This window comes from Symphalangus syndactylus, chromosome X (assembly GCF_028878055.3).
Source record: "Symphalangus syndactylus isolate Jambi chromosome X, NHGRI_mSymSyn1-v2.1_pri, whole genome shotgun sequence".
In the NCBI taxonomy this organism is placed as follows: Eukaryota; Metazoa; Chordata; class Mammalia; order Primates; family Hylobatidae; genus Symphalangus; species Symphalangus syndactylus.
Window position 1 is genome coordinate 138269448 of NC_072447.2, and position 139804 is coordinate 138409251.

Below are 139804 nucleotides of genomic sequence, written 5' to 3' on the forward strand. Positions count from 1 at the left end.
GTAAGCCCAAAGTTTGGGATTTATTTTTCACCTTTTCCTTTCTGCTCCATACAGGGGAATATCTGCCTCTCTCTCTCTTTTCCTTTCCAACTCAGGACACTTGATGGGCAGCACCTAAACATGGAGGCAACTGCTGGTTTCTGGCTGGGGCCACTCTGAAGGACTCTTTTCTATCATTTTTGGTTGTGGTCTCTGATTCCCTAATTGTGGAACAGCTCAGGGCAAACTCGCAGCTCAGGGTGAACTCACACATGTTTCAGGTAACCTAAACCTTCTTTTCTTATGCTAAATTCTTCCCTAATCCTACAACCCTTCATGCTAAAAACTCTCAATAAATTAGGTATTGATGGGACGTATCTCAAAATAATAAGAGCTATTTATGACAAACCCACAGACAATATCATACTGAATGGGCAAAAACTGGAAGCATTCCCTTTGAAAACTGGCACAAGACAGGGATGCCGTCTCTCACCACTCCTATTCAACATAGTGTTGGAAGTTCTGGCCAGGGCAATTAGGCAGCAGAAGGAAATAAAGGGTATTCAATTAGGAAAAGAGGAAGTCAAATTGTCCCTGTTTGCAGATGACATGATTGTATATCTAGAAAACCCCATCATCTGAGCCCAAAATCTCCTGAAGGTGATAAGCAACTTCAGCAAAGTCTCAGGATACAAAATCAATGTGCAAAAATCATAACCATTCCTATACACCAATAACAGACAAACAGAGAGCCAAATCATGAGTGAACTCCCATTTACAATTGCTACAAAGAGAATAAAATACCTAGGGATCCAACTTACAAGGGATGTGAAGGACCTCTTCAAGGAGAACTACAAACCACTGCTCAATGAAATAAAAGAGGATACAAACAAATGGAAGAACATTCCATGCTCATGGGTAGGAAGAATCAATATCATGAAAATGGCCATACTGCCCAAGGTAATTTATAGATTCAATGCCATCCCCATCAAGCTACCAATGACTTTCTTCACAGAATTGGAAAAAACTACTTTAAAGTTCATATGGAACCAAAAAAGAGCCCGCATGGCCAAGTCAATCCTAAGCCAAAAGAACAAAGCTGGAGGCATCACGCTACCTGACTTCAAACTATACTACAAGGCTACAGTAACCAAAACAGCATGGTACTGGTACCAAAACAGAGATATAGATCAATGGAACAGAACAGAGCCCTCAGAAATAATGCCGCATATCTACAACTATCTGATCTTTGACAAACCTGACAAAAACAAGCAATGGGGAAAGGAGTCCCTATTTAATAAATGGTGCTGGGAAAACTGGCTAGCCATATGGAGAAAGCTGAAACTGGATCCCTTCCTTACACCTTATACAAAAATTAATTCAAGATGGATTAAAGACTTACATGTTAGACCTAAAACCATAAAAACTCTAGAAGAAAACCTACGCAATACCACTCAGGACATAGGCATGGGCAAGGACTTCATGTCTAAAACACCAAAAGCAATGGCAACAGAAGCCAAAATTGACAAATGGGATCTAATTAAACTAAAGAGCTTCTGCAAAGCAAAAGAAACTACCATCAGAGTGAACAGATGGGAGAACCTACAGAATGGGAGAAAATTTTCGCAACCTACTCATCTGACAAAGGGCTAATATCCAGAATCTACAATGAACTCAAACAAATTTACAAGAAAAAAACAAACAACCCCATCAAAAAGTGGGCAAAGGATATGAACAGACACTTCTCAAAAGAAGACATTTACGCAGCCAAAAAACACATGCAAAAATGCTCATCATCGCTGGCCATCAGAGAAATGCAAATCAAAACCACAATGAGATACCATCTCACACCAGTTAGAATGGCCATCATTAAAAAGTCAGGAAACAACAGGTGCTGGAGAGGATGTGGAGAAATAGGAACACTTTTACACTGTTGGTGGGACCATAAACTAGTTCAACCATTGTGGAAGTCAGTGTGGCGATTCCTCAGGGATCTAGAACTAGAAATACCATTTGACCCAGCCATCCCATTACTGGGTATATACCCAAAGGATTATAAATCATGCTGCTATAAAGACACATGCACACGTATGTTTACTGCGGCACTATTCACAATAGCAAAGACTTGGAACCAACCCAGATGTCCAACAACGATAGACTGGATTAAGAAAATATGGCACATATACACCATGGAATACTATGCAGCCATAAAAAATGATGAGTTCATGTTCTTTGTAGGGACATGGATGAAACTGGAAAACATCATTCTCAGTAAACTATCACAAGGACAAAAAACCAAACACCGCATGTTCTCACTCATAGGTGGGAATTGAACAATGAGAACACATGGACACAGGAAGGGGAACATCACACTCTGGGGACTGTTGTGGGTTGGGGGAAGGGGGGAGGGATAGCATTAGGAGATATACCTAATGCTAAATGACGAGTTAATGGGTGCAGCACACCAACATGGCACATGTATACATATGTAACAAACCTGCACATTGTGCACATGTACCCTAAAACTTAAAGTATAATAATAATAAAAAAAACTCCCTTCTTTATAAAAGCTACATGAATAAATTTATTTGAATGGTGGTATGATAGCAGCTATCCAGGATGCTAGCAAACATGGATTCACACAAAGAGAATGGAGTCCTCTGCAGGAATTTGAATTTCTCCTTTTAGTTTCAAGGGCACAATCTCAGATCATTCTGGTGGGGGTGGGGCGGGTGGTGAGGCAGTCATAGTCTCCAAGCCTTTGGGAATATAATGAGATCCTTTCCTCCCAGGTCACTTCCTCCTTTTGGCTTAGCACTTTCATTCTTTTTAGTCGCCATTATATGCAGTCACCTGTTTCCTCTTTCATTTCTACTTTATTGGCTTGAGGATGCACCTAATAGCATATATACTGTCCACAAAAATTCCACCCCTAGCCATCACCTCCTCTCCATTTTCAGGAATCTCAAGTTGAGGGTTTGTAGTAGATTTTGGTTTTGTTACTCATGAGCAGTATACCTAGATGAATTGGGACGTCAGTGTATTGTTTCAGGCCGACTAGAGAGGAGCACCTCTAGAACGAAATGAATGTCATGCCAGAAGGCTACCATTCTGACCATCATTAGTGGGCCTAAAAACCAGCTAGAAATGATGGAAAATTCATTAATGAAGAATGCTTAAAAGCTGGGCAAGTAGACAAAGCTTATTTTCTTTTCTAAATACTAGGTGAAGGAAGAATGAAGAAAGTTCCAAATGTTTAGGAAACACCAAATGTGGCCAGTCATTGTGTCAGACATACTCACATGTGTGCATTTAATCCTCACAGCAGCCGTAAGAAGTAGGAATTATAATCCTCATTTTATAAATTTGGAAACAGGCTTAGAATGGTCTCTTGGTGGAAAAAATATCTGAAGACATCCATTTCAAAAAAGCAAACATTGGCCATTTCTGAGTGATTTGGTAACAAAGTTTTGTTTATTGTCTAAATTTAACATAAAACATGTCATTTTCATTACAAAGTACAATTTTATGGAATACTAAATAAACATATATAAATAAGCCTTGGCCAACATTATAAACCAGGATCTGACACAGATATAAATCCATGCCTTCCAACTTCCCTTGACATCACATTATCTTCTCTTAAGAGATAGTCACTTTGGCTAATAGGGAAAAGAAAACCAGTAACAACAGAAAACAATTTTCTTTTTTTTTTTTTTTTTTTGAGACGGAGTCTCGCTCTGTCGCCCAGGCTGGAGTTCAGTGGCGCAATCTCAGCTCACTGCAAGCTCCGCCTCCCGGGTTCACGCCATTCTCCTGCCTCAGCCTCTCCGAGTAGCTGGGACTACAGGCGCCCGCCACCACGCCCGGCTAATTTTTTATATTTTTAGTAGAGACGGGGTTTCACCGTGGTCTCGATCTCCTGACCTCGTGATTCGCCCGCCTCGGCCTCCCAAAGTGCTGGGATTACAAGCGTGAGCCACCGCGCCCGGCGCAGAAAACAATTTTCATCTGGCCTGGCTCTGAATGGCATTATCACTCTGAGCCATATGCTTTACTTTGCTCTGACACTTCAGGATGTTCCCTCCTGGTATCAGCTGTGCACCAAAGCTAAAAGTTCACAAGGCTCTCCTTGCCATTCTCAATAAATCAGTTTTGCAAAATCTCCAGGCCTTCTTGCAGAGTATTCAGGCATATAGGGTTGTAGTTGATCGGCCATAAAGATGGGGCTCCCTTTAGGTCCTGAAGCAATATGGCACCAGTTTGAAAGCCTCCATCCAGTCCACATAATGAAAGTCAGAAAAAGACCATTCACCACTTATCTGTGCTTTCTACAAAAAAAAAACAGATACCTGGATGAGGGCCAACACTGCCTCCCTCATCATTTCATTATATGTCTATGCTGACAAAGTCAGCAAGAGGAGAGATATCAAGTGCTTGCAAGGTCCCTAGGTCTGTCCTTACATTCAGACATTCCCTTGCTACTTGTAATTCTTTGACAGAAGACATTGTGGTAGTGGGTACTCAGGAGAGAAGCAATGAGAATGGGACAATTTTCCCAGGGCAAACATTGAATCCTCTCTTTCTGTTACAGAGTAAAGTTCCCTGAGTCCTGGCCTTGATTGTTCATGTAAATAGAACGATAACTATTGAAACTGTCCCTAATTTAGTAATTCTCTCTGAGCTCCCTTAAGAGGGCCCAAGTACTCTTATTTTCCATTTCTCTTGAAAAAGAATAAAGAATGAGACTAAGAGCCTTGACTATCATATGTCTGTTGAGCACTTGATACCTGAAAAATTTAGATGACTGGGGGTGGGGAAGCTTTGAATAACCAGATATATACATATAGATAGATAACTAAAGGAATCTCATCACTACACTTTCATTTTTTTATTTATAAAATACTCCTTATGTATCAACTCTTGTGCTAGGCACAGAAGATGCAATGCTGAATAACACAGACAGCTTAGATTCCTTTTTGTGAAGTGTAACATGTACCCTTCCCAAATGTTTTATTAATGACAGATTCCTATCATTGGGTGACTCATAATTTTGTATTCTTTCACCACTTCTAAGGTCAAGCTCTACATGGTAACTTTCCTCAGTTTGGAGACACTAGACATGCTTCCCTTCTTCTGTGGAGTTTCTGGTGTCTAAGAAGGCTTGATCGCCTGCTAAAGTTTCTCTTGCATAAGCTACACGTATAAGGCTGCTCGCCTGTGTGAGTTCTCTGGTGTTTAATAAGGTGGGAGTTCTGAATGAATCTTTTTCCACATTCATCACATTTAAAGGGCTTCTCTCCTGTGTGAATTCTTTGGTGTGTGTGTAGATTTGTGTTATGACTAAAGCTTTTCCCACACCATGAGCATCTATATGGTTTTATTCCTTGATGGGTCATGAAGTGCTTATTAAGATCTGAACTCCATCTAAACCTCCTGTCACATTGTTGACATGTATAGGGCTTCTCTCCAGTGTGAATTCTCTGGTGTTTAATAAGATCAGAGCTAACTCTGAAGCTTTTCCCACATTCCTGACACTTAAAAGGTTTCTCCCCTGTGAGGCCTTTCCCATGAAGATCCATAAGTTTTGGAAGCTCTTGTTTACAAGTTGCAAGTTTCTTTCTTTTCTTCCTTGGAAAAGCTCGATGCCATTTCTGTACACTGTGTGTATCACCAGGATTTTCCCTGCCCATTGTTTTCTGGGCAATTTTCATTCTGGTCTTTTTTGATACTTTGCATCCTGATGTTTGTATTTCTGATGTAGAAACAGATATAGGATGATCATTTCCAGTGTCATTTTTTAGCTTTAACCCTGTTAGAATAAACAGAATAATCAGCCATCTGTGTCCCAGTGCGAGAAAGCTACATAGATGGAGAGAAAAGTCAATGATGATTGCTTTAATACAGGAACAAGTGATTTCTGGTCCAGTCTGGACAAAATGGCATAGACCCATTTCTCCTTGATCCTCCCTGATAGGCACAACAACAAACCCATTAAGTAATATGAGATAACAAAAAGAAAATTCTAAAAATGGTAAGAAAAAGACAAACTGGTTTAGGACCCCAGAACAAAAAAAATAACATAGCAGGGTGGCTTATAACCCCACACCCAACAGAAGAACGCAACTATCAACAAAAGGCTGCCTGGGTAGGTTTATTGTTTCCTGAATGTAAAAAGAAGTGCAAATAGACTTGTTGATTGAACTCTGGATAAAATAGAGTATGTGACTAACGCCAATGTGCAGTTGGTCTTGGGCAAACATACATGATTCTACAACTTTAGCACTGGAGCTGCTGGAAAGGTAAAAGCTAAATGGAGTTTCTGCTCTTTTTTTACATTTTCCATGAACTAATGACAACTTCAGAAGACTAGTAGGATTGTGTACCTTGTAATTCAGATGGCTGCATTTTTGAGCATTAACTTGCAGCATATTTCACTATATTTGTTATTTTCTATTTATTACAACTGGACAGCTCCAAACTCTTATTACTATTTAGTATCTTGTAGCTAGGTAATAGTTCACTTTTTGCTTAATTTCTGCAAGCCAATAAAAGGAAATGTATTTAAGTATCGAGATGTTCAAAGGAAAGAGTAAAAAGTATTCATGGGGGAGAAAGCTCTGTTTAACACGTCTTATTGTATTGCATTGTTAGCTGATTTCACTCACTTTATATTTGCAAAATAATTGACATTTCTAATATTTATTGAAATTTCTTAATTTGCACACCCTGTACTCTACACACAAAAATGTATCAAATATAAGAATGAAGTTAAAATTGTGACTCTGATTCACTGTAGCAGCACTTTAAATTGCCCAGCTTTTTGAAGATATAAGCTATGCTATTTGTACTTCCCTATGTCTGTGCCATAAATGCTTGAAAACGTTAAGGTTTTCTGTTTTTTTAATATATATGTCAAAATAATCAGTGTAAACCTTGATTGGTCCCTGAGTTCACTGATATTTGAGGTAATGGGGACCTGCAGACATTCTGACTAGATTTACTACCATGTGAGTTTGCCTACTTCTCTTTGATATAGCAAAATATTTAATTGAGAAATCACTTTATGTTACCATGGTGGATTTTCACCATGCTATAGCCATTTTCCTTTGGATTCCCGTCAGTGGTGCTGCTCAGTGGCTTGCATATAGACTTGCTATGAAGAAATGCAGAGGCAGCCCATGCTGCTCTGTTTCAAAGTTGAACTCTTTAAGCCCTTGGGAGGGGCTTCACCTGCTATTGCAGAGGCATTTTGCATTTGTTTGTGGCAAGAAATTCACCTTCTCAGGCCAGGCATGGTGGCTGATGCCTGTAATCTCAGCACTTTGGGAGGCCAAGGCAGGCAATCACTTGAAGTCAGGAGTTTGAGACCATCCTAGCCAACGTGGTGAAACCATGTCTCTAATAAAAATATAAAAATTAGCCAGACATGGTGGCACACACCTGTAGTCCCAGCTACTCGGGATGCTGAGGCAGGAAAATTGCTTGAGCCTGGGAGGTGAAGGTTGCAGTGAGCCAAGATTGCACCACTGCACTCCAGCCTGGGTGACAGAGTGAGACTCTGACATACACACACACACACACACACACACACACACACAGACACACACAGACACACACACACACACACACAAAGAAATTCACCTTCTCAAACCAGTAAAATACAGACTTAATTCATAAGGACTGGAGCTACACATTAATATGTATCACCTTAGAGCAAGAGCTATGTTCTAGGAACCAAATCACAATTTTCAGTCATGGAACAATATATCCCATGGCAGAAGACCTTTACATGTGATCTGCTCTATTTTCATGTGATAATTTAAACTTTGATTGCCTAGTAGTCCTTTAAGTTAACATTTCTGCTTACTGCTACTGGATTTTTGTTGCAAAAATGTATCAGTGACCCACATGAAACATACGAAGTGAATCATGATAAACAAAAGGGAAAAAATGATTAACAGAAAATTAAGTGACTGTGTTACACCGCTCATCCCAAACCAGAGAATAAGCCATTTCAAGCAACATCTTTGAAGAGTCGTGTGGTGTGAATTGGTTTGTATATGTTAGTATGTATTTATTCAAACATTCATATACACTCAAGATACAATTGGCCTAATTATAAATGGGGGCATTGGTAAAATTTATGAAGTGTCCTCATACTGAATTGTAATTTTGTCTCACCTGTAAAGTAAAATTTAGATCAATCCCATGTCTTTGTTAAATATATTTTTTTACCAGTCCTAAATTTAGGGTTTATTTCCAACTAGATCAAAATAAATGCAAGTTGTGGAACTCATTTTGAATATGATGGATATGCTCTACATTTAAATTTCAAGAGACAATAATACTATTGGAATTATGTGAATTCTAACTCATTCTAACAAGGCAACCTGACCTGCATAGGATCACTTGAATGTTATCTTTCTTAGGATTACACTAATATTCGTCTCACAAAAGATCTATAAAATATTGTAGTAGGAAAAAAAATTGTATAAAAATGTTTGGAAATTAGAAACTTTTCCTTAACTTTTATTGATATTGACTTGAATTATTATTTTCTAAACTAAGAGCCATATGCCTACCTGTAAATCTTTCCACATATCATTTAAACTTTTGTGTGCATTGTTATTGTTGTTGATTTACAGATTAGTTATTAATTTTTCTGTAGAATAATGCCATTGATGTGCATGCTTTTATGTTTTTTAGAAAAGGGTGTGTTTGGATGAAAGTTAAAAAAAGTAAAATCTTTCACAGTCAAAATAATTCTATTTAGAATGTGGAAGTGAGACATGTATTTACAAAAAGCTCTCCAGGGGATCCTGATAATCCCTTTATTTCCCACACATCATCAAGTTGAGAATCAATCAGCTGTTGGAACACTGGGACTCTCTCACAGGGGTGCATTTTCCGTAAACAGAGGACATAACATATTACTTAACTTCTACGCAACGGGAAGGAAGAATCTTTACCTAGAGAGATGACAGTCTCATAGATATCCTGCATTACATCATTGTAGAGAGTCTTCTCAAGAGGATTCAATAATTGCCATTCTTCCTCAGAAAAATACACAGCTACATCTTCAAATGTCAACAAACTCTAAAGAAGAGAATGGGCTATAGTTTAGTACTTGCCACTTCAGAAGCTGTCCTACCACCCATTTCTGAATTACATGGTAGGCCAGGTGCTGAAGATGTGAACAGTATAAGATTTAGGGGAAAAAAGTGAGAAGGCAGAAAGGAAGGAGCAAAGAGGATCAGTGAATCACCTGGGAGGTGCCCAGTTCCCACTGTGCCAAGCCTAGTTGCCTAGAGAATAACTGGGGCTAAAATGCCTCAAACCACCTGCTGGACACTATGAGTCCTAGGCAATAGGGATAAGCAGAGGCAAGGCCACAGTCAAGTCACCTGAAAAAAGCCAGAAATAACAGCTCACCAGGGACTCAGGCAGGATGAGTTTAGATGCCATCTTCCAGTGTTTGGTTCTTTTCTGCTCAGAAAGGGCTAACATCTGTTGATCATGCACAGCTGTGGGTAGAAAATAGCCAGGGGAAATTTCTCTTTCCTATTTACAAACATCCCAAGCTGATTTCTAAAATACAGAACATCAGGATGCCTTCAGTAAAGATGGGTCACATTGACAAGTGTGTGTGTGGTGCCAAGAAGTGGCCATCTCATTGTAAATAAGAACCAAATATCTACCACTCATACAACCAGTTCCCCAGTTCATGAATTCCTTAGATTTCATAAAAGAAATTAATCAAATGAAATCTATTCATTTTTCCTCTCATAACATAAGCTGGGCAAGAATTGAAGGTTTGAAAATGAAAGGCTCAGGTCCTCCAGTGTACAGTAGGTAATGTGGGAGACTTTTGTCTTTTATTATTTTTTCCTAGTGCACAATTTTTATCACATTCTGCCACTGATAGCCCATGTCTGACCCCAATTTTTCCTACAACTTGTGAGGGGGAGGTGGCCCCACCTGTCCCTGTTCCATCTTCTTCTCTCCTCTCAAGTTTCAAAGGAGTAGAGCCTATAGTGTGAATAGCAGGGTTCTGTGGTTTGGATATTTCTGTCCCCCAGGCTGACCCCCACCTTCAACCACCATCAACCCACTGTACTCCCACCTGGGAGACATCATCGCTGCTAGCATGGCTGGCCACCTGGAAAATTCCCAGGACATTCTAGGTGAACTAATTACTATCACAGCTCCCAGGAGAAGACAATTATGATGAAGCTCCTCACCTCTTTCATATACAGGCTGGGTTTCTTTGTGAGTGTTCCAGCCCAGCTGTTCTTGTAGTACCCGGTATGTATTCCAATATTCTTTCTGGAACACACCCATTGGTTGGGGCTCTGCTGGCTTCCACTTGAAGCCTGGGGCCACTGCTGTTCCTCCCAAGAGCACTGCCTCCTTTCCCAGCTCATGGGCTGTGACCTAGAAATAATCCCCATCCTCATTAGCACAGAACTTACTTTTGGTTTTGGGGTGGTAGTGGAGGGAGGAACAAGAGCAGAGCCCAGATTTGGGGAGTGCATGACATTAGAGAAGTAATAAAAAGAATGAAGAGGTATTGTGCCACTATGTTCTCATAAAGAACTATACTCAAAATCTGGGCTAATTAGGATAAAATAGAAAAAGCTGTGACTACTGCAGACCCCCGCCCCCCGCAACCCAGTGGCCCCTACCCCGATGCACAGAGCCCTGGCTCAAGCCACTAGCAAAGTTGGGTGGGCAGCCTGTTCCCCTGCTGGGGAACTTTCACTAGTTTACTTTCTTGACTTGGATCCTTGTTTTAGTGAATTTTTATCTTTTGGTTTTCTGTAAAAGAAAAGGAATTGAGTAAAATAAGCTTTCCTGTTAGCCAGTTTCCAATCCTCCAGGAAAGAATTTCACAGGGAATGGAGATGGATGGAAGAATAAATGGGGAGAAGAGTTGGGCTCTAACCTCTCTTCACATGATTTGGTAGTAATAAGACACCAAAAATATGCCCTGCCCTGGATTTTTCAAGGTAGGCTCCTGAAAAAAGAAAGTGTGCTGCCATCTTCCAAGGACAAACCTTGGTTTCCCACTCACCAGCAGGGCCAGTGACAAGCCACTAAGTGAGGGCAATGGAGGCTCTTTCCTCCCAGCCCAGAGATGTGTGTTTCTGCTACAGAAGATACTACCCCTTAGCATCCTGATTCCCTCCACTTCTCTGTTGGCAACTGTCTTCTTTCAATATCCTTGTTTCCTTTTTTTCTTTCCATTTTGTTCTCTTTCTTTGCAGTCTCCCCAGAGCCGCTTGATTCATACTTCTGTTTGCTAACCTCTCTCTCCTTTGGTCTCTGTAAGTGCTGCCCATCTTGTGGATCTTCTCCCCTTTTCCAACTCTTTCTTGCCCTTTATTTCTCTGTTCCTAAGAACTCAACTCTTTTGTCCTTGCCCATGCCAGACTAGGCCCACCACCATCAATTCACTCTGGCCCTAGAGAAGACAAAATGCATTTATTTTCTCTAAGACAAGGAAAGGCTCTGCCAGAAATTTTGAAACCTGTGGACTATTGATGCATGTATGTCATTTCAGATCCTTGCTAGCTGTCCTAAAGGAGCAACAGAAGAGCGACTTAATCTGTCTAATTCTCTGATAACTCCTCCATTCTGATATATCCACTTTTATCCTACGTCATTGTATATGTAGGGAATCTTTCTTCTTACCTCATTCTTTGTTCCATCAGGCTCCCTCTGCAAGAATTCCACCAGGACCAGAGCCTGTTTGACATTCTGTGGATGATGCTTCTGCACCCAGTTCTGGGTCTCCTTGGGTAGAATGCTCAGGAACTGCTCTAACACCAGCATGTCCAAGATCTGCTCTTTTGAGTGGATCTCTGGCCTCAGCCACTGATGGCATAATTTCTGAAGTTGGCTGATAGTCTCAAGCGGTCCAGTTGCTTCATGATAACGGAAGCTCCAGAAGTGCCTGCAAGCGCTCTCAGGACCAAGATTCTCTATTTTTGTGCTGTATTTCTTACTCTGACTGGAGTTCTCTTTCACAGACCCACTAGTCTCCCACATAGCCCCCATCTGGGGACTTGAGCATGAATCCGCGTTCAGCTCTCTCATCGTCATTTGCTCTAGGAACAGTTTTACTCTTGTATGTGACACTGACACCCACCTGGTACCACCTTTGACAAATCAGGGTGCATCAGGTTTGGTACCAAATCAATGAATTGTTCTTCCCAAGAGCACTGAGGGAGAGCAGAAGAAAAGTACATGTCAAGAAGAAAACCACATGACACATATTTACTTGCTATTTATTGTAAGAGGAAAATGAAGAGAAAAGATCCTGTCTGTCTTCTCCTTTAAAATCAACTGCCAAGAATTAGAACATTCATGATTAGATTACTCAGGAGGTAAGTTTCTCTCCTTTTCTTTGTTTTTCAACTTTGAAACAAAGCACAGCTAAGAGAAGACAAATGTCAATCAACATATTTCCTGTTGGTTTTTTTTTTTTTAACAGTTGAGGAAAGATTGGTGGGTGAGAAAACTGGCACCAATTGGCCAAAAGGAGCTTTGAGATTATCCAACACTTAATCTGTGGGTTTCCTGTCCTATATTGGCAAATAGGGCCTATCTGAGTTTCTCGAAACTTTAACAGATCATCCCAATCATTTTTCTTTAGTCAGAGGAAAAATAGTTTCTATATCCCTTCATCTCATTTAGATTGAAGCCTTTACTAAATGGAACTCTTAATATTCCCTTTTATACTGTATCAATGTGGGTAGGAGAACTGAGACAGCAAGATCAGAGTAGAAGTAAAGTAATTAGAGAAAAAGTAAGCAAATGCCCTCCTGCTAAGCAAGCAGATCATCAACATTTGATGTGGCAGGGTGTAGTACTTCCAAGAAAGACTTATAAAGGGCACTGCACAGGTTTGTACTTGAGTATTAAATTTTTTGTTTACTTTAACTGGAAAAATTTACAGATGGTCTTCCTTTACATATATACAAATGTCAGGTGGTTAAAAACAAAAAAGAGAGATGGTGATGATTAAGGTTCTTTATAGATGAGAAGGGTCCTAGTAATGGTAACCTTTCTCCTGACTTAACATGTCCTCAAAACTGATTTTCCCTGAGGTGATCCAGCAGAAACAGTAACAAAATTCTTTCAAGGATGCCACAGGTATTCAAAAAAATGGTTGGCTCCTTGCTGACCATTCAGGCTCAGGAGGTACAGGAACACTTCTTATATTTTTTTGTCAGCAGAAGCCATTTTCTTTAATGTTGAAAAGACCCTTTCTTTGGTGTTATGTTCATAAGCCATCAAAAATCAGGAAGTTTCGCTGGGTGTGGTGGTAGACATTACTGCCCCAAATCCCCATCCCTGATTCACTACAACTTCTAGATCAACCACAGGGATGCCCACAAGAACTCTGAACGTGAGCAGCCTTTGAGTGTGCTTCACTAGCATCCCTGGGTTATATTTGTACATCCGGTAGAAAGAAGTTGCTTCCATAGGTAAGAAGTGGCTGTAGGAGCCTGCGGCCAGGCGGCCTCGCTGTGGACAACTCCCACCAGCTCTCCAGGCGACCTGCCGCCTGTGAGTGGCGCCACTGCCTACTGAAAAGTACTGTATCACATCCCCCACCCTCATTCCCCACTAGGCAGCAGCCCCAAAGGCTGCAACTGGCAGGAGCGGCCGGTATGTCTCAGGGGGTCGCCAAACGAATCTAAAGAGAAAATCAGCTTCTCGGTTACCTTCAGTGAGCTCTGGCTTCCCCGGAGGCCACTTTCCTCTTCCTCGGCTTGACTACGCCTCTGCCTCTGTGGCCACGCCTCCCTGCTGCTCTGGGTAGCAAAGCTCTCCGCTGCTGCACCACTAGGGGAAGCGATGTCAGGAAAGCGCGGGATGCCTGACGAGTGAAGCTCCAAGATGTGGGGAGTCTTGGAATATCAGTTCCCTCATTCGATCCCTCCACCTCCCGAAGACCTGACCCCGACTCTCTCTTCCAGGGTCGAGTTCTGTGGACCTGAACCGGAATCAACCAGAAAATGAAAGATGCATTTCCGGTGGCTTTGTGACAGCTACGCCCAGCTATCCCCCTCCCTCTGCCTACGAAGTCTCAGCCTAGCCAAGTTAGGAACTGTCTCGGGGGTCCTTTCCATCCCAGAAGAACCAGCCTCCTGCTCCAGTTAGGTCCTGGATGCAAGAAAGAGTTAATGCTACCGAGTCTCTAGCCCTGCTGGAAGCCTAGAGGAGCCCCTCAAATGGCTCTTCCCTGGGAGCCATGTAGCTTACAGACTCCTCGTGCCAAGGTCTCCTATCCCTGATTTGCCACGTATTGTGCATCCAGATTGCTGGCTTCCCAGCGGCTGGCAGCCCATTCTACCAGGAGCCTCACCCAGTAAGGGATGCCACCTCAAAGGTCTAGGGGCGACGGAAGAGTGGCTCACAAAGTCAGAACCACTTCAGCACTCCTGTGGGCAGAGCTGTGTTCTGGGCCTTCCTGAGTCCCAGCCAGAGAGAGCTCCAGCTGTAGTCACTAGACTTATCAAAAGCCTCCTTGAGTAAAAGGCAATTTGATCCTGGTCAAGCCTCTGGCTAGATCAGAAACAACAGTCCCTTATATTTTCAAAACCATATTCTAGTTATAAGACTTGTGCTCCCCAACCATTATCTTGTTTTATTCTTGTTAGGTAGATTTTAACCTTTTGAGATAGGTCCCATTTATACTTCTCTTTGACATATAAATAATTCGAAATGGTATGACATGACTTCACCTACTACTTCATGTTCAGGGTCACATAGATTACCAGTGGCAGATTTTAGCCAGGAATTTAGGTATCCTGTTGTCATATCCTGTCCTTTTTCTACTACATTATGCTTTCCCTGGAGGACAGAAATCTTGCTTCTATCTTTATCTCCTGCAGTGCTTAGCATAGTTCTCTGGGTAAGGTATTTCATATTTACAGAATCATCTTTCTAAGAAGCTGAATATCTTGGGTTGTCAGCATTCTCCAAGTTTTCAGTATTTACCAAGTGTTGAGCCATTTGGACAAAAATTGCCAATGTGAATCTAAACAGGAGAAACTGGGTGTAGCTTAGTTTTACAATGGAGATGAAACTGACATATTTTGGAAGCCAGTGTGAAAAACCACTCAGACAAGGCAAAGAGATGTCTGCATGTCCAGGAGGAAAATAAAAAGCACCTGTTTGACTCTTTATATATAAATGCAGATGACACTAAGTTAAAGTCAATCATCATTCAAAATCGAAGCTCCCCAAAGGTGTGTAAAAGGACACAGTGCATTATCTATGATATATAAACTTAGTAAAAATGTTTGGTTCATCAGAGCATCATCTTCAGAATGGTTCTTTCAAAACTATATTCTATAATCATAACCATTCCTATACACCAATAACAGACAAACAGAGAGCCAAATCATGAGTGAACTCCCATTCACAATTGCTTCAAAGAGAATAAAATACCTAGGAATACAACTTACAAGGGACGTGAAGGACCTCTTCAAGGAGAACTACAAACCACTGCTCAATGAAATAAAAGAGGATACAAACAAATGGAAGAACATTCCATGCTCATGGGTTGGAAGAATTAATATCGTGAAAATGGCCATACTGCCCAAGGTAATTTATAGATTCAATGCCATCCCCATCAAGCTACCAACAACTTTCTTCACAGAATTGGAAAAAACTACTTTAAAGTTCATATGGAACCAAAAAAGAGCCCGCATGGCCAAGTCAATCCTAAGCCAAAAGAACAAAGCTGGAGGCATCATGCTACCTGACTTCAAACTATATTACAAGGCTACAGTAACCAAAACAGCATGGTACTGGTACCAAAACAGAGATACAGATCAATGGAACAGAACAGAGCCCTCAGAAATAATGCCACATATCTACAACTATCTGATCTTTGACAAACCTGACAAAAACAAGCAATGGGGAAAGGAGTCCCTATTTCATAAATGGTGCTGGGAAAACTGGCTAGCCGTATGGAGAAAGCTGAAACTGGATCCCTTCCTTACACCTTATACAAAAATTAATTCAAGATGGATTAAAGACTTACATGTTAGACCTAAAACCATAAAAACCCTAGAAGAAAACCTAGGCAATACCATTCAGGACATAGGCATGGGCAAGGACTTCATGTCTAAAACACCAAAAGCAATGGCAACAAAAGCCAAAATTGACAAATGGGATCTAATTAAACTAAAGAGATTCTGTACAGCAAAAGAAACTACCATCAGAGTGAACAGGCAAACTACAAAATGGGAGAAAATTTTCGCAACCTACTCATCTGACAAAGGGCTAATATCCAGAATCTACAATGAACTCAAACAAATTTACAAGAAAAAAACAAACAACCCCATCAAAAAGTGAGCGAAGGACATGAACAGACACTTCTCAAAAGAAGACATTTATGCAGCCAAAAAACACATGCAAAAATGCTCATCATCGCTGGCCATCAGAGAAATGCAAATCAAAACCACAATGAGATACCATCTCACACCAGTTAGAATGGCCATCATTAAAAAGTCAGGAAACAACAGGTGCTGGAGAGGATGTGGAGAAATAGGAACACTTTTACACTGTTGGTGGGACTGTAAACTAGTTCAACCATTGTGGAAGTCAGTGTGGCGATTTCTCAGGGATCTAGAACTAGAAATACCATTTGACCCAGCCATCCCATTACTGGGTATATACCCAAAGGATTATAAATCATGCTGCTATAAAGACACATGCACACATATGTTTATTGCGGCACTATTCACAATAGCAAAGACTTGGAACCAACCCAAATGTCCAACAACAATAGACTGGATTAAGAAAATGTGGCACATATACACCATGGAATACCATGCAGCCATAAAAAATGATGAGTTCATGTCCTTTGTAGGGACATGGATGAAACTGGAAACCGTCATTCTCAGCAAACTATCACAAGGACAAAAAACCAAACACCACATGTTCTCACTCATAGGTGGAAATTGAACAAGGAGAACACATGGACACAGGAAGGGGAACATCACACTCTGGGGACTGTTGTGGGGTGGGGGGAGGGGGGAGGGATAGCATTAGGAGACACACCTAATGCTAAATGACGAGTTAATGGGTGCAGCACACCAACATGGCACATGGATACATATGTAACAAACCTGTACATTGTGCACATGTACCCTAAAACTTAAAGTACAATAAAAAAAAAACACTTCTCATTTCCTGTCATCCCCCACCTCCCAATCAGCACCAACCCTAGGCAACCACTGATCTACTTTTTTTTCTCTATACATTTCCCTGCCCTGGATATTTCATATAAATGGAATCATATGATATGTGATCTTTTGTGTCTCCCTTTTTTCCTTAAGCATAATGGTTTCAAGCTTCATCCATATTGTAACGTGTCATTACTTCATTCTTTTTTACTGCTGAATAATATGCCATTGTGTGGATATATGATATTTTGTTTATCCATTCATCAGTTAATTGGTATTTGAAGTTTTTCAATTTTTGACCATTATGTATAATGCTGCTATGAACATTTGTGGACAAATTTTGTGTGGACATATATTTTTATTTATTTTACATATATTTGTAGTGGTGTAATTGCTAGATCATATGTTAACTTTATGTTTAAACATTCGAGGAGCTGCCAGACTATTTTCCAAAGGGACTACACCATTTTACATTCCCCCCAGTACTGTGTGAGGGTTCTAATTTCTCTACATTCTTGCTAACACTTGTTATTACATGCCTTTTTAAATTATATCCATCTTAGTGAGTGTATCGTGACATCTCATTGTGCTTTGATTTGCATTTCCCTTATAATTAATGATATTGAGCATATCTTCATGTGCTTATTAGCCATTTGTATATTTTCTTTGGAGAAACTTTTTTCAGATCCTTTGCTCACTTTTAACTGTTATTTGTCTTTTATTATTGAGTTGTAATCATTGTTTATATATTCTAGACACAAGCCAGACATATAATTTGCACATTTTTCTTCCATTCTGTGGGTTAACTTTCAACATTCTTGATGGTGTCCTCTGCTGCACAAAAGATTTTAGTTTTGTAATGGCCAGTTTATCTATTTTTTCTTTGGTTTCTTATGTCACATCTGAAAAAACAGCCACCTAATCCAAGGGCACAAACATTTACACCATATATAGACGTTTTATAGTATTAGCCCCTAATTTATTTAGATCTTTCATCCATTTTGAGTTAATTTTTGTGTGTGATCTAAGATAGAGGTACAACTTCTTTCTTTTGCATATGGATATTCAGTTGACCTAGCATAATTTGTTGAAAGACTATTCTTTCCCTATTAAATTGTTTTGGCACCCTTGGTGAAAATCAGTTAACTCAAGGTGTATGGCTTTGTTTCTGAACTCTCAATTCTATTCTATTGATCTAAATGTCTAGCCTTATGCAAATACCACACTGTCTGGATTACTGTTGCTTTGTAGTAAGTTTTGAAATTACAAAATATGAATCTTGCATCTTTGTTCTTCTTTTTCAAAATTGTTTTAGACTCTGGGTCCCTTGAATTTCCATATGAATTTTAGGATAAACAAGTCAGTTTCTGCAAATAAGTCATCTAGGAATACCATATTAATGTGGTATTCGGTGTTCAATCTTCTTTATGCAGCAGAATATCACAGCTGAACAAAAAATGATCAAAAGTTGGCCCTTTCTTATACAAAGAAGCAGAAGAAGGAAATGAACTGAATGTTATAAAGCTTCCCCTTGTCCTGGCCCCTGCACTTTTTTCCAGGCATAAAGTGATGGGACAAAGCAGGAAGCATTCATACTTGGAAATCGACAGCTCAGGGCCAAATGGACCCTATGCAAAAGGGGAAAGTCAGAAGTGGACCTTCATTGTGTCAACTTAAAAATCACACAATTTGGCTGGGCGCGGTGGCTCATGCCTGTAATCCTAGCACTTTGGGAGGCCGCGGCTGGCGGATCATGAGGTCAGGAGATCGAGATCATCCTGGCTAACATGGTGAAACCCCGTCTCTACTAAAAATACAAAAAATTAGCTGGGTATGGTGGTACATGCCTGTAGTCCCAGCTACTCGGGAGGCTGAGGCAGGAGAATCACTTGAACCCAGGAGGTGGAGGTTGCAGTGAGCCGAGATTGCACCACTGCACTCCAGCCTGGGCGACAGAGTGAGACTCCATCTCAAACAAACAAACAAAAAATCACACAATTTATCCATTTAGAAAGGAGAACTTTATTTCTTAAGTAGGGGATGACAACCTGCAGGAGAGAAGTGCAGCCTCTGACTGCAAACAAAAAGCAAGCACTTTGAGGGAGGGAAGGATGAGGCAGGGCTTTATGCTGAACCATACACATGCTTGGTTGGCCAAGCATAAATATTCAACAGGCATATTAGTCCGTTTTCACACTGCAATAAAGAAATACCTGAGACTGGGTAATTTATAAAGGAAAGAGGTTTAATTGACTCACAATTCCACATGGCTGGGGAGGCCTCAGGAAACTTACCATCATGACAGAGTGTGAAGGGGAAGCAGGCACCTTATTCACAAGGTGGCGAGAAAGAAGTGAGAATGCAGGAAAAACTGCCATTTATAAAACTGTCAGATCTCATAAGAACTCACTCACTATCATGAGAACAGCATGGGGGAAACCATCTCCATGATCCAATCGCTTCCCTCACTCAACAAATGGGGATTACAGGTCCCTCCCTCGACATGTGGGGAATACAATTCAGGATGAGATTTGGGTGGGAACACAGAGCCAAATCATATCATTCCACTCCTGGCCCCTCCAAAATCGCATGTCCTCACATTTCAAAACACAATCATGCCTTCCCAATAGTCCCCCAAAGTCTTAATTCATTCCAGCATTAACTCAAAAGTCCAAGTCCAAAGTCTCATCTGAGACAAGACAAAATCAAAAGAAAATGCATTACTTCCAAGATACCATGGGGATATAGGCATTGGATAAATGATTCCATTCCCAATGGGAGAAATTGGCCAAAACAAAGGGACTACAGGTCCCATGCAAGACCCAAACACAGTGGAGTAGTCATTAAATCTTAAAGCTCTGAAATAATCTCCTTTAACTCCATGTCTCACATCCAGGGCATGCTGATGAAAGGGGTAGTCTCCCATGGCCTTGGGCAGCCCTTTCACAATAAATATTGCTTATCTTTAGGGCAGTGTTTGTTTAGCTGCTAGAGAGAAAGAAAAGTTTTGTGGCAATTAGAACATACTTTATTTGTAGCAGAGCGGGACTTAACCCTTGACTGGCATGGCCTTAGGCTTGAGTGCCTGCAGCTTTTCCAGGCACACGGTACAAGCTGTTGGTGGATCTACCATTCTGGAATCTGGAGGATGGTGGCCCTCTTCTCACAGCTCCACTAGGCAGTACCCCAGTGGGGACTCTGTATGGGGGCTCCAACCCCACATTTCCCTTCTGCACTGCCCTAGCAGAGGTTCTCCATGAGGGCTCTGCTCCTGAATTAGACTTTTGCTAATACCTGGATATCCAGGTATTTTCATACATCCTCTGAAATTTAGGTGGAGGTTCCCAAACCTCAATTCTTGACTTCTGTACACCCACAGGTCCAACACCACGTGGAAGCTGCCAAGGCTTGGGGCTTGTACCCTCTGAAGCAATGGCTCAAGCTATAACTTGGCCCATTTTACCCGTGGCTGGAGCTGGAGTGGCTGGGAGTTATGACTGTTCATGAAGGGGGGATATGTGCATGTGTGATAAGCAAACACATATGTTACATGCATCTCATGTTCACTTTGGGGCAGAGACTTAACATTTAAATACATTATATTTAGGCCCTATACATCAAAGGTGAAGCAAGGATATGAAGGCATTCAGTGTGCAGCCTTAAACTGGCCAGAATCAGTTCATGTTCAGTGGTCTCTTATCAGGAGAGAGTTATTGAAATCAATCTCTTGTCCAATAAAAGCTGTAGTTATGGCTTGTGGAACAGGTGAGTGGAGGTCAGTAAGTCAGCAAGTGAGTGAGCTGCAATTGTTTCAATATTATCTTTAGGGCAGTGCTTGTTTAGCTGCTAGAGAGAAAGAAAAGTTTTGTGGCAGTTAGAACATACTTTATTTGTAGCAGAGCGGGACTTAACCCTTGACTGGCATGGCCTTAGGCTTTGTTTACAATTTGTTATCTTATTACCACAAAGAGTGCATTCAATTAGCCTTGTGATCTCTATTTGAACAGTAACCGTAGTCAGTTGTGATCTAAATCACAAAAGGGAGGGAGTATAATGTGGTAGTGTGGTGCAAAGTTTTGCATAGGTCAGGGATGGGCTAGCCAGTGAAGGGGTGGGTTGCCCTTCCATACCTGTGGGTGTTTCTCATTAGGTGGAATGAAACACTTGGAAAAGAAAGAGACAAAGTATAGAGAAAGAAAAAACGGGGCCCAGGGGACCAGCATTCAGCACACGGAGGATCCCCCCGGCCTCTGAGTTCCCTTAGTATTTATTGATCATTAATGGGTGTTTCTTGGAGAGGGGGATGTGGCAGGGTCATAGGATAATAGTGGAGAGAAGGTCAGCAGGTAAACACGTGAACAAAGGTCTCTGCATCATAAACAAGATAAAGAATTAAGTGCTGTGCTTTAGATATGTATACACATAAACATCTCAATGCCTTAAAGAGCAGTATTGCTGCCCGCATGTCCCACCTCCAGCCCTAAGGCGGTTTTCCCTTATCTCAGTAGATGGAATATACAATCGGGTTTTACACCGAGACATTCCATTGCCCAGGGACGGGCAGGAGACAGATGCCTTCCTCTTGTCTCAACTGCAAAGAGGCGTTCCTTCCTCTTTTACTAATCCTCCTCAACACAGACCCTTTACGGGTGTCGGGCTGGGGTACGGTCAGGTCTTTCCCTTCCCACGAGGCCATATTTCAGACTATCACATGGGGAGAAACCTTGGACAATACCTGGCTTTCCTAGGCAGAGGTCCCTGTGGCCTTCCGCAGTGTTTGTGTCCCTGGGTACTTGAGATTAGGGAGTGGTGATGACTCTTAAGGAGCATGCTGCCTTCAAGCATTTGTTTAACAAAGCACATCTTACACAGCCCTTAATCCATTTAACCCTGAGTTGACACAGCACATGTTTCAGGGAGCACAGGTTTGGGGGTAAGGTTACAGATTAACAGCATCAAAAGGCAGAAGAATTTTTCCTAGTACAGAACAAAATGGAGTCTCCTATGTCTACTTCTTTCTACACAGACACAGTAACAATCTGATCTCTCTTTTCCCCACAAGGGATGGGCTAGCCAGCTGTGAAGCTGGAGCAGATTAATGGTTGGTCCCCAGATGCCCACCAGCAACAGTTAGGTGTGTAGACTCAGGGATATACATGTATAGAAGTTTCCCAGGAATATACTTAAGTATGGCCTCTTTCTAAGCCCCTATAGCCTGCATTGCTGTAAACAGGGACTATGCCTAGTCTAATTCAACTCTTTTAAAGTTAATCGAGAGGACAAGCAGTTGGGCTCCTTAAACAGAACAAACAGGAGGTCCCAGTCACCTAACATAATGCTCAAAGAGAGCAGCCAGAAGTTGTGGTAGCTTCTCGGCATTTCATCAATAATCACTGATTTGCAAGACTGAAGATAGAAGAAAAACAAAAAGCAACACCAGTGGAGCTGGGCATTGCAAGTCCCATCTGAACTGTAACAAAAAGGATTCATTATTAGACTCCCAACATAAGCTTGAGAAGGCCATCTGTGGCTGCCAGTGACTATGTCAGTGCTGAAATGGAGTCACCACCCAAAACCGCATTTCCAAGAATCTCTGGGGATAGGGGCACCCACTATGGGGACAGTGTACTAAGCGTGGGCCTGGATGGGCATAGGTGGGTGGAAGCAAGCTAACCAGCAACTCATCCTATTCCATAGAGAATATAATGATAGGAACATGAATAAAGTTCCAGCTGCTATGGGAGAGCTGGAGAGGAGGAGTTTTGTATTCCATGAGCTGAGGAACCTCTCAACAAGAGGTGAGACACTGCAACTTGGGCCCCTGTAGCCTGAATGGTAAGAATAGAGTTTCTGACAAATGCAGCCCAAGATCTCCATGAAATCCCAGGGAGGGACCTGTGCCCAACACTCAGCATGGCACATCTGCAAGCAGGACACACTACAAAAATCCTGCTTTCTTTTCCCCAGGGGAAGATTTTGATGTCTACAATGCAAATATTCCTTCAACGGCTAACCATGCATCTCACAACTCTCTGGGACAGAGTTCCTACAACCAGTTTCCAATTAAAATTGATAATTGATAAAACATTTAAAACATGCTACCTATAGAGAGGAAATGTAGCTCCAGTTCAAAGAAGATTTTCACAAATGGTGAGTATTGACCTATTTAAGGAACAGACAGTGCCAAAAAGATTCTGACACTGACTTACATATTTAGACTCTGGCCCTGCAGAGCTACGTCTCACCTTTGCATCTACAAGGCTGCTTATGGCAATCGCCATGACTCTCTGCCTTGGAGGCTTTTTGTCTCACCCTTAGAGCATGCTGGACTTGACCCAAGGCCAACTGGAGGTGACAGAGATTTATATCACCCCTGGGGGAAGTCCTTTAAGAAGTATGGTTGGGTATTTGGTGGCTAAATACCCTCAAGACTTCTCATCCTACCCTTGGGATGAATGTCACGTGTGTGTTCGACACAGTCTCCCACAGAATCCCCCCGGGAATTAGCTCAAATTGCCCACACTGGTAACCTGCCAGATTATTCTTGCCACTTACTTGGCTGCATTCCTTCTACATTTCACAACACCCCTACCAGTGCTACCTGGGACTCCCCTCCTACGTAGGCACTTTCTACTCATAAGTGTGCCTCAGGGTCTATTTTTAGCGAACCCACATTTGAACACCTTGTATGCTAATTTACCCTCACACTTGAATGTCTGGCTAGAAGTAGAATTGTAGGCTCAAAGTTATTTTGCACCAACAGCTGAAAGATGATTCTTTCTTTCCTGGGCATTTCTGGTTACCTCATTAGCTCCCTCTCTCTTTTTCTCAACTGAAGAAGTATATCTCTTGCGAGAATTCCCTCCCCACTCTGCAAGCCACTCTCATTTTAAATTTATTTGATTATAACAGCTACCTACTCCCTCCCCCCAACTTCAAGGGAGACAAATCAAGACCTCTAAGTGGGCTTCTTAAAGTCATCTCCCTCTAGAAATTTAGGACTGCAGGGCTTCTCCACGTGCCCACTCAGCCGTCCTTCCACCTTCTCTAAACAGGGCCTCTCTTGAATCCAACACCCCCAGACTCTGCAATGTTAGTAAACACCCTCTCAAAGGGGAGTAGCTAGAGTTCATCTGTGGTGGTCTCGGGTAGCACAGAGACAGGTGAGAAGTTAAGAAACCATGTGAACAAAAGGCACATCCAACAAAAGCAGTGAGAAAACAGCTTCCATTTGTAACAGTTGCATTAGCAGAAGGATTTATTGATCCACACCATTTTCCTGGATTTTCTACGCTCCCTGTGGTACAGAGATGGGTCGATGGCATGGTGTTTTAACAAAGGCCAATTCCACCCTGGTATGGCTTGCGTCTGTGTCCACAGCAACTCTGTCAGATTCGCATCATTTCTGTGATTCCCAAGCTGTCTACTGAGCAGAATGCTCAGCATGGATTTAGAGGCCAGACTGGGTCTTAAGTATTTGTTTGTCTTCCTCCTGGTGCTCTGTGCAGATGCGCTGGGACTGACTTCAGAGTGTCCCTGAGCCATGACTGCTTGACTCCACAGATCCACAGATGGCTTCAGGAAGACAGGACAACAGAGATACACACACACACACACACACACACACACACACGGGATCATAAAAGTCAGCTTTGTGACAACTTGTAATTTTAAATGTCAGCTATATCATTTCTTTGAGTCCCACATATGCATAAATGTATTTCTAGAATATCTTTGCTGGCCCATGAACATGTCTATCAATTCCTGTTTCATTTGGTAATACTACAGACTAAGTTTTGAGTCCATAATGACAAGCTCCCCCTCTTACATAATCCTTCACATTTTTTCCAGTATAATTGCATCTGTTCTTCCAGTTACACATACACTCAAAATTGTGCTATAAATTATGATTGGGATTGTACTGGATATACTGATTTATTTAGAGGAGAATTGATGCCATTGCAAAAATTGATCTTCTTTTTCAAAAAATGTAGTATTTTAAAATGTTATGTGAATATTCAAACTGGAAGCTCATAAAAAGTTGCATGTGTGTTTTCCTTGTATTTGTCCTCATCTTTCTATTTCACAACATTTGCAACCAATGTAAATAGGATATTTTATTTCTAAGATATTCCCTACTTAAGGAAAACTATGCAGATTTTTAATTTATGTATTCATTTATTTTTATTTTAGAGATGGGGTCTCCGTATGTTACCCAGACTGGTCTTGAACTCCTGGGCTCAAGCGATCCACCCCCCTCAGCCTTCCAGAGGCTATAATCCAGCTGGGATTATAGGTGTGAGCCACTGTGCCTGGCCTAGTATGAAAAGCTTTTATGCATTTAACTTCTATCAATCAACCTCTCCTGGCCTACTTCTTAGGTGATTGCCATGGTTTTCTAGGATGTCAGTTCCTTAAAAGAAACAGTTTTCCACTTTCTTTGTTAATAAAATACTGAATACCAATAAGTTCTCTTCCCACTGCAAATTGTTTAGAACACTGAACACAGCCTCAGGGTCTTTACATGGTTCTGTGGGGGCTAGGAAAAAACCTGAAGGACTGAACCTTCCTTCCCTGCCACTCAAGAAAGGGAGTGTGTGACCTGGGTCGCTTTATAGGAACCTCAATTTCCTCAGTTCTTACATAAGATCGAGTGGGCAGCCAGTGTGCAGGCAAGCCACGTCTCCTCCTAACAGTCATTTTAGTTCCTCATGAGAACCCCACTATAAAAATCACAAAGCCCTGTCCTCACCGTTATCCCCCTGACAGCCTGGAAAATCCAGGTCCTGCATATAGACAATACCCACCTGGGTCACACTTTAATGGTAACAATATAGTTATTCTAGATCAGATACTTGGAAGGGAATATGGCTTGAGACATATGCATATGTCTCAACAAACTGGTCCAGTTTTAGCATAAGATATTCCAAGGCATTAAAAGCCCACCTGCATCCCTGGTCCACAGAATAAAAGTGTGGAGTTCCACTGCTCTGAGCTTTGGGAGGGGGTTACACAGTTGTGCGAGACACAGCAGTGTTTAACTGCAGTGTTAAATTTCTGCAACTAAACACTCCATTTACATGAACTGTGTATTATAGAGGGAGTAATTGCAGAGTAATGACCAAAACTGGATGCAGAGATTGACAAGCAAGTGGGAAATTCAACCTAAGACTAATTCCCTGATTGGAACATGGCAGACAAAGTTGCTGATCACTACCCAGGGAACCTGGCAAGATGCAGTGGGTGCTGTTAATCTACACAAAGGATAAATTTTAATGAAGGGATTTTGCACAAGCCAGGGACAAGCTCTGAGGCCAGGATAGCTGAATGTTCCATCCAGGAAGGAGACATGTAGATGGCACCCAACCACAGGATATACCTACTTCCTCTCCCAGCAACTTCCACTTACCCTATTCTGCCCTGAACCAGAAGGAAGCCAGGTGATGGTTGCCAGTATTTGAATCTTGCAGACTGTTGGCATTAGGTTCTGAGAGTAGTCGTGAGTAATCATAGTAACCGTGACTTCACTTGGTTCTGAACCAATCAGGCCCTGGGACTCAGGGAAAAAGAGAGAGTGTGCTAAGGAAAGAAGTCATGTTTTCTCTCACTGCTTACTCTCTGGTCCAGGTCTTTCTTCAAAAGAAACCCGAGTGGTCTGACAAGTAAAATATTCCGATATACCAAGATCATAGAGCATCCTTCTGTGCCATAACCTAACTAATCTACCTGATAAACCTTAACCCTGTTTGGTGATGGGGGGGGAAGGTATGGGAGAGTCATTTGTTCAAACTGATACAGAGAAACTATAGAGCAGTGGGTAAAAACACAGGCTTCAGATACAGGCTTTTTTCAGTTCCAATCTCACCTTTCTATCACTTGGGCAAGTCCTTTAATCTCTCTTGAGAAGTCAAAATAGAGAACACAGTTGGCATCCACCCCTAGCCTTGGCATTATGCCAGATTCAAGTATAATACCACTCAGCACTTTTTGGGGTGAGACTGGGTCAGTTATCAGAGGCGAATACAATCTTTAAATAACTGAGATTATGTTCCCAGGATGGAAACTCAGAAGGATGGGCCTTAGAAACAGAAACTAGGTAGCACCTGAGAACACAAGGGTTTGGAGTAAGATCTATACCTGCTTCACCAATGATTTTCAAAGAAGGCAAATCCTATTTGAAGCTAAAGTCACATAAAGAGATTTGGAATGAGGAAACAAATTATAGCAGCCTGTAGGTTGTAGAATGAAGAAATACAGATGTAAAATAATGAATTTTGTTATGGACAGATTTACCAAAGAGACCTACTCTCTCAACTTGCTTCACAAAATGCAGTAGAAGAAAGCCCCTATCCCAAGTACAGGGAAAACTCAGAGGTGAAAACAAGGCAGCTCTGCAAAACAGCAACATAGAATTGAGTTAAAATCAGTGTGAATATAAGAATTATGTTGACACTTGAGCTATAAGCTAGGACTTTGAGTACAATCTAACAGGTCTGTGTGTGTCAGGTGATGATCAGATTGATGCAACAGTGTGTCCTTAATGTCCCGGGTCCCATCAGGCTCCTACACAGCCCTATGTGTGAGACAGATTGAATAAATGATATGGTTGGCATTTCAAATCAGATGATGGCCCAAAGTGTGTCTGTGTGGGTGTGTGGCACTGAGGAAGAGGTCCCCAGATCCACTTGATTACATGGAATTCATCATCTTTTTCAGGCTTCCTTGGTTGTGCTGTTTTACTGAGGTTGTTTGGAGTAGCTGCGTCATGGATAAAGAACTCCTTAATGCCAGTCCCAGTGAGCCCGCACTGAACATCAAGAAGTTAGGCAAATCCTTCAAATGCAAGAAGCCCACCAAAAATGTGCAGGTCTTTTTAATCAACAGACAACTGGGCAGGCACAGAAGTGACATCGACCTGTCAAGGTGGCTATGGATGCTGTCATAAAGCAACTCCAGGGTGAACATGGCCTTGGACAAAAAGTCATGTGGCTTATGTGCTGAGGCCTGCCCAGAATTCTGAGACATTAATTATAATTAGAACAATAAACTCCTCCCATGTTTGAGCCATTAAAACAGAGTCTGTCATTTCACTCCTTTGGGTTGGATGTGTGTTTGCTGACAGGGCTTACTTGGGTTACACTGGAAGGGGCTTTTGTTCATCCTAACGCACAGTGCAGGGGTGCTCAGACACGGAGCAGAGAGTGAGATCATGCTGCACACCAGATCTCCCCCACCATCAATCTGAAAAACACTGCGAAGTCGAAGTGATGTAGTACTTGGCATTCAAGGACCAAAGACTCTAATCCCTAGCCATTTTGAAGAAACCATCCTGGTGTTTCTCTCTAAAACCTAATGCCTGTCCTAATGAAAATACGTCGTTTAAGAGCAGACCAACAGCTGGGCCGGGGGTTTGGGACATGTTTCATCATTGCAGATGTCATGTCCACAGAGCCTTCCAGGGGCAACTGCTCTATTCAGTGTGCCCAGGAAAGTGGAATGCCCTGGTGGCTTTTTTGTGTCATGTCAAACAAACCTTCAGGCCACAGCCAATCAAAGATAATTAATTTTCCTGAAGTGAAGCCACCCAATAGTCCAACAAGACATATGAGATGGTTCCCATTGAAAAAGCTCTGTCCCTAAGAAATATCCTGAGCAAGTCAGATACTCCAAGAAACCTGAAATGGGAACTATGTATGTAATTGGTGACTGAGAAGTGAGAGCTAAAGCTGAAGAGGGGACAGGGAGAGCAAAGAGGTCAGAGCCATGGTGGATATGGGCAAGCTTAAGTTAGGAATAAGATGAAATTAACATAAAAGGAACCATTAAAACCATAACAAATTCCAAGCATTTCTCTTGTCCTTTAACGTGAGCTGCAAAATAAGACTGCAAGCAGTCCTTCTGTCCCCTCCACCTCTCCTTCCCAATTCCCTGTGCTCTCACAACCTGTCCAGCATTTCCCAAGTCCCCTTCCTGTGTCCCCTCCCCCACCTACATCTAAAGGGCTGTTATTCTCTCTCCCCTTAGCCAGGTCTCTTCTGGATCTGTATTAGATAGAAAATTTAACTCCTCTATGTCCATTTAACTCTCCTCCCTGTCCCTGTCAACTTTGCTTTCCCTGCTCTGATTCAGCATTGCCAAAATAGAGGCACAAGCCTCTCCTCAGAGGATGCAACTGACTGTAGGTTGGAAGGGCAGGGTTTAGAGGACATCCAGGTAGAGGGGCCTCTTGGGTGCACTCTTGGTGGGAAAGCTGCCTGGATACTCCTCTGTTGGTTACTATTTTGCTGCAGTTCAGGATCAAACAGTGGCTGTACCAGCCGGTAGAGAATCAGTCTTTTTGGTTGAATACCAGGGGATATGCAGCTGATTTGGCTGATAGGGGATGTAGCTGGGTGAGCTTTTCTCACTTGGTAGGGAGCATATCTGATGAGAGCAGGGAAAATCGTGGCTAGGCCTTTGATGTCCTATGAGGCTCAATTACGCCAAGGCAGCACATGGAATTTCAGGCCTTGTAGCACATGGCAGTAGACAAAATCACTGAGAAGAGTGAATGAACTGAGAAGAGGAGTGAGCCAGCAAAGCATGGTGAAGAAGGCTGAGACTCTGAGGGTGCAATCAGCAGCTGACAACAGTAAGGCGGTCAGGAAGAAGGAGAGCTGGGTGTAGACTCTAACCCACAGTGGGAAATGGCCCGATCTTTTAAATTAATTCATTTTTGATTGATAAATAAAAATTGTGTCATGTACAACATCATGCTTTGAAATGTGTATACATTGTGAAATGGCTAAATTAAGCTAATTACATGCTTATCATTTTTTTGTATATGGTGAGAACACTTAAAATCTACTCTTTTAGCAGTTTTCAAGAATACAATACAGTTAGTTACTAGCTGTAGTTAACATGTTTAACAACAGATCTGTTGAACTTGTTTCTCCTCTCTAACTGAAATTTTGTATTATTTGAGCAACATCTCCCCTCACTGTTCCAGGCCCTGGCAGCCACCATTACCTTCTCTGCTTCTATGGGTTCAACTTTTTAGACTCCACATAGAAGGGAGATCATGCAGTATTTGCCTTTTCTGTGCCTGGCTCATTTCACTTAGCAAACTGTCCCCTAGGTCCATTCAGGACATGGCTTGATTTTTTATTGATAATTTTGTACCTGTTTATGGGATACATGTGATATTTTGTTATAAGCACGGACTATGTAATGATCAAGTAAGGGTATTTGGGGTGTCCATCTCTTCAAGTATTTATCATTTCTATCTGTTGGGAACATATCAAGTTCTCTCTCCCAGCTATTTTGGAATCCTTAGTACATTTGATGTTAACTATAGTCGCCTTACTTTGCTATCAAACATTAGAACTTATCCCTTCCATCTACCTGTATGTTTGTACCCATTAACCAACTTCTCTTTATCACTTCCTACCAACACACCCTTCCCAGACTCTGGTATCTATTATTCCATTCTCTCCCTCTATGAGATCAACTTTTTTAGCTCTCATACATGAGTGAGAACATGAAATAATTGCCTTTCTGTACCTGGCTCATTTCACTTAACATAATCACCTCCAATTCCATCCATGTTGCTGCAACATGGATTGCGGAATTTTTTATGGCCAAATAGTATTCCATGGGTGTATATACACTACATTTTCTTTTTCCACTCATCCATTGATGGACACCTAGATGGATTCCGTATCTTTGCTGTTGTAAATAGTGCTGTGATAAACATGCGAGTGCAGGCATCCCTTTGACATACTGATTTCTTCTCCTTTGGATAGACACTCAGTAGTGGGATTGCCAGATCATATGGTAGATACATTTTTAGTTTTTTTGAGAAATCTTTATACTGTTTTTCACAGTGTTTGTACTAATTTCCATTCCCAAAAAAGTGTATGAGTTCTCTTTTCTCCACATCCTTGCCAGCATCTGTGACTTTTTTTTTTTTTTTGTCTTTTAATAGCAGCCATTCAAACTGGGGTAAGATGGTATCTCATCGTGGTTTTGATTTGCATTTCCCTGATGTTTAGTGATGTTGAGTATTTTTTTCGTATACCCGTTGGCCATTTGTATGTCTTCTTTTGAGAATTGTCTATTTATGGCATTTGCCCACTTTTTAACGGGATTGTTTTATTATTCTTGAGTTTCTGGTATATTCTGAATATTAATCCCTTATCAGATGAATAGTTTGCACACATTTTTACCCATTCAGCAGGTTATCTCTCCACTCAATGGATTGTTTCCTTTGCTATGCAGAGATTTTTAGTTTAATATAGTCCTTTTTGTCTCTTTTTGCTTTAGTTGTCTGTACTTTTGAAGCCTTAGCCATAAAATCTTCACTTATGCCAATGTCCTGAAGATTTTTCCCTGTGTTTTCTTCTACTAGTTTAATAGTTTTGGGTCTTAAGTCTTTAATCCATCTTGAGTTGATTTTTGTATATGGTTAGAGGTAGGGGTCTAATTTCCTTACTCCACATATGGATATCCAACTTTCCCAGCACAATTTATTAAAGAGGCTGTCATTTCCTCAGTGCATGTTGTTGGTGCCTTTGTTGAAAATCAGTGGGCTGTAAATATATGAATTTATCTCAGAGTTCTCTATACATTGGGCTAAGTGGCTATTTTTATACTAACTCCATATTGTATTGGTTACTATAGACTTGTAATGTATTTTGAAGTCCGGTAGTGTGATGCTTCCAGCTTTATTCTTTGTATTTAGGTTTGCTTTGGCTATTCTGGCTTTTTTTGTTGTTGTTGTTCCATATGAATTTTAGGATAATTTTTTCTATTTCTGTGAAAAAAATGGCATTAGCATTTTGAATCAGTAGATTGCTTTGGGCAATATGGTTATTTTAACAATACAAATTCTTCTGATCCGTGAGCATGGAATGTCTTTCCATTTGTTTGTGTCCTCTTCAATTTCCTTCATCAGTGTTTTGTAGTGTTTTGTAATGTTTTGTAGTTTTCCTTGCAGAAATCTTTCATCTCCCTGGTTAAATTTATTCCTAGGTATTTTATATTTTTGTAGCTAATGGAAGCGGGATTGTCTTCTTGCTTTCTTTTTCAGCTATTTCATTATTGGAGTACAGAAACAGTACTGATTTTCATATGTCGATTTTGTATCCTGCAACTTTATCACATTTGTTTATCAGTTCTAAGAGTTTATTGGTGGAGTCTTTTGATTTTTCTAAATATAAGATCATGTCACCTGCAAAGAGGAACAGTTTGGCTTCCTCTTTTCAAATTTGGGTGTGTTTTATTTCTTTCTCTTGCATGATTGCTCTGGCTTGGACTTCCAGTACTATGTTGAATATGAGTCATGAAAATGGGCATCCTTAACTTGTTCCAGTTCTTAGAGGAAAGGCTTCCAACTTTTCCCCATGAAGTATGATCTTACCTGTGGTTTTGTCATATATAGCCTTTATTGTTTTGAGATATGCTCCCTCCATGCATAGCTTGTTGTGAGTTTTTATCGTAAAGGGATGTTGAGTCTTATCAAATGTTTTTTTCTGCATCTATCAAGATGATAATATTGTTCTCCATTCTGTTCATATGATGTATCACATTTATTGATTTGTATATGTTAAACCATCCTTACATTTCCTGGTATAACTCCCACTTGATCATGGTGTATTATCTTTTTTGATGTGCTGTTGAATTCAGTTTGCTAGTATTTTGTTGAGGATATTTGTGTCTATGCTTATCAGGGATATTAGCTTATAGTTTTCTTTTTTACTATGCCCTTGTCTGGTTTGGGTATCAGCGTAATTCTGGCCTTGTAGAATGAGTTAGGGAGAATTCCCTTCTCTTAACAGTTTGAGAAGGATTGGTATTGCTTCTTTATGTATTTGGTAGAATTCGGCAATGAACCTATCCAACCCCGGACTTTTCTTTGTTGGGAGATTTTTTACTAGTGATTTAATGTTACTACTTGTTATCAGTGTGTTCAGGCTTTCTCTCTTCCTGATTCAAGCTGGGCAGGTTGTATGTTTCCAGGAATTTACCCATTCCCTCTAGGTTTTCCCGTTTATGAGCATATAGTTGTTCATAATACTCTGATGATCTTTTGTATTTCTGTGGTATCAATTGTAATGCTTCCTTTTTCATTTCTGATTTTATTTATTTGGGTCTTCTCTCTTCTGGATTATTCTAGCTAGTGGTTTATCAATTTTGTTTATCAACATTTAATTGGTCTTTTCTACTGTTTCTAGTCTCCACTTAATTCTGCTCTGATAGTTTAAGTTTCTTTACTTCTAATTTTGGGTCTGTTCTTACTTTGCTAGTTCCTTGAGGTGCATTGTTTGATTATTTGAAATCTATTTTTTCAATGTAGCCTTTATTGTTATAAATTTCCCTCTTACCACTGCTTTTGTTGTATTCCACAGGTGTTATGTTTTATTTTTATTTTCATTTGTTTCAAAAAATGTTTTGATTTCCATCTTAATTTATTCATTGAGCCAATGGTTGTTCAGGTGCATGTTCTTTAATTTCCATGAATTTGTATTGTTTCCAAAGTTCCTCTTAATATTGATTTCTAGTTTTATTCCATTGTGGTCTGAGAAGTTACTTGGTATGATTTCAATTTTTATAATTTGTTGAGCCTTTTTTTTGGTCGTGGCCTAACATATACTCTATCCTGGAGAATGTTCCATGTGCTGATGAAAAGAATATGTATTCTGTATTTGTTGGATGAAATGTTCTATAAATGTCTGTTAGGTCCATTTGGCTTAAAGCTGAGTTTAAATCCAATGTTACTTCTTCTTTGTCTAGATGACCTGTCTAATGCTGAGAGTGGGTGTTGAAGTCCTCCATAATTACTGTATTAGAGTCTAAATCTTTAGATCTAGTAATATTTGCTTTATGAATCTGGGTGCTCCAGTGTTGGTTGCATATATATTTAGAATTGGTATTTCTTCTTGCTGGTTTGATCCCTTTATCGTTATATAATGACTTTCTTTGTCTTTTTTACTATTTTTGGCTTAAAGTATCTTTTATCTGATATAAGCATAGCTACTCCTGCTGGCTTTTGGTTTCCATTAGTGTGGAATATGTTTTTCCACCCCTTTACTTTCAGTCATACATGTCTATATGTAAAGTGCATTTATCATAGGCAGCATATAGTTAGATCATGTTTTTTTTTACCCTTTTACCCAGTCCATATTTTTAAGTGGAGAAATTAATCCTTTTATATTCAAGGTTACTATTAATATGTGAGGTTTTGTTCTGTCACGTTATTCATTGTTTTCTGGTTATTTTGTATAATCTTTGTTCCTTTTTTTTCCCTTATTGTTTGTCACTGTGGTTTGGAAGTTACCTGTAGTGGTATCAGTTGAGCACTTTTTCTTTCTCATCTGTATGTTTGCATTACCATTCGCTTAATACTTAACATTTTGTTTTCATGGTGGTAAATGTCCTTTTGCTTCTAGGTTTATGACTCCCTTGAGCATTTCTTGTAGGGGCAGTCTAGTGACGATGAATTCCCCCAGCTTTTGCTCATCTGGGAAAGACTTTATTTCTCCTCAGTTTATGGAATATAATTTTGCCAAAAATGGTATCCTTGGCTAGCAGATTTTTTTTCCTTTTAGCATGTTGAATATATGATTTCATTCTCTCTGGCCTGTAATATATCTGTGGGGAAATCTGCTGTTAGTCTCATAAGGGTTCCTTTATAGGTAACTAGATGCTTTTGTCTATTTTTAGAATTACTTGTCATTGACTTTAGATGTTGTAAATATAATGTATCATGGGGAAGATCTTTTTGCATTGTATGTTTGAGGATCCCTGGGCTTTCTGTATATGAATGTCCAAATCCCTTGGTAGACCTGGAAATTTTTCATCTATTATTTCATTAAATAGGTTTTCAAAATCTTTTGTTCTCTCTTTGCCTTTTGGGACACCAATAATTTGTATATTTGGTTACTTTATGGTGTTCCATATATCACAGAGGCTTTGTTCATTCTTTTTTATTCTTTTTTATTTTTGTCCAGGTTATTTCTAAAAACCTTTCTTCAAGATCTTAGATTCTTTCTTCTGCTTGATCTAGTCAATTGTTGGAGTTTTTCAAGTGCATTTTGCAGTTCAATGTAGTCTTCAGTTCCAGAATTTTTTTTAATGATAGATACTTCTTTCTCATTCATGTCCTAAATTGTTTTTCTGATTTTGCATCATTTTTTAGAATTTTCTTCTATCTCACTGAACTTCTTTAGAATTGATAATTTGAATTATTTTTCCAGGATTTAATGAATTTCTTTTTGATTGAAATCTGGTTTTGGATAATTATTTTGTTCCTTTTGGAGGTGTCATGTTTCCTTGCTTTTTCGTGTTTCCTGTGTCCTTACATTGATACTTGCCTATCTGGTGTATCAGTCACTTCTTTCAATTTTTTGAATTTGCTTTGTTAGAGGAGGGCTTTTTCCTGAAGATCTATAGTATTGGTTGACTAGGGCACTTTGGCTGTTATTCTGGGTGCATGCAGTAGTGTAGTCTCTGTATGATTTCTTTGGCTATAAACAGTGTCAGTGGTATCTAAGGTTTCCTTGCTGGGTTATGGTGAAATTATTGGTGGAGGCTGTGAAACAGTTTTGCGGGCAACTGGTACACCAAGTATGCCAGTCTTTGGACCCCACTGGTGGCAGCAGTGGGCTGAGCATGCCTGTCCTTGGGTCCCAGGGTGGGGTACACTGGCACCATTGTTAGCAGGTCCAGGCCTGCCGATGCTTGGGCCTCCAGGTAGCTTACTTGGATGCCAGTAGTGGCATATATGGATCAGGCAAGTGGGTGGGTTCTCAGGATCCTGGGCAGTCAGTGTGGTGAGGGTGATGGCAGTGGCGGTGGTGGGATGATGCTCTGCTTCCCAAGTGGTTCATGCTGGTACGGGCAGTGGTGGCTGTAGTGGCCTGGAAACTGGCCGACAGGTAGGTGTCACCTGTGGTAGAGGCAGCTGGGTGGGTAAGAACAACCTCAGGCCCCTGGGAGGAGTATTCAGGTGCCAATGTTAGTGGACTGGGCTTGGTAATCCCCTGACTCCTGGACTATGTGCTCTGGCTGAAGGTAGGATGAGGAGGGACAAAGCTTGGCCAGGATGGCTTGTCCTCAGGCCTCTTGATGATATGTACAGGTGCTGCCTATGAGAGGCAGGGGAAGGGCAATCATCAGACCACTGGCAGGATGCTTGGGTGGGCAGTAACAGCACAGCTGCTACTGGGTGCAGTGTCACCTTCAGTGACAGCAGCCTAGGTCAGTAGGTGGGGAGTGCACACACCACTAACACCTCAGCACTCACCTTAGCCCTGGGCGTGGTAGCCTATGGTCGCTTGTGTCTAAGAGCCAGGGTGAGCAATGGCTTGATATATATATATTGTGTGTGTGTGTGTGTGTGTATCGACAATGCAAGGAAATTTAGATCGTCCTGGCACTGGTTCTCTCACTACTCTAGCTCTTGCACCTTCGTGATCTCTGCTTGCCATTTGCCTCTTTGCTCTCAGATGCATATCCTGCCATAGTGGTTGGAGATTAACTAATGCCTCTGGGATTTTACACAGGTGAAGGTGTTGCAGAAGAGGTTCTGCAGAACTTGCCTGGTCACACAAAATGCACTACTGACCATATTTACCAACTTTCCTCTTCCAGCTCCAACTTCCTTTCTTTTCCTTTCTCTACTAAGCCTGACACAACTAGGTTAAAGAGTGTTTGTACATAATGTCTAAAAATGTTGACTGAGAAACAGTAGGATAATTTGGCAAAGTAAGAACAAGTTTGGTGTATCTAGTTCGGAACTTAGATGACCAAAATCCATTAAAAAATTAAAACTTTAATAATTATTAAAACGGTTTGCAGCTTTGTGACTGTTTATTAATTGGTTTAATATCTATTCATTAACAAAATTAATATTCATTAACAAATTATTATAAAGAAAAATTAATAAACATATAAAACTTTCATGCTGTACAACATGCTAAAACATATTCCAGACAAAAGATGCCTTAAAATGTTCCTACCATTGGTTTAGAAATGGTATACCAAAAAACTAGCCTAAGGAAAAAAGAAAGGCAACTAAAACTTTGATGTGGCCTGGTATTTAGTACAGGAGGTCAAAGATATTTAAATCTTTGACGTAAGATAGACAAAATACTAGAAAAAGTAAATACTTCATAATATATGAAGGAAAACAGGGAGATGTTTTCTCTCACTAAGTTACATCTGTAATGTGGGTTGATATACAGTCATGAAAAATCGCAGTAGTCACAGACTGGTCATTCTGTCCAACAGACTCCTTTTCTCTGAGACCTTCCAACTGTACACACACTGTTCTATTTTCTGTGTGACTGAGTCCCATGCCGTTGCTACTTGGTTTGATATTTGTCACCTCACCCTAGATGAGCCAATCAGGTATTTTTCCTGATAATTTGGAGTTTGGAACTAGACCCCAAAACTCAGTGATTTTCCTCTAAGTTTCATTACTGCCATTTCATTATAGAGAACATTATTTAGAATACCTACAATTGAGTTCTCTTGAGCTACCCTTGTTTCTGCCTTCGTGAAGCATGCTTGCTGTTTTGGTTCCTTGGATTCTGTAAAGTACTTATGTTCTTCTAATTAATTATTTTGTTGTAGAAGTTCCCACTTTGTATTACATGCAACGAATATAAGCATTATCAAAGAAGTGTGTGGTTCTGCAATGTGCTTTATCAAGTGTACCAGAGCAGAGCTCTGAAGTATGTCGTCTGGTGCATTGAGGACAAAATATTGGCAGCAGGGGGATAGAGGCTTCCAGGCCAGGGTAGAAACTCTCTCATTTGTAATAAAGGTAAGAAATGTAGTGGGTAATCTAACATCTTCCTATGAGTAGTGGTCTTTTTGGCTATTACATGAGGCCACAAATACATTTTGAATGATTGTGGAGGTGATTAGGGAAATTTACTGAAATGTCTAAGGATAAGGCAAAGTTGGGGGGATCAATATGGTTCTGCAAAAGATCAGTTCAGAAGTCATGAGGACCTGAAATGGAAGTAATGGGCATACAGTTAATTCTTGGTCAAACCTGAAGTAGAACTTTTGTCTCTTAGTCAGTGGTGTTTTCCATTATACCATAGTGTTTAGTTTTGAAGGATGAGAGTCAAAATAGATAAGCCAGTGTGAGAATTTTTTTGGCATTCTCTAAATATTTTAATATTCTACCTACTGTTTCTTAGTTTTAAAAATTATCTTTGCAACTTCCAAACAGACATTTGTCAGATTTTTGACATATATAACAAAAATGATATAATTTCAGAACCTTAAAAGAGGATCTTGGCTGGGCGAGGTGGCTCATGCCTGTAATCCCAGCACTTTGGGCGGCCAAGGCGGGCAGGCCATGAGGTCAGGAGTTCGAGACCAGCCTGGCTAACATGGTGAAACCCTGTCTCTACTAAAAGTACAAAAATTAGCCAGGCATGGTGGCACGCACCTGTAATCCCAGCTACTTGGAAAGCTGAGGCGGGAGAGTCACTTGAACCTGGGAGACAGAAGTTGCAGTGAGCCGAGATCATGCCATTTCACTCCAGCCTGGGCAACAGAGTGAGACTCCATCTCAAAAAAAAAAAAAAAAAAAAAAAAAAAGATCTTAGAATCTAGAAAATAAAATATATGTTCCCAATCCATACTAATTGGCCTTTAGAGCAGAATATCCTTAATTCTTAAGGCATACCATTAATTTAATAATATACATTTAAAGTATATATATCTTATCATTATCTTCTTGATCTTGGAAATGTTAAAATGTAAAAAAGTAAGCATCTTGAAATACAAGAAAAACTGCTTATAGCCCTTATCTTGTTGTCTGGTTACTGTTTTATTGTATATACATGATACTGACAATTGCTTTGAAATATTTTTGATGGTTTTGGCAAATAAATGTTTATCCATATTAGGTAACTTTTTAAAATGATGAATGATGGTTTCCAATTGTGTTTTAGCATCCTCAAAATCTTCACTTTTTTTCCCTGTGAGCTCTTAATATGGAGAAAAATATGGGTCATTTTCCTAAAATTATGCTATTCTTACTTTATGGGAATAATCTCCATTTGTTATGATGTACAATTCTTCCAATGCATTATGGGATTTGTTTGGTTATTTTTCTTCAGGATTTTTGCATCTCCATAAATGGAAATGATCTTATGGTTATCTCTCTTTATGCTCGTCTTGTCGGTTTTTGAAGTTGCTACAGAGGAAAGAAATGAGACTTAAGGGGAATCAAGGTTGAGGGGGTATCTTAGTCCATTTTGTGCTGCTATAACAGATTATCACAGACGCGGTAATTTATAAAGAACAGAAATGTATTTTCTCACAGTTCTGGAGGCTGGCAAGTCCAAGATCAAGGCACTGACACCTGGTCTGGTGAGGGCCTTCTTGCTGCATCCTCACACGGTATAAGGTAGAAGGGGTAGAGAGGATGAACGCTGTGTCCTCATATGGCAGAAAAGTGAAAGTGGGTGAATCCACTCCTGTAAGCTCTTTTAATAACAGCATTAATCCATCCATGCATCCATGAAGATGGAACTCTCTTGACCTAATCACCTCCCAAAGGCCACACCACCCAGCACTGCTGTACTGGGGATTAAGTTTCCAACCCATGAATTTTGGAGGGGACACATTCAAATTATAGCAAGGTTTATTTATATAATTTTATATTTTTAAATAGATTCCAGAATTGTTTCTTTTGATTAATTAGAAAGAGGAAACATTGTTGATGTAGGAAGAGACGCAATTAGTGTTGGATGTTTATGTAGGAGTGAAGTCCCCATAAAGGCAAAATCTTCATGAAGGCCATGTGCACAGTGGAGGGATTTGGGAAAGGGCTTAGACATCTCTCCATTGTTACAGAAGAGTAGGCAGAGAAAGCTGGAAGATGTCAGGATGTTGATAAAGGAGCTCATGTCTAATGGCTTTTGTGTCAGATTTGGGGAATGAGATGTGACTGCAGAAGCAGAAGTTGACGCGATGGGAACCAGCAACCAGTGAATGTGAGCAGTATGTAGAAGCTGGAAAAGGCAAGGGAATATATTCTTCCCTAGAGCTACCTGTGGGGGTTCAATCAGGCTGGTGGGAAAAATTTTAGTTATAATAGCCACAAATGCTTTTGGAAGGCCTGAAAGTTTGCATAACTTTGGTAATAGATCTGGCTGAAGGCAGCCAGAGTCTCTATGCAGGAGCCAGAGAGCTCAGGGCACAAATACAAAGGAATGTAGAGTAGTTTATCTAACTTGTTTATTCATGTGGTCCTAAGACTAACCTTTGATTTATTGCAGGTGCTTAATTGCTTTCTACTCAGGAAGTCCACAATGTCAATTACCCTCTAGTGGTGTTGACTCAAGCCTTTGTCAATTAATCTTTACTGAATAAATGCGAGTCTTACTAGCTGGTCGGGACCTCGGCTGCTACTAAGTGGCCCGGACACTCAGCAGGACTGGCAAAGCAGAATATCTGTGTGTCAGTGTACTTTATTCATCCATCGTTGAGTCAGGGTCTGCAGGATGGACCCCCGCAGCTGCCAAAGGAACATAGTTCTGTCAACCCATTTTGGAATTCTGACTTTCATAATGTTAATATATTTGCATCATTTTAAGCTACTTAAGTTCATGGTTATCTGTTAGAGCAGCAACAGAAAACTAATACAAAGGCCTTAATCAAGGCCTTTCAACCTTGACATCAAAGTTGAGGAAATATGCCATGAAGTGCCATTTATTTTTTCCAAGTTTAAGAACAGGTCAAATTGAGCTGTTAAATGGAGATACAAGGGAGATAATTACCACTTTCTCTCTTTCTCTCCAAATGTATTTATATAGAGAGAGATAGGTAGATAGATAGACAGATAGGATAGATAGATATAGATATAGACATATAGATACAGATAATGGGTTTCAATACTTAAAGGACCTGTTTTAATTTATATTTGACTGCATTATTTCAGCTGGTGGAAATGGGGTAGTGTGCGCAGGGTCTATGGGCTCCTTTTAAAACTTAAGCTGATTGTAAGTGCCAAACACTTAATTTTAACCTTTTACTCATTGAGTCTGAGTATCCATGCCCACTATGAGATAGGGCAATGGGGACTATGGCCATGGAAAATTAGGCAATGTAACAGTTCTGTTAAGGTAAGGCATACTTGTGTATCTTCTATTTTATGTTTGATAACTGCCCTAAGAGTATAGGGGGTACTTTGTTTAAATGTAGTGGGATCCCCAGATATAGCTGTACTTTGGACCCCAGTACTGATTAAGGACATGAAGGTTTACCAATTGGTGTATTTTAGCAGGTGTTAAAATTAATTCTGAATTCAGAGGCATAAAAACAAATCAGCACCCTTTTGTTTTTCTGTTGTATATAGTATTTTAGTAAATGTTTGCCCTCCAATTGGGTCAATTTTGTTTCTTCACCCTTGTATTCAGGTTTTTTATGGAAATGCTAAATACACTTTGGGAGGTCTTCCCTACCCTGCTCATATTTATTGGTTTCTTCTTCCAGATAGTCTCAAGTCATTATTATCAGAGTTAGCGGCCTTCCTTATGGCAATGATTGCTTTACTGGGTTTAAGGATCCTGGGCTTAAGTCAGGTTTGAATGGACCCCTTGATTGTGCAACAGGGCACATGAAAATATCATTAGCATTTTCCAATAACATAATCAGGGGTTCTGTTGTTACAAAGTCGTAGGCTGCAGCGACAACAAAAGCATTTTGTAGGGTCCTAGTGAGGCTTTTGCTTTTAGGAGCACGAAGTCAGCCTGCCACATGGTAACTGCTCTTCCTCCATATGAGTGACCACCTCATGGGCACATAGATTGCACAGGGCATTATTCTTTCCATTGAGTTCTATAGAATGGGGCCAATGCCTGGTTGAGACACACAGACAGTAGTCACAGGGTAAGATTCATTCCCCTGATCCCAGTGACAGTCATGGCTTATTCTGGAATTCAGACAGTGTAATCTGAGACACACAGATACATCTGGAACCAGACACATTACCTGGGGTCATTTTAAGGATGACCCCGATCCCATAATTCTATCCCCAGAGTTAACTGTTGAAATTTCCATATTAGGTTAGCTAAACTGAAGCTTGGTAGGATTCAATAAATGCAGAGCAAAGAAACATAGCTCAAAGAGCAAGCTTTCTAGTAGAAAGCAGCTCAAAGTGCATTCTTTCAGTCAGCAGCTGAGCCAGTGAGGAAGCCAAACCAAGAGATGAAAGATACTCAGTGATAGTGGGACATTGTTTAGAAAGCGTGCTCACTGTACCAATACTTGCTGCAGCACACACACACACACACGCACACCCAAAGAAGGTTTTTAACAGGTTTATTACTCACATACCGAGGCTTTCTGGGGAGAGGAGGGCAGGCATCCTGAGGCACTGATTAAAATCCGTCACAGTAAAAGATGAAAAATGGAGTAAGATACTTGATGACACATTTTCTTGACAAACTTTGAAGTAGGAATGATTATGACCCCAGTTTACAGATGAGAAAATGAAGCTTAGAGAAGTGAACCCAACTGATTTAAAAACAGTTTATAAGTGTCAGCAATGGAACTTGGATACACATTTACCTTATGTTAGTGACTATGTTCTTAATCCAGGCCAGGTAAAGTGGAAAACATTTGAACTAGTAAAAAGTTGATTTCCACAGTAATGGAGAGACATTGTCTTATTATGTGTGGATTCCTGTTAAATTAATAATAAATGTTGCACCAATTATGTGAAGTATACAATTACACTTTAAAACAGAGGATGCTGCTGTTAGTATACTAACTCTCGTTCGAATTGGATATTACTTTACATCAGTGCCTCTTAGTGCACTAATAAAAATATAGTTTCTTGCCTCAGGACACACACACCTCTGTGACACCAGTAACACTGTAGTCAGAGGCTGAAGGTCAGTGTGTCGGTAGGCTATTGGATCTCACAGTGTTGCAAGTGACTTAAGGTCATGACTCACCTGAGCACCATTAGTATCACTGTCGGCAGGGCTTCAAGCCCAGATGCCCACACTGGAACATCGGGAGAACCAGAATTGAGGTCATGCATGGCTGCAAGGGTAGTTGTCTTAGGTCTCTGAGAATACAGTACATGCTGTGTTAGCCCAGCTGAGGTTCTCAATAGCAGATGCTAGCAGAAATCTCAGGGACAAAAATGGAATGTCCTTTCCTGAGTGAAAACAAGCAATTCCATAGCCAAGGACCTGACCATCGGCCATGGTGTAGAGACCAGCTTAAGACTCAGGAGCCCTGCCCCTTCTGCTACTGTGAGGACCATGAGCTTTGCCTTACTCTAAGATGTCTTCTTTGGAAATGAGAAGAAGGCAGGGGAAACAACCCTACTGATGAGACACACTTTCAAGGAAATGTATATCCAATGGTGACTGCTTAAATCTGAGGTTGGCTGAGGTGACCACATGATAAATGCTAAGGGAGGAGGATTAAATGAGATTATATTACTAAAGCACTCAGAACAGTGGCTGGCATGCAGAGAGTGCTCAGAGCCAGTGCATGCCAGCCACTGTTCTGAGTGCTTTAGTAATATCATCTCATATAATCCTCAGAAATTCCCAAGAATGATGGTGCTATTGTTATCTTTACCATACAAAAGGGGAACCTGAAGATCACAGAGGTTTAGGGACTTGCCCAAAATCCCACAGAGCTTGGATTAAAAATCAGACCACTTGTCTCTTGAGCCTGTGTTCTCAGCCATGTCTGTATGTAATGATGTTTTACTAATTTGGACAAATGACAGTCCCCACCCTACCATTATACAGCAGGGTTGGAGTTCATGAGTTCAATTAGTTTGTTGATGGCAAGTAAAGATGCTACATTATCTGGATGTATCTAGATGTTTTATCTCCCAGACCACTGAGCAGCCACAGTTCCCAAAGGAGTAGCAATTGGTCTGGGAGAGAGGGTTAAGAAGAGAGAGGAAAAATTAATTTCTCTTTCTCCTACATTGTTTCTCTGAGTCCCAGGACATAACTGGTTGAGTATCAACAGGAGTCATGATGACTCACAATGCAGCTGAGAACCCTGTTACCATTTGCAATGACAAGAACTAAACACTAGCCACTACCACCAGGGTTACTCCTGGTTCAGGGCTGAATACAGTCAGTAAGTGGGAGGTGCTGGCCGAGGGGGTAGATATTACTTTGTAATATCTGCTCCCTAGACACTCAGTTATCTTGGCCTCAGAGCTATTCCCTGGCTCATGCAAAATCTGTTAACAGGCCAAGAACACTGTTAAAATATTTTGGTAACTTCTGTGGGAGGAGTTACCAAAATCTGTTAACAGTATTCATTGCATTTCCACAGGTCCACTGGGCAATGATCAGCAATTCTGACTTCAAGATCCAATCACTCAGTGAAAGCTACAAGAGAACTCAGTACAAGGTAGTATTCCCTTTTCTCCCTCAATCTCTACATCCAGCTTTGGTCATGACTGTAATTATCACTTTTATAATACACAATTCATGTAAATGAGGTGTTTAATTGCAGAAATTTGACTGAGAGTACCCATATGTTTCAAGCCATATTCCCTTCCAAGTCTCTGATCTAGAATAACTATACTGTTACCATTAAAGTGTGACCCATATGGGTATTGTCCAGAGGCAAGACATGAATTTTGGCCGAGCGCGGTGGCTCACGCTTGTAATCCCAGCACTTTGGGAGGCTGAGGCGGGTGGATCACGAGGTCAGGAGATCGAGACCACAGTGAAACCCCGTCTCTACTAAAAATACAAAAAATTAGCCGGGCGTGGTGGCGGGCGCCTGTAGTCCCAGCTACTCGGAGAGGCTGAGGCAGGAGAATGGCGTGAACCCGGGAGGCGGAGCTTGCAGTGAGCCGAGATTGTGCCACTGCACTCCAGCCTGGGCGACAGAGCGAGACTCCGTCTCAAAAAAAAAAAAAAAAAAAAAAAAAGACATGAATTTTACAGGCTGATAGAGGGACAATGGTGAGGACAGAGCTTTGTGTTTTTTATAGTGCTGTTTCCCTGAGGAACTAAAATGACTATTATGAGTAGATGTGGCTTGTGTCCACACTGGCTCCCCACTCAGTCTCACATAAGAAGGGAGGAAATTGAGGTACAAGTGCCTGAAAGTGGGACGTTTGTGACCCAAGTCACAAACTCTGTTGTTTGAGTGGCAGGAAAGGCTTAGTCCTCCAGGTTTTCTTCTACCCCAGGTAGAACCATGTAAAGACCCTGAGGCTGTGTTTAGTGTTCCAAACAAATTGGAGAGGGACAAGAATCATTTGCTTGCCTTTCACAGGGATCAAGAGGAGGCATCCTAAATAAGTGGAAAGCTGTGGCTCTGAACCCAAACTAATTGGGTTCACATCCTGGTACTGCCACATACTAGCTATGTGACCTTGTGCCAATTCCATGATTTTCCTGTGCCTGTCTCCTGCCCTAGATAAATGGGAATGACAGTTGCACCCACCTCAAGGTGTTATGAGGCTAGATGAGTTTCTGCATGTCAAGCCCTCAGAGAAGTGCCTGGCAAGCAGACTCCTCAGCTGAGGAGGGTGAGTAATGTTCGTATTGCTGGTGTTGTTATTCTTCTCATTACTGTATTACTGGTAAAACAGAGGATGCCAAGAGCGCCTAAGGGACTAGACAATAGATGTCTTCACCTCTTCACTTTCCCAATGCAAGGAGAACCTCTTAAAGTCACAGACAGGGTTGACAATTTTCCCTGGCTACGTCTGTTCTCTTTCCTTGAACTCCGTTGACAGGTTCACTGTCTATGTTTTTGTGGGTTTTTGGTTTTGGATGACTTCCCTCTGACCACGCTCCTTATGTAATAATTCCTTTGGAAGAAATAGGTGAGACAATGACTGTAGGTCAACTTGCCTTAGCGTTGCCTGTCCATGTCTCAAATCTGTACCTCTGAAGAATCTTGTTTCATTTAAATACCACTGACAGAATTGGCTTGCACACATATTCTCATGCTTTTTTGTGGAAATACACCCAAAAATGATACTTACACAACTGATAGTCCCAATTCCTTTCTTATAGTCCTCCAACTTACATTTCTGTACCAGAACTTCCATCATCACTATGCTGTAAATTCTTCTAGACCTTGTTTTCTGCATTTACTTTTATATATGGCTCCATGAAGAAACAAAAATAGGATGATAAAATGCATAATGTTTTGCAAGTTTCTTTCTTCAATTACCACTTTTTAGAGATATTTTTCATGCCTTTTTAAAAATTATTTATTTATTTATTTATTGAGATGGAGTCTCACTGTGTAGCCCAAGCTGGAGTGCAGTGGTATGATCTTGGCTCACTGCAATCGCCACCTCTTAGGCTCAAGTGATGCATCAGCCTCCCGAATAGCTGGGACTACAGGCACATGTCACCATGTCCAGCTAATTTTTTGTATTTTAGTAGAGATGGGGTTTCACCATTTTTTCCAGGGTGTTCTCAAACGCCTGAGCCCAGGCTATCTGCCTGTCTCGGCCTCCCAAAGTGCTGTCATGCCTTTAAATAGAGAATCCCATCATCTTTTTCAATGGCTGCTTTTTATTTCATATTATTGATATAACAATCTATTAACAATAGGAATTCAGAAAAATTGCCTCTGTCAACCAAGGAAATCACCCAGTTTGACAAAAATGTAAGGTAGACACAAGTTAAACACATAAAAGAAGATATTGTATGCTCCTCTAAGAATAAATTATGAAATAATAGGAATAATATATCCAGTTCACACTGGCCATCAGATACACCTGAATATGATTTTTTTAAATACTGGGAATTATTCATGAAACATTTTTATATGTTTCCTGTTTAACACTATTATACCATTATTTCTAGATCGAAAAATTAATTACTATATCATTTCTGCCACCATTTTAATCTGTGAACTCAGTGCAAGCACAGTCATGAACCTCCATATGAATTTGACATGAAACAAAATGAGCTGATTATTCAATTAAAAGGACAAGAACACATATGGGAATAACCTTGATAGGGAGCTTGACCTATAAGACATGAAAACCTACATGATAGATTTAGAAATTAAAACAGGAATAAAAATTGCCTCAATAAAACAGAGCAGATTCTAGATACAGACCCATGTGTATGACAGAATGAAAGAAATAATATCGTTGGCATTTTAAATCAGATCATGGCCCAAAGCAATCTCTTGTGACTGCTGCTGGTAGCAGAGTGTGTTAGTATGTGTCTGTGTGGGTATGGGTGTGGGTGTGTGGGGGTGATGTGATAGGGATGTGATAGTGGACAGTGAGGAAAAGGCCCCTGGGTCCACTTGGTTATCTGGATTTCATCATTTTTACCAGGCTTTCTTGGTTGTGCTGTCTTTCTGAGGCAACGTGGAGTCTACCAGTCACGGGCAAAGGACTCTCTGAAGTCAGTCCCAGCACATCTGCACCAAATATCAGGAGGAAGGCAGATGAATACTTAAAAGTCCAACATGTCCCCCAACAATGTGCTGAGTTTTTTACTCGGTAGACAACTGGGGAGGCACAGAAATGATGCGGATCTGACAAAGTGGTTGTGGATGCTGACACGAGCAACGCCAGGGTGGAGCTGGCCTTTGCCAAAAAAAATCACGTGACTTACAAGCACATGCCTACACAGAATCTTGGAACATAATTTTTTTTAAAAAGTATTAGAATAAGATTCCTCCCCAGCTTCAGCTATTGAAATAGAGGCTGTGTTTTCATTTCTTTTGGTTTGATATGTTTTTATGCTGATATGGCTTTCTTGAGTTACACTGGACAGGGGATTCTATTCATTCTAAACATTCTGTGCAGGAGCACTCAGACACAGGGGAGATACAAGTCATGCTGCAGATCAGATTTCTTCCACCATAAATCTTTTTTTTTTTTTTTTTTCAAAGCAAGGGAGTACTTAGGTTAGTACCAGGCCATGCAAGGATGCAAGACTCCTCTCCCTAACGATTTTGAAGAGACATCCATCCAGTTCTCCTCTAAAACCTAATTGCTTACCCAGATGAAAAGATATTTGAGAGTAATGAACCCATGAGTTGGGTTGGAGGTTTAGGATACCTTTTTATTCTGATGCTCATGAGAGTACCATTTAGAAACTACAGCATTGTGGATTTTTGGTTCTATTTAATATTAAAAAATTAGAGCACAAGCCATTTTAATATAGGGAACAGCATATTTTCAGATCCTTCTAAAAGCAGTTGTTCTTCTCATTGTCCCCAAAGAAGTAGAATCCCCAGGTGCATTTATCTGTGCCATGTGAAATAAATCTGTTTAGGCCACAGCCAATTGAAGAGAATTCATTTGACTGAAGTGGAACTAGCCCAGAGGATAACAAGACTGTGACATGGCTTCCAGGAAAAAAAAAGCTAAAGGAGTGGGAAATATAGGCATTCACTCTGAGACAAGTGAAATGAGAATTATGTAGGCAATTGGTCACTGAGAAGTGAGAGCTCAAGCTAAAGAGGGGACAGGGATTGCAAAGAGGTCAGAGCCATGGTGGATATGGGCAAGCTTAAGTTAGGAGTAAGATGAAATTAACATAAGGTCAACCATTAAAGCCATCACAAATTCCAAGCATTTCTCTTGTCCTTTCATGTGAGCTGCAAAATAAACCTGCAAGCAGTCCTTCTGTCCCCTTTTCCTCTCCTCCCAAATTCTCTGGGTCCTCACAACCTGTCCAGCACTCCCCAAGGCCTCTTCCTGTCTCTCCATCTCCACCTACATCTAAGGGGCTGTTACCGTCTCTCCCCTTAGCCAGGTTTCTTCCAGATTTGTGTTAGGTAGAAAATTTAACCCCTCTATGTCCTTTTCACCCTCCTCTCTGTCCCTGTCGCCTTCTCTGTCCCTGCTCTGATTCAATATTGCCAAAAAATAGCCACCAGCCTCTCTTCAGAGGATGCAGCTGGCTGTAGGATGAAATGGGGAGGGGTTAGAGACTACAAGGTAGAAGGGCCTCCTGGGTTCACTGTTGGTGGGAACACTGCCTGGACACTCCTGCATCGGTGACTATTTTCCTGCAGTCCAGCATCAAACAGTGGCTGCGAGGAGGAGAAAAGGTGGGGAATGGAGACTGAAAGAGCAGCAGGTAGGCCAAGAAGGAGTCAAACCCATAGGAGCAGAGGCTGATAACAGCCAACCTCCTATACCCCATGGCCACACAACTGAAGAGACAGAAATTAGGATGCATAGTTACACATGGATAAATCTCACCATCATATTGAATAAGAAAACAAGTAGCATAGAAGTGTCCAGCAGTGCTTATGCTATGCTCTGAAGGCTTGTTCCCCACCCCTCCACTTCATATGTTGAAATCCTAAGGTGATAGTGTTAGGAGGTGGGGCCTTTGGGAGGTGATTGGGTCATGAGGGTGGAGCCCTCATGAATAGGATTAGTGCCTTTATAAAGTAGGCCCAAAGGAGCTCATTCATCCCTTCTGCCATGTGAGGAGGTGCTGTTGTATAAACCAGGATGTGAGCCCTCTCCAGGAACTGAATCTGCTGGCATCTTGATCTTGGACTTCCCAGCCTCCAGAACTGGGAGCAATAGACTTTCTTTTTATTATGTTACCCAGTTTATGGTGTTTTGTTATAGCAGCCCAATTGGACTAGGTAAGACAAGTTTGTTACATACAAAGATAGTAAAGATTCAAACTAGTGTAGCAGGATGTTCAACTGGTACTCTATCTAGTCTCAGACTTGGCTGACTTCCTAGAAAAACTGATATCAACTACTCATCATCTCACAGGCAGTTACCTGTCCATCCACAGAGAATTGGTAAATAAGGTAATCACGAACAGTGGAATGAACTCTGATTATTCACCCATGTGAGGGTATGTACACACATGGGAGAATCTGGGTAGGCTGGAGACCAGAAAAGCCCCACTTCACAGAGGTTGTATAGTATGCTAAGTTTACAGAAGGAAAGTACCCTTCACCTCAAACTTACTGGGGAAATTAAGTCTCTAAGTGTTCACTGGGAGGGCTTGATTTGTTGCTCCAGAAGTCAGAATCACAAGTAAAAAATCCAAAAGGGGAGTGACTGGCAGAGAGAGAGGCAGAGAGAGAGAGAGGCAGAGAGAGAGAGAGAAAGAGAAAATTTGGCTGGGATTCTCCTAAGAAGAATATTCTTAAGAGGTCTTAGAGGAGGTTATGTGTAACCCTAACAGAGAAATTCTTGGTGCAGGTGAACCTCAGGACTGGAGGCTGGAGTGTTTTATTCTGTGTCATGGAAATACTCTCTCCTTCCACACCTCCATTTCTGCCTGCTGCCTCTTATTGGCCAAATACATATGCCTGCTGCCTCTCATTGGCCCACTAGTCAGAGGGCAAGGAAGGCCAGGTGATATAGCCTTTATGTGTCAAGTACCTGAGGAACAGAGCAATATAGAGAAGGAAGTAGGATATATCTGATTAAACAAACTGAGAATAACAAAAAATAATCCACCACTTTTCCCACAACCAGCACCCACTGTTGCTTTGAGCAGATGAAGGAACCCTTTGCCTAGCACAGGGTACCACACAAAGTCCCATTAGCCCTTATATTATCATAGGGTGAGGTCACTTTTTATCATAATCCCACTTGAAATCTAAATTGTAAATTGTAACCTTAAGGCTGATGAGACATTTTCCTACACAATATCATGGGATGGACAAAGAACAGATCATCCCACCTACCTTCCTGCAAAACAAATTCTGCCAAAATCTCAAAATATTGGTGGATCTTTACCTGGTGGGGCAACCAAAGTTTTAATTCCCAAAAAAAAAAGTCAGTCTAAAAAATCTCAGTCTTTAGAGGTGATATAATTATGGAATTGCAGCACTTTTACAACGAACATCAGAACTGGACACAGGAGTGCTAGGAGGTACCCCAGTGAATCCCCTCAGTTCCAGAAATAATCATCTTTTCATCTCTATGAAGCAGCAAACTGAAATTCCCCCTTAATAATCCAGTTCACTTACTTATTCAACACCCCTTCTCAGCTATCAGTTTTGCAACCTGAACAGCTTAGAATGGACAGGAAACAATTGGTCATTGTCAGTTTCCAATTTAATGGAACCATGGATATGTTCCATGGGAGAGGCATATTGTCTTGAAGACTTTAACCTGAAAACCACCCAACTGCTATTTTGGCGGGAAGGAAAACAGAAAATCTGTAAATGATTTTTTGGTATAATAGTGGGAGGGGTCACTTTCTACCCCAAGCAACCTATGATGCCATTCCCCCAGGCCAGGTTGGGGTAGAGAGTGACCCTTCCCTGGGCCTGCTCCATAGGACCAGTCATGCCTACACTCATCAGCCTTAGGATGCCTCCAGGCCTCTGGTTTCCTTTGGTTTGTCTAGGGGCTCACAGTCCTAGTCTGATAAGTTCACTTCCTGTGGAGCTTGACCAACATCCGTTGTCCTGTGCCTGAAGAACCAATGCCAAATATACAGGGAGATCCTTGATCATTCCCAAAGGCTCTCAAAGAAAGCAGAACAATGCCCACCACTGCTCGGCCTTCTAGGGGTAGGAAAAGGAACAGGAACAAGAAGTAGGAATGACAGGAAGGGGTGGACCCCCTCTCCCTCCATCTTTTCTCTGGGCTACCCTACTCTCTCTCACTCCACTTCGAGCTAGTGCCAGCTTGAAGGAAAAAAGATGAAGGGGCTCCCTGCTGTGTATGGAGGGGCCTGTGCTCTAGGCGATGATCATAACACACAGCTCCATGATTCCAGTGCAGGGTCTCTGATCATCGCCCAGTGTGTCATGTATATTTATACATGTGCATGCTCACTAATACTATTTCTTCTTAGTGCCAGGGAATCCAGTGCCTGAAATACTTTCCTTTTAACCTCACATTTACCCCCAGGACCACAGTTATGAGGGAGTACATGGCCCAGAGAAGACTGGAGGTCCAGAATCTTTACCTCTTTACCTTCCCTGTATGCTGCTACTCCTGGGCCTCTTAGCAGTGGCAGCACCTTCGAAATTCTCTTCACCCCTAACCTCTGTTTTGACCCCAAGCAATTCTACAAACCCTCCAGTCTCAACTGCTTCAAGGACCTTCTTTTTACTTCCCAGTCTGAGAAAAGAATGTGTGTGAGTAAAGGACCTCATGGGGATTAAAGAACAGGAGGGCAGAATGGCTGGGGCAGTGATGAAAGGTTGAAGTTTGAGAGGAGGTAGATTGGGAGAAGTAGGCAGGGCTAACTTCTCATAGGACCTTGTTATATCTGAGAAGGTTTGGGATCTTCTAAGTTCGATGGAGAGTATTGACTATCCCCTTTCCCTATTCCAGTGTATCACGGGGAGCAGCTCCTGAATGCCCCTTCTCTGGGAGGCACTGCTCTCCTGGCTTGCTCTAGCTCGACCACCAGGACTTACCTAATGCCTCCCTGAAGTTGCCCTCTCACTCCCCTTCTGCCCCTCTAGCCAATTTAGTCTCCAGGGCACTCTCCCTACCTCATAGCTATGGTGACTTAGGATCAACCTTCAAGGCAATTCCAAGGAAATGATGAAGCCATTTACTCTCCTTGGCAGGATGAGTGAGTTGTGTTCTGAGTGTTGGGAGAAGAAAACAGATCAAAAGCTGAGCTTGTGCTTTACCTGCCCTGGCATGGTATATAAAGACTTCACCTCCAAGTCCTGAGCACCCACATATATACACTCATATATAATTGTGCTATATGCATGTCTGTGTGTACGGATGAACCAGTACTTCACAGATATACACAGCTCAATGATCTACCGCAAGTAAAACCTGGAACTGCCATCCAAATAAATAAATACAACTTGCCAGCAACTTTGAAATCTCACACCTGGCCCCTCTTAATCACAATATTCTCCCTCCCTCTTAAAGGTTACCACTATCCTGAATTTTACGGTAATCACCAACTTATTCTTTTTTTGTTTTTGCTTCCCCACCTAAACTCGCATCATTAAATACTATCCTTATGTTTTCTTCATTAAGAAAAAGTAAGCTTTTTGTTATTGTGGTTGCTGTCTGAATATTCCTCTCCCCACATAATTCATATGTTGGAACCTAATAATGTGATAGTATTAAGAAGTGGAGCCTTTGAGAAGAGATTAATTCATGAGGGCTGTACCCTCAGGAATGGGATTAGTGTCCTTTTAAAAGAGGCCTGAGTGAGTCCCCTACCCACTTGTGCCATGTGAAGACGCAGCAAGAAGGCACCATCTATGAAGCAGGGAGTGAAGCCTCTCTAGAGACCAAATCTGCTGGTGCCTTGATTTTGGACTCCCAACCTCCAGAGCTGTCAGCAATAAATTTCTGCTATTTATAAATTATCCAGTCAAAAGTATTTTGTTATAGCAGCCCAAATAGACAAAGACTGTGGTACATAATGTGCAACAACATGTTCAAAGGAAAATGGAATGAAATATCTAACCATATTTGAGGAGTCTGGCTCCTGGCCAAAAACGTTTGCGTGACTTCTTAGGCAGCCCTCACAATCTAGGTGAAAGGCTGCCCTCCTCACATCAGAGGTGGTCCACAGCCAATGCACTGCACTGTCCAAACGGAGCTGCAGTCAAGGGCTCAGCCCCCTACCCAGGCAGCCATCCTCTTACCTATATCTGCATTCCTAGCCCTAGCCCTATTCCTAGCCCACTTATCCGGGGCCTTTAGCCCTGGTGCCTCTGCCTGAACTTCCTTATGGGGAGAGGAAAAGAAATCTTCAAGATACCTTTCTCCATGCTGGCTCAGTACTCAGAACTTTTTCACTCCAGATCTTCCCCTCTCCTTACTCCCAGGTTTGTAAAACCACAGGAGCCTTTGTTCAGGGATCCCTTGACAGTGCTGTGCTGATCCACCTGACCCTTGAGTCAATGCTATTCCATGGGGGAAAAAGGAACAGGATGGAGTTGGCACTTTCTCTGGTTTAGCCTCTTGCTTGTACTATCACAGTGAGTGATTAAAGCCTTGACTGTTGCTTTCATCTTGACTTGCTGTCCTAATAGGTACTCGGACACCTAGCAGCTCACCTCAGCCCTTGACAATGCCAAGAAAAAGAACATTACCATCACCCCCCAGAAACCCCTTGTTCTTTTTCCCCATTTATTTTTCCCTCCCTCCTTCACAGTGGTAGTGAACTACTATCGTAAATTTGAACATTATAGTCTGGTTTCACTAGTTTCTAATGTTTATTTAAATGGACTCATACAGAGATATTTCTTTTGGTCTGACCTCTTTATTCAAAATCAAGTTTGTGAGAGTCATTCACATTCTTGCATGAAGTTTAGTTCATTCATTTTTGTTGCTGTATAGGATTTTATTGTACAAATAGAGCACAGTGGATTTAACCATTCTAATGTTGATGCTCATTTGGGTGTTTCCAGTTTTAGATTTTATAAATAAGGCAGGTATGAATGTCCCTGTATATGTGTTCTGGTGAATGTATATATGTATTTCTGTTGGGTATATACCTAATCATGGAATCGCTGATAAAGTCTTGAGGTCTTTAAGATGCTGCATGTAATATAAGAAAAGCAATCAACAGTCTGGACAGGAGAACTTAGAGAAAAATGTGTTCTTCCAATCCTGCTAACGGCCTGACGCACACTGGATGTCTCTTTCATTGGTAGCTCTCCCACTAGTGACTTCTCACTTTGGTCAGTGTGCTAACCCTTGGGTTTATTAAAAGGCTTCAACAAGGTCAGGCATGGTGGCTCACTCCTATAATCCCAGAGCTTTGGGAGGCCGAGGTGGGAGGATCACTTGAGGCCAGGAGTTCTAGACCAGCTTGGGCAACACAGTGAGATCCCATGTCTACAAAAAAATTTAAAAATTAGCCAAGCATGGTAATCCCAGCTACTCGGGAGGCTGAAGTAGGAGGATTGTTTGAGCACAGGAGTTCTAGTCCAGCCTGGGCAACATAGCAAAAACCCATCTAAAAATAAATAAATAAACAATAAATAAAAAATGTAAATGATGGGGATGATGCTCAATCAGGGCATGGACAAAGCAAGCGCGCACACACACACACACACACACACAGGCATAAACACACAGATGCACAGAAATTACTTAAAATATCTCCCTGCAGGCATTCCACACTGATAGTTCATAATTAAATTCAGTCCTCTGAGTTGAACTCATAATCTACTAAAATGGTGTGATTTCTGTGCTTTACATTCAGTCATTGGCCCAATGTCATTAAGTTGTTAGGGACTTCCACTGATCAGATACCTGCAAAGAAGTCCTTGAAGTTCTTTCCCAAGGACACACAGCTAGTAAGTTGCAGAGGCACGATTGGAACTAGGTGTGTGTTATCTGTAGCCTGAGTGCCCTTAACCCCACAGCAGCTAGAATGACATGGAACTTATCTGCGTGTGGGGGCAGGTAAACAGATATTCATTAAAGGTATGTTGAAAATGAAGATAAGGAAAATAAACTTTTTTCTTGCCATCTAAACAAAATGCTTTTCATATTTTGCTTTATTTTCTTCTTGTCCTTACTTTGTATACACACACATACACACAATGTATATAATTTTTTCTCTCTCAGCTTATAGTCATTACACTAATGTTATTACTTTGTTTTTGTAATCTGTGTTTTTAATTTTATTTGAAAATAAGTGCATTCTTTCTGATTACAAAGCTGGTTTCTTACTGCAGAGACCTTTTAGTTTCATAATTTCATGATGGCACAAAGCAGAGAATAATGAGTGAACTATACTGCCATAATATCAATCATCCAGAGAGAACCAGTCAAATTTTTACTTTTATTCATTTTTTACTTTTAAAAGTATTTGTAAACATTTTTATATATTTCCTTCTACTCAGTTCTCTACATACCTACCCATTTTTCCTGTTATAAAACTGGAATCACGTGAAAACTTTCAATTGTACCTTCTTTTTGCTCAGGACAGAGTCTTGAAGACACCCACATGTAGGTGGCAGGAATGGAGGAGTGTATTAGGTAAATGGTATCAGAGGAGGTAAATATTGGAATCCTAAATGCAAAGAGAATTCTCCAAGCAGTCATCAAATGCTTCTGAGAGGTGAGATGTGAAGGAGAACTTCTAAGAGGAAGTTGCATTCACTACCGAGACATTCCCTTATGTCATTGGAAAGCAGGCCAGTAGGATGAGTGCGTTAGCTCTAGACTCAGGGCAAAGGAGGCAGGGAAGGGTCAGGAAGGAGAGGGAGCAAGGACAGGGTGCGTCTCATGTCAATTTGGTGTGTGAGGTAAGCAGAGAGGAAAGATGATGCAATTTAAGGATTTTGGGGGTTGAGAATCTCTGAGAGGTGGAGGATCTACTGTCATGTGAGAGAGGGATGAGATGCAAGGAGGAGGAAGGTCACTGATGCAGCAGGAGACACAGCTCGCAGGACGGGGAGGGATCAGAGACACAATGAGCAGAGGAGGAAGCAACAGTTATTCCAGTTGGGGGTTGGGTGCATCTGTGGAAAGGTGCACTCAACAGACCTGTTCCTCTCTCAGAGAACATTCCTTCCCCTTCCTGTTCTGCACTGTCTTCTGTCTCCTGGTTTCTGCACAAGACAGACTCAGAATTGTCACTGCAATCTGGGGTAGGGAGGACTCTAGACAGCTGGGGCAGCCTGAGGGCACTGTACACCTGAGGGGGTGTCAGAGGATGGAAGCAGATGGTACCCATCAGTACCAAAGATTCCAAGAAAGCATGCAATTACAAGTACATATTTCTTTTCTTTAACTCAGGTTTTCTTAATTCTGTTTTAGCATGGAGAACTTTCGTCCATATTTGATAAGGTGTTGTAAAACTGCTGTTTCATGAAATTCAGCTAGAGAAATTTCCTAATGTACATGTAAGCATTTTGGCAATACTTGGAAACTCTGCAGATGTTGACACTTTCTAGTAGATCTGGAATTTGAAGTAACAACTGAGCTGATCAGAAATGTGACTCTCTTTATAACTCATCTCAACGTGCTCATAAACTCTCATTTCTACTGATAGAAGAAACTACCAAACCTTGCCACTTTAAGGTGACCAATTCCTTCTGGTTTAAAATATAATCACTTTTAGGCAATTAATTGCTTATTTCATTCTTGATTTCAGTTGTGTAGATTTAAAGTCCAATATCCTTATGAAGGCTGCCCTATCCCTCTCATGTGCCCTTCCCTACTCTCCCTCCTAATCCTTCCCCCTTTTCCTCTTCCTTCACCCCCTCCTCATGCCCCCTTCTCTTCACCTCCCTCCTATTCTTCCTCCTCTACTTCTCCTCCTTGCTTTTCTCCTTCTTGTCCTCCTCTTCCTTCTCTCCCTCTCTCCCTACCCAATCCTCACTTCCTTCTCCTTCAACTCCTCTTCTAACTCTCACTCTTCTTCCCCTCGTCTTCCTCCCCAAGAAATTATCTGGCTACAGATGACTGCAGCAAGGAGGATGGGCCTGTCCCTTTTGCTCCCTCATCTCCCTTGGTCTTTGAGTGTCTGCCATTTTCCCCTGTGTCTTCAACAGATAAGATTGACTCTTTCTGGCCTTTGGCACCCAGATGGTGGTATTGATGGTTTCCATCATGGCCTCTAGTCAGGACAGCTACATACTCTGAACCATTCTCTTTCAAGTCCTGGTCCTTGTCTTGCTGACCAGTCTTCTCAGTGCCTCTGTGGATTCTCTTTCTGGGCCTGCAGCTGGAACTCATTCATGCTACAAATGACCCATAGGGAATCTGACAGCACTGTGGCAGGACCTCTCTTTCCTAAATGCCAGGCTGTCATTTCTGAACTCCTGTTGCTGCCTCTTGTTAGTGTGGGGCACTGAGGGCAGGTCTCACTCCCAGAGCTACCAGTGGGATGTAGGGCAGCATGCCATTATGCTCCAGAATTCCCAACCTTTCATGGTTCCTGTCTCAATACTCCCCACTTCTTTCCCAAGCCTCCCTCCAGGGTCACTGCATACATTTACACATATTGTGCACTCTGCAATTAAAGTAGATTCATTCACATGCAATATATCCTGGAGTTGTGCAGTGTACAGCCTGCCTGACAGTACATATTTACCCTGTGCCCAGCCCCCTCCCTCGCTCCGCCTTGCCCAGCTCTAGAAGAGCCCTACTCCCTCCTAGGGGTCAGATATCAGCACCTATATCTCTCCGAAAGATTTGAGGCTCAGCAAACGTATACTTAAACACAAGTCTAGCTCTAAGAAATTGTGCTCTGAACTTCTCTCCATATATAGCAGTCATTGAAAGAGCTGTGCACAACTTTGGGCACCACAGTACTTAAACAGTGATAGGAAGAATGTGGAGATGGTCCCAATGAAGAGAGACAAGTTCAGAATTAGTGCAAATGCTTTTACAGTTGTGATTCACTTTATGCACTTGATACATGAAAACTGAAGCGTTATTCTTTCTTTTCATGTGTGCTCCAATGTAGAAATTATGTCATACTTAGGTCTTGTTTTATGTTTTCTAGACTTTCCCAAGCTTTTTTCCATGAGGATTTTCCTACATATGGAGCAGCTGGAAAAACTGTTCAGTAAACACCTGTACACCCTCCACCACAATCCAATGATTAGCTTTTGGTCATATTTTATGGGTATCATTTTTAATCTCTACATAATAGTTCATCAAATCAATGCATCTTAATTTTTTGACAATCCCCCCATTTTGGATATATTCCTTGACTCCAAATTCCCAAAATTATAAGTAGTAATGCTTAATGATAATCTCTGAGCACAAAGACCCTCCTTCCTGAATTTTTAAAGCCTGTGACAGCTGATAAGCTAGAATGCTGATGCCAGTACCCCTGAAATTTTAGTCTTTGAGGAAGGGTCTAAAGGGACTAATAGAGAATAGAAATTATAAGTGAATTCAGAAGAATAAGTACCTTGATATTGCTAGGAATCCAAAACTTAGAGCAGGCACAGTCTCCAGGGACTCTGTGAGTGTGTGTTTATGGGGGAGGGGTGTCACTGGATTCTACTTGTTCTGCCCAGGAGTACAGGCGTGAGCCACTGTGCCCAGCCCATGAAATGTTAAAGTGGATTGATCTGCTCACCCATGCTGGAGGGTCCAAAAAACATACGTCTCGTGACTGAGAAACAGATTTGTGGGAGGAGCCCCTGCAGCCCCAAAAAGTTTTGTAATTGCTCTTCTTTATAGGTCAGAAATTCTAGTGGAAACTACTCCCACTGAACTGGTATAATTAAATGCAATGAGGATAGCTGGATTGTGGGGTGGCAGGGGCCAAGTGGGGGCACTTAATTGACAAAGTGTGCATAGTTACTGTAATGGGCAGCAGATTCAATGCAGCAATAAGAATAGTCTGACTCACAGGGACATATGGCATTGATTAGTTGGTCATGGTGTCCCTTGAAGAGAAACATATGGGCAGTCTACTAAATTCTTACTTGATATCTATAAGCGGATGAGTTCTAGATTGAGTGCACAGAAGTCTAACCTGAATCACCAAAATAGTCCTAGCCTTTCGATCAATTCCTAGATTTGAGCCAATTTACAGACCCAGAACCCTATGAATAAAGAAGGACTCCACTGCCAAAAATATACACTGCTAATTTTCTGCAGCTTTCCCCAAAGACATCTATGGCTTTAGGGGTGAATGTGCAGTAGGGAAAACGAAACAATCAAACTTTTCAGGGATTACTGTATATTGCTTCTGAACTAGCACTGATTCCAAAAGCCTCAAAATGTCACTGCAGTTCACCAGTCAGAGTTAACAGTTTATGGTGGTCAGGGGATTGATGGAGTTTTAGTTCAGGTCTGTCTCACAATGGGTCCTCCGGGTCTCTAAACTTATCCTACCGTTATTTCCCCAGTTCCAGAATGTATAATTGGAAGAAAAATACTCAGCAACTGACAGAATCCTCATACTATTTCCCTGATCTGTGGAGTGAGGACTAATGTGGTAGGAAAACTCAAGTGGAAGCCACTAGAACTGTCTTTACCTAGGAAAATAGCAAACCAAGAGCAATACCACACTCCTAGAGAGATTGCAAGAGATTAGTAATACCATCAGTGACTTCAAATATGCAGACATCCCCATTTAACTCACCTGTTTGGCCTATGCAGAAGGCAGATGGATCTTGGAAGATGGTAGTGGGTCACTGTAAACTAAGCCAGGTGATGACTCCAATTGCAGCTGCTGTTCCAGATGTGGTTTCATTTCTTGAGCAAATTAACACATTTCCTGGAACCTAGTATGTACCTCTTGACCTTGAAAATGCTTTTTTTCTCAATAACTGTTAGTAAAGACCACCAGAAGCAATTTACTTTCAGCTGGTAAGACCAGGAATACACCCTCACCATCCTACCTCAGGTGTATTGTATATCAATTTTCCAGCCCTACATCATAGTTTAGTTCACAGGGATCTTGATCACCTTTCTCTTTCACAAGACAACACACTAGTCTATTACATCGATGACATGCTAATTAGACCTAGTGAACACGAAGTAGCAACTACTCTACACTTCAGGGCTCCTCTAAGTATCCATTGGCTCCAGTTTGAAATCTCAGTATCCATTGGCTCAATGACTTTCATGCTGTTTTGTAAGGAAAAGGCTCTTGTGAAAACACTTCTATGCTAGGTCCATGGTGTATGATCTAGGAACCAACCTGCTATCACTTATCATCATGACAGGGCTCGATAGAAAAGAAAAATTATGACAGGAATCTGCGGGTAAACCTTTAATAGAAAACCACAGTCTGTCCCTTTGGACTCAATAAGAGAAAGGGATGGTTTAAACTCCAGGTTTTTATGATGCCATGACCCTGAGTGAATGTGTGTATGTGCTTGCGTGGAGGGTGTGAGGAGAAAGCCCATTTCAGTACACACATGTCCCCCATAGGTCTTCGGTTCCTCCCCCACATTCTCCAGATGCTCCTGTTCCTCTCAATTAGACAAGCTTACTTGGGTGGCCCTGGGGCAATGAACCGAAAGCCTCAGTGCCAAACTGTCTAAGTTCACAATTAACTGAGACCCATCTCTGCAGAGGAGACCAGACTGCTGCCCCTAACCTAACAGCAGCTCACAGTTTCAAGCACTAGCTGTGTGCCAGCAGTGCGATTACCACGGACATACTGCTCTCCCTTTAATCCTCCAAACAACCCCAGAAGGGTCTATTACCCTTTCTGCATTTGACCAATGCAGAAAGTGAAGCCCAGCCACGCAAGAGTCACTTGCCCAAAGTCGCACAGCTAGTAGGGAGCAGAGCCAGGAGTTGAAAGCCCCCTTTGATCTACCTCCAGAGCGGACACTATGACAGCGACACTGCCTCCCCGTGGAAACCAAAAGCAATAGCACACTCTTCACTGCACTGGGGGGAAATCTGGAGGATGAAGGTTCCAGAGAAGACAACAACAACAACAACAACAACAAACAAAAAAAATCACTGGCCCGTGTAAGGTCTACTCAGGGCAATCAAGAAAACCTGAATGGGGAATTAAGACAGCGACATGTCTCAGTCCTCTGGACCCACCAGACCCAGAACCCTGTGAATAAAGGGGAGGCTGGGCCTCCTTGAGGAAGATGGCAGATAAAACCTCTCACTCACCTATTCCCTCGGTTTCACATGCTCTCTCTTTTAAAAGTCATACATATACTTTAAAAGAGTTACAGCTTCCTCACAGCTCGCCTGTTGCAGCTTCTGCACCCTGCTGTGGATGTCCTGGGACAGGACAGTCAGGAACTCCTCCAGCACCAGCAACTCCAGAATCTGCTCCATGGAGCGCATCTCAGGCCAAAGTCACCCATGGCGAAATTCTAAGAGCCGCCTGCGGGTGTCCCGGGCACCAGCAGCCTCTTGGAAGCAGAACCCTCAGAAGCACAGGTGGGAGGCCGCCAGGCTAGACCTTGGGTCGGGCGGGAGCAGCAGGAGTTCTGGCTCCAGGCGTAGGAACTTCCATAGTTTCCCTCTCACAGGAGGGGAACTCTTTCCGCTCGCGGGAGCCCAGGCCAGACGCCACCGTCAGGCTCCCAGACCACCTTGGCCCCGAAACCAGTTGTGCCCGCTGGCCAAGGCGCCCGGGGCCAGGAGAAAGAGATGATGGCTTCAGCAGGAGTCTGGCGTGCCCAGGTTTCAAGTTCCAGCCGCTGAGCCCAACTTTGGACCCGGCGGAGCTGTCTCCAGTAGCTTCGCCTCACTGGGCTTGGGACACTGCAGCTCCTGCCCCCGTTTCGCTTCCACCAGGACCTCCGGGAGGCACAAAAGCAGGCAGCTTTCTCCTGTCTGTGTTGGACCCACGCAGGACTAGGCCCCCAGTCCACACGCAGAAAGTCCTAGCGCGGAAGTTTGGCGTCCACAGACCAATTTGTCCGCTTAGGACCAACGTTAGGGCTGCGTTTCCCGAACGACACCACTGTATCAAGCGGCCATTGGATCAGGTCTCGCCACAACTCGCAGCTGACCAATCAGAAAAGAAAATTTGGCTCCAGGACGGGACCAGCGAGGGACCAATTGAAAGACAAGAGGCGGGGCCAGCAGGCAAACCTTAACCCTAGAGACCTCTGTGGCTGTTGAAGGTAGAGGGTAATGGGCGGGGTCGCTAGATCGAAGCTTAGGTCTTGAAGATGGGGATACTAAAAAGCAAATCCAAAGCCACTGTGAACTGCAGGCGGACGACCGGAGTCAAAATCTCCAGGATGGTTTATTAAAATGCGAATCCCCGGGTTCCTGTGAGATTCAATGCGTCAGGGTAGCGGGTGGAGCCCCGAAATACGACTTTTTAACAAGCTCTCCCTACAAATTCTCCCCACACAGTCGGGTTTAAGAATCACTGACCGGGTCGTAACAGATTTAAAGGTGGTCCCCACCCGCTCCAGTTACTCCAAGGCTCAAGTTGAAGCGCTCATTTGGATCACGACCCGGGGTTCGCCCCACCCAACACACTGCGACTAAGAAGCGCTTAAACAGGAAACGGGAGCCCTTCCAAAACAGCTTGAGGCTGGTTGGAAGCCAGGAAGAGTCCCAGCCCCTCCCACGTCAGCATCCCTGTGGGCGCACAGCGCGGCGGGCGGCGTGTGGCCTGCCGGGAGTTGTAGTCCGTAGCGCAGCCCCGCGCCTGCGCCCTGGGCAGTTGCCGGTGAGCTTGGGAGAACCGTGGGCGCTGAGGCGGTGAGTCCCCGAGCGGCCAGAGGGCGTGGCCGTTCCCTGGGGCGCGGGCGCGGGTAGCGGGGCTCCTTTCCATGGCCGGGGCCATGCCAACTGGGTGATTCCAGCTGTGCCCCGGGCGGCGGGCGCCGGAAGCAGTGGTGGGCGGCGGGCCCCTATCCGGCCAGGGTCCCCGCCGCCACTCCCTGCGACCCGACCGGGCCTTCCCGGGAGTCCCCCTGGGCTGGGAGCTCCCCTCCAGGCGTCGGGACCTCGTCGCCCAAGAGCGAACAGGGGCCGCGCCCGAGACACTAGCATCCGAATTTGAATCAGCTTTTACACTTTTTAGGGACGTGTCACTCTTGCCGTTCCTCAAGTGCTCTCTTTACACACATCGCTTTTCTTATAGGCCCCATGTGGGTGGATTCTCTACGAGAAGGTTTAGAGAGAAATCACTGGTCCCACAGTGAAATGAACGTTTCTCTGGGAAGGGTCCATCAAAGGAAACCCGAAGGGTCAATTCTCTGGTAGACGTGGTGGAAGGTTTTGGGTCAGTCAGGGAAGGGCTGGCCAGCTGTGAGGCTGGAGCAGATTAACGGGTGGGTCCAGAGCCAAAAACAGCACAGTTCCTGGATGCTCTCCAGCAACGGTTAGGTGCCTAGACTCTGGGAAATAGAGTCCCCCTAGGAATGACTCCTGACAAGCAATAAACTTTAATTGAGTGCTTCCTCTGTGCCGGGCATGCTGCTATTCGCTTCCCATGCAATTGGATCCACGCAGAACATTTTATAAAGTAGATGCTATGATTATCTTCTGTTACAGAAGAGGCACTGGGTGTCAGGGTCACACAGCTAGCAGGTTATCATACCTAAATCGATCTGCTAAAGTCGGGCTACCATCATGGTAAAGGCGGATACAAGGACAGAGTGCTGATTTAGGTTGACTGGGTAGGAAGAGAGTCATGAGTACTTTTTTTCCCTTGAATCCCCTCCAGAGAAGAGGACAACTACAGCAGCTGTCTCAGCACATGCAGAGAGAGAGGACCCAAGGCACATGGGCAGGTACAGGTCTTGAGACCTGTAGAAACATGTATGTGACTGTCTCTGTGACCTCAAAGACTATACTAAGAATATTTTGATGTTTTTAGACCTTTTGATTGCTGGAGAATATAAATTTTGACGTAATCACCATTTCCCTCTGGCATTTACCACGTGACCTTAGACAAGTTGTTCAATCCCCCTAAACCTCAAACCTCAATTCCCTCATCTGTATCCAGGGGATAATACTAGTACCCAGCTCCTAACCTTGGGTGAGGGTTAATTGGCAAGTATATGTAGAATGCTTAGAACAGTACCTGGCACATAGCATGAACTCAACAAATATCCGTTGTTTATGAATGCATAGCAAATTCCTAATGGCCTCCTTATTGCAGTGTATTTTTCACATAGGAGATCCTCTTGGAATGCTATGGTGGAAGGGAGTGGGGAAGGAATGGCATGGGTTTACTGGGGGAATTACGCAGACTCGGTGAGGACAAGAATGAGAGATGGACAATTTGCTGCCTTTGCAAACCATGGCTCTACCTAAGTTCACTTTGGTCGAAGGCCATTAGGAGGTACTTAAAGCTAGATGGACTTTCAGAGTTTTTTGGAAGTATTGTTAGTATTCCTTCGCCATTTCTTTTGAGATCTACATATATTCAGAAACACATGACAATTGGAATTAAACTGGGAATGGGTTAAATGCCAAGAGATCTATAAGGGTTCATTTATTAATAAATTCAGGGTCCTTAGCCTGGGACCATGGAATTCTAGAGCAGAACTGTCCAATAGACCTTTTCGCAGTGAAATCTATTAAGCATTTGAAATTTAGCTAATATTACTGAGAAACTAAATTTTTGACTAAACTTAAAGTGTCACATGGGGCTGTTGGCTACCATATTGGACAGCAAGCACAATTCTAGAGGCTTTGAGATTTTATAAACTTTAGAAACTAGATGCAGAAAAGGATGTGTATGTGTATTTTTCTAGGAAGAGAGTGTGAAGCTTTCATCAGATTCTCAAAACCAAGAGAAAAATAATGAACTACTTTAGGTCTTTGGTAAAAACAGAAGTTAACAGGTTCTTTGGTAAAAAAGAAGTTAACGGAGGTTCTTTGGTAAAAAAGAAGTTAATGGAGGTAAGTAAGCCCTCTTGTGACCACTCCTGTTTCTCTTTTCTCATTTTTTTCTGTCCTTAGCTGTAGGTGGCTCCCTCCCACCCCAACAATTTCAGAGAGAAACAAGTCGGAATCTGAGAAGTGAGGCTCCAGATAAACTGTAAACTGCTGGAAGGGGGCAATGGCTGTGGCCCTGGGTTGTGCAATCCAGGCATCCTTGAATCAAGGCTCTGTGTTTCAAGAGTATGATACTGACTGTGAAGTTTTCCGTCAGCGCTTCAGGCAGTTCCAGTACAGAGAAGCAGCTGGGCCTCATGAAGCATTTAACAAACTCTGGGAGCTTTGCTGTCAATGGCTGAAGCCAAAGATGCGCTCTAAAGAGCAAATCCTGGAGCTGCTAGTGTTGGAGCAATTCCTAACAATCTTGCCCACAGAGATAGAGACCTGGGTGAGGGAGCACTGCCCAGAGAATAGAGAAAGAGTTGTGTCACTGATAGAAGACTTACAGAGAGAACTTGAGATACCAGAGCAGCAGGTAAGAAAAGAATGTGGGATCTTCGTGATTGGTCCAAAGGAAGTAGCTGAGACAGCTAGGACTAGACCACACATTTGTCTCTATGTCATTCCCCAGCCTCAAGATTTCTCCAGAGTCCTTTTCCTTTTTCTCTTCTGCTGAACTCAGCAAATGAGTCAGTGCTTTTAGCTCTATCAGACTCAATTCCCCTTCTGTAACAAATAGTTTATAATGTCCACTTTACTATGCACAAATGAAATTGACAGACAACATAATCTACCCACATACATCAACCCAAAGCACCAGTAAATTGTTCCATGGCCTGAAGGCCAATTCTAGCCATACCCTGTTTATCTGTATACTCTGTATGTAATGGTTTTTTATCTTGTTGAAAGGTCATTGAAAAAAAGAGGAAGAAGGAGAAGAACTGACAGTGAATGTGCCCCACAGTGCCTAAAATATTTACTATTTGGCTCTTTATAAAGTTTGCCAACCCTGAGTCAAGTCTAGAAGGAATATAAAGGAAAAGAAACATAGTTTGTTATAAATTGATAGGGATTTGTACATATACATGCTTGGGCCTGACCGAATGTCATGAAGTTGTCAGATGTTTGCATCTATGCTTAGAATCATTGTGAATGGGACAGCCAGAAATTCAGACTGATAAAGCTCAAGTACTACGAACAGTGTTGCTCCTCGTCATGTGATTTTCCAAAATGGCATACGACTCTTGGTAAATCTGAACAATAAGCAGTGTAGTCTTTGCTTTTCACATTAGTGCATTCCTAGAAAATTTCATTTGTGCTGAAACTATGCAAAACAAAACAAACAATTGTACTTATTTGACCAACAAGGTAGGGTTCTTGACAGGTTCTTTTTACTCACGTGAATGTTTGAGTGGGACATTCCACACTTGGTAGGGACCTGGAACAATTCTGCATTGTAAATTATGTTCCATTAAATTCTGATAGCCACCACCTGTCAGCATATCCGAAACTCCCCATGGGGACAGTGGCACTGTCTGCCATTCAGAATGACTGTGTAAAGCCTCTTTTCAGAAGTGCCATGACTGAGAGAGGGCAGTATCTTTGGGAAAAGGGAGCAGGAGCTTCCAGATGGGCATCAGGGATACTCCAGTCTTGTCTATGGGGGTTCTCTGCAGGAGCTGTTAGCTTCAGGGCTCCTGAACAGGAGTCTTCTGAAGTTTTCTGTCTCCCTAGGGTACTTGGGTTGGTGGTTGCTCTTCCTTTCTCTGTCTCCTTGGTTTTGTTTACTATATAAGATTTTATCTTCATGTGGTCTAGACATTTGCTGCTGAATACAGTCACTACTAGTCATGTACAGCTCTTGAGCCCTTGAAATATGGCCAATGCAAATTGAGATCTGCTGTAAGTATGAAATACACACCACATGCAGAAGACTTGGTATGAAAAAAGTAGGTGAAATATCTCACTAATAATTGTTCATATTGATTACATGTTGAAATCCTGATTGTTTGCATTGGATTAAGTAACACGTACTATTAAGATTGGCCTTACTTTTTAAAAAATTTATTCATATGGCCACTAGAAAATTTAAAATTACATGCATGATTTTCATACAATTCTACTGGAGACTGTTGGTCTAGACTTGAAAGTGATGGTTCTGGCATTTCCCCCAGGTTGATATGCATGACATGCTCTTGGAAGAATTGGCACCAGTGGGAACGGCACACATACCACCAACCATGCACCTAGAGTCACCTGCACTCCAGGTAATGGGACCTGTCCAGGAGGCCCCAGTAGCAGAGGCATGGATCCCACAGGCAGGGCCACCGGAGCTGAACTATGGTGCTACTGGAGAATGTCAGACCTTTCTGGACCCTGGTAAGGCAAGGGTTTCTCTCCTTTCTTTTGTTTCTGTTTTGAGAGTTCAGGAACTCTCAAGGGTTAGGGGTGGGTTAGAAACACCAATTACCCATTGGAAATGGACCACTCAGATAAAGAAGAGGAAAAAGTCTCTCTGGGAATAGTAGGGAACAAAGCACTTTGGATAGAACCCTGGGATTAGGAACTCTTTAAGCTAATGACCCTGATAAGGAGTCTTTTGATCAAGAATGTTACACAGGAAAACTATGGGAGTTTGGATTCCGGATAAGGACTCATTTCTCAGCCCAATTTTAATCAACAGGAACTGTGATGTTGTGGGCCCCAAGGGCCTCGGTTGCTTTTATGGCATCAGAGCCTTATTCAAACTTAATACTTTAGTAATATAGTCTCTTTAGGTCCTGTGAGATCAACCGCTTACTGCAGTCTAAAGGAAATATCTACCTCATTAAATCAAAACCTATTACAGTGTTTTTCAAACTGTAGTAAGCAGACCATTTGCAGCATGAGCACCAGGGGTGCATGTTTAGCAAGCTCTGCAGGTGAGTGCTACACACACTAAAGTCTGAGAATCACTGGCCCAGACACCACAGGGGTTAGTTCTAGAAGGAGAAAGTCCAAGTGGAGAAAGGCAGCAAGATCACATAGTCCAGTTGCTCTTATATTTTATTCCCGTTTGGGGTTCTCTATTTTTTTTTTTTTTTTTTCTGAGACAGGAGTCCTGCTCTGTCGCCCAGGCTGGAGTGCAGTGGCGCAATCTCGGCGCACTGTAACCTCCACCTCCCAGGTTCAAGTTATTCTCCTGCCTCAGCCTCTCAAGTAGCTGGGATCACAGGCATGCACTACCACACATAGAGACGGGGTTTCACCATGTTGGCCAGGCAGGTCTTTAACTCCTGACCTCAGGTGATCCGCCTGCCTCAGCCTCTCAAAGTGCTGGGATTACAGGCATGAGCCATTGCACCCGGCTTCTCCTTTGGGGTTTTCTTACCCAGTGTTCCCCGTACCTCTTCTACCCCTCGCATTAAAGCTTTGGCCCGAGTGTGGCCAGAATCCTCTCCCCTGACTCCCCCAGGCACTTTTTCAACATGTTCACACGTTCAAGAGACTGTTAAATACTGAGACCACAGAAGACACATAAAAAATTAAAATAAGAACTGTCCAAGTTATAAAATATAAATGTCTGATCTATCCATAACTAGCTCAGTACCAAGGATTAGCAACCATGCCCCTTTCCACATCATATTAATATCATTTATTCATTTGTACACTATCTGTGAGCACCTTTCAGGAGCCAGACGCCATGCCAGACCCTGAGGATTCAGTAGCACACAAGGTAGAAAAGCAGCTCTGGTCATCCTGGAGATTACAGTTCAGTGGACAATTCAGATATGTCAGTAGGACTTTTTGTCCTGTATGTAACAGAAATCTGACAGTAAATGGTGTGTTGGGAGGAATAGGATGCCCAGGAGCATGGAGGAGGGCCACCTAACCAGCTTTTGGCTGAGAGGGAAGTCTGGAGGAAGGAGGATCTGGGTTAAAACCTACAGGATGGATCAAAGTGAGCCTGTGGAGTGGTGTACATGGGAAGCGGAGAGGGCTGGGATCAAAAGCAACAACATGTGCCAAGTTCTGAAGAGAGAGAGAAGACCTCCTGCTGCAGTGCAAGGGACATAGAAGAGCAGTGGGGCAGGAGTGGCAATAGAAGAGGCTGGAGAGAGAAGCTGCGTCCTGGGTCATGAAGAACTTGCAGCCTCATGGAGAAGTACACTTGATTATCAGGGAAGTGGGGAACCATTTTGAGGTTCTCCAGTACCAGAGTGATACACACAAATTTGCATTTTAGGAGATTATTCTGGCTATAGTAGGAATGGGTACATACTACTGAAAACAGGAACCCCATTTGGGAGGTTGTTGCCATCATTCAGGTGAGAAGATGTTGTTCTAAAGCAAGGGCATGTTGGTGATGATGGAGTGAAAATGTAATTCAAAAGATACTTAGCAGGTGTGAAATACAGAGCTTGGTGATTGACTGGGTGTCAGGGTGATGGAGAAGAAGGGAGTAAGGATGGAATCCAGGTTTCTGGCCATTGAACTGGGTAGATGGTAATATTATTCACTGACATGACAAACAAAAGAGGAAGATCAGATTCGGTGGGTCAAGTTGAGTTTAGATTTGAACATACAGAGTTTGAGGTTCTTATGGGTCTCCAGCAGATTTTTAAATAAAAGTGACAAAAGAGGAAAACTTTACAAGTATACATGTTGTGGTCAAAGCAGAACTATATGATATTGCCATTTATGTTCCAAGCTTTACATCATCTACATTTCATAGTCTATTGAGGAATTCTTAAAAAAAAAAAAAAAAGAAAGAAAGAAAACCGAGTTTATGTGTATATGCCTGGAACAAATAGTAAAACTTAGCTAGTAATATTTTGAAGTATAACTCTTTCTGCATTTGCATTCTGATTCTCCATGTTAATTCGCTCCTTTTGTCAACACTGCAGGTACAAATACCACATAGTAGCAATATTTATCTGGTGTTAATATTTTGCTCTCTAAAGCACATGCAAATCTAGTATATTTAACAAAGGATAGATAGAATTAATTAATTTAACAGATAAAAATTACAAATTTGGAGGACAGGAAATTACCCTTTTCTTATCGCCATTTAAAGTGATATATTATGCTTTGAAAAATGTTGCAAGGCTTATTCTATTATTTAAAGGTTACTTAAACTTTTACTTTAAATGAAAGTATATTTGATGTATTACATGAAATACATTCTATTGTAGACTGAATGGAAAGCACAAGATGCCAGCTGAGTGGAGAAGAAATTCAAAAGTAATGGAAGAAGTCAATTGATTTTATATTAATGTTTGGAACCTATTTCCTATGAGCAAAAAATTAGGTTGTTGAGTATATATGAATTGTGCATATATATTTTTTCATGTAATATAACTGAAAACAATATACACATTCATTGCAAAATAAAAGAGAACTGAAGTGAACAATATAAAGTGACCTAAGGAAGACATAAACTTTAAAACAAAATCCCTTATTTGAATTCATGCTGGACACTTTGATGCCAGAGATAGGCAATAATATTAGAATGTATCAGAAAGAAGAGAGGCAAGGAGACGCTAATCCTAAAAACATAAAATATATCATGCTTATCTTTGAAAATATGGAGTTCAAAATTCGTACACCAAAACTGGATTGCATTTTGAGTTGTCAAAGCCTTGGGTTTTTCATTTCAATTGATGAGGTTTCATTTGGAATGTATGTGAAATGTAAAAGATCACATCTTTTTGGTGATGAAGAATATGAGAGATGAAAATTTAAAATAAAATATAGGACAAACAAATGCTGTCTAGAAAGCATCAGAAGATTCTTATAACTTAAACTTCTTCAGATTATTCTACTATACCAAAAAATTTACCATAAGCTAATATCTAACCCCCAACTGTGGTAATGACATTTCTTGGTGTAGTGAAGCTCTTACGAGACAGTCTTTGCTAATGGGGCTTAATGAAGCCATTCCCTGAGTTTAGGATGAGGGGAACATTCAATGAAGCACCTTCTTTGTTAATCTCCAATTGCTTTTCCCTCTTTGCATTGGATAGCTATTGAAGGGTAATTAATTATCCCCGAAACTTAGCAGCTTAAAGGAAAAAGTATTTATCATGTTACTGTTTTTGAGAGGAATTCAGGAGTGATCTACTAGATGTTTATGGCTCAGAGTCTCTCTTGTAGTTGTTGTGAAGATGTCAGCAGGGACTGGCAGGATGCCTCAATTCCTTGCCAAAGGAATTTTTCCATAGGTTACCTAAGTATCTTTATGATGGGGCAACAGGCTTCCCCCAGAGCAAAGGATCCAAGAGAAAGCAAGGAGGATGACACAATGTCTTTGATAACCTACCTACATACCATACTTATACCATATTCTGTTCATTAGAAGAGTCACTAAGTCCAACCCACACTTAAGTGAAGGAAAAGGAAGTTCCACCTCTTGAAGGAAAGAATACCGAAGAATTTGGGAGCATATTTTGAATCAACCATGCCTGGACTTAATAGCCTTTTACTTAAAAAAAAAAATCAAAAATAATTTCCTTTTTTTTCTTCAGTTAATTTTTCCTAAGTAAAATTTCTTCACTTAATTTGGTCAAATGTAGTATACCTATGATGGATCTCTTAGCTATAGCCAGAGGATGAGTTTAACATCCTGGGCAATATATTATTGTCATTGGAAAACTAATATTCTAGACTATGGTCTCAAAACCAGAAGACATGATTAAATTTAAGGTAACAGGCTTTGGTTTCTATCTGTAGGGCCCTCCTTTTTTCCTTTTATTTTTAATTGACATGTAATAATTGTACCTATTTATGGGATACAGAGTGATATTTTGATATGTGTGTACAATGTGTAATGATCAAATGAGGGTAATTAGCATATCTATCACCTTAAACGTTTATCATTTCTTTGTATTTCTCATTCCTGTGGGAGCTAAAAAAGAAAATGAGCTCATAGAAGTAGAGTGTAGGGCCCTTCTCTTTTTACTGACCAGCAGTTAATGTTTCTTCTATTACTGTAAAACCACTCATCCAATAATAGTAGCTTTACAGATAGCTTACATTGAGGGTAAAGAGAAGAGCCCCCTGACAGAAGTAGGCATTAAGGCCTGCTTTTTTATTGCCACTCAACATTGACCCGGAAGCCATGGAGCCAAACTAGAAAACATTTGGAGAATACTTATATATGTGGGTATTGATATGATAAATTTCTAGAATTGGAATTGATTGATTAGTGGGCATTTAAAACTTTAATAGATATTGTCAAATTGCATTCTGAAATTATTGTACCAATTTATCCTCCCACCACAATATATAGGAATGCCAAATTCTGCTCATCTTCACTTATCTTTGCTATGTAAGAGCCATAACTGTTCTCGCTATGTTGGCCAACAGAGTAGGGCAAATATCTGTGGAAACCCTTTCAGTAGGCATCAGTTTTATTCAGCATTCGTGGTGGTATTTTATTCAATATGTAAGAGTAGAGGATGGGAACTGATACCTAAAGGTGAGACATAGGTCAAAAGTGAATGGGAATTGGTTTTAGCTGACATAGACTGTGAAAATAAGGTTGAGAAATGCAGATAAATTGGTGACAGTGTCCAGAAGTATCTGAATATTACTCAGGACCACAGGGTTGGGGTGGGCTGTGCTACACATATAAGAAGTACATTAGGTTGACATCCATGAAGAAGCTCAAGTATGAGCACCATGTTCTCACATCCAAGGTGTGGAGACTGTCCTGATGCACCCAATTTGGGGCCAAGCTTTTTGAAAGCTGGCACCAGGAGTATGATGCTGGGGACAAGGAACCAAAGCAAAAGTACTCAAACCTCTGTAATTTGTTGCTGTGCAGAAAGTAGCAGCTAGACTTGAGGGCCAATATGGGAAGCCCGTGAGACACAGCTGCCTGGTAGTAACACTTCTGACCTTAGATCTCATGGGTACCAGATTCTGCTTCCAGGGCTACTTTTAGTCCTTCAACTAGGTCATAGAGCTTCTTTTGCCCAAGGAGCAGGTGTCTGGGCCTGGATTGAAGTGATATTTGATTAAATCTATAACCTTAAGAGTTTCAAGTTTGTGCTCTGTAAGATGAGAATAGCCATATGAACAATTCCTGTCATTCCCAAAACTGTTTTTCTGGCTTTCATATTGAGATCTCTTGGGCCTCCAGGCTTCTACCACCCTTAGCCTTTGCTACTTGCTGCTCTCCCTAGTTTCAATTCCTTCTCACTTTTGCTTGATGGCAGCTTTCTTTAATCTATGAACTCCAGTTTATTTTTTTCCACTAACTTTTAAAAATTTTTTGTTTTTAATTTTTGCGGGTACATAGGTGTATATATTTATGAGGTATATGAAATATTTTAATACATTGCATGCATTGCATAATAATCACATCACGGTAAATGGGGTATCCATCTCCTCAAGTATTTATCGTTTGTGTTACAAACAATCCAATTCTACTCTTAGTTATTTTTTAAATGTATAATTTCTATTTTTGGGGGGGGGCCTCTTCCACCACATCATTCAGTTATCCCACTCCTGGGTTTAAATCCAAGCTTTGTTAACAAAATAGTGAGTTTATAAAACATTTTATTGGAAGTGTATTTTATGTTTCTTAATCTAAAATCTATTGTTTTTTTCCCCGTGAAAATATAAAATAAAGTATTTTACACTACTTCCTAGGATTTGATATAATGTACTGAAATCTAAATTTTACTTCAGATTAATGTTAGCCAACCTACTTTGTTAATATCATTTAATGATGTCAATATTTAAATTTTTTTTACATTTACATCTTTTTTAAATAGTGTTATTGAAATATAATTCACATACCATACATTGTCACCCCTTTGAATTGTACAATTTAATGTTTTTTGGTATATTCACAATATGTACAACTGTCACCACCCTGTACCCTTTAGTTATCACTTTTTGGCCCCCATCTCTCCCACTCCAAAGCAACAACTAATTTACTTTTTGTCTCTGTAGATTTGCCTATTCTGGATATTTCATATAAATGGAATCATACAGTATGTGGTCTTTTATGACTAGCTTCTTTCACTTAGCATATTTTCAAGGATCAACTATGTTGTAACATGTATCAGTACTTTATTCCTATTTATGGTTGAATAGTGCATTGTGACATTATACCACATTTTGTTTATTCATTCAACAGCTGATGAACATTTAGGTTGTTTCTGTATTTTGGCTATTATGAATGATGCTGCTATAAAAATTTCAGTATGACATTTTGTATTTATATATGTTTTCATTTTTCTTGGGTATATACCTAGGAGCACAATTGCTAGGTCATATGGTAACTCTATGTTTAAACTTCTCAGGAACTCCTAGACTGTTTTACAAACTGGCTGCACTCTTTTACATTCCCACCAGCAGTGTACAAGCACTCTTATTTCTTCACATCCTAGGTGACATTTATTATTATTATTTGACATTTTTATTCTAGCCATCCTATAGGTATGAAATAGTGACTCATTGTGGTTTTGATTTGCATTTCTTTCTTTGAAGAGTAACGATGCTGAACATGCTTTCATGTGCTTATTGGTCATTTGTATATTTTCATAGACCTATTTAGTTCCCTTGCCCATTTTTAATTGAATTATTTGTCTTTTTATTATTGAATTGTATGTGTTCCTCATACAGGTGACCCTTGAGCAATGTGGAGGTTAAGGGTGCTGACCTATTGTGCAGTTGGAAATCCATATACATAATTTTTGTTTCTCCCAAATTTAACTACTAATAGCCTACTGTTGACTGGAAGCCTTACTGATAACATCAATGGTCAATGAACACATATTTCATATGTTATATTTGTTATATATTGTGTTCTTACAATAAGTAAGCTAGAGAAAAGAAAATGTTATTAAGAAAATCATAAGGCAGAGAATGTATTTATTATTCATTAAGTGGAAGTAGATCATTATAAAGGTCTTTATAGCAACACAAATGAACTAAGACAGTGTGGTACTTCCATAAGAATAGACATGTAGATCAACAGAATAGAGGAGAGTTTGGTCTTGCTGTCTCAGGGGTGGCAGAGGTGGAAGAAAATCTGCCTGTAAGTGTATTTGTGTAGTTCAAACCCATGTTGTTCAATGGTCAACTGTGTTTTCTAGATAAAAGTCCCTTATTAGACATATGATTTGCCAGTATTTTCTCCCATTCTGTGGGCCATCTTTTCACTTTCTTGATAGTGTCCTTTGTAGCCCAAAATATTTTTTTAATTTTGATGAAGTCAAATGCAATTGTTTTTTCTTTTGTTGTTTGTGCTTTTGATGTCTTATCTAAGAAATCATTGCCTAATCCAAGGTCACAAAAATTTTCTCCTGTGTTTTCATCTAACAGTTTTATAATTTTAGCTCTTACATCTAAGACGTTGATCTATTTTTCATTAATTTTTAATAGGGTGGGAGGTAGAGGTCCAAATAATATTTTTTTCCCATGGAGGCATCCAGGTGTCTCAGCATGATTTGTTGAAAAGGCTATTCTTTTTATATTGAATATCCTTGAAACCCTTGTCAAAATCAGTTGACCACAGGACAGGTATATGGATTTATTGCTGGATTCTCATTTCAATTCTGTTATGTTTAGTTGGTTTATAGTATTTTCTGTGTCTTGTATTATTGATCTTCTGCCTAGATTTTCTATCTATTAGTGCAAGGAGTTATTGAAGTGTCCAACTACTATTGTTGAATTATCTGGTTCTTGTACTATTTCTGTCGGGTTTTGTTTTATATATTTTAATACTCAGAAATTAAGTGCATACATGATTATAATTGTTATGTCTTCCTGATGGATTGATATTTTTATCATTATAAAATGATCCTGTATATCTTAGTAACAGGGGTTTTTTGTTTGTTTTAATGCCTATTTTGACTGGCTGTCTTGTGGTTGCTACTTGTATGATACATCTTTTTCCATCCATTTACATTCAATCTGTTTGTATCTTTGAATCTAAAGTATACCTCTTATAAACAGTATGTAGCTGGATCTTTTCAATCCAGTCAGACCTTCTCTGCTTTCTGATTAAGTCATTTAATGTATTTACATTTAATTTCATTTGTGATATGGTTGGATTTATATCTGCCATTTTGCTTTCTGTTTTCTATATGCCTCAAGTCTTTTTTGTTCCTCTATCCCTCTTTTACTGCTTTCTTTTTCATTAAGTAAATATTTCTCATGTAATATTTTACTTACTTTAATAATTTTACTACTTTTATTTCTTTAGTGGCTGCTCTAGGATTTACCATGTACATATTATCATTGGCTTCAAAGTTATACTAACGTAATGCCAGTGAGATATAGAAATGTTTCTCCTATATAGCTCTGTTCCCTTTTCCCCCTTTTTGTGATATTACTGTCATACGTGTTACATCAAAAATGTTTTAAACCCAAGAATACATTGTTATAATTATTGCTTTATATAATTTTAAGACTCTTAAGAAGCTGAAAGAAGAAAGGAAAATACATATATATTATAACTTTTGTTATATTAACATTGTTTATCATTTCTGATTTTCTTCATTTGTTCCTGTGGATTTGAATTACCAACTGGAGTCATTTCTTCAGTCCCATACACTTTGCTCTTACCCACCTCATTTCTGCTGTTATTGGGAAATATATTACATTTCTATATGTTGTATGCCCAACAATACATTATATACATATTTTTATACAGTTGCCTTTTACATCTTTTAACAAAAGAAAGAAGCAATACTGTCTTTTCTCATTACATAATTATTTTTACTTGTGCTGCTTTGTCATGTGGATTCAAATTACCATTCATTTACATTATAAGTCAGTATTTTGTACCTAAGCCTTTGCTATTCTCTCCTATTCCAAGTTTCAATTGAAACTCCATCTTTTACTTCACAGCAGCTTTCTTTTGATCTATTACCTTGAATTTTATTTGACCTGTTTCATATTACCCTGTAATTTCACTCTTAGCTTTGAAATCCAAATGAAAACAAAATAATGAATTTAAACAGCACTTTTATTTGAAATTCAGCTTTAGTTTCTTAATCTTGAAAAGGAAATTTTTTTTCATGAAAAACTAAAACAGGGTATTTTAGCCCACTTCCTCTGCCTTGAATATAATGTTCTGGAATTTAAATTTTCCTTCAGATTAACATTAGTCAAATTAAATTCCTAATGTCATTTTAATAATACCAATATTTAAACATCAGCCTACATTTAGATATCAAATTAGTAATTTACAGCCCACATTTCACTGAAGACCAGTAAACTTGATCAGAGATAAAGGAGGAGAATAAGGGGCTCAGAAAAGAGGATGTAAGCAACCAGCTGTCAATGAGGAGAGGGGTGGTCAGACAAGGCGAGAATGAGTGGTTAGAAACTTCACCTGGTTGTCCTTAGATTGACACTTTGAAATACTATTTTGTAGTCATTTTGGCTAGTAGTCATTTTCACCTGTATAAGTTATTTGGGCTAATTTTAAGAGAATCCACTTTTAGACTTCAGTGGAAACCAACATAAATACTGCTTTTGCTAGGTTCAACCCAGTTCAATTTTCATTTAAATTCAAAAGACTCCACTGAAATTTTTCCAGTAAACACTTTACTACTTTCACCTCTCTTTCTTCATTTGGCACTCAGTAGCAGTGTTTCCCATTATTAATATGGCAAAACTTTATGAAATTTACTTTATATTTTAGCTCTAACCTAAACAAATCTAGTATCAAAATAGATGCTGAAATGATTTAGTGCATTGATTTCAGCACAGAATTTATTCACTCACCTTCCATAGATTAGAGAATAGCTTTGAATTGAACACCACCTCATTTTCATTTTGCTCTTATCTTTTAAAGAAAAGACTGTTGTAAGAGACTCAGGTGAAGTAATAGTAATGGAGAAGGAAGTAGATACTAAGAGGCTATGTGTCCAAGAAATCAGCCTAAATTTTGGAAAAACCTTTGATGAGCCAAACTGTAATGCTTCCCATCTTTCTTCTGGCCAGGATATCCATTACCAAAACTTGACATGAACTTCTCATTGGAGAATAGAGAAGAGCCATGGGTGAAGGAATTACAGGATTCTAAAGAAATGAAACAATTACTTGATTCCAAGATAGGTAAGTAATTGTTCTTTGATATACTAGTGGGAAAAAAAAAGAAAAATTTAACCTAAATAAAGATAAAGAGTTTGGAATTCTATTTAGGAATTTCTATGTTCCTACCACTGGTTTAACATAACTCTTCATTTTCCTTCACTTTCTTTTCTCCATGGAACACAATATCATCTGCAGTTTCTATTTCTTCTCTCAGGTTTTGAGATCGGGATAGAAAATGAAGAAGATACTTCAAAACAGAAAAAAATGGAGACTATGTATCCATTTATTGTAACTTTAGAGGGGAATGCTCTCCAGGGTCCCATTTTGCAAAAAGACTATGTACAGTTAGAAAATCAATGGGAAACCCCCCCAGAGGATTTACAGACAGATTTAGCAAAACTGGTAGATCAGCAGAACCCCACTCTGAGAGAGACACCTGAGAACTCCAACTTGGAAGAACCTCTCAACCCTAAACCCCATAAGAAAAAGAGTCCAGGAGAGAAACCTCACCGATGTCCTCAGTGTGGAAAATGTTTTGCTCGGAAGTCACAACTTACTGGGCATCAGAGAATTCATTCAGGAGAAGAACCTCACAAATGCCCTGAATGTGGGAAAAGATTCCTTCGTAGTTCAGACCTTTATAGACACCAACGACTTCATACAGGGGAGAGACCCTATGAATGCACTGTATGTAAAAAGCGATTCACTCGGCGGTCACATCTTATAGGGCACCAGAGAACCCATTCTGAAGAAGAAACATATAAATGTCTTGAGTGTGGGAAAAGTTTTTGTCATGGATCAAGTCTTAAAAGACATCTGAAAACTCATACAGGTGAAAAACCTCATAGATGTCATAATTGTGGGAAAAGTTTTAGTCGACTGACAGCTCTTACTTTGCACCAGAGAACGCATACTGAAGAGAGACCTTTTAAATGTAATTATTGTGGGAAAAGTTTTAGACAGAGACCAAGCCTCGTTATTCATTTAAGAATCCACACAGGGGAGAAGCCATACAAGTGTACTCATTGTTCTAAAAGCTTCAGACAGAGAGCCGGCCTTATTATGCACCAGGTCACTCACTTTAGAGGACTTATTTAAGAATTGCTAAGGGAAACAGGTCCTACACAAATTGACACTAACTCAAAAAAAAATCTTATCCTGCAGCAGGCTGTTTGTCTTGGAAGCTTTTGTTTGAGCTTATAAGAACATAGACAGCTTTTTTTTTTTTTTACTAGTTTTAAAACCCATCTTCCAAGGTATATGAATTCTAGAGTATTTATCTACTCCTGTGATTTTCTTAGATTTGATTTCTTCTGTCTGCACAACTCTTCTTTTTTTAATTACAATGAAAAATTTTGTGTTCCAAGGCAACTGTATCATAGGTGTAAACATAAAGCATATAAATTATGACAATCCTTTTAGAGGTAGGGTCAATATAGTGGATAAACATGTCTATCAGACGTATTGATTATAGCAGTACTATAGTTATTCTGCTGTCATTATTAAAGATGATTATATTCATTCAAAGCTTTAGATGTGTCCCATGTGGCAAGAAAGGAGACAGTGAATTTTGTCAAACAATAAAAATGTGTCAGGAACACAAGGATGAAGGGGATGTCATTTGCCTGGTAAGAACTGGGTTATTTCCACTGAAATTTTTTATGTTTAAGGAAATTAAGATTTTAACCTTTACTTTTGAATTTTGCAAAGTTTGCTAGTCTGCTTAGTCAGCAGTCTGTGGTAATGCTGCTAAAAGCAGAGTATTAATTTGGTAATTTATTTTGTTCACAGAATAAGTAAGCTCTATGTCTGGAAGAATGCATTTGGCAATTGAAATTATACAAGCAGAATCTAATTTAATTTTGATTGACTGAAAAACCAGGGTCTTTTGCTCTCCTTTGGTATTTCACTCTCCTTTGGTATTCAATCATGTGTCTTTCAGTGCTTTTTAAAATTTTACCCATTCTTTAATTCAGCGTCTCCCTATGTATGTGTCATAGAATACTTAGTTCTGCTAGATATTCTGCAAATATATTTGGGAATTACTTCCTGCTGTTTCACCTCTTAGATTCATAGTGCACATCAGCATATGAGAATCTCTGAGAGGTCCTCTAGAAAGGAGAGAAAAAGTACCCCTTTTGGCTCAATGTTTTCCAAACTTATTTGACCCCAAAACCTTTTTCATATACCCAATAATAAGCTACAGAACTAATATTCCTCAAATGTCTCTTGGAACACACTGCCTTAAACAGATATTTCTATAGCTGTCAGTATAGTTATGTTGCTCCCAAGCCTAGTTATCTCCAGTTGTTTTAAGGATGTTATGAAAAATTCTTAAAATATATATCAATTTGTGTAACACACACAGAGACACACACACATACTACTTTAAGGGGGTGAGGGTCATTAATTCAGATAATTTTTAAGTTGCCTCGTGATTCTCAATCTCTTTGAATTTTACTTACATTTACACACACACACACACACACACATGTATATACACACATCATTTTAAGAAGATGAGGATCACTAATTCAGATAATGTATAAGTTGCCCAGTGATTCTCAACCTTTGAATTTTACTTATAATTACATACACACACACACACACACACACACACATTGCTACTTATATAAATGTTCTCATGTAATCATGGTAACAGCTCAAATTCCCAAAGCAAGGGACTTCTCATTGTCAATTAAACCTGTTAAAACATGAAAATATTCATTGAGCCTAGTTCCTTGTTATAAAATAGAAGAAATAGGACTTTCAAGCATTTTCCCTTTACGAAGATATTCAGTCATCCTTTCCTTAAACTACAGTTAGGGAAAGTATATCTCTTCTATTCCATTGAAGTTCTCGAAAGTGATATAAATACTTTGGGGGTATCTACTATGTGCCTAACTAGTCCTGTTCTAGGCTTAGTGGAAGCTAGTAAAGAAATATAATTCATGGATCAGGCTCATAAAGATTTTATAATATTTTTAGTTAAACAAGAGTTGGGAAACAGGTGGAGAATAATGCAAGAGAGTTTGTAATTAAGTGCCAATTATACCAATTGCTAGACCCAGGATGTATCTTTAATTCTTGTCATCCAGGTCAACGTATGATGCTGCTATAAGTCTGGGGCTCAAACTGATATCCCAGTAGCAATAAATGTATAATATGGGAGGAGTCTGAATGTAGAAATGAAAAATACAGAATGTAATGGCTTCTCTTTTCTCTCTTGTGGAATTGCATTCAAACCAGAACAGTGCCTTAGAATGGATGTGCCCAACTGCTCTGTATTTATGCAATATTTGAATAAAGCGGAAATGTATGTGCTCTTCCTGCTTCACTTGCACTAATTAATTATTTGAAAAACTTAGAGCTTCTTCCCTGAACAGTGGCAACAAGCATGGCAATTGACTCCTGTCCTCATCCCAAGTTGGAATCGCTTTTCTGTCTGCAACCATGGCACTGTGATTATGCATCATTTTTAGCATTTAATACAGTCCATTTTTGGCTAGTAGGGTTAGTTGCAATCATAATATGAGTTGCATCCTCCCTCTCATTTATATCAAATATACTTGACTAGATTTTTACAAGTTAGAGAATGTCTAATATTCTTTGTTACAGTGCCCTATATATAAGAATAAATATTTCTGGCATTGAATCAAGAAACACATGAAATAGTTCTTGGAAACAGATAACATATTTGGAACATTGCATGGATAATTATACTTCTATGCCTAATTGTACTTCTGAGCATTTCAAAAAGATAAGGGCAAAATACAGTACCTACCTCCTAGCTATTATAAAGGGGAAATTACAGTACCTACCTCAAAAGTACTAGGAAGATTAAATGAAATATATTTTGCTCTGGCCCCACACACTGTAAGCTTTCAATAAATAACCCCTATATTATATTCTCATTCTTTGTAGTTTAATGATAAAAGCATTTAAAGCTATAGATTTCTTCTCTTTATGGCTTTGGACATACTTCATAGCTTTTATATGTAATGTTCTTATTGATGATTTCAAAATGGTTGTTGTTTTCATTATAATTCCTCTTTGACTTAAGAGATATACAATGTTGCCATTTTCCTCTTAATTTTTGGTTTTGCTCCATTGTGATTAGAGAACAAGTTTCATTCTGTTTCTGCTTTGAAAGTTCATTTAGGTTTTTTTAAAGACCTACATTTGATAAAATTTGTTAAGTATCCTAAAACCTTAGAAAATAAGAGCTCTATAGGGTGCAAATTTAGAATAGAGCCTTGGACCGCTCAATTACTTTAATGTCTTTAGGCGTATTCCTGGTGTTTGTGAAGGGTTGGTGACATCGAGATTGAATTGCTCCCCATTCTGCCTCCCTGAACCTTTGTACTCCCCCTTCCCTTGGTAAGTTTTTTCTACCACCTTTGGTCTGTTCTGTGGATGTTATACAGCAATTGTTAGTAGCTGCCTGGGCATTGAGGCAGGCAGTTAAAACAGGAAGCTAAAGGACCTAGGGGAGACCTGGACTCTTCAAACCAGGCTGAGAACGCTCACCTTCAGGATCCCATAGTTGTTTGTCTTTCTGAAAGCAGAGAGAACCTGTACAGGGCACACTGAGGTTTTTGCAACTGTGACCCTCCTGAATTCTCAGGGATTGTTTCACAGTGTACTGAGGATGTTGGCTAGGCTAAAATCCAGAGAAATAGGGAATAAACAGGGGAACCAGCCCCCAAGCCTCCCCATGAGGTGGGGGAAGACAGTCATTACACTTTGTCCTCTTGCACCTGCACTCACCATAGAATCCCCAAGAGAAACAGTCTTGGGCACCTCCAGAAAACTAAGTCATCTTTATTCCTATAACCCTCTCTCATTTTTAGCCTACTGATATGGGCTGAATATTCTCATAAATAACTGAAGCTTACCCTTACGTCTGGGCCCAGCCCCCTGCTTCTTTAATAGTCCTCTGTAACAGATGTGAAATGGGTTGGTAAGAGAGCTCATCTCTTAGCCTCTCCTTAGCATTGATCATCAGTTTACTCAGTTCCCAATCCCTGAGACTTTAACCACTGGGATTGGAAGTGGTGGTAAATCTCTTTCTCCTGGAGTGATATATAGGTTAGCCTCTATCCAGCTTTTTGTGCATTGTCAGAAAGGACTTCTCAGAGTTCTAGCAAGACCTAAGTTTACATTTCCTGAGGATTTTAAGATAGTAAAAATTACTAAAATGTTGGTATATTTTAAATATTTACATTTAATGAACATGTTTATCACCTAGTACAAGAATATAAATGTATTAATTACTGAAGATAACTTCAAAACTCTAAAACTTGAGGCCTTTCCTGAAAATCATACCTTACCTGTTGGCCCTAGAAGAGATCTGTTTACCTCTACTTTGAAGTGTATTCTACAGTAATTCTTCAGCCACCTCTTCTCAACTAGGTTCCTTTCCTATGAATGCAGGAAAGTAGAGGGTGAACAGTGAAGAACTAGAGGCCCTTCATTTTAGCCTAGAGTGGAATGAAACACTTGTACTACCTTATCTCCCAAGAAGTACAGTTCATCTTGGGAAGACTAGAGTCCCTTTCCCTAAGATGTTACTTACATGCTGCTGTAACAGATACACACCCCACACACACACACACCAAGGGAACAGGGAAGAGAAAAAGAAGTATACTTTTTTTTTTTTTGAGATGAAGTTTTGCTGTGTCGCCCAGGCTAGAGTGCAGTGGCACGATCTTGGCTCACTGCAATCTCCACCTCCCGGGTTCAAGCAATTCTCCCTCCCTCAGGCTCCCAAGTAATTGGGATTACAGGTGCCCGCCACCATGGCTGACTAATTTTTGTATTTTTAGTAGGATGGGATTTCGCCATGTTGGCCAGGCTAGTCTTGAACTCCTGGGCTCAAGTAATCTGCCTGCCTCGGCCTCGCAAAGTGCTGGGATTACAGGCATGAGCCACCGTGCCCGGTCAGAAGTGTACAGTTCTTAACCCCAATTCCTCCATTTACAAGCAGAGAGATTGTATAATTAACACCGAGAAGTTCTTTGTTTACCAAACAAATGACCTTGACAAAGTCTCCAAGTCTTGATTTCTTTACCTGTTGGGAGTTTTAAAGCATACCCTCAAATTATTTTCCCATCAAAAATGGAGTCTCTTGTCCCCTGCCCTTGAATCTGGGCAGGCTTGAGACTGCTACTAAAGGAATACAGCAGAAGTGATACTCTGTTACTTCTGAGGTAGGGTCATAAAAGACTTTGTAGCTTCCATCTTGTTCAGTAGAAGCACTTGCTCTTGGATCCCATGTAGGAAGTCTGATCAATATGGAGAGGCACCCGTAGGCTATTTGGTGGTTATTCTGAACTGAGCTTGTTCTTCAGCCACCTCAGCTATCTCATTTTGTCTTAGAAGTGGATCCTTCAGCTCCAGCAGTTGCAACCCCGAAACTTTTGAGTCATCCTAGCTGAGGCCCTACATATCTTGGATAGAGAAGAGCCATCCCTTTGTGCCCTGTCCACATTCCTAACTCACATAATTTGGAAGCATAATAACATGGCTATTGTTTTACACTGTTGAACTTTGGAGTGGTTCGTTAACACAGCAGTAGAGAGTGGCAATATCTTTAAAGCAGATATAACATCTGGTAAGATGAACAACTGGGAAAGAGATACTAAAGCATTTAGAAAACAGACCTATAGCCGGGCGCAGTGGCTCACGCCTGTAATCCCAGCACTTTGGGAGGCCAAGGTGGGCAGATCACAAGGTCAGGAGATCGAGACCATCCTGGCTAACACAGTGAAACCCCGTCTCTACTAAAAATACAAAAATTAGCCGGGCATGGTGGTGGGCGCCTGTAGTCCCAGCTACTCCGGAGGCTGAGGCAGGAGAATGGTGTGAACCCGGGAGGCAGAGTACAGTGAGCCGAGACCGTGCCACTGCACTCCAGCCTGGGTGACAGAGCGAGACTCCGTCTCAAAAAAAAGAAAGAAAAAAAGAAAAAGCAGACCTATAAATAGCTAGTGGGTATATGCTCAACATCACTAATCATCAGGAAAATGCAAACTAAAACGACAATGAGATATCATGTCACACCTGTTAGAATGGCTGTTATCAAACAACAACAACAAAACAAGATAACAAGTGTTGGTGAAGATGTGGAGAAAAAAGAACCCTTGTATACTCTAGGTGGGAATGTGAATTGGTACAGCGATTATAGAAAACAATATTGAGATTTCTCAAAAAATTAAAAATAGAACTACCATCTGATCCATCAATACCACTTCTGCATATATATTTAATTAAAATCAATATCCCAAAGAGATATTTACACTACCATGTTCATTGCAGCACTTTTCACAATAGCTAAGATATGAAATCAATCTTAGTGTACATAGACTGATAAATGGATGAAGAAAATGTGAGATATGCATACAGGGATTTTGTTGTATTGTGCTTCACTTTATTGTGTTTTACAGGTACTGCGTTTTTGACAAATTGCAGATTTGTGGCAACCCAGATTTGTGGTTAAAGCACGTGTTCACTTGGTGTCTCTTTATCACATTTTGGTAATTCTCACAGTATTTCAAATTGTTTCATTATTACTATATCTGTTATGGTGATCTGTGATCAATAATCTTTAATGTTAGTACTCTAATCGTTTGGGGGTATGTATTAGTCTGTTCTCACCCTGCTATAAAGATACTACCTGAGACTGGGTAATTTGTAAACAAAAGAGGCTTAATTGACTCACAGTTGCACATGGCTGGGGAGGCCTCAGGAAACTTACAATCATGATGGAAGAGGTAGGAGAAGCAAGTACCTTCTTCAGAAGGCAGCAGGAGAGAGAGTGCAGAAGGCAAATGCTAGACACTTATCAAACAACCAGATCTCCTGAGAACACCTTCATTATCACAAGAACAGCATGGGGGAAACTGCCCCCATGATCCAATCACTTCCCACGAGGTCCCTCCCTCAACACATGGGGATTACAATTCGAGATGAGGTTTGGGTGGGGACACAGAGCCAAACCATATTATTTCACCCCAGCCCCTCCCAAATCTCATGTCTTTTTCATATTTCAAAACAAATCATGCCTTCCCAACAGTTTCCCAAAGTTTTAACTCATTCCAGCATTAACTCAAGAGTTCAAGTCCAAAGTCTCATCTGAGACAAGGCAAGCCCCTTCTTATGCGTATGAGCCTGTAAAATCAAAAGCAAGTTACTTACTTCCAAAATAAAATGGGAGTATATTGGGTATTACAGTTGGGTAAATGTTCCCATTCCAAATAGGAAAAATTGGCCAAAGGGGCCCAGGCCCCATGCAAGTCTGAAACCCAGCAGGTCAGTCATTAAATGTTAAAGCTCCGAAATGATCTCCTTTGACTCCATGTCTCATATCAAAAGCATGCTGATGCAAGGGGTGGGCTCCCATAGCCTTGGGCAGCTCTGCTCTTGTGACTCTAGAGAGTACAGCTTCTGCAGCTGCCTTCATGAGTTGGTATTGAATGCCTGAGGCTTTTCCAAGTGCATGGTGCAAGCTATCAGTGAATCTACCTTTCTGAGGTCTGGAAAATAGTGGGCCTCCTCTCACAGCCCCACTAGGCAGTGCCCCAGTGGGGCCTCTGTGTGGGAGTTCCAATCCCATATTTCCATTCCACGCTGCCCTAGCAGAGGTTCTCTATGAGGGCTCTGCCCCTGCAGCACACTTCTGCCTGAACATCCAGGCATTTCCATACATCTTCTGAAATCTAGGCAGAGGTTCCCAAAGCTCAACTCTTGTCTTCTGTGCACCTGAAGGCCCAACACCAAGTGGAAGCCACCAAAGCTTTGGGCTTGCACCTTCTGAAGCAATGGCCCCAGCTGTACTTTGCCCGTTTTAGCCACAGCTGGAGCTGGAGTGACTGGGACACAGAGCACCAAGTCCTGAAGCTGCACAGAGCAACGGGGCCCTTGGCCTAGCCCATGAAGCCATGTTTTCCTCCTAGGCCTCTGGGCCTGTGATGGGAGGGACAGCCTTCAAGATCTCTGATATGCCCTGGAGACATTTTCTTCATTGTCTTGGCTATTAACATTCGGCTCCTTGTTACTTATGCAAATTTCTGTAGCCAGCTGGAATTCCTCCCCAGAAAATGGGATTTTCTTTTCTACCAAATGGTCAGGCTGCAAATTTTCCAAACATTTATGCTTTGCTTCCCTTTTAAATGTAAGTTCCTATTTTAAATCATCTCTGTGAATGCATATAACTGTATGGTTTCAGGAAAAGCCAGGTCACATCTTGAATACTTTGCTGCTTAGAAATTTCTTCTGCCAGATACCCTGTGTCATCTCTCTCAAGTTCAAAGCTCCACAGATGTCTAGGGCAGGGATAAAATGCCACCAGTCTCTTTGCTAAAGCATAGCAAGAGTGAACTTTGCTCCAGTCCCCAATAAGTTCCTCATCTCCATCCACGACCACCTCAGCCTGGACTTCATTGTCCGTATCACTATCAGCATTTTGATCACAACCATTTAACAACCTCTAGGAAGTTCCAAACTTTCCGTCATCTCCCTGTCTTCTTCTGAGCCCTCCAAACTGTTTAAACCTCAGCCTGCTACCCAGTTCCAAAGTCACTTCCACATTTTCAAGTATCTTAAGAGTGGTAAGCTCCCCACTATCCTGGTACCAATTATCCGTATTAGTCCATTCTCACACTGCTATAAATATACTACCTGAGACAGGGCAATTTATAAACAAAAGAGGTTTAATTGACACAGTTCCACATGGCTGGGGAGGTCACAGGAAACTAACAATCATGGCAGAAGATGAAGGAGAAGCAAGCACAAGGCAATGGGTGGATGGGAACCCCCACAAACATAAACCATCAGATCTCATGAGAACTCTCTCACTATCACGAAAACAGCATGGGGGAAACTACCCCCATGATCCAGTCACCTCCCACCAGGTCCCTTCTTCAACACGTGGGGATTACAATTCAAGATAAGGTTTGAGTGGGGACACAGAGCCTAACCATATCGGGCTGCCACAAATTGCACCCACATAAGATGGTGAACTTAATTGATAAACAGTTGTGTGTGCTCTAACTGCTCCATCAATCACTCATTCCGACATCTCTCTCCCTCATCTTAGGCCACCCTATTCCATGAGACACAGCCATGTTGAAATTAGGACTATTAATAACCCTACAGTGACTTCTAAGTGTTTAAGTGAAAGGAAGAGTCACACCTCTCTCACTTTAAATCAAAAGCTAGAAATGATTAAGCTTACTGAGGAAGCCATGTCAAAAGCCAAGATAGGCCAAAAGCTAGGTCTCTTGTGCCAAATTGCCAAGTTTTGAATATAAGGGCAAGGTTCTTAAAGAAAATTAAAAGTGCTACTCCAGTGAACACACAGATAAGAAAGCAAAACAGCCTTGTTGCTGCTATGGAGAAAGTTTGAGTGGTCTAGATAGAAGATGAAACCAGCTACAACATTTCCTCAAGCCAAAGCCTAATCCAGAGCAAGGCCCTAACTCTCTTCAATTCTATGAAGGCTAAGAGAAGTGAGGAAGCCACAGAAGGAAGGTTTAAAATTAGCAGAGATTGGTTCATGAGGTTTAAGGAAAAAGGCATCTCCATAGCATAAAAGTGCCAGCTGAAGTAGAAGCTGCAGCAAGTTATCCAGATCTAGCTAAGATAATTCATAAAGGTGACCAAACTAAACAATAGATTTTCGAGGTAAACAAAACAGCCTTCAATTGGAAGAAGAAGCCATCTAGGACTTTCATAGCTAAAGAGGAAAATTCAATGCCTGTCCAAAGTTTCAAAGGACAGGCTACCTCTCTTGTTAGATGCTAAAGCCGTTGGTGATTTTAAGTTGAAGTCAATGCTCACTTACCATTTTGAAACCTTTAGGGCTCTTAAGCATTATGCTAAATCAACTCTGCCTGTGCTCTATAAATGGAATAACAAAGCCTGAATGACAGCACATCTGTTTACACCATGCTTTGCTGACTATTTTAAGCCCACTATTGAGATCTACTGTTCAGAAAAAAAAAAAAAAATCTATTTCAAAATATTACTATTCATTGACAATGTAATGGTCACCCAAGAGCTCTGGTGGAGATCTACAAGGAGATAAATGTTGTTTTCATGCCTACTAACAACATCCATTCCACCTCTAACAACATCTATTCTACAGCCCATGAATCAAGAAGTAATTTTGACTTTCAAGTCATTAAGATACACATTTTATAAGGCTATGGTTACCATAGCGGGTATGAGAATCATTCTCTACCATTATTGATAGAGAGTGATTCTTCTAATCAGTCTGGGCAAAGTAAATTGAAAACCTTCTGGAAAAGATTCACCATTCTAAATGTCATTAAGAACATTAATAATTTATGGGAAGAGATAAAAATACCAACATTAACAGGAGATTAAAGGTAGTTGTTTCCAACCCTGTAGATGACTTTGAGGAGTTCAAGACTTCAGTAGAGGAAGTAACTACAGATGTGGTGGAAATAGCTAGAGATCTACAATTAGAAATGAAGCCTGGAGATGTGACCAAATTGCTGCAATCTCATGATAAAACTTTACAGGGTGAACAGTTCCTTCTTTTGGATGAGCAAAGCAAGTGGTTTCTTGAGATGGAATCTACTTGTAGCGAAAATGCTATAAACATTATTGAAATAACAACAAAGGATTTAGAATATTACATAAAATTAGTTGACAGAGCAGTGGCAAGGTTTAAAACGATGGACTCCAATTGTGAAAGAAGGTCTACTGTGGGTAAAATGCTATCAAACAGTATTGTATGCTCCAGAGAAATTTTTCTCGAAAATTCCATTGGTGCAGTAAACATCACTGTCTTATTTGAAGAAATTGCCATAGCCACCTCAGCCTTCAGCCGCCACCACCCTGATCAGTCATCAGTCATCAATATTGTGACAAGATCCTCTACGAGCAAAAAGACAACTCGTTGAAGCCTCAGATGATCATTAGAATTTTTCTAGTAATAATGTATTTTAAATTAAGGTATGTACATTGTTTTCATAGACATAATGTTATTGCACACTTAACAGATGACAGTATAGCATAACCATAACTTTCACATGCACTAGGAAACCAAAAATTTGTGTCACTCGCTGTATTGCAATATTTGCTTTATTGCAGTGGTGTGAAGCCTAACCTTCAATATCTCTGAGGCATGCCTGTATATACGTACAATAGAATTGTATTCAAATGTTAAAAATAAGGAAATCCTTGTATTTGTGACAACATAGATTAATCTGAAGGACATTATGCTAAGAGAAGTATGCCAGGCACAGAAAGACAAATTTTGCGTAATCTCACTTATATGTGGGATCTAAAAATGTTGAACTCATGCAAGCAGAGAGTACAATGGTGGTTGCTAGGAGATGGAGGTGTGGGAGAAATTGGGAGATGTTGCTTAAAGGTTAAAGTTTCAGTTATGCAGGATGAATCAGTTCTGGAAGTCTAATGTACAGCATGATGAGTATAATTATACTGATTGTATACTTGAAATTTGCTGAGAGTAGATTTTAAATGTTCTCATCACACAAAAAAATGGTAACTGTGTGAGGTTATGGATGTGTCGATTAGCTTAATCATAGTAATGATTTCACAATGTGTATTAAAAATCACATTGTGGACATTAAATAGATATAATATTTATTTGTCAATAAAGTTGGGTGGAAAAAGATTGAGATTGAGAACATAAACAGAAAGATACCCACTTGTGTAAGTATAGGGTTGAATGTGAGTCAAAAGCAAGAAATTTTCACTGGGAAAGGTTATGGTTCAGTGTGAAATACCAAGCATAATAATTATAGTAAAAAGATGAAGGTTCAGTGTGAGACATTAGCATGAAGATGGCCCCTGGAATAAGGTGTTCTCAATATGAGAAACAATTCCGAAGATGACTGCTGAAATAAGGTTAGGTTCTGTTTAAAAGAAAGGCTAGCTACGCACAGTGGTGTACGTCATAATCCCAGCTACTCAGAATGTTGAGGAGGGAGGATAGCTTTAGCCCAGGAATTCGAGACTAGCTTGGCCTGAGTAACATAGAGAGACCCTGTCTCAAAAAAAAAAAAAAAAAAAAAAACCACACACACACAAATTAAACAGAGTTTAATTGAGCAAAGACTGATTTGCAAATTGGGCAGCCCTCAGAACCTGAAGACATTCAGAGAGCTCTGCTTTGCAAAGTGGACAGGCAGTATTTATGGACAGAAAATGGAAGTGAGAAAAAAAAAAAAGAAAAGAACATGGAAATGAGGGACAGAAATAGCTTGATTGGTTACAGCTTGGCATTTGCCTTATTTGGGCATGATCTTATCAATTGGCAGCCTGTGACTGGCTGAAGCTTGGCTGTTGTAATTTTCTGAGACTCAGCTAGATGTTACCAAAAAATATATACCTCTAAATAAGGCTTTCAGCTTCTTTACAGACTTAAGGTATGGAGACATCCTCAGGCCAAACTTAATTTAAATTAACAGTTTGGTTAAATTAAACTAAGTTTAATTAACAACAAAAAAAGTTAATTTCTTGTTGTTGTTAATTAACAACAAAAAAGATCACTAGAGGAATAAATTTTAAGTTCATTATGACACAGCCACCATGAACATGACTGCTAGAATAAGATAAAGGTTTAGAGTGTGACAACAAACTAGAAGTTAACTGCAGGAATGGGAGAAAGTTCAGTGTGACATAACAACCAAGAAAATAACTGATGCGTTATGAGTAAGGATTAGAATGAGACAGTAAGCATGAAAATGACTGCTAGAATGAGGTTAATATTCAGCATGAGATAGCAATCATAACCACTAGATTAAAGCTATTCTTTAGTGTGTGACAAGATCTGGAAGATGAGTGCTGCAATAAAATTGTATTCAGTGTGAAGGCTGGGCGTGGTGGCTCATGCCTGTAATCCCAGCACTTTGGGAGGCCGAGGCCAGTGGATCACTTGAGGCCAAGAGTTTGGGTCCAGCCTGGGAAACATGGTGAAATCCCATCTCTCCTAAAAATACAAAAATTAGCCGGGTGTGGTGGTGCATGCCAGTAATCCCAGCTACTCAGGAGGCTGAGGCAGGAGAATCGCTTGAACCCAGGAGGCAGTGGTTGCAGTGAGCTGAGATCGTGCCACTGCACTCCAGCCTGGGCAACAGAGTGAAACTCCATCTCAAGAAAACAGAGTGAGTCTTGAAAAAAAAAATTGTATTCAGTGTGAGAAAACAAACATGCTGATTACTGCTGGAATAAAGTTTCGGAATGAGACAACAAATCTGAATATGACTATTAGAATATTATGAAGGTTCAAAGTGTGGCAACTAGTATGAAGATGTCTGCTGAGATAAGGTTAAGGTTTAGTATGTGACAATAAGCAAGTAGATGTCTTACCAAAATGGTTAAGCTTCAGTGTGAGACAACAAGCATGAACATAACTGCTGAAGGAAGGTTAGGAGGAATGTTTGTCAGCATAAGACAAATAACAGGAAAATGATCACTGGAATGAGGTTATAATTCACTATGATAAAACAAGCATGAAGATGATCAGTGTGAGCTTACAATTATGAAGAAATCCACTGGAATACAGGTAAGGTTTATTGTGAGACATCAAGCATGAAGCTGACTGACTGCTGCTATTAGACTGATGTTCAGTGTGAGTCAACAAACCTGAGGGTGACCCCTGATACAAGGTAAAGGTCAAGGGTCAAACATTGTCAGGAACATGATTTCTTGCATAAGATTAAGGTTATGTGTGAGACTGCCCCCATGATAATGACCACAGGAATAAGATAAAAGTTCCTTCTGGAAGAGCAAGCATGATGATGGTTGCTGGAATTAGGTTAAAATTAATTGTGAAGCCAGGCGCGGTGGCTCACGCCTGTAATCCCAGAACTTTGGGAGGTCGAGGTGGGCAGATCATTTGAGCTCAGGAGTTTGAGACCACTGGGCAACATGGTGAAACCCTGTCTCTACTAAAAATACAAAATTAACCAGGCATGGTGGTGCATGCCTGTAATCCCAGCTACTTGGGAGGCTGAGGCAGGAGAATCACTGGAACCTGGGAGGCAGAGGTTGCAGTGAGTCGAGATCACGCCACTGCACTCCAGCCTTGGCAACAAAGTGAGACTGTGTCTCAAAAAAAAAAAGAAAAAGGAAAGATTCATTGTGAGACAAAATGCAGGAAGATGGCCAGTTGAATAATGTTTTGCTTCATGTGTGATATCTTGTATTCAGTTGGCCACTGGAATCAACATACAGTTTGCAACAAGAAGCATGAAGTACAGCACTGGAATAAGTTTGAGTTTCAGTCAGTGACAACCATCATAAAGATGACTGCTAGAATAAAGTTAAGGTTCATTGCAGCAAAAGAAAAAAAAAAAAAGATCACTGTTGGAATAAGGTTAAAGTTCAGTGGGACCCAACACCATTAATGTGGCCACTGGAATAAGGTTAAGATTTAGAGTATTTCAACAACCTATGGGAATAGGTTAATGTTTAGTGTGACACAACTACCAAGAAGGTACCTGTTAGAATGAGAATGAGGCAACATTCAGATGAGACAAGAAGTATGAAGATGACGACTGGCATAAGCTTATGCTTCAGTGTGAGACATCAAACACGAAAATGGCCATGGTAATAAAGTTAATATTCACTGTGAGGCAATAAGAATGAAGATGACTGCTGGGAAGTGTGAGAAAAACAAGTATGAATGTGACCACTGAGGCCAGGTGTAGTGGCTCATGCCTGTAATCCCAGTGCTTTGGGAGACTGAGGTGGGAGGATTGCTTGAGGCCAGAAGTTTGAACCAGCCTGGTCAACATAGCAAGATCTCATTTCTAAAAATAAAAATAAAAAATAAAATTAGCCAGGTGTGCCACAGGTGGCTTGTGCCTGTGGTCCCTGCTACTCAGGAGGCTAAGGCGGGAGGATCGCTCGTGCCCAGGAGTTCAGGGCTGCAGTGAGCTGTGATTGTGTCACTGCACTCCAGCCTTGGTGACAGAGTGAGACCCCATCTCTAAAAACAAACGAATAAACAAAAAGTGAGTGCTGTAATCAGTTTAAGATCAATGTGAGGACACCTGCTTAAAGATAATTGCTGGAATATGGTTAAGATTGTGTGCAAAAGTAAATGGAACATTAACATGACTGCTTTAATGAAGTTAAATGTCACTGTGAAAAAACAGGCAGGAAAGTAAAGACCAAAAGTGGTTGTCTTTACTGTGCTTTACTGTGACACAGCAAGCAAGAAGATGACTGCTTGAATAAGGTTTAATTTGTTTTGTGTGGCAAAGAACATGAAGATGATCACTAGAATAAGGTTAAGATTTAGTGTAAGACAATAAGGATGTTGATGACTACTGGAATAAGGCTAGTGTTCAGTATTAGATAATAAGTAAATGGATGACCTCTGGAATTAGTTTAAGATTCAGCATGTGACACCATAATGATGATGACTGCTGGAATAACTATTCAGCATGAAAAAAAACAGGAATGGGCATGACTACTACAAATGATTAGACTGCAGTGTGAAATAAGAGTGAAGATTAGCACTGGAACAAGATGAAGTTTCATTGTGGGACAGCTAGCATGATGAAGACAACTGGAAAATGTTAAGGTTCAATATCTTTAACAAAGACAACAAAAAAATGAATATGGGTCATATGCTGGAATATGATTCCAGGTCCATGTGAAATGGCAAGCATGATGATGAATGCTGAAATAAGGTAGAGGTTTGGTGTAACATGAGAAGCATGAAGATGACTGCTGGAATAATTTTAAGGTTCTTTGTGAGACTACATGCAAGGAGATGACTGCTAAAAAATGTAAGGCTCAATAGGTGACAAGCATGAAGATAATGACTGTACTAAGTTTATGCTTCAGTGGGAGATAATGATGACCACAGGAATAAGGTAAAGATTCATTATGAGCCTACAAGGATGAAGATAACCACTGTTATAAGGTTGATATGGTTTGGATCTGTGTCCCCACCCAAATCTCATGTTGAAATGTAATCCCCAATGCTGGAGGTGGGACGTAATGTGAGGTGATTTGATCATGGGGGTGGAGTTCTTATGAATGGTTTAGCACCATTGCCCCTTGGTACTATATAGTGAATGAGTTATCATGAGATATGGTTGTTTGAAAGTGTTTAGCATCTCCCCTCGCTCTCTCTTGCTTCTTCTCCAGCCATGTAAGATGTGTCTTCTTCCCCTTTGCATTCTACTATGATTGTAAGCTTCCTGAGGCCTCCCCAGAAGCAGAAGCCAAGCAGATGCCAGCATCATGCTTCCTATACAGCCTGCAGAACTGTGAGCCAATTAAACCTCTTTTCTTTATAAATTAACCAGTCTCAGATGTTTCTTTATAGCAGTGTGAGGACAGAGTAATACAAAGGTTGAGGTCATTAAGAGACCACAAGCATGAAAATGAAAAATGACTACTATAATTGGCATGAAAGTGAACATTAGAATAAAGGTGAAGTTAGGTATGACACAACAAACATGAAGAAAAGTTAACATCACATGTGAGACTTCGAGTGTAATGATGACTGCTGAAACAATGTCAATGTTCAAAGTACGAGGCAAAAAGTATAAGGATGATTCTGAAATAAGCTAAGATAAATGTTCAACAAGCATTATGATGAATCCTGGTAAAGATTAAGGTCCTTTGTGACACAAAAACCATGAGGATGACAGCTGGAATATGTTAAGGTTCAATGTGCAGCAGAGAGCTGGAAGGACACTACTGGAATAATGTTACAGTTCATTGTGAGACTGCCAGCAAGAAGATGACAGCTGGGATAAGGATAAAGGTAAAACCTGAACAATAAGGATGAAGGTTACTACTAAAATAAGGGTAGTATTCAATGTGAGACAATAAGCAGGAAGGTGACCACTGGAATAAGGATAGCATTTGTTTTGAGAAAGGAGGCATGAAGATGACCTCTGGAATAAGGCAAAGTTTCAGTATGAGAAAAGGAGTACAAAAATGATGGATGGAATAAAGCTATTGTTCAATGAACCTATAATAAAAATGAAGGTGACTACTGGAATATATTTATGGTTCAGTGTGAGACAAAATACATAAAGATGATTGCAGAAATAATGCTAAGTTTCCCTTTGAGACATCAGCCATGAAGTGGAATCATGGGATAAGGTTAAGTTTCAGTGTATGAAAATTAGCATGAAAATGATTGCTTGAATAATGTTCAGGTTCGATGTGAGACAAGCATGATAATGACAACTGGGATACATTTCTAATTCGCTGTGAGAGAGCAAGAATGAAGGTGACCACTTCAATAAGGTTATGTTTCACAGTGAGGAAATAAGCATGAAAATTACCACTAGGATTAGGTAAAAGTTCAATTTATGACAACATGCATGCAGATGACCACTGGAATAAGGTTATCCTTCTGTGTGAGAAAACCACCATGGAATGACACTGGAATATGTCTATTTTTTTAGTGGGAGACAAAGAACAGAATGTGAATACTGGAATAAGGAAACAGTTTATTTAGTGTGAGAGTAGCATGAAGCTGACCGCTATAATAATGTTAAGGTTCAGTTGAGACAGCAAGCACGAAGAATAATACTGGAATATGCATATGCTTCATGTGACACAACAATAGGAAAACATCCAACCAAATAAAGGTAAGGTTCAGTGTGCAACAACAACTATGATGATGAATGCTAGAATAGTTAATCTCACCTATAAAATGGAGATAAAAGTAGTACTTATAGCACAATTCTTGGTTCTAGTAAGCTTTAAATCCTGTGGCTATTTTCTTATTATCATCTTTGCCAGCAACAGCAGCACCATCACAATGGTCATAATAGTCATTTCCAGTAAATCAGTGCCCCTTTTAAATTGGCTGATGCTGTGTGGGTTCTTCCGTTGGCTGGGTTTAACAGGAAATCTTCTTTCAGGAAAGAATATACAGAGTTACTTTTTTTTTCCAGTGGTTAATGTCTCCCATCTGTGGTTGGAAACTAGGCAAAAAAAATTAAAAAATAAAAATAAAAAAACTTAGCCACTAGGAAGATTAAAGATAGCATTCAAAGTGGGAGGTACACACTTATAGTTTCCAGTGGAGAAGATTCCTTTCCCCTACATAATGGTAAATTTTAGGTGTCCACTTTACTGTATTAAGGGATACTCAGATAGCTGGTAAAGTGTTGTTTCTGGATATATCTGTGAGAATGTTTCCAGAAGAGATTGGCATTTGAATCAGTAGACTGAGTAAGGAAGATCCTTCCTTACCCAATGTGGGTCAGCACCATCCACTCCACTGAGAGCCCAGATAGAACAAGAAAACAGGGGAAAGGTGAATTTGCTGTCTCTTCTGAAACTGGGACACCCTTCTTCTGCCCTTGGATATCAAAACTCCAGATTTGCTGGCCTTTGGACTTTGAGACGTGCACCAGTGCCCACCCAGATTCTCAGGCCTTGGGCCTGGGACTGAGAGTTACACCACTGGTTTCCCTGGTTCTGAAGCCTTCAGACTTATACTGAGCCACACCACCAGCTTCTCTAGTCTCTACCTTGCAGATGGCCTATCATGGGAATTCTCAGCTTCCATAATTGCATGAGCTAATACTCCTAATAAATACCCTCCCATGTACCTATATCTATATATCTTATTGGTTCTACCTCTTTGGAGAACTAGTATACCCTGCCAACAATTTTTTTAAAGTAAATAGGGCTACTTTTCTGTTACTGCCACATATCCTTACTTCTACAAGAATCCTGAGGGAGGGAGGCACTTTGCAGCTGAAAGGGAAACAGTAAAATAATAAGTTGGATGTGTTGGGTAGATACCACATTTAGAGAAGAAAGGAAGTCACCCTCTGAGCAGGAGGCTACATAGGTTCCTTTGTGCATCATAAATAGTCCTACCTCTCTCTCTACTCCTTTCCCACCATGTCTCTAGCCAGCATCTCCTACTCAATCTCCCTTAGTGAAGTCCTTGCCCAGACATCAATCAGTGCATCATCAGAAGGGGAAGGACCCAAGTAAGATCTGACTCTGATAGGAAAGCTCTAGTGAAAGCTTGTAGGTCTGCTCTTTGGGAATATAGCAGTTACTAGGCTATTCTGTGCCACTTAATGCACTACTAAAAGTATAGACACATAGACATTCTATCCAGTATAGCTTGGGATTTGCAACCTAATCAGCTCTTTCCAAGCCTTGACACAACTTCTTGAATTGTGTCTTTATATGTAGACACAAAAACACTAGGCCTCTTCAATGCAAGGTTTGAAGTAGCTAGTCAGTGCCTCTTGTCCTTTGGGAAAACTGACATAACCCTGACAACCTTTTTGAGGAGATACCTTATTCCTAGAACCAACTCAGGACACCATGAGTGCAAATATCAACAGGAAATAGAAAGTCCCTTCTCTTACTTCATTTACCTTTCTAAGAGCCAGACCGACAATTAGTCTGCATTAAGCCATTACAAAGAAACAACAAATCTTCCTGTATGGATGATAGGCTTTTCATCACTCCTATATGTACTAAATTGAAGTTATACCTTTTGGATGCCACTCCATACAAATCTTTCCAGAAAGTTATATTTTAAAAAAATCAGCCTATCTAACAAATTCTCACTGGAGGAGCTGTCACTATGCCTTTTCTAACAGTGAGCATAATGTTTGCATATGAAAACACTTGAATGTAAAAAAAGAAACCACTGAATGAAGTCAAATTTCTGAGTGGGAAAGCACAAAGGTATTTGCTAAAAATCAATGTCAAAGATAATAATTAAAAAGTGGATATTATCATAGGAAAGCCTAACTAGAAATACATGAAAATGGTAACAGTGGGTGTAATTCTAGGTAGACAGATTTTTGGCAATTTAAAATTTCATTACACACTTCTGAAGTCTCTAGATCTTCTACCTAAGCACATATTACATCTGTAATTTCAAAAATTATTCAAAAATTTTTGAACACATCCAGCCTTTTTGTGTGTTGTGATCTTTCATTAAATACTAGCAAAATTGTATTCTACATGGATAATTCATAGAGTCAATGTCAATGGCCTTGACTTAAAATTTCAGTTATAATTCATTCTCTTTCCAATAATGATAACAACAAAGGAAAGGAAAACACACTTAATTTGATAATGAGTATGATATGGAATACATCACCTTAATAATTAATATTCTCACCAATAAGGAACCATGCACTGAACAGAAGGAAGATGAGTAGAAGGCCAAAAAGTGGCCTAGGAGTCATCTCCTTGGGAATGATCCAAGGATCCATGTTCTACGACAAATCTGAAGATGAATCACCTTTTATTTCCCTGGGAAGGGTCCCTAGTTCTGGAGATTGCCACCAATTACAGTCACCTTTCTTGGACTCCTCCACTTTGTGACCCCAGAATGCCAGTCCTTATCAGAATTGCTCATTGAACCAAACAATGCATTGAGGTCTTCCTCAGCCTAGTGCAATAAAGATATTCAGGATGACTGAATTTCTAAGGTAGAAGAGGTTTCACAGATAAGATCCAATTTCACAATCTTCTTTATCTACCAAATGAGCAACATTTTGGTCAAGAGCCAATTAAAGTCTGGATGGTGAGTGGCTGGCCCTTAGTCACCATCAAGTCACCTGATGGAAGACCTTGGCTACCATGGATCAAATAAGTGGTCTTAAGCCTTTTTTGAATACATGAAGCCTCAGTTTTTCACAGGTAGAAAATAACAATGATCCTAACCTTCCTTGGCTTTAACATAATTTAATAAATTATGATAATAAGTGAAAAGGCTTTGAAATATCAATGTGCTTTAGAAAAATGAGGTAGAGTGTTTAGTTTCTAAGCAAATGGAAATTTAGTGGTTTTGACCTTCATGTAGGGAATACCTAGATTCATGGGTGTACAAACCTGTGCATTTGAACAAAGCCCCATGCTTGGTTTAATGCTTTGCTGTTGGCATCTTGAAATTTTGGATAATTTTTGCAAAAGAGAATTCTGATTTTATTTTGCTCTAGGGTCCTGCAAATTATGTAGCTTTTCCTGACATCAGGTGCATGACATCTCCCTGTGAATGAAACCCATGCATATAGAAGAATAGAATCACCAGAGTTATCTACTGAGAAGAAAGGTCAAAAACCTGAGAAAAAAGGTCAAAAAGATAAAAGTAAAGATCAACAGCAGCACCTACAGTGTACATTTGAGAACATTTTATAATAGTTCATATTTATATTTAGCAATTCCTCCCCTGAAATTATCAAAAGTCTTTGCTTTGATGATTCTTTGATCATCAATGAATTAATCATGTGTGCCCAGAAAAGAAGTGACTTCATATAGGCTGGAAAAGAGCAGAGACCTTTCTGGCACTGCTAGTTAACAGGCACCCTCCAGCCCACACAGCTGGACAGATCATAGTAAGTCCTGCTGGGCACTGAGCTAAGTCAGCATCCGTGTAAAATGTCTTGAGTTGGCCAGAAAAGAACATGGCTCAGAGCAAGGAAAGAGCCCTGGGTTCTGGGCCACCACTTGCTTTCCTGCAGTGTTACAGAGGTGTAGTTTCCAAAGAGAAGCCCATGTAATCTCTGAGGAAACTTGCTGGCCCTGGGAAAGGAAACAAACAATTAAAGGAAATGATGACAAAAGTCTAGTGTGCTTGAGTGTGCATGGGGGATGGGAGGTTGTGTAGGAAGAAATGCTAAACCAGGCACCATAATGTTCTGCTCCAATATTTGGATTAAGAAAATGGGATACTAATTATGGATTAAGGAAACAGGGGTACTACCTTCTGTGTGCTGGGCACTTAACGAAGATAATCACACCCAATCCTACAACATCCCTGGTAGCAAGGTGTGATTCCCATTTTATGACTGAAGATACTCAGGCTTGAAGATGAAATTTAGTGAGAATGAGCCAAAGGTCTTTCAAACACAGACACTGGAGATTTATTGTGAATAAAACATGCTTTGTGGTCTCAGCGATATCTGCAAAGCAAGAAAATGGACAACGATGTATGAAAAGTAAAGATTTTGAGAAGTATTGGCCTACATATTATGTTAATTTCTGGCTTATGCCTCCAGGACCCCTAGCACAAGCCCACTCCACTCCATCACTACAAGAAGATGCTGGCAGACTACCACTCCCCACCATCCACTTGGTCCACAGTTTCCATTTTCCCCTTTTTCATAGATAGAGCTAGCTTTAAATAACATTCCAATCCATGTTGTCACCCCTGAGACAAAGGCACCTGAGCAGCACTCCCACATTCCCTGGACTCCTGAAATTTGTTTTCTACAATCTCATCCAGTCTACCCTCCTGCTGCTTCCTGCTATGTCAAGCCTTTCCAAAAAAAAAAAAAAAAAAAAAAGGATAAAAATAAAGATCAAAACTTTGGTGTTAAAAAAGTCAAAATCAGGTTTATTGGAAATCAGAACAGTCTAAGTCTGTCAATGTCTCTGTAACAGCGGCTCCCATAGGGTACATGAGGAACACAAATAAGGACTAGAAAAAGATCCCCCTGTCTAATGAAAGGAACAGGTTATAGAAACAGGGTCTCTATCATGGAGTGAGTCAGCAGTACTCGGGGAGTGACTGCCGCTGTTGGTAGTCCCTATCTTTAGCATCTCCAGGAAGGGCTTTTCATACCATTGTTAACGATGCACAGGGGACAGGAAGAGGGAACTGCCCTTCACAAAACACCCGTAACCTTGCACACCATAAGGATACCCTGAACTTGTCTAGGTGATATTGACAAGTGATTCCAGTTCCACCCTCTTCATATTACAGGCCCATAGGCTCACCAGTACTGGACTTTTCCATCACAGGTTCTATAGGAGATGGTGACTGTGTGAATCTGCCAAAAGACTTGCCTGGGGGTGGACAGCCCAGTGCCACTGCAGAAAAATTATGTAACATGGAAACTCATTTAGGTGAGTGGTTGGGACATACTTCCTCTTTGCTTTATCCAGAGGAACTTCTGAAAATGGTTGTTGACCCCGGGGTACTCAGTCATGCAGCCTGTGCAAAGTAATCCAAAAGAGTGAATGGTAATGCCAAACGATGTAGTAGATTGAATCACGTCTCCCAAAATTCATGTCCACAGGAACCTCTGAATATGACCCTATATGGAAATAGAGTGTTTGCAAATATAATTAAGGATCTCCATGTGGAATCATCCTGGGTTTAGAGTGGGCCGTGAATCCATTACGGATGTTCTTCTAAGAAGAGGAGAAGACACAGAGACATACACAAAGAAGATACACAAAGGAAGACATGTGAAAATGGAGGCAGAGATTGGAGTGATGCATCTACAGTTTAAGGAATGCCAAGAATTGCCAGTAGCCACCAGAAGCTGGGAAAAGACAAAGAAAGATTCCTCCCTAGAACCTTCAGAGGGAGCATGGCATTGCCGATACCTTGAATTCAGACTTCTGGCCTCCAGAACTGTAAAAGAATACATTTCCGTTGTTTTTAGCCACCCAACTTATGACAGCCTCTTGCGGCAACCACAGGAAACCAATACAGGTAGGGACTGCACGAAAAAAACCACGGTATCAGATAAGATTGCTGCCTCAGAGGCCTGAACACCCCTTATGAAGGAAATATAGTTCATCCTGCTTTAATGGAACATTGTAGAGTAATTATAAAATATTATACTGAGAAGCAAAGCCACTTATTTGTTAGAAGGGAGAGGGACAAAAGAGTTCAGTTTATTCTTCAGTATCCAGGCTAATGACCCATTCAGAATTATGGGTAACCCTTAAAATGGGGTTTGAGTTTTTACTTTGTTACCAATTACAGACACTCATATACTATGCAAGATTATGGCTAATAAATTTTTGAAATGGGTTTTGTGCGCTTCTTCCTATGTTACCCACTACGACGCTTAATGCCATGAAATGCACATGATACAACTGCATTTTATGGTATATTAGTGTCATTAATTAGTACCATAGTAATTTGGAAAATTTCTTACATTAGAAACAAACTAATAACATTCAAAACAATTTTGTTAAGAATTCCATATTATAAATGGGGTTGCTGCCATCTGACAACAAGCATAAGCTCTTGGAATAGAAAACAATGGATGAAATTGAACATTTGCTCATATAATATAGGATTTGAGGACTTTGTTCTTAATTGGAAAGTATGCCCCTAGGATCATACTGGAAATGCGGATGCAATTAAAGTGCCTTCAAGCCTGATACCTGGACCTGATTTCCACACTTAGATAATGTTCAAGGTCTAGGGCTCTGACCGAATCCAGAATTTCTGAGGCTAGGTAATGTCACAATTTCTGAAATTTGGGTGACATGGAGTACCAAGGGCAGAGGTGTGTTATGATCAAAGTACCAGCAATCCATCCTCACTTTAAATGTAATCCAGGAAGGTGATATTTGGAGAACACCAATGTTACTTCACTAAAGAAGTCATCGAATTATTTCTACTTGAGCTAACATACATAATGCAAGTCAATATCAAGAATGAATCAGACAAATGCTAATAAGCAAACTTAAATAGAATGATATAAAAGGGAAGAATTCTTGTTTTATCTTAAAGCAAGATTCAGGTTACTGTCAGTAATTATGGTTCTCAGGTTTTTTTTTTTTTTGAGACGGAGTCTTGCTCTGTCACCCAGGCTGGAGTGCAGTGGCCCGATCTCGGCTCACTGCAAGCTCCGCCTCCCGGGTTCACGCCATTCTCCTGCCTCAGCCTCTCCGAGTAGCTGGGACTACAGGCGCCCGCCACCACGCCCGGCTAATTTTTTTGTATTTTTAGTAGAGACGGGGTTTCACCGTGGTCTCGATCTCCTGACCTCGTGATCCGCCCGCCTCGGCCTCCCAAAGTGCTGGGATTACAAGCGTGAGCCACCGCGCCCGGCCGGTTCTCAGGTTTTTGAAAGAGACAAGAGTTTTCCTTTCTTTCAGTTCTCCCCTTGACTACACATTAGTTGTCACAAAATGGAGGCATAAATATACATAGGCACTCAAGGAACTATTTCATCAGCCAATATGTGCACATTGGAAGTATTAAGGCACAGTCAGCACAGAGTAGCCAAAGGGATGGGCCCAGTGAACCCTAAGATAGGGAAACCTATTCTCACCATTATTTGTCCTAACCAGCCTGACTCCTGACAACTCCCATCTTCCTTGTTTGTATATAGAAACCACCACGCACGTCTTTTTATGCAAGACACCTGGGAAAGAGGGTTGAGTCCAAAATTAAAAGAAATACCATTATATTAAATACACAATTATGCTGTCAAATGAAATTCAAAAGTGTACGACATGACCTCCAATAGCCATTTGCTTCCTGAAAACAAAGAGTACTTAATTTGACCATTAATTTCCTCATTTGCAAATTGAACATGTTCTACTTTTCAAAGGGAAATTTACAAAAAAAGAACAAATGGTCAAATTCAATTGAATAACATGACATTCAACATGCAATTGTTTTGGCTAATGAAATGCCAAACTACTTTCAGTGGCACTTCTAGGCATTTGCTGTTATTAAACAACAGGGGCTTGACCAGTCTGATGCTCAATATGTATAATTTTACACTTGAAATATCACAAAAAATTAAATATTTTAAAAAATACTAGTTGTATTACTTAGGATTCTCCAGAGAAACAAAACCAATAGGGTATAGGGTATATATATATATATATATATATATATATATATGTATATATATGTATATCTACGTGTATATATATATATGCCCTAATATATATGTATGTGTGTATACGTATATGTGTGTACATGTGTATACACACATGCACATATATAAGAGCATAATGTATATGCACAATATAGGATATTTATTATATATATTTAATATAATATATGATGCATATTATATATAATTTTTAGTATTATATGTGTGTGTGTGTATATATATATATATAGTATTGCTTATATATGTTATAAGGAATTGCCTAACACATTATGCAGGCTGACAAGTCCCAAGATCTGCAGAGTGAGTCAGCAAGCTAGAGACCCAGGAATGCTGATGGGATATGTGAAAGGAAAATAAATCTTGGGACCCCCAAATCACAGAGCTGAAGGGAAAAGTCAAGCTGAGAACTGCTTAGGGCAAACCTGCCTCCCATTCTATTCAAAGTCATCCCTCTGCGTAGTGAGATAAATGCATATCTAATTGCTTCATTTGGAAAGGCTAATTAGAAACTCTTTTTTTATTATTATACTTTAAGTTTTAGGGTACATGTGCACAACGTGCAGGTTTATTACATATGTATACATGTGCCATGTGTTGGTGTGCTGCACCCATTAACTCGTCATTTAACATTAGATATATCTTCTAATGCTATCCCTCCCCCCTCCCCCCACGCCACAACAGGCCCCGGTGTGTGATGTTCCCCTTCCTGTATCCATGTGTTCTCATTTTTCAATTCCCACCTATGAGTGAGAACATGTGGTGTTTGGTTTTTTGTCCTGCGATAGTTTGCTGAGACTGATGGTTTCCAGCTTCATCCATGTCCCTACAAAGGACATGAACTCATCATTTTTTATGGCTGCATAGTATTCCATGGTGTATATGTGCCACATCTTCTTAGACTCCCACACAATAATAATGGGAGACTTTAACACCCCACTGTCAACATTAGACAGATCAACAAGACAGAAAGTTAACAAGGATATCCAGGAATTGAACTCAGCTCTGCACCAAGTGGACCTAATAGACATCTACAGAACTCTCCACCCCAAATCAACAGAATATACATTCTTTTCGGCACCACACCACACCTATTCCAAAATTGACCACATAGTTGGAAGTAAAGCTCTCCTCAGCAAATGTAAAAAAACAGAAATTATAACAAACTGTCTCTCAGACCACAGTGCAATCAAACTAGAACTCAGGATTAAGAAACTCACTCAAAACTGCTCAACTACATGGAAACTGAACAACCTGCTCCTAAATGACTACTGGGTACATAACGAAATGAAGGCAGAAATAAAGATGTTCTTTGAAACCAATGAGAACAAAGACACAACATACCAGAATCTCTGGGACACATTCAAAGTAGTGTGTAGGGGAAATTTGTAGCACTAAATGCCCACAAGAGAAAGCAGGAAAGATCTAAAATTGACACCCTAACATCACAATTAAAAGAACTAGAGAAGCAAGAGCAAACACATTCAAAAGCTAGCAGAAGGCAAGAAGTAACTAAGATCAGAGCAGAACTGAAGGAAATAGAGACACAAAAAACCCTTCAAAAAGTCAATGAATCCAGGAGCTGGTTTTTGAAAAGATCAACAAAATTGATAGACCTCTAGCAAGACTAATAAAGAAGAAAAGAGAGAAGAATCAAATAGACGCAATAAAAAATGACAAAGGGGATATCACCACCGATCCCACAGAAATACAAACTACCATCAGAGAATACTATAAACACCTCTATGCAAATAAACTAGAAAATCTAGAAAAAATGGATAAATTCCTCGACACATACACCCTCCCAAGACTAAACCAGGAAGAAGTTGAATCTCTGAATAGACCAATAACAGGCTCTGAAATTGAGGCAATAATTAATAGCTTACCAACCAAAAAGAGTCCAGGACCAGATGGATTCACAGCCGAATTCTACCAGAGGTACAAGGAGGAGCTGGTACCATTCCTTCTGAAACTATTCCAATCAATAGAAAAAGAGGGAATCCTCCCTAACACATTTTATGAGGCCAGCATCATCCTGATACCAAAGCCTGGCAGAGACACAACCAAAAAAGAGAATTTTAGACCAACATCCTTGATGAACATTGATGCAAAAATCCTCAATAAAATACTTGCAAACTGAATCCAGCAGCACATCAAAAAGCTTATCCACCATGATCAAGTGGGCTTCATCCCTGGGATGCAAGGCTGGTTCAACATACGCAAATCAATAAACGTAATCCAGCATAGAAACTCTTATCTACCTATGCTTTGGGACTCCCCTCCCCACTTTGAGTTGTCCCACCTTTGCTTCCAGTTGTCCCACCTTTGCTTCCAGTTGTCCCACATTTCCATACCAAGCCAATGTTCATCTTACATATATTGATTGATGACTCATGTCTCCCTAAAATGCATAAAACTAAACCGTGTTCTGACCATCTTGGGCACATGTTGTCAGGACCTCCTGAGGTTGTGTCACGGGTGCACATCCTCATGGCAAAATAAACCTTCTAAATTAACTGAGACCTGTCTCAGATGTTTGGGGTTCACAGGTAGTTCCATTCTAAAGGCTGGCAGACTTCAGGCCCCATAAAAGCCAATGTTTCAGATTGAGTCCAAGGCAGGAAAAATTCCTTCTTACTTGAGGAAAGGTCAGCCTTTTTATTCTAGTCAGGCCTTCAACTGATTGAATGAGGCCCACTCACATGAGGGAGGGCAATCTACTTTACTCTGTCTACTAATTCAAATGTTAATCTCATCCAGAAACACCATCACAGACACACCCAGAATAAAGTTTGACCAAATATCTAGGCACCCATTGTCCCAGCCAAGCTGACACATAAAATTAACCATCACATTATTTGACAAAGAAAGCTATTAAATAATAAGAATTTTTAAACAGCAGAATGTTATAAAAAATACATTTATGTTATAAAATAAAACACAAAACTAGCCTTGCTGGCAGCTTGAGGATATTCAGTGGCATAAAACCACAAGCACTTAGCCAAATACTTTCCTTATTTGTAAATTAAAAAGAAGAGAGTAAGTTAAATAAAGCTTTTGAAAAAGAACAGTCCCAAATTTTAGTTAAATAATAAAAGGATATTAAATAACAATTGTTTTGTATAACAAAATTCCAAACTGTATTCTTTGGCAACTGACTGGAGAGGCTGAAGAGCATCTACTGTCATAAAACCACAAGCACTCAGTCAGATGATTCATTTCCCTACCTGTCATTTTTAAGAAAATGTATGAAAAAGAACCACGACCAGAATTTAAACACCCAAAACCTACTTACATATTTTCTTCTTTTTCTTCCCCCCAAAATTAGGCTTAGTGGTTTGGAATTTTAAAAGCTCAAATCAAGAATGACTCTCCAAGGAAATGTATCCATGGTTACATTAAATTGGAAACTGACACTGAGTTATTGTCCTCTGTCCATTTTCATCCCCTTGCCCCAAAAAAACTGATAATTGAGAAGAAATTACCATACTGAAAGAGTGAGTGACTCATCCAGATTACCAAAGGGAATTTGGGTTGCTGCATTACAATGGAGAAAAGAAGACTACTTCTGGAACTGAGGAGATTCACTGGGGCATCACTTAGCACTCCCAAGTCCAGTTATAAAGTTCAATGAAAAACTGATGCAACTCCGTGATGACATCACCTGCAAGGACTCAGATCCTTTGGCAATGAATGCTTGAGTCACCCTACCAGGTAAATATTCACCAGGAACTTGAGCTGCCAGCATAGATTAAGGAGAACATGGAATTGATGTCACAGGAAGAAAAGTGAGAATGCTTTCTCCCTGTGATTTTCATGACTATTGAAAAGTACTGGTAATTATTAAGGTTATAATTTGGGTTACAGATGGGATATGATTGGTTTGACATCACCCCATGATAATATGTTGACTGATGGGCCTTTGTATCTTCCTTATGTTGTGAAGAGTGTTTTTCCATCTGAGTAAATGGCAACAGTAGATGAGTTTTAGCAATTGACAATAGGGATGAAGTGTGTTGGTTATTTTTGTTTTGTCCACCTAGATATATCCTGTAACCTTTTCTGCAAGCTATGTGCCCTAGGAGACTGAGGCTTGTAGACTACATTACCTGGGCTTCCTTGCCTTCAGCTAATAGTTGGGTTTGGCCAGTGGTAGGCAACTGCAAGAAATCCAAGAGTGGGAGGAGAGAGGCCAACCTCACCACAAGCTTTACTTGTCACTGTGTCTCTGGCAGTAGATTTCTCACTCTACAATTATAACTGTTAGTTAGTGGTGTTTTTTAGTGCTAGCCAATAACACTATTCCTTCCCCTTGCCACTGAAATTCCAGGTTTCCTAAAAACTTCCCATTCTTGCTGATCCAAACAGCCTATGTGGTATTTTCTCTCTGCCTACATATGCAAATGGTTCCTTTATTAGAGTATGACTACTTGAACTATCTGATTCAAATTCTGTTTGCTGTTAGGTCCCAAATTGATATGGTAGTATATTTTTTAAATCCTTGTATAGCAGACTCCTGTGGTGTTCTTCCTGTATCCCCTCAGGTCTCACCTCTAAATCTCAAGGCAAGTTACTAAAAACACCCATGACTCTTGGCTCTGCAGAGCTAAGTCTCACCTTTGGATCTATAGGGCTACTTACTACACATGACTCTCTGTCTTAGGGGCTTTTTTTCTCACCTTTGGACCATGCTGGACATCAAACAAGGCAAGATGGAGGTGACAGAGATTTATATCACCCCTGGGGGAAGTGCTTTAACAAGTATGGTTGGGTATTTGGTGGCTAAATACCCCCAGCCTCTTCACCCTACACTCGGGATGAATGTGAGGTATGCGTTCCACACAGTCTCCCACAGGGTCCCCCTGGGAATTAGCCCCAATTGCCCACAGTGGTAACCTGCTAGATCGTTCTCCCCACCTTTGATTGGCTGCCTTCCTTGTATGTTTCACGTCTCCACATCCCTACCAGTGCTATCTGGGACTCCATTCCAAGTAAGCACTTTCTACTCAAGTGTGTCTCAGGGTCTATTTCCAGGGAAAGCACACTTGAACACCTTGCATGCTAATTCACCCTCACACTTGAATGTCTGGCTAAAAGTAATGTAGGCTCAAAATTACTTTGCACCAAAAATTCAAAGACAATTCTTTATTTCTGGGGCATTTCTAGTTGCTTCATTAGCTCCCTTTATCTTGAGAGAATTCCCTCCCCCCTTTACAAACCACTCCCATTTTAAATTCACTTTTGATTCCAACTTTTAACCACTGCCTACTCCAAACATCAAGGGAGACAAATCAAGACCTCTAAGTGGGCTCCTTAAAGCCCCCTCCCAATAGAAATTTAGGGCTGCAGGGCCTCTCCACGTGTCCACTCAGCCTCCCTTCCAGCTTCTCTAAACAGGGCCCCTGTTTACTCCAGCACCCCCAGACTCTGCAACATTAGTAAACACCCTTTCAAGAGGGAGTAGATAGAGTTCATCGGCTTGTGACCTCTGGTAGCCCAGAGATGGCTCAGAAGTCAAGAAACCACGTGAACAAAAGCCACGTCCAACCAAAAGCAACACAGCTTCCGTTTGTAATGGTTGCATCAGGGGAAGGATTTATTGATCCACACTGTTTTCTTGGATTTTCCATCCTCGCCGGAGGGCAGAGGTGAGTTGATGGCATGGTGTGTTGGCAAAGGCCAGCTCCAGCCTGGTGTGGCTTGTGCCAGCGTCCACAGTGACTCTGTCAGATCCGTGTCATTTTTTGTGATTCCCAAGCTATCTACTGAGTAAAATGCTCAGCACGGATTTAGCGGCCAGGCTGGGTCTTAAGTATTCATTTGCCTTCCTCCTGATGCTCTGTGCAGATGTGCTGGGACCTACTTCAGAGTGTCCCTGAGCCATGACTGCTAGACTCCACAGACGGCTTCAGGAAGACAGCACAGAAAAGACACCTGTGAAAGTTGATGGAATCCAGAATTACCTGAAGAAGAAGCACCAAGTAGTCCTTGAAACCCCTCCGCATTTCCCCTCCCTAACACACACACACACACACACACACACACACACGCACGCACACGCGCTTGACCAAAAGAGTCGGCTTTGCATGAATATATTTCTAGAATCTCTATGTTGGTCCGTGGACATGTCTATCAATTCCTGTTTCATTTACTAATCCTACAGAGTAAGTTTCAAGTCCAGAATGACAAGCTCCTCCTTTTACATAATCCTTCACATTTTTTGCAGTATAATTTCATCTGGTCTTCCAGTTACACAAACACTGAAAATTCTGCTGCGACTTATGATTAGGATTGCACTGGATTTACTGATTTATTTAGAGGAGAATTGATGCCATTGCAAAAATTGATCTTCACTTTTACCTCGTTGCACTGCTGAGAGCAAGATGGGTCATCAGCAGCTGTACTGGAGCCATCCGCGTAAATTCGGCCAGGGTTCTCGCTCTTGTCACGTCTGTTCAAACCGGCATGGTCTGATCCGGAAATATGGTCTCAATATGTGCCGCCAGTGTTTCCGTCAGTACACGAAGGATATCGGTTTCATTAAGTTGGACTAAATGATCTTCCTTCAAAGGATTATCCAAGGCATCTACTGAATGAAAAACCATGATAGTTCTTTGTACATAAAATAAACATTTGAAAAAAAACATTGATCTTCATTTTCAGAAAAATGTAGTATTTTAAAATCTTATTTGAATATTCAAACTGGAAGCTCATAAAAAGTTGCATGTGTGTTTTCCTTATATGTGTCTTCATCATTTTTCTAGGTGTTTCATGACGATTGTGATGAATGTAAGTAAGATATTTTATTTCTATTATATTCCCTATTTATTGGAAGACTATGTAAATTTTTCATTTATTTATTTTTGTCGTAGAGATGGGATGATCACCTTATGCTGCCCAGGATGTTCTTGAACTCCTGGGCTCAAGCGATCTACCCCACTCAGCCTTCCAAAGTGCTGGGATTATAGGCATAAGCCACTGTGCCTGGCCTACAATGCAAATTTTTATGCTTTTAGATCCTGTCAGTCAGCCTCTCCTGGCCTACTTCCTAGGTGATTGCCTTGGTTTTCTAGGATGTCAGTTCCTTAAAAGAAAAACAGTTTTCCACTTTCTTTCTTAATAAAATATTTCTATACCTATAAGTTCTCTTCCCTCTTCAAATTGTTTAGGACACTGAACATGGCCTCATGGTCTTTACATGATTCTACATGGGGTAGAAGAAAACTGGGAAGACTGAGCCTTCCTTCCCTGTCACTCAAGAAAGGGAGTGTGCTGGGTCCCTTTACAGGAACCTCAATTTCCTCAGTTCTTACATAAGATTGAGTGGGCAGCCAGTGTGTAGGCAAGCCATGTCTCCTCATAATAGTCATTTCAGTTCCTCATGAGAACCCCATTACAAAAAACACAAAGCCCTGTCCTTACTGTTGTCCCTCTGTGTGATGGTTAATACTGAGTGTCAACTTGATTGGATTGAAGGATGCAGGGTGTTGACCTTGGGTGTGTCTGTGGGGTGTTACCAAAGGAGATTAGAATTTGAGTAAATGGGCAGACCTACCCTTAATCTGGTGGCCACAATCTAATCAGCTGCCAGCAAATATAAAGCAGGCAGAGAAAAGTGAAAGGTAGAGACAGGCGTAGCCTCCCAGTCTACGTCTTTCTCCTGTGCTGGATGCTTCCTGCCCTCCTGGTGATGAAAGTGATAATGTGGCTGGGCACAGTGGCTCACACCTGTAATCCCAGCACTTTGGGAGGGCGAGGCGGGCTGATCACCTGAGATCAGGAGTTCAAGACCACCCTGGCCAAAATGGTGAAACCCTGTCTCTATTAAAAATACAAAAAATTAGCTGGGCATGGTGGTAGGCACCTGTAATCCTAGCTACTTGGGAGGCTGAGGTAGGAGAATCACACGATCCCGGGAGGTGGAGATTACAGTGAGCTGATATTATGCCATTGCACTCCAGCCTGGGCAACAAGAGCAAAACTTCGTCTCAAAAGAAAAAGAATGTGATAATGAGAGCAAAATTTTTGCTTCCTGTTCCCATGACATTACATTCTGCTGGCCTAGAGGTCTTAGTTCCAGAGGGAGGAATGCTGCCACTAGGAGACACAACGATTCCATTAGAGTGGAAGTTAAGGTTGCCACCTGGACACTTTGGGCTCCTCCTACCTTTAAGTCAACAGGCTAAGAAGGAAGTTATAGTGTTGACTGGGGTGACTGACCCAGACTATCAAGATGAAATCAGCCTACTACTCCACAATGGAGATAAGAAAGAATACACATGGGCTGGGCACGGTGGCTCATGCCTGTAATCCCAGCACTTTGGGAGGCTGAGGCGGGTGGAACACTTGAGGTCAGGAGTTCGAGACCAGCCTGGCCAGCATGGCAAAACCCTGTCTCTACTAAAAATACAAAAATTAGCCAGGCGTGGTGGCACGCACCTGTAATCCCAGCTACTCAGGAGGCTGAGGCAGGAGAATTGCTTGAACCCGGGAGGCAGAGGTTGCAGTGAGTCGAGATTGTGCCACTGCACTCCAGCTTGGGTGACTGAGCAAGACTGTCTCAAAAAAAAAAAAGTGTACACATGGAATACAGGAGATCCATTAGGGCTTCTCTTAGTATTACCACGCCCTGTGATTAAGGCCAATGGGAAACTACAACAGCTCAATCTAGGCAGGACTACAAATGACCCAGACCCTTCAGGAATGAAGGTTTCAGTCACTCCACCAGGAAAATAACCACGACCTGCGGAGGCGCTTGCTGAAGGCAAAGGGAATAGAGAATGGGTAGCAGAAGAAGGTAGTCATCAATACCAGCTATGACCACGTGACCAGCTGCAGAAATAAGAACTATAGTTGTCATGATTATTTTCTCCTTTTGTTAAAAACATGTTTGTGCATGTATACACTTTTACTAAGTAAATATCTTTATTTTATTTCCTTTTCCTTTATCGTGTGATATAAGATTTATTGACTTTATATCAGCATTTACTATTGTTAACTTTATGTAATGATATTTGGGTTGGGGATTGGTGCGTTTCCAGTTGTATGAAGGATAGTTGTATTATGTTAGACATAATTATGACCTTATTATTGTCTTTATTTGAAGATTATGTGTGCTCCCAGGAGATGTGTATGGGTTCAAGTTGACAAGGGGCGGACTTGTGATGGTTAATACTGAGTGTCAACTTGATTGGATTAAAGGATACAGGGTGTTGATCCTAGGTGTGTCTACAGGGTGCTGCCAAAGGAGATTAGCATTTGAATAAGTGGGCTGGGGAAGGCAGACCCACCCTTAATCTGGTGGGTGAAATCTAATCAGCTGCCAGCAAATATAAATCAGGCAGAGAAATGTGAACGGTTGAGACGGGCCTGGCCTCCTAGTCTACATCTTTCTCCCCTGCTGGATGCTTCCTGCCCTCCAACATCGGACTCCAAGTTCTTCAATTTTGGGACTCAGACTGACTCTCCTTGCTCCTCAGCTTGCAGACAGCCTATTGTGGGACCTTGTGATCGTGTAAGTTAATACTTAATAAACTCATATTATACATATATATATATCCTATTAGTTCTGTCCCTCTAAGAGAACCCTGACTAATACACTTGGACAGCCTGGAAAATCATGTCCTGAATCTAGACAATACTCACATTGGTCACACTTTAATGGCAACAATATAGTTATCCTAGATCAGAGACTTGGAAGGGACTATGGCTTGAGACATATGAGTGTGTCTCAAGGAACTGGACCAGTTTTAGCATAAGATTTTCCAAAGCATTAAAAGCCCACCTGCATCCTGGGTTCACATAATAAAAGTGTGGAGCTCCACTGCGCTGAGCTTTGGGAGGGGGTTAGGTGTGTGAGACACAGCAGTGTCAAATTGCAGTGTTTAATTTCTGTGACTAAACAAACACTCCATTTACATGAATTATATATTATAGAAGGAGTAATTGCAGAGTCATGACCAAGGCAGGATGCAGAGATTGACAAGTAAGTGGGAAATTCGACCTTAGACTAATTCCCTGATTGGAGCATGGCAGACAAAGTTGCTGATCACTACCCAGGGAACCTGGCAAGATGCAGTGGGTGCTGTTTATCTACACAAAGAAGAAATTTTAATGAAGGAATTTTGCACAAGCCAGGAAGAAGCTCTGAGGCCAGGATAGCTGAGTGTTTCATCCAGGGAAGAGACGCAGATGGCGCCCAGCCACAGGATATACCTGCTTCCTCACCCAGCAAATTCCCTCACCCTATTGAGTCCTGAACCCGAAGGAAGCCAGGTGATGGTGGCCAGTGTTTGAATCTTGCATACTGTTGGCACTAGGTTCTGAGGGCAATTGTGAGTCACCATAGTAACCATGACTTCACTTTGTACTGAACCAATAAGGCCCTGGGACTCAGGGAAAGAGAGAGAGTGCCAAAGCATGTTTCCTCTTACTGTTTACCCTCTGGTCTAGATCTTTCTTAAAAAGCAATCTGAGTGGCCTGACAGGTAAAATATCCTGATATACTAAGATCATAGAGCATCCTTTTGTGCCATTACCTAACTAACCTATCTGATAAACCCCAACCCTGTTTGGTAATCAGGGGAGGGTATGGGAGAGTCATTTGTTCAAACTGATACAGAGACACTATAGAGCAGTGGGTAGGAGCACAAGGCTTCAGATACAGGCTTTCTCAGTTCCAGTCTCACCTCTCTGTAACCTTGGGCAAGTCCTTTAATCTCTCTTGGGAGCCCAAAATTGAGAACACAGTTGGCATCCACCCCTGGCCTTGGCATTGTGCCAGATTCAAATAAAATACCACACAGCATTTTTGAGGGTGAGACAGGGTCAGGTATCAGAGGTGAGTACAATCTTTAAATCACTGAGATTACGTTCCCCGGATGGAAACTCAGCAGGATGGGCCTTAGAAACAGAAACTAGGTATCGCTTGAGAATGTACAGTTTATTTCTTACACAGCGGGTTGGAGTAAGAGCCGTAACTGCTTCACCAATGATATTCAAAGGAGACAGGTGAGAAGAAGGCAGCTCTGCAAAAGAGCAACATAAAATTGTGTTAAAATTGGTGTGGATACAAGAATTACATTAACACTTGAGTTTAAGCTAGTGCTTTGAGTGCAATCTAACAAGTCTGTGTGTGTCAGAATGAAGATCGGATTGATGCAACAGTATGTCCTTAACGTTCCAGGTCCTGTCAGGCTCCTATACAGCCTCATGTGTGAGACAGATTGAATAAATGATATGATTGGCATTTCAAATCAGATGATGGCCCAAAGCAATCGCCTGTGACTACTGCTGTTAGCCAAGTGTGTGTGTGTGTGTGTGTGTGTGTGTGTGTGTGTGTGTGTGTGTTTGTGCGTGATATGTGGCTGTGTGGGTGTGTGGCAGTGAAGAAGAGGTCTCAGTTCCACTTGATTACCTGGAATTTATCATCTTTTTCAGGCTTTCTTAGTTGAGCTGTCTTCCTGAGGTTGTTTGGAGCAGCTGCGTCATGGATAAAGAACTCTCTAAAGCCAGTCCCAACAAGCTTGCACTGAACATCAAGAAGTCTGACAAGTCCTTCAAATGCAAGACGCCCACCGAAAATGTGCTGATCTTTTTAATCAACAGACAACTGGGCAGGCACAGAAGTGACATCGACCTGTCAAGATGGGTGTGGATGCTGTCATAAAGCAACTCCAGGGTGGACATGGCCTTGGACAAAAAGTCATGTGGCTTATGTGCTGAGGCCTGCCCAGAATTTTGAGACATTAATTATAATTAGAACAATAAACTCCTCCCATGTTTGAGCCATTAAAACAGAGTCTGTCGTTTCACTCGTTTGGGTTGGATGTGTGTTTGCTGACAGGGCTTACTTGGGTTACACTGGAAGGGGCTTTTGTTCATCCTACCGCACAGTGCAGGGGTGCTCAGACACGGAGCAGAGAGTGAGATCATGCTGCACACCAGATCTCCCCCACCATCAATCTGAAAAACACTGTGAAGTAATGATGTAGTACTTGGCATTCAAAGAGCAAAGACTCTTCTCCCTAGCCATTTTGGAGAGACTGCCCTGGTGTTCCCCTCTAAAACCTAATGCTTGTCCTAGTGAAAAGACATTGTTTAAGAGCAGACCAACAGCTGGGTTGGGAGTGTGGGGTATGCTTTAACATTGCAGATATCATGTCCACAGAGCCTACTAGAGGCAATTGCCCTGCTCATTGTCCCCAGGAAAGTAGAATGTCCTGGTGGCTTTTTTTTTTTTTGGCATGTCAAACAAAACTTCAGGCCACAGCTAATCAAAGAGAGTTAATTTTCCTGAAGGGAAGCCACCCAATAGTCTAACAAGACATGTGAGATGGCTCCCATTCAAAAAGCTCTGTCCCCAAGGAATGTGTTGAGCAAGTCAGATACTCACTCCAAGAAACCTGAAATGGGAATTATATGGGCAATTGGTCACTAAGAAGTGAGAGCTAAAGGTGAAGTGGGGACAGGGAGAGCAAAGAGGTCAGAACCATGGTGGATATTTGCAAGCCCAAGTTAAGAGTAAGATGAAACTTACATAAGGTGAACCACAAAAGTGTTAACTTATGTAAAATCACAATGTATAAATTTATAAAAGGAGACAAGGAAACTCTATTTCTTAGAAAGGGTTGCAGCCTACACAGTAGCCATGCCACAGGCTGGGAAGTGTGCCTCTGGCCAAGACCATAGACCGGCACTTGGAAGGAGGAAGGGTTGGGGCAGGAGCTTTATGCTGAATGGGTTGGCTGAACATACAAATTCTACAAGTTAGAGGAGGAGCTATGAATATTCATAAGGAGGATCTGACACATTCGTTTTCAAGAAACATCCCTGTAACATACCACTCATGTTCACCTTGGGGTGCAGGTGTAACATTTAACTGTATCACATTTAGGCCCTATACGACAACAGATCTTTCAGGGCACATGGGAACACAAGTGCACAATCCATAATTCAGCCAGAGCCAGTCCATGGTCCGTGGTTTCTTATTAGGAGATAGTTACTGCAATCAATCGATTGCCCAGTGAAAGCTGTAGTTATGGCTATGGTACAGGAGAGTGAGGGTCAGTTAGTAAGCATCTGGCAATAAGTGAGTTGCAATTGTTTCAATATCGCTTATCTCTAGGTCAGTGCTTGTTTAACTGCTAGAGAAAAAGAAAAGCTTGTGGCAGTGGGAATATACTTTATTCTTTCAGTGTAAGGGTGCACGACTTAACCCTTGCCTGACATCCTTGAATCCTGTTTATAATTTTGTATCTTATTGCCTCAAAAAGTCTGTTCTGTCCTTATTATGATGTCTATTTGAGCATTAATGCTGATGAGTTGTGTCTAAACCATAAAAGAGAGGAAATATAATGAGGCTTGTCTGACCTGCAATCTGCTCATGACCAGGAACTCAGTTCTAAGGTTCTTCTAGGGTCCCCTTGGCCAAAGGAGGGTCAATTTTGTTGGTGAAGGCTTAGGATTTTATTTTTACTTTACAAAAGCCATCACAAATTCTAAGCATCTCTCTTGTCCTTTAATGTCCTTTAAAGATGCAAAATAAGCCTGTGAGCAGCCCTTCTGTCCCCACTTCCTCTCCTCTCCAATTCCCTGTGTTCTCACAACCTGTCCAGCATTCCCCAAGGCCCCTCCTGTGTCCCCTCCCCTACATCTAAGGCTTAGGCTTATTATTCTCTTGCCCCTTAGTCAGGTTTCCTCCAGATTTTTTTTTTTTTGAGACTCAGTTTCACACTGTCGCCCAGACTAGAGTACAATGGCACAATCGCAGCTCACTGCAACTTCCGCCTCCCGGGTTCAAGTGATTCTCCTGCCTCAGCCTCCCAAGTAGCTGGGATTACAGGTACCTGCCACCACGCCCGGCTAATTTATTTCATATTTTTATTAGAGACGGGGTTTCACTATGTTGGCCAGGCTGGTCTCGAACTCCTGACCTCGTGATCCACTCACCTCGGCCTCCCAAAGTGCTGTGATTACAGGCGTGAGCCACCGCACCTGGCTCAGATTTTTTATGGGGTAGAAAATTTAACCCCTCTATGTCCTTTTCACCCTCCCCTCTGTCCCTGTTGCCTTCTCTGTCCCTGCTCTGATTCAGCATTGCCAAAAAGGAGCCAACAGCCTCTCCTCAGAGGATGCAGCTGGCTGTAGAATGGAGGGGAGGGGTTAGAGGTTGCCAGGTAGAGGGGCCTCCTGGGTGCACTTTTGCGGGGAATGCTGCCTGGACACTCCTGCATCAGTGACTATTTACCTGCAGTCCAGCATTGAACAGTGGCTGTGAGGTGGAGAAAAGGTGGGGAACGGAGGCTGAAAAAGCAGCAGGTAGGGCAAGAAGGAGCCAAACCCACAGGAGCAGAGGCTGATAACAGTCAACCTCCTACACTCCATGGCCACGCAACAGAAGAGACAGAATTTAGGATACAGAGTTACATGCAGATAAATCTCACTATTATACTGAGTGAGAAAACAAGTAGCACAGAATTATGTACCAAATAGTTACTCAATTGTGCCAAGCAGTACTTGGATATATACATAGACAGTAAAGTTATCCAAACTAGAGCAGCAGCACATTCAAGTGAAGCTCTGTCCAGTCTCAGACTTGGCTAGTGCCCCAAAACAGTTGATACCAACTATTTCCCATCTTGCAAGGAGTTGCCTAACAATGCAGGCCTGGTAAAGAAGTCAATCACAATCATGTGACCTCTGACCACTCACCCACCTGCGGGTGTCTACTCACACTGGAAGTCTGGGTGAGTTGGAGACCAGGAAGCCCGCTTCACAGGCGTTGCATAGTGTGCTGAGTTCTCAAGAGGAAAATGCCCTACACTTCAAATTTACTGGAAGGTTGTAGCTACTCAGCATATCCTTAATGGGCTTGACTTGTGTCCCCAGAAGTCAGACTCACAAATAAATTTTAGAAGGGGAGTGGCTGCAGGAGAGGGATGAGATTTGGCCAGATTCTCCTAAAGAGATTTTTCTCAGGAAATCTTAGTGGAGGCCATAAGTAGCCTTCTCGGGGGAAATCCGGACACAGCTGATTGCCAGGGATTAGAGGCTGAGTGGAGAGTGCGTACACGGTGTCAGGAGACACTATTCTTCTACTCTTTCATTTCTGATTGCTGCCTCTCATTGCTCAAATCATCTACTAACCAGAGAGCAAGGAAGCCAAAGTGATGTGGTCCATGGTATCAGCCTTCTGCAACACAGAGCCTTGTAGAGAAGCATATATCTGGTTGAACAAACTGAGAATAATCTAACCAATTCACCAATTTTTTCCACAGCCAGCATCCACTGTTGCTTTGATCAGAGGAAAAAATACCCTTGCATAACACACGGTATGAGGTCGATTTGATTATAATACCACACGGATCCTAAATTGTAACTTTAGTGGTTACAGGAAAGTTTCCTACACATTCTCATGGAATGGGTGAAGGAAAAGAAATCTTATCTCCCTATGAAACTAATTTCTTATACTCTGTCAGCACCTGGAAATGGTGGTGGATGTGTACCTGGTGGAATAACCTAGGAATTTGTTGCTGAAAGATATGAATTTTTGGAAGTGATACCATTATGGAATTGCATCAGTTTTCCATGGAACATTACACCTCGACACGGAAGTGCTAGGTGGTGCCCCAGTGAATCCCCTCGGGTACAGAACTCGTCATCTTTCTCACATTAGGAAACAGCAATCCAAACTCCCCTTGGTCATCTGGATCACTCACCCATTCAGGACAGTGACCCCTTCTCAATCCCAACTTTTGTTATCCAAAGACTTGAAAATGGACAGGGAACAAGGAGTCAATGTCAGTTTCCAAGATAATGGAACTGTGGATATTTTCCAAGGAAGAGGCATCTTAGCTCAAATATTTTAGCCTCTAAACTATCCAAGTCCTATTTTTGGAGAGAAGGAAGGGGGAAAATCTGTGAATCATTTTTGGGGCATAAGAGTGGGGACAGTCATTCTCTATCCCATCCTGGCAATGGAGAATGGCACTATAGGTTGCTTACAGGTCCAGAACTAGAGCCATATCCTGTAGGACAGCCCTCCAACTTTGCAGGTTTCTGCTTCCTACATAATGCTACAACTGACTTTTCAACAGGCCATTCCAGCACTGTATAAGGCCAGATGCTTCTGGGTGATGGTAAGACTGGTAGATTACACGGGCCTGAGCTCAGCTACCATCTTCAGTTGCCATAAAAAGAGTTATTGGACAAAAGTGATATTTTGGAAAAACCACAGTGTTGGGGAAGTAGAGCAGCAATACAGAAATGTATAGGTAACAGTAGAGGAACTGCCTGTTTACTCACCTCCCAGCAAAGAAAATGCAACTGTAAACTAAAGGACTTCATTTGTCCCTCACGTAAGCTCGATTCTGAATTTTGGATTTGTCATTCTCATGTCTGTATGCCTGTTGTGTAAAATAAGTAGAGGCCGAATTCAAATTATTTTGTCCCATAACCCCTCCCAATGTCCAAGTCACGTCCATTCTGCTGGGTTCTTTCATCTCTGCTCCCTATTATCAATCCTAGAGTTAGCCCTACACATTTTGTGATCACTGCTAGATAAGGACATGATGTCTGTTGTGAACTTAGTATTCCACTTGGTCAGGGTTCAGTAATTTGTACACCCTGTCCAAGATAATCATCACAACTCTAATCTTCCCATATCAAAGCTTCTCGCTTCCCCCAGCTCAGGCTGGGTCCAGGCTGCAGCCTGCAGTGGGAAAGGGCGGTGACCCTTCCACTTGTACTCAGACATCATCTGCACTCCTCCCCTTTTGCAAATACTGGTCCACCAGGGTCTGTTGAATAGGGGGAAAGGCAAGAGTTCCAGGTCAGTAAACATCTCCCTTATCTGGATGGAGTTTAGCAGCTGTTTAAATCTGATTTTGTTTTCTTCAGTGAGTGCCTTAATGGCTGTTCAGGGACGAAATCACTAGGTCTCAAGTCCCTACAGTTCCCTGACATAAGGCCTCCACACAGGTCTCTTGAGAAAACTTCCTTTAGAATACTCCAGACCAAACCAAATACTATTTCTCTCTCTCTCTCCCCTTCTCTTCCTCTCTCCCCTTTCTCTCCTCTCTTCTCTTTCTGCTATCCTACTTCCTTTTTAAGCTTCTTTGTGATTCTATCTTTTGAGAAGCTGATTCAAGCCCTTCTTGTGGCCCCTGTGAAGTGCCATCACTCCAGGAAGTTTGAGGTGAAGAGCATTTTCTTCCTGTAAGCTGAGGACACTATTCAACCTCTGTTAAGTGGGCCTCTCTGCTCTCCAAGTCACCCAGATTCTCTAATGTGAGTACATACTCACACATGGGTGAGCAGTCAGAGCTTACGTGATTGTTTGTGATTGCCTTCTTTACCAGTCCTCCACTGATAGTCAGGCAACTCCTTGCAAGATGTGAAGCACTTGGTACCAATTTTGGAAGCATTAACTAAGTCTGAGACTAAATAGAGTTCCACTTCAACATCCTGCTGCCTTTTGGATACCTTTGCTATCTATGTGTATGTGTATCCAATATATGTACACACACACACACACACACACACACACACACACACAAAGCTTGACATGTTTTTCTTACTATTTGGTACATACTTTTATGCTACCTTTTTTCCCACTCAACTATTATAATTGTGAAATTTACCTACGTTGGTGTGTATAGTTCTATATCCTACATTTCAGCTCTTCTCTTGTATGTCAATGTGTCAGGCCTCCGAGCCCAAGCCAAGCCATTGCATCCCCTGTGACTTGCACGTATACATCCAGATGGCCTGAAGTAACTGAAGATCCACAAAAGAAGTAAAAATAGCCTTAACTGACGACATTCCACCATCGTGATTTGTTTCTGCCCCACTCTAACTGATCAACGTACTTTGTAATCTCCCCCACCCTTAAGAAGGTACTTTGTAATCTCCCCCACCCCTAAGAAGGTTCTTTGTAATTCTCCCTACCCCTGAGAATGTACTTTGCGAGATCCACCCCCTGCCCCCAAAACATTGCTCCAACTCCACCGCCTATCCCAAAACCTATAAGAACTAATGATAATCCACCACCCTTTGCTGACTCTCTTTTCGGACTCAGCCCACCTGCACCCAGGTGAAATAAACAGCCATGTTGCTCACACAAAGCCTGTTTGGTGGTCTCTTCACACGGATGCGCATGAAACAATGTACTGTAGCAGGATGGATATACCCATCTATGCTTCACTGTATGTGTTGTCTGTACCTGTTACACCATTGGAAAAAAGAAGCTCAGTGATTGGTGGGCAAGTTTTAGATTTTGTAGGCACCATATAGTACACTGTAGTGTGCTCTGTTATCCCATAATCCCAGTAGTCTAAGTAAGACTACTACTTTTCACTGGGGATATTTCCTGTGCATGACAATCAATCTAATTGTCCATCTGTCCCACCTCTTGCCCAGTGGTCTTATGGACACAGAAATATGGACTTTCCATAATGAAGGCTGATCTGGCTACCATTACTGGTGAAGTCCTACCTTGACAAATAGCAAAGAACAACACTATGCTCCAGATATGGCAACGTTCCCTGGGCAAAACTGCCAGCAACTTGGTGGCAGGACAGTTACATTGGACCTCTTCCATTGTGGATGTGTGTCACAGTCCATTGAGGCTGCTATAACAAAATACAATAAACGAGGTAGTTTATATAGAACAAAAAATATTTCTCATAGTTCTGGAGGCTGGGAAGTACAAGAATAAGATGCTGTCAGATTCAGTGTCTGGTGAGATCCTGCTTCCTGGTTCAAACATGGTACCTTCTCACTGAGTCCTCACATGGTAAAGGGAGCAAGGGGATTTTCTTGTGTCTCTTTTATATGGACACTATTCCCATTCATTAGGGCTCTACCCTCATGACTTAATCACCTCCCAAAAAACTTCTCCTCTTAATATTATTACCTTGGGGATTAAGATTTCAACATATGAATTTGGTGGGGGGATGGGACACAAACATCCGTATTATGGCAAGGAGGCAGATATTTGTCCTCATCATAATAGACACATAGTCAGGGTATGGATTATCTTCTCTATCCATAATGCTTATACCAGCATCACCATATGTGGACTCACAGAATGCCACATACTTCATTATGGTATTCCACATAGCATTGTTTTCTGTTGTACAATTGATTTCACATCAAAGGAAGTGCAGTACTGGTCTTATCACATAACCCATCACTCAAAAGTGCTTGATACAATTGAAAGGTGGATAGACTTAATGAAAAATCAGGAATCCCCTGGGTGACAACACCCTGAAAGGATGAAGTTCTATCTAAAAGGATGCAATATATGCTTTAAAACAGAGACCATTATATGATGTTGCTTCCCCCATAGATAGAATACATGTGTCCAGGAATTAAGGGGTGGAAGAGGGAGCTACTTCTCTCACTAGGACCTCTTAACAGCCAACTCACAGATTTTTTGTTTCTTCTTCTTGCCACTTTTAGCTCTGCTGATTTGGAAGTGTCAGTTCCCAAGGAGGAATGCTTCCATCAGGGATCACATGAGTGGTTGCACTGAATAGGAAGATAAGACTGCCACCTGGCCATTTTGAATACCTCGTGCCATAGAAACAGCAGTCAAGTAGGGGATTATGTCACTGGCTGGGGTGATTTACCCTGATTACTATGGGGAAATCAGATGCAGCTACATTATAAAAGAGGGAATGGGGGAGGGCCATATTTGGAATCAACTCAGGATTTTCTTGGGTTCCCCTTGGTGCTTTTATGTTCATATTAAAAGGTAATGAGAAGCTACAGCAATTAAAATAAATTGACAGTACCATGGATGACTCAGACCTCTCAGAAATGAGACCCCCAACAACTGAGTCATGGGCGGAAAAAAGTGATGGTTAACTAAATAAGAAAATTGTCATTACTTTTAAATGTGTCTGAACCTAATAATATTATATCCTTAAAACACACAGATGTGGCCGGGCATGGTGGCTCATGCTTGTAATCCCAGCACTTTGGGAGGCCAAGGTGGGTGGATCACGAGGTCAGGGGTTCAGGACCAGCCTGGCTAAGATGGTGAAACCCAGTCTCTACTAAAAATACAAAAATTAGCTGGGGGTAGTGGCAGGCGCCTGTAATCCCAGCTACTCAGGAGGCTGAGGCAGGAGAATCGCTTGAACCCGGGTGATGGAGGTTGCAGTGATCCGAGATCGTGCCACTGCACACTCCACTCTGGGCAGCAGAGTGAAACTCTGTCTCAAAAAATGTGGGGAAAAGAAAGAGAGATCAGATTGTTACTGTGTCTGTGTAGAAAGAAGTAGACATAGGAGACTACATTTTATTCTGTACTAAGAAAAATTCTTCTGCCTTGAGATGCTGTTAATCTGTAACCTTACCCTCAACCCTGTGCTCCCTGAGACACGTGCTGTGTCAACTCAGGATTAAATGGATTAAGGGCTGTGTAAGATGTGCTTTGTTAAACAAATGCTTAAAGGCAGCATGCTCGTTAAGAGTCATCACCACTCCCTAATCTCAAGTACCCAGGACACAAAACACTGCGGAAGGCCACAGGGACCTCCGCCTAGGAAAGCCAGGTATTGTCCAAGGTTTCTCCCCATGTGACAGTCTGAAATACGGCCTCGTGGGGAGGGAAAGACCTGACCGTACCCCAGCCCGACACCCGTAAAGGGTCTGTGTTGAGGAGGATTAGAAAAAGAGAAAGGAACGCCTCTTTGCAGTTGAGACAAGAGGAAGGCATCTGTCTCCTGCCCGTCCCTGCACAATGAAATGTCTCAGTGTAAAACCCGATTGTATATTCCATCTACTGAGATAGGGGAAAACCGCCTTAGGGCTGGAGGTGGGACATGCGGGCAGCAATACTGCTCTTTAAGGCATTGAGATGTTTATTTGTATACATATCTAAAGCACAGCACTTAATTCTTTATCTTGTTTATGATGCAGAGACCTTTGTTCACGTGTTTACCTGCTGACCTTCTCTCCACTATTATCCTATGACCCTGCCACATCCCCCTCTCCGAGAAACACCCAATAATGATCAATAAATACTAAGGGAACTCAGAGGCCAGCGGGATCCTCCATGTGCTGAACGCGGGTCCCCTGGGCCCCCTTTTATCTTTCTCTATACTTTGTCTCTGTGTCTCTTTCTTTTCCAAGTCTCTTGTTCCACCTAATGAGAAACACCCACAGGTGTGGAGGGGCAACCCACCCCTTCAAAAAAAAAACAAACAACAACAACAAAAAACAGATGTTGAGAGCACAACAAGTAGAAATATACAAAGCCACAAATACAAAAGATTATAAGATAAATATCTTAGGAAATGGAGAGAACAACCAGAAATAAAATATCAGGAACAGTATAACAAAATGTAATTCACCTCAGTCTCTGAGCACTTTCAACTTTAAGTTTATTCATTTTAGTATCCTGATTCTAACACTCTTTCATTCCCACTGCAAATTCCCATTCATTGATTCTATCACATTTACTCAAACCTATGATGTCCTCTCTCCTCTTCTTACAGGGCTGAAATTCCATGTTAATCATTGTAATCACCGGGTTGCTGACCATCTATCTCAGTTACTGACCCTTGTCTTTCTTGGTCATAGACCATTGACAAAAACACAACTCTGGTCAAACATAAGATACTGCTTTTCTCTGTACCTGCATTAGGTAGATGAATTTGGAGGGGAACTAACACCAGAATATGCAGACTTGCCACTAATTCACATAGATGAATGCTTTTACTCCTATCTAAGGTCAAATCTCTAACTTGCACACTAGATCTGAAATCTTACCTTCTCAAGAGCATCACTCCACCAATTCTTCTTTCTCTGACTCTTTAGTCATCTGTTCTTTCTCCCCTTTGCACCAAACTTTTCTTCTCTACATTTTGTGTCCCCAATTAACTGTTTCTCTTTTTTAAATTTATTTTTGTTTTTCATTTTTTAATTTTTCATTTTCCTATGAAGCCCCATGCATGTGAAATTCAAATATTACACGCATTTTGATTTTGTATCCCCAGTTAACTCTTTCTCTGTTTTATCCATTTCTTTTTGTTGTTGTTTTTCATTTCTTTTGTTTTCCTTTTTTATTGTTTTTCATTTCTTTTCTATGAAGCCCTCACACATGTAAAATTTAAAATATTAAGGGCCGGGCGCGGTGGCTCACGCTTGTAATCCCAGCACTTTGGGAGGCCGAGGCGGGTGGATCACGAGGTCAGGAGATCGAGACCACGGTGAAACCCCGTCTCTACTAAAAATACAAAAAATTAGCCGGGCGTGGTGGCGGGCGCCTGTAGTCCCAGCTACTCGGAGAGGCTGAGGCAGGAGAATGGCGTGAACCCGGGAGGCGGAGCTTACAGTGAGCTGAGATTGCGCCACTGCACTCCAGCCTGGGTGCCTGGGTGACAGAGCGAGACTGTCTCCAAAAGAAAATAAATAAATAAAAAATAAAATAAAATAAAATAAAATATTAACATCAATAAAAATTGTAAGTGTTTTCTCCTGTTTGCCTGTCTTTTGTCAGTTTAATTCACAGGCCCCAAAACAGAACCTAAGAAGATAAAAGCAAAGTTTGTCCTCTCCAACAATATCAATAGAAGTTGAAGCACATTTGACAAATTATAACATTCATTCGTAATAAAAAAATTTCAGCAAGCCATAAATAAAAAGAACTTCACCAGCTTGATAAAAAGCATCTATAGAAAACCTGCATATAACATCAGGCTTAGGTAAATGCCAGTTAAAACCAAGGAAATACCACTTTACCACACTAAAATGGTTAAAGTAAAGGGACATTAACAAATTTTAGTGAGGATGTGGAGAAATTAGAATCCTCATACACTGCTGGTGGAGCAGCCATATTGGAAAACAGTGTGGTAGTTCCCCAAACAGTTAAACAGAGTTACCATATGACCCCAAAATTCCACTCATATGTATACACCCATGACAAGTAAAACGTGTACACACAAAAACTTGTATAATAATCATAGTGTCATTAATCACAATAATGTAAAAGTGGAAACAACCCATAAGTACATCAACTTATGGATGCATTAATGAAATGTGATATATCCATACAATGGAATATTATTCAGCAACAAAAAGAAATGAAATAATGATACATGCTGCAACATGGATGAAATTTGAAAGCAGTATGCTAAGTGAAAGAAGTCAGACACAAAGGACAACAAATGGTATGATTCTACTTGCACAAAAAAATCCACAATAGGCAAATCTATAAAGAAAAAAGATTTATGGTTACCTAGGGCTGAGTTTACCAAAGAGAACCAGGGAAAGAAAGAGTAAAGAAGATTTCTCCTGGGATCAGAACAAACCTCAAAGACTTTCGCTAAAAACTACATTTCCAAAGGGACTGAAATTTAAATGGATCAGGCTACGGAACAATGTATAGTCTAAGGCATTGTGAAAACCAAGAGCTCTATCACCAGGCAAGTAGTGAGTCTAAAAACGTGTGATCATAGAAAAAGATGGTCAAAGATAGCCCTACTAAAACCACTGTCATCTCAGGATGACTGTGCACATGCTGAAGTTCATGTGCACATGCTCAAGTTCAAGAACAACATCAGGGGCTTTCTGCTAGGGGGTGGGGGACAACTTCAATAAAATAGTCTAGCCAAGTCACTAAACAAACAAGCAAGCAACACCAACAGTAAGTCCACAGGAGATCAATATTCAGTGTTACTACGATATATTATCTAAAATGTCTAGTTTTCAACATAGCATAACAACAAGGATGGTGATGTCAGTGAAAATGGCAGAGTAACAACCACCAAAATTTCTCTCCTCCAAAATATCAACAAGGATAATGGCAATAATAGCTAGAATCAACATTTTCAGAACTATAGACATAACCCAAAGGCTTATAGCTAGCCAGAAAATATTTATTCAAGAAAACATGGCTGAATCAATAAAAATAGCAAGCTTTATGGCATTTTAACTTGCCCTAGTTCCATTCTCCACTCTCTAGCTCTGGCGCAACTTAAGAAACTAATGGGTCGTGTCGAAAGTGAAACTCAGCTGACAGAGTTGCAGAACAGAGCTGGAGCTCTTACAAAGCTTAATTCCCAAAGAACTGTCATTATTTGACCCATCTGTTGGCTCCCTGGAAGATCTCACTCGCAAGACTCCTTGTTTTTGAACTGACTTGAGGTTCACTTAGTACAAAAAGCTTTTTCTCTAGTGACATTTGTAAGGGATGTTTTATAATGATAAAAGTGGCAATCCATCAGGAAGATCAATGTATAAAAGCAATTTTATTTCTATTCACTAACAAGGTATCATTGGAACATGAAATTAAGAAAACAATTCCATTTATAATAGCATCACAGAGAAGAATATACTTAGGAATAAGTTTAACAGAAATGCAAGAACAAAGTTGAAATAATTACACTACCTGATTTCAAGTTGCAGCAATCAAGATAGTGTAGTATTGCTTTAAGACTAGACAAAATTGTTCAATAGGGAAAAGAAAGTCTTTTCAACAAACGCTGCTGAGATAACTAGATTTTTAAAAATATATATTTAAACAATGAAATGAACACTGTCTCCTATCTCATGCCATAAACAAGCATTATTTTGAAATAGGTAACAGACAAGAATACTAAGCAAAAACTGTAAGACTTCTAGAATAATACATGGGATAAGGTTTTGGTAACTTTGGGACAGGCACAGTTTTATTACATAGGATCAAAAGACATGAACCATAAAGAAAACACTGATAAACGTCATCAAAGTTAAAATCTTCTCCTCTTTGAAATACAACATTGCAAAAATTAAAAGGCAAGCCGCAGACTGAAAAAACTATTTGCAAAACGTATATCCAACAAAGGCTTTGTATCTTAAATATATAAAGACCTCTTATAACTCGATACACAACCTAATTGTTAAAGGGAATAAAAGATTTAAATGGACATTTTACAAGAAAATACATGTTGAATGGCAAAATATGTAAAGATACTCAGCATCATTAGTCATAACAGAAATGCAAAAGAAAATAACAAGTTACCACTATGCGTCCATTATGATGGCTAAAATTAAAAAGACTCACTGCCAAGTGTTGCTATTAAATGTCTTATAGTTGGAAACAAGTAATTAATTACGGCCCACTTTCAATGCTGGAGATGGCTCAAAGGAATAATACCAGGAGGTAGGGATCACTGTGGGCAATCTTAAAGGTTCCCTACCACAACAAATACGTGGGTAAACAAATTGTGGTATATTTCTACAATAGAATACTCCTTAACAATAAAAAGGAACTAAATATTCATACATGCAACAACATGATTGTATTTCAAAAATGTTATTCTTAGTCGAAGAGGCCAAACATAAATGAGTTCATTCTGTATGATTCTATTGGAAACCAAAGGGTTAATCTGATTATGTCTGCCAAACTTAGCCTGCCCTACTTGCTTGTGGTTGCTTGCTTTTTGATATTTTTTCATAAAGCTGAAGGTCATGGTAGCTGAAGGCCTCACTGCTGAAGGCTAAAACTTTACTTTCACTGGCTACCTTGTAGATAACATTTAAAAGTCACCATGGTAACAGTTGCTTCTGTTGTTTTTCAGGAACTTGGAGCAGCTCCTGTCCAGTTCAAACCATTTGAAACCACTGACCCTTTAATTGGGCCTATGCAAATGCCTGAGAGGTGGCCTTTTTGACTTCTTTGTCAGAAGGCCAAAAACTCCAGCCACAGATCATGCTAGCACTAACATTTTCTGAACATATGTCCTATGAAATTCCATAATCCCCAAATACACTTGCATAGATCATTGATTACTTCATTTTTTCCCCCACTGCCAATCAACTTTCCCCATGCCTTAGGCCACCTCACTTCTCTAACCCATAAATATCCCTAAGCCTTATCTTTGGGGAAGTGAATTTGAGACCTATTCTCCCACCTACTCACTTGGCTGCCTCATGAATAAATTCTTCCTGTTTTGCAAAACCTGTCACCACAGTGATTGACTTACTGCACACAGGCAGCATGAACCTGGATGTGAATGATAACAAATGTCTGTGAACCCCTAGGAAAACAAATCCAATCATTAGTGACAGAAAATAGATAGGGGTGTCCTTGGCCTGGGTGTAGAGGAAAGGTGTTGATTAGGAGGAGCACAAGAGAACTTTCTGTTGTGATGAAAATGTTCTTTTTTTTTTTTTTTTTTTTTGAGAAGGAGTCTCGCTCTTTCACCCAGGCTGGAGTGCGGTGGCGCGATCTCGGCTCACTGCAGACTCCGCCCCCCCCAGGGTTCACGCCATTCCCCTGTCTCAGCCTCCTGCGTAGCTGGGACTACAGGCGCCCGCCACCTCGCCCGGCTAATTTTTTGTATTTTTAGTAGAGACAGGGTTTCACCGTGTTAGCCAGGATGGTCTCAATCTCCTGACCTCGTGATCCACCCGCCTGGGCCTCCCAAAGTGCTGGGATTACAGGCATGAGCCACCGCGCCCGGCATGATGAAAATGTTCTATATCTTGATTGTGGTGGTGGATACACAAAGGTACAAATTTGACAGAACTGATCACAATATCTACTTGATATGGTTGCATTTAATTGTATTGTTATACCAGAAGCATATTATACCACAAGCATAGGGAAACTTTGAAAGATGTGTTAAAGCAAAATAAGCAGGATGCCATTAGCCTGAAGTTGTCTCTGTAACCAGAGCTCTTATGTAAGCAAACTGGGACTTAACTTAGAAACATTTCTTCTAACTGACTTAAAAGAAAAACAAGCCTCAGCCAATCACAAACAGCCAACCAGCTGACTGGCTACGTAATTAGAGACTTCGCATCAGCCCATACTCAAATAAGACAAATGCCTAGCTGTATAGCCAATCAGGTGATTTCTCTACTTTGAGTCAGTGATCAGGCTATTAAAAACCTGCTGCTCACATCGCTGGGCAGAGCTCTCTGAACCTTTTCTGGTTCTAAGTGCTGCTCAATTCATGAATCATTCTTTGCTCAAATAAACTCTGTTAAATGCCATATGTCTGAAGTTTTTCATAACAGTTGGAAGTAAGGACTGCCTATGGACCTTGGGACTTGAGGAAAGACATGGTGGCAGTGAGTTACCTGAGTGTTCTTTTCCTTTTCTTTTTTTTTATTTTTTTGAGACAAGGTCTCACTCTGTCACACAGGCTGGAGTGCAGTGGCACGATCTTGGCTCACTGCAGCCTTGCCTCCTGGGCTCAAGTGATCCTCCCACCTCAGCCTCCCAAGTAGCTGGGACTACAGGCAGGTGCCGCTGATATGGTTTGGCTGTGTCCCCACCCAAATCTCATCTTGAAATGTAGCTCCAATAATTTCCATATGTTGTGGGAGGAACCCAGTTGGAGATAATTGAATCATGCAGGCAGTTTCCTCCATCCAGTTCTCCTGGTAGTGAATAAGTCTCATGAGATCTGGTGGTTTTATATGGGGTTTCCCTTTTGCTTGGCTCTCATTCTCTCTTGCCTGCAACCATATAAGACATGCCTTTTGTCTTCTGCCATGGCTGTGAGACCTTCCTAGCCACGTGGAACTGTGAGTCCATTAAACCTCTTTCCTTTATAAATTACCCAGTCTTGGGTATGTCTTTATCAGCAGCATGAAAATGAACTAATACAGCACCATGGCCAGATAATTTTTGTATTTTTCATAGCGATGGGATTTTGCCATGTTGCCCAGGCTGGTCTTCAACTACTAGGCTCAAGAAATTTGCCCAACTCCTGGGCTCAAGTGATCCACATGCCTCAGCCTCCCAAAGTGCTGGTATTACAGGCATGAGCCACTGTTCCTGGCCCCCTGAATTTTCTTTCTCCCTCTCATATATCCTTGATTGGGCACTGGAGAAGCCAGCAACCAAGAACTGCCAACAAAGAAAACCTCCAAGAAAAGCTTGTTTCCTCTAGCCAAAGGTTTTGGGGGAAATGGTGGCTTAACAGAGCAGAACACCTTTTTGGCAAACCCCCTCACCTCAGTCAAAGTGACCCACTCCTCTGTGCAGTTTCAGTAGGGCTGAGTGGGGAGCTAATATTCAGCCCCCTACCTCCCATGTGGAAGTAAGTGGTGGTGCTCTGATGTCTCTGATGACCGCACCAGGAATCCGATCTTCCACTCCAACCCCTACCCAATAGAAACAAGCAGCACTCTGCTGGAGTTGTGTCAACAAGGTCTAGAGGGAGGAGGACTTCCTCCACAAATCATCACCAAGGATGGAGATGAGAAAGTCCAAGGGAGAGCTAGTTAGTTGGCATTCAGCTTTTCCATTCACCCAGGTGTCACTCCCATCCAGCACCAAGGAAACTGAAGGAGGTGGTTCAGTGCAGGCAAGACTAGGCAGCCCTCCACTTTTCCATCCATTGTCAACCACTAATTCTATATCTAGCAAATATATCCTTCAGGAATAAAGAGGAAATAAAGACATTCTCAGATTAATAAAACCTAAGAGAACTGGTTATCAGCAGCCCTTAAATAATGACTAAAGGAAATTATCTAAACAGAAAGGAAATGATAACACAGGAGGTTGGAACTTCAGGAAGGAAGAAAGAATAACGGAATGAATAAAAGTGGGGGTAAACATAACAGGATAACTTTCTCCTGATGAGTTTTTAAGATCATGTTTGATGGTTAAAGCAAAACGTATAACATTAGCTAGGGCAGGCTCAGTGTACATAGAGGAAATGTTTAAGCTGTTTATATTTAGATGGGAGGAGGGCAAAGAAAGCTAAATGGAAGTAAAATTGCTCCGCTTCACTCAAAGTGGTTTAAATGTTGATGCCAGTAGATTTTGATGTGTAATGTATATTGTAATACGTAGAGTAGCCAACAAAAGATAATAATATGAAGAACTATATTCAAAAACACTACATATAAAGCAATGGCAACAAAAGCCAAAATTGACAAATGGGATCTAATTAAACTAAAGAGCTTCTGCACAGCAAAACAAACTATCATCAGAGTGAACAGAAAACCTACAAAATGGGAGAAAATTTTTGCAATCTATCCATCTGACAAAGGGCTAATATCCAGAATCTACAAGGAACTTAAACAAATTTACAAAATAAATAAATTAATTAATTAAATAAATAAATAAACAACCCCATCAAAAAGTGGGCAAAGGATATGAACAGACACTTCTCAAAAGAAGACATTTATGCAGCCAACAAGCATGAAAAAAAGCTCATCATCACTGGTCATTACAGAAATGCAAATCAAAACCACAATGAGATACCATCCCACACCAGTTAGAATGGCGATCATTAAAAAGTCAGGAAACGACAGATGCTGGAGAGGATATGGAGAAATGGGAACACTTTTACACTGTTGGTGGGAGTGTAAATTAGTTCAACCATTGTGGAAGACAGTGTGGCGATTCCTCAAGGATCCAGAACCAGAAATACCATTTAACCCAGCAATCCCATTACTGGGTATATACCCCTCAAATTATAAATCATTCTACTATAAAGACACATGCACATGCATGTTTATTGCAGCACTGTTCACAATAGCAAAGACTTGGAACCAACCCAAATGTCCATCAATGATAGACTGGATAAAGAAAATGTGGCACATTTACACCATGGAATCATATGCAGCCATAAGAAAGGACGAGTTCATGTCCTTTGCAGGGACATGGATGAAGTTGGAAACCATCATTCTCAGCCAAGTAACACAAGAACAGAAAAGCAAACACTGCACGTTCTCACTCATAGGTGGGAGTTGAACAATGAGAACACATGGACATGGGGAGGGGAATATCACACACTGGGGCCTGTTGGGGGGTAGGAGGCTAGGGGAGGGATACCATTAGGAGAAATACCTAATGTAGGTGATGGGTTGATGGGTGCAGCAAACCACCATGGCACATGTATACCTATGTAACAAACGTGCACGTTCTGCACATGTATCCCAGAACTTAAAGTATAATAAGTAAATAAATAAATAGAAACGAAACAAATGACTATAATGACCAGAGAAGGAATAGAGACAATGAAAAGTTACCTTTACTCAACTTTATATATATTTATGCCAGTATAAAAAATAAAAATAAACATCATAGTACAAAAAAGGAAAAAAAACTACATATAAATCAAAATGGAATTTTTACAAAATGTTCAAATATCCTACAGGAAGGCAAGAAAAGAGAAACAGAGAGATAAGAAACAAAATGAACAAACAGAAAGCAAATAATAAAATAGCAAACTTAAGCCCTAGCATATCAATATACTTACTTTAAATGTAAATGATATAAGAATAGCAATGAAAAGACAGAAATTGACAGTGGATTAAAAAAATAACTCAACTCTATGCTACAAGAACCTCATTTCAAATTTTTATGAGATTTCAAAGATTTATTCATTTTCAAGCATGGTTTTATGCTTCTTATAAAAAAAAATATGTTTTCCTTCCGGGCATGGTGGCTCACGCCTGTAATCCCAGCACTTTGGGAGGCCGAGGCAGGTGGATCACCTGAGGTCAGGAGTTCAAGATCATCCTGACCAACATGGAGAAACCCCGTCTCTACTAAAAATACAAAATTAGCTGGGCGTGGTGGCGGGTGCCTGTAATCCCAGCTACTCGGGAGGCTGAGGCAGGAGAATCGCTTGAACCCGGGAGGCGGAGGTTGCAATGAGCCGAGATCACGCCATTGCACTCCAGCCTGGGCAAAAAGAGCAAAACTCCGTCTCAAAAAAAAAAAAAAAAAAATATATATATATATATATATGTATGTATATATATGTTTTCCGAGGACTACACTTAATTTTATTTTGTATGAATAAGCCAATTACAAAAAGACAAACATTGTATGATTCCACTTATGTGAGGTGCCTAGAGTAGTCAAATTCATTGAGACACTTAGTCGAATAGTGGTTTTCAGAGCATAAGGGCAGGAGGAAACGGGGAGTTGTAATTTTTTTTATCTTTTGCAAGATAAAAAGAGCTATGGTGATTGGTTGCAGAACATTGTGAATGTTCTTAACATTACTGAACACTTAAAAACAGTTAACGTGATCAATTTTATGCTATGTGTATCTTACCACAATTCTAAATTTTTTAAATAAAGGAAACAAAAAATGAGACAAATGAGAAACTTTTTTCAAAAAAAACAAACAAAACTCCCTACAGTTAACATCGTGTCTAGTGGTGAAAGACTGAATGCTTCCCCCTAAGATCCCAAACAAGGCAGTGATGTTAGTTTTTCACCACTCTTTTTCAACCTAGTACTGGAAATTGTATCCACTGCAATAATACAAGGAAAGGAAATAAGGATTAGGAAGGAAGAATTAAAACTGTCCCAATTTACAAATGACATGATTATCTAGTTAGAAAATTCCAAGGAATTGACAAAAAGACTCCAAGTGATACCAGTGGGCTGGGGGAGGTCCCCAAACACTGGTGAGATTTTGACCCTAGCTGGTGTGCATGCTCTTGACACCATTGCAAGAAGGAATGCAAGGATCAGTCAGAAAAGAGTGAAAGTACAGTGATTTATTGCAAAGCAAAAGTACACACTCAAGAAAGGGGAGTGCAGGCATACTCAGAGTGAGTCATGCAATGGAATTTGGGGCTTCCACCTTTGCGGGTTTCTTTAATCAAGGGGTGGAATATTCACAGAGATTCCTAGAAAAGGTTAGAGATTTCTTGAAACTGTGGCACCACCCATTTTTACACCAAATATGGGTGTTCCTGGAACTGTCCTGGTGCTAGTGGATGTGTGATTTACTATGTTAATGAGGGTAAAATGATGTCCTAGGTAACACCTAGGTCAAATCCAGCACCATCTTGGGTCCAATTGGTCTTAGCCAGCTTGGTCCGTACCCTGGTTTTTAGGGTCTTATCAGCCCCTAGCTTCTGCTGCTATTTCAGCAGTTTCCTTTTGCTAGTCATCTGAAACTGCTGTCTGGAATTTTCTATTCTTCTGCGACCACACTGCATTATTCCTGTCTCACAAGAAGTAAGAAAAAAAGTTCAGCTAGGTTGCAGGATACAAGACGAACACAAAAAAATTATCATATTTCTACATACTAACAATGAACAAGCATGTGGAAACTGAAATTAGAAACATAAAATCATATATAATTGCTTTAAAGAAAGTGAGTACTTAGGAGTATATTTAACAAACATATATAGGATCTGAATGCTGAATATTCTACAGTTTTGATGAAATAAAGGATATCTAAATAAATGAAGAAACATACTGTGTTCATGGGTTTGAAGAATCCACACAGACATTATGTCAATTTTCCCATAAATTGGTCTGCAAATTTAACACAATTTTCAGCAAGGCTTTTTGTACCCATAGATAAGCTCATTCTAAAATGTATATGGACAGGCACAAGCCCTAGAGTAGCTAAAGAAATGTTCAAAAAAAAAAGAGAAAAGTCATGCTACTCCCTGGAAGTGTGTCCTCACCCAAAACTCATGTAAAATTGTAATCCCCAATCTTGGATGTGGGGCCTGGTGGGAGGTGATTGGATCATGGGGGTGGTTTCTCATGAATGGTTTAGCACCATCCCCTTGGTGCTGTTGTCATCATAGTGAGTGAGTTTTCACGAGATCTACTTGTTTAAAAGTGTGTGGCACCCCCCAACCTGCTCTCTCTCTTTCTCCTGCTCCACCCATGTGATGTACCTGCTCCCCCTTTGCCTTCTGCCATGATTGTAAGCTTCCTGAGGCCTCACCAGAAACAGAAGCTGCTATGCTTCTTGCATAGCCTACAGAACCGTGAGCCACTTAAACCTCTTTTCTTTATAAATTACCCAGTCTCAGGTATTTCTTTATAGCAGTATGTGAATGGACTAATATTCCCATATTAACATGTACTATATCCAAACAGTAATAAAGACAGTGTGGTACTGTAGAAAGAATAGACACATAGGCCAATACAACAGAATAGAGGATGTAGAAAGAGACCCAAGTCTGATTTTTGACAAAAACGAAAAAGAAGTTCAGTGCAGGAAGGATACCCTTTCCAACAAATTGTGCTCTAACAATTAGACATCCATAAATGAAAATTGAACCTGGACCTAAACCTCAAATATTATACCAAAGTTAACTCAAAGTGGGGCACAAATTTAAATGTGAAATACAAAACTACAAAACTTCAAAAAGAAAACACAGGAGAAAATCTTTAGGACCTTGGGCTTGGTAAAGAGTTCTTACACATGACATCAAAACCATGATCCATAAATAAAAAGGACCAATAAACGGTACTTCATCAAAATTTAAGTCTTTTGCTCAGATAATGCCTTTAATAACAGAATGAAAAGAAAAACTACAGAATGGGAGGAAAATATTTGCAGACCACATATCTGTTAAAGGACTCGTATCTAGAAAATATAAAGAAGTCTCGAGATTTAAGCATAGAAAACAGTCCAACTAGAAAATGGCAAAAAATATTTTACCAAAAAGGATAAACAGATAGAAAATAAGCACATAAAATGATTTTTCACCTTCATTATTGGTATTTGCCTAATCATATATCACTATACGCCTATCAAAATGTTTAAAATAAAAAATAGTGATAACACCAAATGCTGGCAAGGATGCAGAGAATCAACACACTCATAAATTACTGGTGGGAATATAAAATGCTAGAGCCACTCAGGAAACAGTTTGGTAGAGTCTTACAAAACCTAACATGCACCTTATGACCTAGCAATCACACTTAGACATTTATCCCAGAGAAATGGGCATTTATCTTCACACAATAAACTGTAAATTAATATTCATAGCAGCTTTATTTCTAATAGCCAAAACTGGGAATACTCTGGGTGAATGGTTAAACAAACTGTGGTACAACCATACCAAGGAGTACTACTCAGCAGCAAAAAGAAATAAAGAACTATTGACACTTCACACCCCCCAAAACTTGGATGATTCTCTAGAGAATGATATTGAGTGAAAAATGTCAATTCCCAAAGGTTACAATGCTGTATCATTCCATTTGTTTAACATTCTTGAAATGATAAAATTATAGAAATAGACAACACATTAGTGGTTGCCAGTCATTAAGGAGGGAGAGCGGGATGGAAGCAGATTTGGTCAAAAAAGGGCAGCTTGAGAGAATTCTGAATAGGATAGATGGACTGTGTCAATATCAACATCCTGGTTATGATATTGTAGTATAGTTTTGAAAGATATTAACCAGTGGAACTGGTTAAAGGGAACATGGGACCTCTCTGTATTTTTTCCTAAAATTGCATGTAAATCTACAATTATCTCAAGATTAATAATGTAATTAAAATATTAGTTGCAGTTCTATATATTAACAATGAACACATGGAAACCAAATGTTTGACATGTAATCAAACTTACAATACCACTAGCAGTCACTCCAAAGAGGATGAAATAAATCTAACATGATACGTGCAGAGTGGCTGAATGTGAGTGCAAAGAGGTAACCCAAAGGAGGTTTTTTTTGGGTAATGGAATATTTTTGTATCTTCATTGTAGTTGTGGTTACACAAATCTTTAGATGGTGTAAAATTGTTAGGACTATATGTGTGCACACCCACACATTAATGCAGGTTTAAAAAAATATTCCAAGTGAAATCAGGCCTGTAGTCTGGTAAGCAGTAATGTATCAATTTCAATTCTTGATTTTGATATTATATTACATCGACAAAAAATGTTACTGTTGAGGGAAGCTGGATAAAAGGCACAAGGTCTTTTTTGGTACTATTTTTGAAATTTCCTGTGAGTCTATAATTATTTACAAGCAAAATGTTAAAAAATAAATGAGATGAGGCCAAGGAGAGGTT

At 40.8% G+C, this 139804-nt stretch overlaps 5 protein-coding genes across 13 annotated transcripts; 4 read left to right on the forward strand and 1 right to left on the reverse strand.

The window, feature by feature from the left end:
* Positions 1-3423: 3423 nt before the first annotated feature.
* Positions 3424-62468, reverse strand: ZNF75D (zinc finger protein 75D). Of its 5 annotated transcripts, XM_055266952.2 has the most exons (8): positions 61687-62440; positions 60188-60374; positions 13716-13987; positions 11677-12206; positions 10224-10416; positions 9415-9506; positions 8952-9078; positions 3424-5791 (listed from the first exon to the last, which is right to left on the reverse strand). In XM_055266952.2, exons 4-8 carry the CDS (start codon positions 12085-12087, stop codon positions 5082-5084), a joined length of 1533 nt encoding a protein of 510 aa, XP_055122927.1. In that variant the 5' UTR covers positions 12088-12206; positions 13716-13987; positions 60188-60374; positions 61687-62440; the 3' UTR covers positions 3424-5081. The 5 variants fall into 5 exon arrangements, with proteins under 5 accessions (XP_055122927.1, XP_055122926.1, XP_063491092.1 ...); XM_055266951.2 differs by lacking the exon at positions 60188-60374 and having other exon boundaries at positions 61687-62468; XM_063635022.1 differs by lacking the exons at positions 9415-9506; positions 11677-12206.
* On the forward strand, positions 27936-28137 carry ETDC (embryonic testis differentiation homolog C). Its single transcript, XM_055266965.1, has one exon. It carries the CDS (start codon positions 27958-27960, stop codon positions 28135-28137), a length of 180 nt encoding a protein of 59 aa, XP_055122940.1. The 5' UTR covers positions 27936-27957.
* A 715-nt stretch (positions 62469-63183) lies between the features above and the next one.
* On the forward strand, positions 63184-81749 carry ZNF449 (zinc finger protein 449). Of its 5 annotated transcripts, none has more exons than XM_055268362.2 (5): positions 63184-63246; positions 65461-65914; positions 67554-67758; positions 78331-78444; positions 78638-81749. In XM_055268362.2, the coding sequence occupies exons 2-5, from the start codon at positions 65561-65563 to the stop codon at positions 79519-79521; spliced, it is 1557 nt and encodes a 518-aa protein (XP_055124337.1). In that variant the 5' UTR covers positions 63184-63246; positions 65461-65560; the 3' UTR covers positions 79522-81749. The 5 variants fall into 5 exon arrangements, with proteins under 5 accessions (XP_055124337.1, XP_063490812.1, XP_063490811.1 ...); XM_063634742.1 differs by lacking the exon at positions 63184-63246 and adding an exon at positions 63311-64283; XM_063634741.1 differs by lacking the exon at positions 63184-63246 and adding an exon at positions 64217-64311.
* A 29667-nt stretch (positions 81750-111416) lies between these two features.
* Positions 111417-111694, forward strand: LOC129476204 (small ribosomal subunit protein uS14-like). Its single transcript, XM_055268901.2, has one exon. The coding sequence runs from the start codon at positions 111434-111436 to the stop codon at positions 111602-111604; it is 171 nt and encodes a 56-aa protein (XP_055124876.1). The 5' UTR covers positions 111417-111433; the 3' UTR covers positions 111605-111694.
* A 3741-nt stretch (positions 111695-115435) lies between these two features.
* LOC129475011 (embryonic testis differentiation protein homolog B-like) lies at positions 115436-116846 on the forward strand. The gene is made up of 2 exons (XM_055266824.1): positions 115436-115537; positions 116490-116846. Exon 2 carries the CDS (start codon positions 116539-116541, stop codon positions 116716-116718), a length of 180 nt encoding a protein of 59 aa, XP_055122799.1. The 5' UTR covers positions 115436-115537; positions 116490-116538; the 3' UTR covers positions 116719-116846.
* Positions 116847-139804: the final 22958 nt, after the last annotated feature.

What these genes read in the sequence shown, in the direction of transcription:
- ZNF449 (XM_055268362.2), top strand. Translation starts at nt 65,561, where the DNA reads ATGGCTGTGGCCCTGGGTTGTGCAATCCAGGCATCCTTGAATCAAGGC. An exon ending in TTGAGATACCAGAGCAGCAG is followed by an intron (nt 65,915 to 67,553) that starts GTAAGAAAAGAA and finishes CATTTCCCCCAG; the next exon opens with GTTGATATGCATGACATGCT. An exon ending in TCAGACCTTTCTGGACCCTG is followed by an intron (nt 67,759 to 78,330) that starts GTAAGGCAAGGG and finishes TCTTCTGGCCAG; the next exon opens with GATATCCATTACCAAAACTT.
- LOC129475011 (XM_055266824.1), top strand. Translation starts at nt 116,539, where the DNA reads ATGGATAAAGAACTCTCTAAAGCCAGTCCCAACAAGCTTGCACTGAAC.
- ZNF75D (XM_055266951.2), bottom strand. Translation starts at nt 12,087, where the DNA reads ATGACGATGAGAGAGCTGAACGCGGATTCATGCTCAAGTCCCCAGATG. An exon ending in CTGATGGAACAAAGAATGAG is followed by an intron (nt 10,417 to 11,676) that starts GTAAGAAGAAAG and finishes GATTATTTCTAG; the next exon opens with GTCACAGCCCATGAGCTGGG. An exon ending in TGAGACTGTCATCTCTCTAG is followed by an intron (nt 5,792 to 8,951) that starts GTAAAGATTCTT and finishes TTATTCTAACAG; the next exon opens with GGTTAAAGCTAAAAAATGAC.
- LOC129476204 (XM_055268901.2), top strand. Translation starts at nt 111,434, where the DNA reads ATGGGTCATCAGCAGCTGTACTGGAGCCATCCGCGTAAATTCGGCCAG.
- ETDC (XM_055266965.1), top strand. Translation starts at nt 27,958, where the DNA reads ATGGATAAAGAACTCCTTAATGCCAGTCCCAGTGAGCCCGCACTGAAC.